The sequence below is a fragment of the Rhododendron vialii genome, chromosome 2a, assembly GCF_030253575.1.
Source record: "Rhododendron vialii isolate Sample 1 chromosome 2a, ASM3025357v1".
NCBI classification, from domain to species: Eukaryota; Viridiplantae; Streptophyta; class Magnoliopsida; order Ericales; family Ericaceae; genus Rhododendron; species Rhododendron vialii.
Genome location: NC_080558.1, coordinates 47,386,845 through 47,528,284, shown reverse-complemented (window position 1 = coordinate 47,528,284; position 141,440 = coordinate 47,386,845). Strand labels below are relative to the sequence as shown.

At 40.4% G+C, this 141,440-nt stretch overlaps 11 protein-coding genes, 1 long non-coding RNA gene and 1 other non-coding gene across 39 annotated transcripts; 7 read left to right on the top strand and 6 right to left on the bottom strand.

Moving 5' to 3' along the window:
- Nucleotides 1-2,365: 2,365 nt before the first annotated feature.
- On the top strand, nt 2,366-17,954 carry LOC131316098 (uncharacterized). The gene is made up of 2 exons (XM_058345375.1): nt 2,366-3,130; nt 17,585-17,954. Exons 1-2 carry the CDS (start codon nt 2,704-2,706, stop codon nt 17,599-17,601), a joined length of 444 nt encoding a protein of 147 aa, XP_058201358.1. The 5' UTR covers nt 2,366-2,703; the 3' UTR covers nt 17,602-17,954.
- Nucleotides 17,955-34,913: 16,959 nt separating this feature from the next.
- Nucleotides 34,914-39,229, bottom strand: LOC131316069 (probable methyltransferase PMT18). 7 transcript variants are annotated; one of them, XM_058345338.1, is made up of 7 exons: nt 39,055-39,229; nt 38,313-38,438; nt 36,986-37,703; nt 36,616-36,826; nt 36,185-36,473; nt 35,634-36,101; nt 34,914-35,556 (listed from the first exon to the last, which is right to left on the bottom strand). In XM_058345338.1, the coding sequence occupies exons 3-7, from the start codon at nt 37,691-37,693 to the stop codon at nt 35,328-35,330; spliced, it is 1,905 nt and encodes a 634-aa protein (XP_058201321.1). In that variant the 5' UTR covers nt 37,694-37,703; nt 38,313-38,438; nt 39,055-39,229; the 3' UTR covers nt 34,914-35,327. The 7 variants fall into 7 exon arrangements, with proteins under 7 accessions (XP_058201321.1, XP_058201326.1, XP_058201322.1 ...); XM_058345343.1 differs by having other exon boundaries at nt 38,313-38,426; nt 39,055-39,209; XM_058345339.1 differs by lacking the exon at nt 39,055-39,229 and adding an exon at nt 38,610-38,994.
- Nucleotides 38,507-41,461, bottom strand: LOC131317609 (ATP synthase subunit a). The gene is given in 10 exon segments (XM_058347142.1): nt 38,507-38,609; nt 39,761-39,930; nt 39,932-40,007; nt 40,009-40,109; nt 40,111-40,230; nt 40,232-40,332; nt 40,480-40,540; nt 40,911-40,977; nt 41,019-41,197; nt 41,444-41,461. Coding segments are annotated over 10 exon segments (996 nt in total).
- Nucleotides 41,005-71,105, bottom strand: LOC131313432 (uncharacterized). 5 transcript variants are annotated; one of them, XM_058341745.1, is made up of 28 exons: nt 70,566-71,105; nt 70,340-70,441; nt 69,881-70,053; nt 68,438-68,711; nt 68,297-68,364; nt 68,127-68,196; nt 67,633-67,998; nt 66,806-66,885; nt 66,664-66,721; nt 66,289-66,442; nt 66,051-66,138; nt 62,822-62,924; nt 62,363-62,453; nt 60,522-60,619; nt 58,698-58,880; nt 56,551-56,802; nt 54,988-55,083; nt 54,778-54,872; nt 54,631-54,694; nt 54,436-54,526; nt 54,277-54,350; nt 51,858-52,130; nt 51,670-51,743; nt 48,105-48,211; nt 47,188-47,303; nt 43,300-43,377; nt 41,613-41,871; nt 41,005-41,494 (listed from the first exon to the last, which is right to left on the bottom strand). In XM_058341745.1, the coding sequence occupies exons 1-27, from the start codon at nt 70,752-70,754 to the stop codon at nt 41,662-41,664; spliced, it is 3,627 nt and encodes a 1,208-aa protein (XP_058197728.1). In that variant the 5' UTR covers nt 70,755-71,105; the 3' UTR covers nt 41,005-41,494; nt 41,613-41,661. The 5 variants fall into 5 exon arrangements, 3 of the variants coding, with proteins under 3 accessions (XP_058197728.1, XP_058197720.1, XP_058197735.1); XM_058341737.1 differs by having other exon boundaries at nt 41,005-41,871; XM_058341752.1 differs by lacking the exon at nt 70,566-71,105 and having other exon boundaries at nt 41,005-41,871; nt 70,324-70,441.
- LOC131318331 (small nucleolar RNA snoR100) lies at nt 42,897-43,004 on the bottom strand. Its single transcript, XR_009197654.1, has one exon. It is a non-coding gene; the product is annotated as a small nucleolar RNA snoR100 (small nucleolar RNA).
- A 4,215-nt stretch (nt 71,106-75,320) lies between the features above and the next one.
- LOC131316942 (uncharacterized) lies at nt 75,321-78,861 on the top strand. The gene is made up of 2 exons (XM_058346514.1): nt 75,321-75,717; nt 78,341-78,861. The coding sequence occupies exons 1-2, from the start codon at nt 75,520-75,522 to the stop codon at nt 78,566-78,568; spliced, it is 426 nt and encodes a 141-aa protein (XP_058202497.1). The 5' UTR covers nt 75,321-75,519; the 3' UTR covers nt 78,569-78,861.
- A 5,510-nt stretch (nt 78,862-84,371) lies between these two features.
- On the top strand, nt 84,372-91,908 carry LOC131316941 (probable cinnamyl alcohol dehydrogenase 1). Of its 2 annotated transcripts, none has more exons than XM_058346512.1 (7): nt 84,372-84,478; nt 86,070-86,170; nt 90,247-90,360; nt 90,464-90,694; nt 90,779-91,064; nt 91,180-91,330; nt 91,458-91,908. In XM_058346512.1, the coding sequence occupies exons 2-7, from the start codon at nt 86,082-86,084 to the stop codon at nt 91,652-91,654; spliced, it is 1,068 nt and encodes a 355-aa protein (XP_058202495.1). In that variant the 5' UTR covers nt 84,372-84,478; nt 86,070-86,081; the 3' UTR covers nt 91,655-91,908. The 2 variants fall into 2 exon arrangements, with proteins under 2 accessions (XP_058202495.1, XP_058202496.1); XM_058346513.1 differs by having other exon boundaries at nt 86,030-86,170.
- Nucleotides 91,909-92,714: 806 nt separating this feature from the next.
- On the bottom strand, nt 92,715-105,068 carry LOC131316940 (nuclear pore complex protein NUP98A). 5 transcript variants are annotated; one of them, XM_058346509.1, is made up of 14 exons: nt 104,914-105,057; nt 104,707-104,821; nt 104,428-104,496; nt 103,314-103,610; nt 99,289-99,879; nt 98,892-99,119; nt 98,147-98,790; nt 97,442-97,529; nt 97,280-97,340; nt 96,393-96,531; nt 96,027-96,143; nt 95,693-95,870; nt 94,569-94,628; nt 92,715-93,537 (listed from the first exon to the last, which is right to left on the bottom strand). In XM_058346509.1, exons 3-14 carry the CDS (start codon nt 104,444-104,446, stop codon nt 92,840-92,842), a joined length of 3,120 nt encoding a protein of 1,039 aa, XP_058202492.1. In that variant the 5' UTR covers nt 104,447-104,496; nt 104,707-104,821; nt 104,914-105,057; the 3' UTR covers nt 92,715-92,839. The 5 variants fall into 5 exon arrangements, with proteins under 5 accessions (XP_058202492.1, XP_058202493.1, XP_058202491.1 ...); XM_058346510.1 differs by having other exon boundaries at nt 104,707-104,816; nt 104,914-105,045; XM_058346508.1 differs by lacking the exon at nt 104,707-104,821 and having other exon boundaries at nt 104,914-105,068.
- A 6,211-nt stretch (nt 105,069-111,279) lies between these two features.
- LOC131315956 (WAT1-related protein At3g30340) lies at nt 111,280-114,892 on the top strand. Its single transcript, XM_058345209.1, has 6 exons — nt 111,280-112,895; nt 113,234-113,296; nt 113,435-113,551; nt 113,677-114,094; nt 114,291-114,442; nt 114,543-114,892. Exons 1-6 carry the CDS (start codon nt 112,714-112,716, stop codon nt 114,688-114,690), a joined length of 1,080 nt encoding a protein of 359 aa, XP_058201192.1. The 5' UTR covers nt 111,280-112,713; the 3' UTR covers nt 114,691-114,892.
- A 702-nt stretch (nt 114,893-115,594) lies between these two features.
- On the bottom strand, nt 115,595-117,201 carry LOC131316247 (uncharacterized). The gene is made up of 2 exons (XM_058345556.1): nt 117,095-117,201; nt 115,595-116,671 (listed from the first exon to the last, which is right to left on the bottom strand). The coding sequence occupies exon 2, from the start codon at nt 116,413-116,415 to the stop codon at nt 115,840-115,842; it is 576 nt and encodes a 191-aa protein (XP_058201539.1). The 5' UTR covers nt 116,416-116,671; nt 117,095-117,201; the 3' UTR covers nt 115,595-115,839.
- A 255-nt stretch (nt 117,202-117,456) lies between these two features.
- Nucleotides 117,457-123,372, top strand: LOC131316246 (uncharacterized). Of its 10 annotated transcripts, none has more exons than XM_058345551.1 (6): nt 117,457-118,252; nt 120,476-120,608; nt 120,712-120,841; nt 122,498-122,566; nt 122,669-122,783; nt 122,896-123,371. In XM_058345551.1, exons 2-6 carry the CDS (start codon nt 120,604-120,606, stop codon nt 122,997-122,999), a joined length of 423 nt encoding a protein of 140 aa, XP_058201534.1. In that variant the 5' UTR covers nt 117,457-118,252; nt 120,476-120,603; the 3' UTR covers nt 123,000-123,371. The 10 variants fall into 10 exon arrangements, 9 of the variants coding, with proteins under 9 accessions (XP_058201534.1, XP_058201529.1, XP_058201531.1 ...); XM_058345546.1 differs by having other exon boundaries at nt 120,414-120,616; XM_058345548.1 differs by having other exon boundaries at nt 120,414-120,616; nt 120,712-120,796; nt 122,896-123,370.
- A 1,981-nt stretch (nt 123,373-125,353) lies between these two features.
- LOC131316245 (uncharacterized) lies at nt 125,354-127,121 on the top strand. Of its 3 annotated transcripts, XM_058345545.1 has the most exons (4): nt 125,354-125,652; nt 125,773-126,324; nt 126,485-126,623; nt 127,053-127,121. In XM_058345545.1, the coding sequence occupies exons 2-4, from the start codon at nt 126,087-126,089 to the stop codon at nt 127,093-127,095; spliced, it is 420 nt and encodes a 139-aa protein (XP_058201528.1). In that variant the 5' UTR covers nt 125,354-125,652; nt 125,773-126,086; the 3' UTR covers nt 127,096-127,121. The 3 variants fall into 3 exon arrangements, 1 of the variants encoding a protein (XP_058201528.1); XR_009197056.1 differs by lacking the exon at nt 127,053-127,121 and having other exon boundaries at nt 125,773-126,269; nt 126,386-126,905; XR_009197057.1 differs by lacking the exon at nt 127,053-127,121 and having other exon boundaries at nt 125,773-126,269; nt 126,485-126,603.
- A 725-nt stretch (nt 127,122-127,846) lies between these two features.
- Nucleotides 127,847-131,230, top strand: LOC131316244 (uncharacterized). The gene is made up of 2 exons (XR_009197055.1): nt 127,847-128,376; nt 130,216-131,230. It is a non-coding gene; the product is annotated as an uncharacterized LOC131316244 (long non-coding RNA).
- Nucleotides 131,231-141,440: the final 10,210 nt, after the last annotated feature.

Here is a 141,440-nt window from a genome sequence, read left to right as displayed (position 1 = left end):
CCCACTAGGGCACAGTACATGATCATATTTAGTACTTACTATATATATATATATGGGGCGGTTCCAGGGACATTTTAAAAAACACTCCAAATTTTAAATCTCATAATTCCCATCAAATTTTGATGATCCGAGCCGCTCAATGTGTTCAGAACGTGATTTTAAGGGGGCCCGCGAAAAATTGGCAAAAAAACTAACCGGGAAAGGCTTGATTTGAGCAGTTTTTTATTGGACCGTTCAATAAAGTTCAATAAAAAACTGTTCGGATGAAACCCTTCCCGATCTTTTTTTTTGCTGATTTCTCACGGGCACTCTTAAAATCACGTTCTGATCACATTGAGTGGCCCGGATCATCAAAATTCGATCAGAAACTATGAAGTGTTTTTTTAAGTGTCCCCGGAACCGCCCCGATATATATATATATATATATATATATATATATATATATATATATATATATATATATATATATATATATATATATATATATATATATATATATATATATATACAAATGACTTTGTTGGTTAATGTGGGGATGTTTATACCCATTTTTGGCACTACGGATCGGGCTAGCCGTGATTGGCCATTTAATTAATTATTTGATTAAATTGGGCCGAAAGCTAAGTAATTGATTGGGTAAATCTTGGGCGATGGGTATTTTCCATTTGGGCCCAAGAAACATGCAGCCCATATGAGGAGTACGGCTCATGATTTGTTGGGAAATTGGCCCACGGGTGGGCCCATGAAGAAAGGAGCAGATCTGGTCCGTGAGGTGCGGCCCACGTATTAAAGGATTCGGTTGCTTGCTGGCGGTTATTTCCCTCCAAAGTTCAAAGGCCAATTGACCATGTGTCAAATGCATGAAAAGAGGGAGATAATGGGTAGTTATTGCCACATCACCCATGAACCCTTAACTGCCAGAAAAACTGCCCACTATCTTACATGCATGAAAAGTGGGAGCATCATGGGACACTTGGCAGCTTGTGGTGCAAAGCTGAATTTGGATTCAGGCCTGAATCAGCTTGTGACCAAGTCAATTGGCCATGTGTCAAGCTAGCATAAGAAGGGGAGATAGTGGAGAGTTATTGCCACATCACCCATGATCTACCAACTACAAATAACTGCCCATGATTCAGCATGCACAAAACAAGGGCGCATTATGGGACACATGTCAACTTGTGGTGCAAAGCTGAATTCGGATTCAGGCCTGAATCAGCTTGCTGTTTTGCCTATAAATACAAGTTCACAAAATGAAAAATGGGTCCAACACCAATCAAAGCTCAACGTTTACAAAACTTTCCTACTTTCAGCAAAGTAGTCTATCGAATACCTAGTATTCACCCCCATTCAAACTCACTTCATCAAGTAGTTTGGATTTTACTTTTCTTGTACAAACTTTATTATCCCGGAGTAATAAAGTTCACGTTTTACGTTCCATTTCCTATACGACTAGGAAATTTTAAGTCCACAACCGTGTGGCAAATCACGAACCTCATTGTGATCTTTAATCTTTGGGTCACACGCAATCGCTTACACGTTAGAAGTCAAGATTCACGAGAATCTTCATCAAAAGTTTGGCGCTACAAGCCTTGGCACGCCCGCACACCATGCATTCACACCTTGTGTCAAAAATGAGAGTTTTCATTGGCACGCCCGGTGGGACCCTAGTCGTTTCAAAGGGTATTACGCTGATTCATTCGCATGTCAATTCGATACGTTGAATTGGATGTTGAGATTCGGCGATGTCAAGAAGAAATTCGTTGGCGCGATGATAAGGTCGACGAACTTGAAGACGAAATCTACCGCCTTGATTGTGATAGGCTTCGACTCAATCATATGGAGGATGGGTATATCAACACAAACAACTACTACAACGATGAAATTCGAGGGCTTGAAGATGAAGTTGACATGCTTGAAGAGGAAGATCGCCAATTACGTCGTGAGGTAAACGGTCTCTTTATTACCAAGTCACATGGCTATTCACATATCATGTATCCAGCCCTACCCGAACAGCATGAATTCCGAAATAGTGGGCTTGATGATCCTTCTACTCAGACCTTGGAAGGCCAAGTTGAAGAAAATATGGGCATTCAATCCTGTACTATTGCATCCAACAAAGGACTCTCACAGGAATTCATTGATCCCTGGAATGAATGTAGGCGTACGGTTGAAGAATGTCTAATCAAATCCAAAAAGGCCATCGAAGACATGAAGTCAACTCCAACTCTTACTCCATCACAGGCATCACAATTTAGCACTTTAGGCCAACCTTCAGGCCTGAATGTGTCTAAGCATGCTTTCAGCAAGCACTTCAGGCCTCCAGGCTTCTCTCAGTCCTTAACTTCTAAAAGGCCTACACTCGGGGGGCAAGAGTCTCAGCAAGCTTCCAAGAAGCACACCAGACCTCCAAGCTTCTCTCAACCCTTAGCTTCCAAAAACCCTGCACTTGGGGGGCAAGGAGGCCAAGGACTTCGACTCGGGGGGCAAACGTCCCAGTCCGGGCCTTTGAGGATTCCTGAACAGCAGCAAGGCCTAGATGATACAAATTGTGGCAGCAATTTCAGGCCTGGGCGCAACAGCCAACATTCAGGAGTATTCCAAAAACTTTTGGATGGTAAGCTGTTTCCATGTTTGGAGAAGCGAAAAGACAGGTCTGTTTCAACGTAAAAGGAGCAAGATTTCGGGCCTGGAATAAGCCAGAACATGGAAAGTCCAATTATGAGGCAAGATCAGCCCATTCTCTCCTCTCAGAAGCTTTCTCAAGTGTCTGAAGAGCTACCACACGTAGATTCAGTCTTAGGCAGTGATGCAAGTCAGGAACGATCTAGTCATGCCATTGGCCTTAGGGCCAGGTCTGAATCGCATGTCGCACCCGTTCTGGAGCAGGAGGAATTGAATGAAGAAGAGGAAATCGATGGCACTCTAGGGCTTGATCTTGATTCATTTGTAATTGGAGATCCCCCTCCTCCACCGGTTAATGAAGGCCTTTTTGGCATTGTCCAAACTGCCAAAAGGCATTACAAGCATAGGCCAACTGTAGGCCTTAAAGTTGCAGAACTACGCCCTCATTGGATTTGTGGGGCACATCAAAAGCGGATCTTATTCACTTGGCTTACGCAAAAACGTTGTGGTTGTGTAGACACCCCATTCTGGACTGTCCAGATAACGTTATTTGTCGATCTTTTATTACCCCAATGATGATTTTGGTCAAGAACAGTCTAAGGATAATGTTGTGTTTAAGCTTTGAGCGTCCCTAACCTCTCTCAAACCCCTTTCAAACCCTTCAAACCAGAGCCAAACAGCCCCAGCAAAACCCAACTGGCATACGCCAGTGTATTGGAGGCGTACGCCAGTTAGCTGCCACGTGTCAGTCATCGACCGCTGACTCAGCTATTACTGGCCCACGCCGGTCCATATGTGGCGCACGCCAGTCAAACCCAGTCAAATCAACTTTATTCAGCCACATGGACGAGACTTTTGTGCCACCCTGACGTCGGCCACAGTAGCCCCTGATGATTATATCGGCCAGGCCCGCTCCCCTTCTCTCCTACACCCCCCATCAACTAGTCCCATGCATTTAATGCATGGGAAGGCTCTCTTCTTGACCCAAGCCAGCCAAACAGGCCTTAGCACCAGACTGATCTCAGTCTCTCTCCCCTATAAATACCCCACTTGCATTCATTTGCAAGGGGTTAGCCTCATTAAGAAGCAAAAAGTTTTCTTCTCCTCTCTTCTTCCTCTCTATTTCTCTCCTTCCATTGAAAGAGAAAGGAAAGCAACCCACCTCCATACATCCTGCTGACATACAACCACCTTCTAAGCCTCCATCTTCAACCCATAAGCTCAATACCTCGTTCAAACCTCAACACAAAAAGGTATACCACCTTTACGTTCTTTTCTCTTTTCGACCCCTGAGGGGAACCAGTAAGGCCCAGGCTGGTTCCCCTCAGGGGTCGAAAAGGTTGCCTCTTGGCCCTCCACGTCGTAGCTTTTACTTTGAGTTCGAGTCTGTTGTACTTGGCAACCCTGTGGGGTTTTATGAAATGCATGACCCTACTTCTGACTACTTTGCTAGCTTCTATATAAATTGTGTCGACCCTGACGATGAAGGAACAGACTTCGACGGGGACATCTCGGCTGAGTTGCGTTCCCTCATCGAAAAGGAAGACGAAAGGCGTGCTCAGCCTCTAAAAGAAGAAGTAATTTTTGTAAATTTGAAAGACGAGGATGACCCCCACATGATGCAAATCTATCCCCGGAAAATCATGCCGGAACAATCGAGCTTCTCAAGGAATTTCCCGAGGTTTTCGCGTGGTCTCACAAGGATATGCCCGGCATCGATCCTGAAATAGTGCAGCATCGAATCCCTTTGGAGCCTGGGGCTGTCCCCGTCAAACAGAAGCTCCGCAGGATGAGGCCGGATTGGGTTCAGAAGATCAAGGAGGAGGTTACGAAGCAGATCGATGCGGGATTCATACGGGTTGTAGAATACCCCAAGTGGGTGGCCAACATCGTGCCTGTCCCTAAGAAGGATGGAAAGATCCGAGTCTGCGTCGACTTCAGGGACTTAAACAAGGCAAGCCCCAAAGATAGTTTTCCCTTGCCACACATTGACGTGCTTGTGGACAACACGGCGGGGCATGCCTTGCTCTCTTTTGTCGACGGATTCTCCGGATACAACCAGATCTCTGTGGCACCCGAGGACCAAGAGAAAACGACGTTTGTCACAGAATGGGGCACTTACTGCTATGTGAAGATGCCTTTTGGGTTGAAGAACGCCGGGTGCACTTTCCAACGGGCTCAAACGACCTTGTTTCATGATTTTATCCATAAGACCGTCGAGATCTACGTCGATGATATGATTGTAAAGGCAAAGGAAGAAAAGGACTATCTTCCCTCGCTCAGGCAGTTTTCGAAAGGCTTCGCAAATACAACGTGCGTCTGAATCCACAAAAGTGCACATTCGGGGTCACGTCAGGCAAGATGTTGGGATTTCTGATCACCGCAAGGGGAATTGAAGTGGATCCTTCCAAAATCAAAGCGATTCTTGAGATGGAGCCGCCCAAGTTTGAGAAAGGTGTGCGAAGTTTTCTAGGGAAGGTCCAGTTCATCAGCAGGTTCATCTCCAAGTTGACTCTAACCTGCGGGCCGTTATTCCATTTGCTCAAAAAGGGGGTCCCATTCGAATGGACAGAAAAATGCCAGGCCGCTTTCGAGTCTATTCAAAGGTACTTGCAGAACCCACCGGTACTGATGCCGCCAACGCCGGGTCGACCTTTGATTCTCTATCTGTCCGTTTCTTCAATAGCCATGGGATGTCTGCTAGCACAGGAAGGAAGCAATGGGGTCGAGAAGGCTGTTTACTATCTGAGCAAGAAGATGGTGGGATCTGAAGAGCGCTACACCCCTCTGGAAAAGACGTGTTGGGCGCTAGTTTGGGCTACCTGAAAGCTTAGACACTACATGCTAGCTTATTCGGTGAGACTGATTTCTCGGATGGACCCTATCAAGTATCTATTCGAGAAGCCTGCGCTCACCCATAAGCTAGCACGTTGGTTGCTTCTGCTAGCTGAGTTCGAACTCCAACATGTCACGAGGAAGTCTGTAAAAGGGCGAGCTATGGCCGAATTTCTAGCCGATCACCCGATCGACGGCCCGGAAGACGTGGATTTCACTTTCCCCGACGAGGAGGTTCTAACAGTGGTCGAGGAAGTATGGACGCTCTACTTTGATGGGGCTGCTAACTAGAAGGGATTTGGGATCGGGGTGTTGATGATCACGCCCGCCGGCGCTCACATTCCGCTCGCCTTCAAACTGAATTTCGATGTCACCAACAATCAAGCCGAGTACGAGGCCTGCATCGTCGGAATGGAAGCAGCCATTGCTCTAGGGGTCGAGAAGTTGGAAGTAATTGGTGATTCGAACTTGGTGGTTTCCCAAGCCAATGGAGATTGAAAGGTTCGTGAAGAAAAGCTGAAGCCTTATCACCAAGACTTGGAAGAACTGATTCCTCGCTTCAATAGGGTGACTTTCACCCATGTCCCACGCTTGAAGAATCAGTTCGCCGATGCTTTGGCGACTTTGGCTTCAATGATCGAACTTCCGATAGGTGTTAAGTTGCGGCCAATTGTGATTGAACAGAGGGACTTGCCTGCTTACGAGTATATCAACGCCATTGATGATGTCGATGATGGCCTGCCATGGTACCACGACATTTGGAACTTTGTGGAGCATGGCGAGTTTCTTACCGAGGCCACGAAAAAGGATCGGATTGCTTTGCAAAGGCTAGCTTCTCAGTACATCATCTGTGGGGGAAAGCTGTATCGAAGGTCGCACTACGGGATGCACAAGCTCTGTGTCAACGGCGTCGAAGCAACAAGGATAATGGAAGAGGTTCACGAAGGAGTCTACAGGCCTCATATGAGCGGCGTCATGCTCGCTAGGAAAATCCTCAGGCAGGGTTATTACTGGTCTACAATGGAGTCTCAATGCATCGACTACGTACGGCGCTGTTACAAGTGTCAAATCCACGCGAACCTGCAACATGTCCCTCCGACTAAGTTGTATGGCATGACTTCACCATGGCCGTTCTCTGTTTGGGGCATCGATGTTATCGGGATGATCAGACCGTCTGCTTCAAATGGCCATAAGTTCATACTAGTGGCGATAGACTACTTCACCAAGTGGGTCGAAGCCGAATCCTACAAGACGCTGACAACGGTTCAAGTTGCTCAGTTCATCCGAAAGAACATCATCTATCGGTACGGGGTTCCTCAGGCGTTTGTGTCCGATAACGGAAGTCATTTCAAGGGAAGGGTTCTGGAACTTTTTAAGGAATTCGGTATCGAGATCCACCATTCAACGACCTATCGCCCATAGACGAATGTAGCGGTCGAAGCTGCAAACAAGAATGTCGAGATGATCGTCAAGAAGACTGCTGAGTCTGCAAGGGATTGGCACGAGCAGCTGCCTCTCGCCCTTTGGGGGTACCGGACGTCTATCCGCACTTCAACTGGTGCAACTCCTTTCTCTTTAGTCTATGGGATGGAGGCAGTGCTTCCCATCGAGCTTGAGGTACCGTCGCTGAGAATCATGGTCGAAAGCGGTCTTGAGGAATCTGACTGGTTAAGTGGAAGATTTATCGAGCTGATGTTGTTTGATGAGAGAAGGCTCCGGGCTTTGTATCATGTTCAGGGTTATCAGCGTCGAGTTGCTCGAGCATTCAACAAAAAGGTGAAGTCCAGGGGCTTAATCGAAGGAGACATGGTTACAAAGGAGATCTGGGCCTCAGTGTTCGATCCCCGCGGGAAGTTCAGACCAAAGCGATCTGGGCCTTACATCATTACGACCATCCTATCTGGGGGCGCTGCTAAGCTCATCGACCTTGACGGCAATGAATTCAATACCCTGGTCAACCTGGATCAGCTCAAACGTTATTATCCCTGAGAGATGCTCGTTGGGTCGAAAACCACAAGGGTGGGCGATTCCAAGCAAAAGTTAGAGCAGCCTGCTAGACCGAAAAACCTAAGGAGGCGGTTCTAGGCAAAAATAAATAGGCAAAAGTCGAAAGCTCGCTAGACCGAAAACCTGAAAAGGCGGTACTAGGCAAAAGTTAGAGCATAAAAGGAGAGGTAAAATACACGAGCGAACCTTAGCCTGAACTACGTTCTGACCTGATTCCCTGAAAAGGGATACGTAGGCAATCTCACTTTGAGATTCGGTCACATTCCATCAAAATTTCGATCCAGGTTCGACATTTTTGGGTCCCCATCACAGTTTAGGAAGGTCGAGCAAGTCAAAGGCTGCATTGAAGTGAATCAGAAAGGGGAAATCCGTTGTCTTTCAACTTTAATTGCAAATTACTATTTCTAATATATAAGCTGAGCATAAAAGCCTTAAAAACAGTTGAAGCATGAAAAACAGAATAAAATGCTTAAGAAGCCTAACGGCTCGCAGTTTATTCTAAGCATAGCAGAGTGGCCCGGAGTCAGTCAATATTTTCCCTTGCATTCACCTCTGCTCTCAGCCACTGTCTGTAGCGGCTCCTTAGCCCCGTTGCGAATTTCGGCATCTCTGCCTGGAGGGCTCTAAGGCCCCAGCGCCGCTGATAACCGTTGAGTGTTTGAGCGTTGAAATTCGGGACACGGAAGTCCCCAATGCTGATGCGGTGGTTCTCTTGAGAAGCGCCCAGCTGTCGAAGAGCACGGCCGGGAATGTAGAAAGTAAAACTCGACAGGCCCGCGATCACCACCCTGTCAAACCCATCGGAGTGAATGGCCATGTCCGGGAGGTCCAGCCAGGGGCACTTCCAGGCAATCTCTTCAGGCTGCATTTGCCGCATGAACTCGTACCAGCTTTCTGTGTCCATGTCAGGGTAGCGCATCTCCCTTTGATGAATCCTCTTCGGAAAGAGATTCCAGCCCGCCACCGGAGGGTGCAATAGATTCAACTTGTCCGACAGCCACAACTGCATGAGAGAAAAGACAAGTAAGAAGTCAGATAAAACCTGAGCGAAAAGACACATAAGGAGCTAGGGAGCAGCCTAAGCCGAGCGTCGAGGTAAAATGAGAACGTGTGAAAAACTGAAAAAAGGTGAGCTGAGTGAGATTACCTGAAGCAAAAGCGGGCTGCCACTGAAAACGGCCGACTGGCCCGTATACACCAAGTCCAAACCCGAGAGTGTCTCAGCCAGGACCAAAGGGATCACGTTCCTTCGTGCCCCCATCTGCGCAGCAACGCTCACCAGTGAATGGCTAGCCTGCCCGTGGGCCAGCACGAGCAAATGGGCGGCAAGCAAGCAGATTACCAAGGCGAATCGGCAGCGCGCCTGAGTGTCATCATTATCCAAATCGCCGTCCGGGCTGTACATCTCAATCAGCCGCATGATATTCATTTGGCCACCCTCGAGGATAGTATTCGCCAGGCCCCGGGAAATGTTGAGCGAGCTGGCCAGCAGTTTAGGCATGCTTGCTTGATAAGGCGGAACTACAAGCGTAGGGGACGAGCAGGTCCGAAGGTACGCCTGGAATTCCTCGATAGTGGGGCACATCTCGTCGTCACCAAACCGAAAGACATGGACGTCAGGATCCCAAAATCTGAGGGCAGCCCGCAGGAGCGTCGGGCGAAGCGGCACATGTCGAAACGAAGCCAGGCCGTGATATTGGAAATTGAGCCAGTCGACGCTTAGAAATTGCGCCAACCAAGGCCTAAGCAAAGTTGGGAGGGGGTTGTCCATGGAGAATGTGAAATATACTGAGGAGAAGAGGAAATGCAGCCGTGAAAGGATCTCAATACCTATGCCTCTGCTTTATAGGCCTTGGCCTTTCCTTTCCATCTCCAATAAACCATCAAAGCATCATGATAGCTTCCAAACCTTGCCCCTGCAAAGGACACTGCCCCCCTGAGAGCTCAGAAACCGTGTGCAAACCGTGTAGGGGTAAAAACAAAGTAGCCCCTGAAAAAGGACAGTTGGTCAGTCAAGTGGATCTGGCGTCCAGAAACCTGGCGTACGCCAGTTTACGACTGGCGTGTCCGTGTCCCCCACTTACTGGCGTACGGGCCTCACCTTCTGGCGTACGCCAGTAAGGTTCACCAGAAACCAGTTTGCAGCAGCTACTGCCTTCACATGGTCGTTTTCAACTTCGGGGCTGGTTTTGACCGTTTGTTGGTTCCTACAAGTCTTAAACATCATTTAGGACTATGGCAAGGCGTCGGATTCCAAAAGTCATGCCCGATGAAGATTTTGGACCCTCGGTGGCCCGTTTCAAGCTAAAATCAAGGATACGGGAGGTCAAATCTCGTTTCAGGGGCTTTTGCCAAGTTTTGTCATACCATACATGTTACATAGGCCTTATGTGACTGTGTGGGGGTGTCGGTTTCGGTCCGGGACCATATTGAGTCATCTTTTGCGTCTTATGTCTATTTTTGCTGCATTTTTTAGCTTTTCCTTGGTTTTCCCTCGCACCGGGACATTTCTACCGGTTTTGATAGTTAGTGCAAGTCATTATGCACCTATATCACCTTCTAAAAGGGTCAATTTCTTTCCCCGGGAAGAATCTTGGAGTTTGGCCTACCGGCGCCCGAATTTCCCTTGTCCTCCGCGTGTCTGGGATACGTGTCGTATCCTAGGACTTTTCTGTCCATCTTTTCTTCGAGCTAAGTCAATTGTGTGCATGTACAAGTGTCTATTGTCGATTCAGAGCATTCGCCAATGCATGCTAGATATTAGTGGAGGGTTTTATCCTTTTCCTTTATAAAGTCTCATCAAAGTAAAGGAAAAAGCGATAAACAGAAAATGCATATGTCATATACTATTGTGTCAAAGCCAAACGGTAGGAATGTATCAAGTATCGAAGCGGCACAACGGCCCGGGCAGAACTAAAAAGTGTCAGGGCACACTTGCCCACAAAGTCAAGAGGCACGCAGGCCCCATCCAAAATGTCGAAGTATCAAAGTATCTACTCAAAAGTAGCAAGTACCGGCAAAATAGACTAAGGCTCGGTGGTAGCCCTCAGTCGTCAAAAAGGTCCTCGTCGTCGGCGTCCTCCTCGCTCTCCTCCAACTCTCTAGGATCCATCCAGAACCTGGGGTCGCTCGCTGAGTCAGAGCCGCTGCTGAGGGACGTCCCCTCTTCCTCTTCTTCCTCTGCTTCTTCCTCCTCTCTCCTTTTCTTCTGCGAGGGTCCCTCGGCAAGCTTCTTCTCTGCAGGTCTCTTCCTCAGCTCCCGACGGAACTGGAGCTCCTCGATGGCCGGAGTGATTTGCACTCCCCGTTCCACCCTTGCCGCTGGCCAGGAGGAGCTCGAAGCTGCCTTCTTTGCTGGGGGAGGCCGCACGCTTTTCCTCCTAGGAGCCGCCCTAGCATGTCCCTACATATTCATTCAATTCAGTTAGCATACATTGTGCATATTGTATATATTGAAATGCTGAGTGCAGGAAACGTCGAAAGCAAATTCTAGTCAAAAGTAAAGGGAAAAGTTATACCTGAGGCTGCTCAACGGGAGCCGGAACTGGAGGTGGGTAGTGCAACTGTAAAGAGGCGCCGCCGGCGATCTTATGAAACTCTTTCTCCATGGCCTTCATCAGGCGAGCTGCCTCCCGTACCCATTCCATCGGGGCCTGTGTTACGATTTTGGGCAAAGTCAGAATGCAAGCCAAGTATACATGCCAAAAATAAAGTACGGAAACTACAAAAGGAAGAAGGGTGTCTTACCGGCCCTGTGATTTCTGCTGGGTCTGTCCTGGCGGGCTCGAACCGAACTACGGCCTCCTCTCCTTCCGCGTCCCGCACGGCTAGGGTCCAAGAAAGCCGAGGCAGCCCCGTCGCTGTGGCATAGTCGTTCCTCTCTCTCGGCTGAGCTGCTCTGCTCTCCCGGCTCCGCCTTTCCTCGCCAGCTTCAAGTGCCTCACTTTGCACGGCGACATGCTCCAGCACTCCAAGCGGCCTAGCCAAGCGCTGCCTCCGGTAGACGGCGTAGTCACGCCCAGGCCTCAGAAAAGCAGCAAGGCCGGCCGGAACAGTAAAGCGCCGCAACTCCGCCAAGGTGTACTTCTCTGTGTGAGAGGCGTGAGGTGGAAGTGGCCCGGGAACCTGGAACTCAAGAGAGCCCAGTGACTGCCGTGTCACCCGGTCACCCAGGTACCACCGCCACCCGAAAGCAGACTCCAACAACACCCGGCTCGCCGTCACCACCCTGCTCCGTGCAAGGTACTCAGGCTCAGGCTCTGTACTGCTCCACGGGTTCCACTCTACCTGCAAAGACAATTGCACAGATTCAAAGGCATCAGCGACAGCATTGAAGCAATGCTAAGGGCAGAGTAATCAGTTTGACATGTTGCATACCTGAGTACCCGACAGCTCGTCCAGGTACGACCGGAAGGCTAAGAGGCTCCCTCTCGACTTTTTCTTGCCACTATACATGGGACCCCATATCATGGCGCGGGGGAGCATCCTCAGGTTCGGGCACTTATTCTCCGGCGGGTACATCTTCAGCACCTCATAGGCCCACAGCTGCAAATGATCAGGCAATCAAAGCATCAGAATACAGTTCATAGGCAAATTAAAGACAAGTGCAAGAAAGGGAAAGCAGGAAATAAGATACAGGCCGTGTTTATTACCTTCCACACTCTCCAGTAGCCGGCCGTCGCCTTTTTCCCGCGTGAGAACTCCCCCATAAAGCCATAGCAGGTGCCCAGAGCTGCTCCTCCCCAGTCAAACCTTGAAGCAGTGCTCAAGTCATAAAGGGCCGGCAAGTAGGACAGGTGCACCGTGGCTCGCTTGTTCGGGTACAGTGTAGCCCCAAACAAGTACACCAAGTAGGCCCTTGCCATCTGCTCCACCTCCAACTCCGAGTCCGGCTCCCTCCCGTGCAGGTACCGTTTGAACTGGTCATAATGGACGGTCTCCGCCTCACCCGCTGGCGCCTGCCCCAAAAACCACTCTAAAGCCTTGGGATCCCTGTAGACCTCCGAGTCGAACGGGATAGGCTCTCCTCCTACTCTCAGGCCGGTAAGCGCTGCAAAGTCAGACGGGGTCACCGTCATCTCCCCAATCGGCAAGTGGAAGGTATTTGAGGAATCCCACCACCTCTCGGCCAATGCTGTCAGCAGAGCGTGATCGCTCTTCACGGCCGTTAGAGTAAGGATAAACGGTCGGAACCCTGCAGCGTCAATCAGAGCCCTGACTCGCTCGGGCAGCCCTCGGTACAACTCAAGTGAGCTCGCTGGACCTCCATGGCCCCGGGTGCTGGCTGCTCCTCTCTGCATACAAAGGCAAAACAACAAAAGAGTTTCGTCAGCAGTTGCAATTCAAACAGTTGGTCGAATTCAGAATTTCAGAAGTGACTCTACAGTCGAAACAGGCAACCTAAAGGTCGAACACAACTACCGGGCACTCGTATTACTCCATCCAGTTCTGTTACCAGTCGAATCAATTCAAAGGCGTTTCTCAGACAAGCTCCGAGCCATAAGGCCTCACTTCTTTCGAGGTACACCTCTCAGTCGATTTCATAAGTGTTCTGCTTATCTATGTGGTCGATTCAAACTACAGGGCACGCCATTCGGGCGTCCAACATGTCATGGCAATCTACTTAGTCGAGTTCAAGTTCAAATGGATGATCTTATCAAGTCGAGGCCACTTATGATTGATTCAAGTTTGGCACTAACGGTTTTGTCGAAGTCATGGGCATTCTACAAGTCGGTTCAACTACTTCAAGTGTTACATCATTCAAGTAAAGTTTCAAAGTCGAGGCATGTTATTCAAGTCGAGCTACATTTCAAGGTTCTAGCCTACATGCATTACAAGCCAAGCTACGACGGTTTCAAAGCTACATGTTTATTCAAATGACAAGACATGCATATCAAAGGAAAGGTTCAAAAGGAATACCTGTGCCCAATCCACGGACAGATGTCTCTGCGGGTCTCTTAGTACAAGCTCCGTGTCATAGCTCTCCCGCAAAGGTGCAAGGCTATCCACCCCAGATGGGATAAACAGGTGCGGCTCGGGCAAAGCGTATGTGGCCGCGTCAAACCTAGCACGGGGGGCCAGCCGTATGGACTCTGCAAGCGTCACTGCCCGCTCGAAAGACCACGCCTCCTCGGCTGCCTCGGTCTCACTCACAAAGGCCTCCTCCTCGGCCCTGGCCCTCTCGGTCTCCTCCCTCAAGCGCTCCTCCTCCTGCGCTCTCTCAACCTGCCGGGCCCTGTCCTCCCTTGCTGCCAGCACTGCAGCCACCACCCCCGGGTTCTCCCGGAGCAAACGACCGAGTTCCTCCTCAAACACAAACTCGGCGAAGTCCCCCCGAGTGATGGGTACGTGCACCGAAGACCCTACTGCAAGCCGAAACTCAACCCCTTCCATGGGTACCTCTCCGGATACACCCTCCTCAAACACGGGACCCTTGCCCCTCGCCGGATCTCTCACCGATGTCTCCGGTCGACCACCATCATCACCACTGCCACTGCCACTGCCGCCGGCTCCAACCGAGCCCAGACCCGTGATCACTAAGCCCTCTACCCCACTACTTGGATCCAATCGACGAACCCGTGGGCCCACTATAACAACAGAACCTGGCGTACGCCGTATCCCCCCTGGCGTACACCGTATCCCCCCTGGCGTACGCCCCTCGCCGTCGCCACCAACCACCTCCAATGCATGGCCATCGCCACCACCAGTCTCGCCTGTAACCGCTGCACCAACGGCCGACGAGGCCTCTGCAGTTGATGGATCGTCGAATCGAGCCCCCATGATCTCGGCTCCATCCCTCGACCGAGCCTCGTCACCACCACCTCTATCACCGTCGTGACCCACACTGCCGCCTCCGGACTCTGCCATGGATGAATGTGGGTGAGTGGATTAGTGAGAATGATGAAAGATTGAGGGAGAAATTGGAGGTTTGAGAGAGTTTTCGAAGTGTTGGGAGTTCGAAAGTCGAAGAATGGCGGTTCCCTGCCTTCTGCAACAGCTTATATGACGTATGGAACATTTGGGCCGGGTCTGGGCTGGATCTGGGCCGGTTCGACCAACATTTCTGGCGTACGCCAGTATATGTGTGCCGTACGCCACTGTAGTTTGGGCCTCAGGCCCAACTCTCGTGCTAAACCCGGATTTATCTCCAAACCAAGGCCCAAGGGTGGCCCAGTTTCACATTGGATCACATAGGCCCATCCCCAAGCAGAGGTCCGTCCAATTTCAAGTCAGCGACGATCTATCCGTCCAATTTCAAATCAACGACGATCTATCCGTCCAAAGTCCAAATCAACGGCGATCCACTCGCCCAATTTCAAATCAACGACGATCTATCCGTCCAAATTTTAAATCAACGGCGATCCACTCGCCCAAATTCAGATCAACGACGATCTATCCGTCCAATTTCAAAATCAACGACGATCTATCCGTCCAATTTCAAATCAACGACGATCTATCCGTCCGAATTCAAATCAACGACTATCTATCCGTCCAATTTCAAATCAACGACTATCTATCCGTCCAATTTCAAAATCAACGACGATCTATCCGTCCCATTTCAAATCAACGACGATCTATCCGTCCAATTTCAAATCAACGACGATCTATCCGTCCAATTTCAAATCAACGACGATCTATCCGTCCAAAGTCCAAATCAACGGCGATCCACTCGCCCAATTTCAAATCAAACGACGATCTATCCGTCCAAATTTCAAATCAACGGCGATCCACTCGTCCAATTTCAAATCAACGACGATCTACTCATTCAATTTCAAATCAACGACGATCCACTCGTCCAATTTCGAATCAACGACGATCCACTCGTCCACAATCAAATCAACGATGATCTATCCGTCTAGTTTCAAATCAACGACGGTCCACCCGTCCCACAGTCTTTTTCCAAACAAGAGTCGATGCTATTGCAAAAGGATCATTCCCCAGGAGAGTCCACATTGCGTGATCCGTCTACCAAAGACAACGAAGCGGCGATCTATCCGTCCAAACTTCGAATCAAACAGGTTCTTTAAAATCTTTTACGTATTCTGAATAGCCTCGAAGAGGGTGTCTAGAAAACCTTTGACGTTACTTGTCTCCAGACAACGGTGCTTCAAGTGCCGTCAAAGGGGGGCTTCTGTAGACACCCCATTCTGGACTGTCCAGATAACGTTATTTGTCGATCTTTTATTACCCCAATGATGATTTTGGTCGAGAACAGTCTAAGGATAATGTTGTGTTTGAGCTTTGAGCGTCCCTAACCTCTCTCAAACCCCTTTCAAACCCTTCAAACCAGAGCCAAACAGCCCCAGCAAAACCCAACTGGCATACGCCAGTGTATTGGAGGCGTACGCCAGTTAGCTACCACGTGTCAGTCATCGACCGTTGACTCAGCTATTACTGGCGCACGCCGGTCCATATGTGGCGCACACCAGTCAAACCCAGTCAAATCAACTTTATTCAGCCACATGGACGAGACTTTTGTGCCACCCTGACGTCGGCCACAGTAGCCCCTGATGATTATATCGACCAAGCCCACTCCCCCTCTCTCCTACACCCCCCATCAACTAGTCCCATGCATTTAATGCATGGGAAGGCTCTCTTCTTGACCCAAGCCAGCCAAACAGGCCTTAGCACCAAACTGATCTCAGTCTCTCTCCCCTATAAATACCCCCTTTGCATTCATTTGCAAGGGGTTAGCCTCATTAAGAAGCAAAAAGTTTTCTTCTCCTCTTTTCTTCCTCTCTATTTCTCTCCTTCCATTGAAAGAGAAAGGAAAGCAACCCACCTCCATACATCCTGCTGACATACAACCACCTTCTAAGCCTCCATCTTCAACCCATAAGCTCAATACCTCGTTCAAACCTCAACACAAAAAGGTATACCACCTTTACGTTCTTTTCTCTTTTCGACCCCTGAGGGGAACCAGTAAGGCCCAGGCTGGTAAACAATACCAGTCCTGGCCTTAAAATGGTAAAATATAACAATCGTATGAGATGGAACATGGCGCACGCCAGTACTCCTATGCCGTACGCCAGTAATGGCAGAATGAGCACTACTGGCGTGGGGATCATGGATCACCATTCCCGTCATTTTAACTTTCTGTCAATCACCCTTGTATGCTAAATAACCAGTTTACTGCTTTCTGTATGTTTAGAACTGTTTAGATATAGTGGTTATTGCTTATTCTTTATCTGTTTAGAGGTCCTCTGGGATCCTTCTGGTCATGTTCCAGAGCCCAGATGAATGCAAAGCCATGCACTGGATAATGGTCACACCTGCGTACGGCATCGTATGACTGGCGTACGGCAGTTGTCCCACGACCCAGCGGCTGGCCCTTGCATCTTAGTGTGATCTTGGCCTGCCACATGTCCCCACTCTGTTTAGGGGGTTTTCTGTCTATTTTTATGGCTTCAAGCCATTTCATCTGTCTGTAAATATATATATCCTGCTTGTTTAACTGCATGGTTTGTCCTGGGTGTGCGTTGGTCCTTTTCCAGAGCCCAGAGGGTTGCAAACAAAGACTGTGAAACCAGATAAGTGGAGTACGCCAGTTTTAATGTGGTGTGCGCAGGTCCAACCAACATGCAGTGGCTCGACCAGTGCATGCTGGTAGAACTTGCTCATGCCCCTGCGGGGCAGCGTACTGCAATTTGTCCAGTTTGCTCAGTGCTTGTTCTCAATCTATGTTAGCATAGCAATCAAATCATCCATAAACATTTTGTCACATGACTGCAACTTGTCACAATTTTAATCCCATTAACTACTCCCCCGCCCTAACTGGCTAAAAGATGATCAAATGAGAGAAAAATGCAAACGTTTTTACAAAATGCCCGAGTAGAGACCAATCTCCGGATTGGGCGAGAGGGGGTGCCATAAAACCCTTCCCTTCTCGTAACCTGGCTCCCGAACCTCAGATATCGAAGGTGACGACGGACCAGTCTACAAGCCTTTTTCAAATCAAACAAACGTGGCAAACGTTTTTTTTTCGAGTTCGGTTCCTTGGGTGTTCTCACCGCTAAAACCCGAGTGGCGACTCTGAATCGAGGCATTTCGCCGCGCTTTTCCAAACAAAAAGGGCCGCACCCAATTTCACAAGCAAAATTTCCGAGTAGCGTGCCCACAGGTTGTAAAAAGGGCTAAGTAGCCAATGAAAAGTCCTTCATAGGCCGAACAAGCATCTCTAAAATGTTCGGCCAAGGCCTATCAGTCCTTGAGTAGGTCCTATCAGAGTTTTACTAGGCCTTTTCCGCAGAGGTGGAGGCCTTTTTGTTTTATTGAGTAGGCTTGAAAGTTCACAAGCAGAGGTTCAGGCCTTCCAATCTATTTTTAGTCCTTACCAGGCCCTTTTCATGATCCTATTGCTTCTCTACAACCAGGCCTGGACACAGGACTTTATTGATTTACAAAGGTCTTTTCCGCAAAGACGAAGGCCCTTTGAGCCCTTTGTTAAGGCCTGAACCACATTTCTAAGCATTTCAAGACGAAGTTCAGGCCTTCCACTAGTCCTTGTCAGGCTTTTTCATGATGCTATGGTTTCTCTTCAACCAGGCTTTGACGTAGGCCTTATATTGATTTACAAAGGCCTTTTCCACAGAGACAAAGGCCCTTTGAGCTCTTTCTTTAGGCCTGAACCACATTTCCAAACATTCCAAGAAGAAGTTTAGGCCTTTCAACGTATTTCTAGGCCTTTTTGACAAGCCCTTCATGGTTCAGGCCTGAAGACAGATTTCAAATTAGCAGAGGCCTGAATGGAGCATAAAAATGCCTAATGCTTACCAAGTTCATAGGCAAGGCAAACAAAAGAAGTCATGCTACAACAAGATTCAAGGCCTGTTTGGATGCAAAAAACAGTTTTCCTTTTTATACACGCCTTGATCCTAAAAGTAAAGAATCAAGGCATGGGGGGGGGGGGAATGTTTATACCCGTTTTTGGTACTACGGATCGGGCTAGCCGTGATTGGCCATTTAATTAATTCTTTGATTAAATTGGGCCGAAAGCTAAGTAATTGATTGGGTAAATCTTGGGCGATGGGTATTTTCCATTTGGGCCCAAGAAACACGCAGCCCATATGAGGAGTACGGCCCATGATTTGTTGGGAAATTGGCCCACGGGTGGGCCCATGAAGAAAGGAGCAGATCTGGTCCGTGAGGTGCGGCCCACGTATTAAAGGATTCGGTTGCTTGCTGGCGGTTATTTCCCTCCAAAGTTCAAAGGCCAATTGACTTAGTCAATTGGCCATGTGTCAAATGCATGAAAAGAGGGAGATAGTGGGTAGTTATTGCCAATCACCCATGAACCCTTAACTGCCAGAACAATTGCTCACTACCTTACATGCATGAAAAGTGGGAGCATCATGGGACACTTGGCAGCTTGTGGTGCAAAGCTGAATTCGGATTCAGGCCTGAATCAGCTTGTGACCAAGTCATTGGCCATGTGTCAAGCTAGCATAAGAAGGGGAGATAGTGGGGAGTTATTGCCACATCACCCATGATCTACCAACTACAAATAACTGCCCATGATTCAGCATGCACAAAACAAGGGCGCATTATGGGACACATGTCAACTTGTGGTGCAAAGCTGAATTCGGATTCAGGCCTGAATCAGCTTGCTGTTTTGCCTATAAATACAAGTTCACAAGATGAAAAATGGTCCAACACCAATCAAAACTCAACGCTTACAAAACTTTCCTACTTTCAGCAAAGTAGTCCATCGAATACCTAGTATTCACCCCCATTCAAACTCACTTCATCAAGTAGTTTGGATTTTACTTTTCTTGTACAAACTTTATTATCCCGGAGTAATAAAGTTCACGTTTTATGTTCCATTTCCTATACGACTAGGAAATTTTAAGTCCACAACCGTGTGGCAAATCACGAACCTCATTGTGATCTTTAATCTTTGGGTCACATGCAATCACTTACACATTAAAAGTCAAGATTCACGGGAATCTTCATCAAAAGTTAGGCGCTACAAGTCTTGGCACGCCCGCACACCATGCATTCACACCTTGTGTCAAAGACGAGAGTTTTCAGGGGGGGCGGCAAAAAAATACGTAGGACAAGGGTATACATTGGGCCCTTTTTCACTTCAATCAATCTTTACGGTACCATCTTTAAATAATTAATTCTGAGAGATTAAGATGATCGAATTTCACACTGGGGGTGGGGGCCAGGGATGAGATCAAAGATGGAACATCTCATCATCTCCCTCCATGATCATGTCTTAGTAATTTCCTAGCTAGTACGTATGTATGTACGTACCATGTGTTTGGAAGACATGGGTTTTGGTCACGATCGACTACAAGTACTCACGCAGGGGGACCATTAATTTTCTTACTTTGTAATTGGCATTAGTGATACCAAACTTGGATGGATATACTTTGTTGGTAGGTGAGGTGATCCACCTTTTTGGAGGTCAGTCTTTGTATATATCATCTGATCGAGGAGCTAGCTATAATGGAGTTGGTGCATATATAGTTTTAAATAACGGTAGCAAGAGTATCAAATGATACGTAACGGGAACCGGATGTAGCAATCGTCAATTTTTTGAAATTTTACGAGGAATTTTACCAGTGCCAAAAACGAATTGATAGAAGTACCTAAGTAAGCTTGAATAAGGAAACAAGAAAGACACACACACACACACACACACACACACACACACATATATATATATATATATATATATATATATAGAGAGAGAGAGAGAGAGAGAGAAACTAATTGATAGAGGTACCTGAGTAAGCTTGAATAAGGAAACAAGAAAGATATATAGCTATATATGTATATATATATATATATATATATAGAGAGAGAGAGAGAGAGAGAGAGAGAGAGAGAGAGAGAGAGATAATTATTTCACTAATTAAGAATATGTTAATTAAAATACATCATCCCTATATAGAACCATATATTTAAACTTTTGAAGCACTAAACAAGGAAATTTCGTGGAAAACCGCCATAGGCCACAACAAAGCAGTGAGAGTTTGGGCACTTACCCACCCGCGCGCATTGCCTCAAAATTTCTTGTTTTTAATTTATTCTAAGGTAATTAAGGGAAGGAAGGAAAATCTCGGCGCGCAGTGAGATTACGAGGTAGGAATTTTTCTTAGTATTATGGAGTAGTTAGCTAGCCGTCCATATATAGTTACGTTTCCTTGTTGCTAAAGGACCTGGCTAGCTTCCTTGTATATTCATGTTACTTTCAATTGTCATTCATTCTTTCATATACGGGCCTCTTGTTAGAGATTTTCAAAATAAAAGAGTCGTTGTTTTTGGTTTTGGAAAATTCCTTTGTTTCCTTAGAATGCTTGTTTTTCCTCTTTGTGAGCTTTGTCCCACATTGGTAAGCTGAGAGATGTTGGAGTGGTATATATTAGGAAACATTCCTAATGAAAGTAACTAATGATCTAGTGTGGTGCAGCCCTTTGGTGCTTTGCACCATACCGGCAGAGCCGGTACACACTCACACACGCACGCGCACGCGCGGCGTGGGCTGTGTGGCGTGGGCTGTGGTGCATTGTGGCGCTTTAGCGGCGTACTTTGCACTTAGCACGTCAGCGCTAGGCGCCTTATTGCGAGTTGGCAGTAAGGTGGCGCCGACGTGGATGACACGTGTCACACGCGTGGTAGGTGAGTCACACGGAGCGGTTCCGATCGGGTGCAACTCGAGCCTACGGGTGCGTTGGTTCGTAGAGTTGCGATCTTAGCCGTCGACTGTGAATGGGCTCGATCCAACAGATTGGATCAAATCCGATTGGGTGTGAGTGAAGCAGCACACCAGTTCGGTGTGACTGGGTGTGACTGATCGATCTGGACCATAGGATCTGATCCAACGGTCAAATTAGATCGGGTGCATACCCATTCTCAATGGGTGCGTAGTGGCCTATAAATAGACCACTACTTAGCAGAATCCAGTGCTCATAATATACACACATAATCCGAATTTCTCCTACATCTCTCTCTATATTTTCTAGCATTCATTATGCGTTCTATTTTGCTGCAGAAAATAGAACACAGTGGTTCTCGGTTCTTGTATTCGTTCAAGCAGATATTCTGTCCGTTTCGTTAGTGCAAACGAAAACGGAAAGAACTTCAAGTTCGGGCTTCGATTTATCTTGAAGGCAGGTTTGCTGTAACCCTTTGCATACCGGTATTGGTGGGGGCAAATACTGTCTTTAGGAAAGCGACATAGTCGTGACTCGAAGTGTATTTCAGCATTTGTGGAGGTTTCGCCAACAGTTCAGAATTGCAGCAGCCAATTTTTCCAACAATCTAAAGACAGTATTTTGCGATGGCGATGTCTCTACAGAAGATGACACAAGACTTTCTGAAATTGGAGCGGTTTGAAGGTGGGAATTTCAGGCGTTGGCAGAAGAAGATGCACTTCTTGCTAACGACCCTGAAAGTGGTGTATGTTCTGACTACTCCGAGTCCGAAGATACCGGAAAATCCAAATGATGAAACTATGGAGCAGGCCCGTGAAAGGGGCAAGTGGGAGAATGATGACTACATCTGTAGAGGACACATCCTCAATGCACTGTCAGATGCATTGTTCGATGTCTATCAGAATTCAATGACAGCAAAGGAACTTTGGGATGCACTTAACGATAAGTATCTTTCTGATGACGCTACAAGTAAGAAATTTCTTGTTAGTCAGTTTATGAATTATCGCATGGTTGATACAAAGTCGGTCATTGATCAGTTGCATGAGATTCAATATATCCTCAGTCAGTTTAAGGTTAAGAACATGCATATGGATGAATCTATTGTTGTTTCCTCTGTTATTGACAAACTGCCTGCATCTTGGAAAAATTACAAAAAGGAACTCAAACACAAGACCGAGGAATATACCCTTGATCAGTTGGCCCAACACCTTCGGGTGGAGGAAGAGACAAGGCGTCAGGAGGGTAAGGATAATTCTACTTCTAAAGTACATGTGGTGGAAGAAAGTTCCAACAAGAAACGCAAGAACAGGGACGGTGATAAGTCTTCTGGTAAGTGGAAGAAGCAGAAGCGGGATCCTACCGACACTGGTTGCTGGCATTGCGGCAAACCTAGGCATCTTAAGAAAGATTGCAAAATCCTAAAAAGGAAGAACTCTGGTGGAAATCCCGGAGCATCTGGGGCAAAGAATTCTAAATTCATTGTTGTTGTTTCCGAGGCGAATATCCTCGATGATGCTGGAAGTTGGTGGGTTGATTCTGGTGCGACAAAGCATGTCTGCAATGACAAGAGGCTCTTTACTGAGTATAGTCCAGTTGCAGATGGTACCGTTCTGTTCATGGGAAATGCGTCAACCGCATCAGTTAAGGGAAAAGGCAAAGTGGACTTGGAGTTCACTTCTGGCAAGACACTGACTCTTACTGACGTGTATCATGTACCGGAAGTTAGGAAGAATCTCGTGTCTGCAAGTCTACTTAATAAGTATGGTTTTAAAGTAGTGTTTGAGTCGGGCAAAATTGTTGTGTCCAAGGGTGGTGTGTTTGTTGGCAAAGGCTATGTAACCGAGGGGATGTTTATGCTTAATATTAATAACACAGTTGTTTCTGCTTATATGCTTGATTCTTTATCTTTATGGCATACTCGTTTAGGACATATCAGTACAAGGAAAATGGATTGCATGATAAAATCTGGACTAATTCCTAAATCTAATAATGATATGGTTGATAAATGCAAGATTTGTTTGGAATCAAAGATAACCAGATTGCCATTTCCTAAAATTGAGCGGACTTCTACATTACTTGAATTGATTCATAGTGATGTATGTGATTTTCATAGCACTCCAACTAGAGGCGGAAAACTTTATATGGCAACATTCATAGATGATTATTCGAAATTTTGCTATGTCTATTTGCTTCATTCTAAAGATGAAGTACTTGATAAATTTGTTGCATATAAGACTGAAGTTGAAAATCAATGTGGTTTGAAGATAAAACGTCTTAGGTCTGACAGGGGTGGTGAATATCACTTCCCTGATTATTGTGAATCAGTAGGGATAATTCATGAAGTAACTGCACCTTATACACCACAACAAAATGGAGTGGCCGAAAGGAAGAATAGAACTTTATGTGAGATGGTAGTTGCTATGCTAAGCAATGCAGGATTAAGTAAAGGTTTGTGGGGCGAAGCCATACTTACCGCTGCTTATATCCTAAATAGAGTACCTCTCAAAAAGTCTAACATTACTCCATATGAACTCTGGTCAAAAAGGAAACCAAGCTTGAGTTATGTTAAGACTTGGAGGTGTAGGGCGATTGTGAGATTGCCTAGACCTAAAAGGAAGAAACTGGGTCCTAAAGGAATCGAGTGTGTATTCCTTGGATATGCTTTGCACAGTAAAGCATATAGGTTTCTAGTGGCTGAGCCTAATGATGTTGTGTCCATCAACACCATCATTGAATCTCGAGATGCAGTGTTCTATGAAAACAGATTTGACAGAATTCCAAAGTTAAAATCTAGTAAAGATTTGGAATCTAATAAAGATTCGGAAGAGTTTCCTTTGATGTCCGAAGAGGACAACGAGCCTTTAGAGGTTCCAGTTGAAGGAAATGAACCTGAGGAACAAGTTGAATTGAGAAGGAGCAAACGAGTTCGGATAGAGAAAACGTTTGGTCCTGATTTCATAGTTTATCTAGTTGAAGGCACTAGAGAGACTTCATGTGCTCACAATGTATTTTCACTTCATGTTGAAAATGATCCTTTGACATTTGAGGAAGCAATGAAATCGCAAGACGTGGCTTTCTGGAAAGAGGCTATCCAAGATGAGATGGACTCTATCATGGGTAATAATACATGGGTTCTGGCGGATTTACCACCTGGTTCTAAGCCAATTGCTTGTAAATGGATTTTCAAGAAGAAAATGAAAATTGATGGAACTATTGATAAGTTCAAGGCCAGACTTGTAGCCAAAGGCTTTACCCAGAAAGAAGGTATTGATTATTTTGATACCTATGCCTCGGTTGCTAGAATCTCAACAATTAGAGTTTTAATTGCTCTTGCTTCTATATACAAGTTTGAGATACACCAAATGGATGTCAAGACTGCATTCCTTAATGGTGAATTAGATGAGGAAATCTATATGAAGCAACCAGAGGGGTTTGTTGTGCAAGGTTATGAGCACAAAGTTTGCAAGCTTATAAAGTCTCTTTACGGACTTAAGCAAGCGCCTAAGCAATGGCATGAGAAGTTTGACAAAGTGGTTGTGTCAAATGGTTTTACAATACACCAATCTGACAAGTGCGTGTATAGTAAATTTAATGGCAAACGAGGAGTCATTATCTGTTTGTACGTAGATGATATGCTCATTTTTGGTACAGACCAAGAGAGCATTCAGAGTACAAAAGATTTTCTTTCTGCTATTTTTAGTATGAAAGATATGGGTATTGCTGATGTAATATTGGGTATAAGAATTAAAAGAAGTGGTGGTCACTTGATTCTATCCCAGGAACATTACATTGAGAAGATTTTAAAGAAGTTTAATCACTTTGAAAGCAAACCGGTGTCTACTCCATATGACTCTCAATCACCATTGGATCTTAATGAGGGAAGAGCGGTGTCACAACTAGAGTATTCTAGAGTGATTGGCAGCTTGATGTATACCATGACAAGTACAAGACCGGACATTGCATATGCGGTTGGGAGACTTAGTAGGTATACTTGTGGGCACGCGCCCCCGGAATTTTTATTTGTAAAATTGGGTGCGGCCCTTTTTGTTGGAAAAGCGCGGCGAAACGCCTCGATTCAGAGTCGCCACTCGGGTTTTAGCGGTGAGAATACCCAAGGAACCGAACTCGAAAACGTTTGCCACGTTTGTTTGACTTTGAAAAGGCATAGACCGGTCCGTCGTCACCTTCGATATCTGAGGTTCGGGAGCCAGTTTACGAAAGGGGAAGGGTTTTATGGCACCCCTCTCGCCCAATCCGGAGATCGGTCTCTACCCGGGCATTTTGTAAAAGCGCTTGCATTTTTCTCTCATTTGATCATTTTTTAGCCAGTTAGGGCGGGGGAACAGTTAATGGGGATTAAAGCGCTGTAACAAGTTGTGATTTATGGCAAAAATGCTTATGAATGGCTTGATTGCAATGCTAAAATATAGATTGAGAACAAGCACTGAGCAAACTGGACAAATTGCAGTACGCTGCCCCGCAAGGGCGTGAGCAAGTTCTACCAGCATGCACTGGCCGAGCCACTGCATGTTGATATGACCTGCGCACGCCAGAGGAAGACTGGCGTACTCCACTCATCTGGTTTCACAGTCCTTGTTTGCAACCCTCTGGGCTCTGAAAAAAGACCAGCGCACACCCAGGACAAACCATGCAGTTAAATAAGCAGGATATATACATTTACAGACAGATGAGATGGCTTGAAGCCATGAAAATAGACAAGAAACCCCCTAAACAAAGTGGGGACAGAAAGGAGGCCAAGACTGAACTAAGATGTAAAGGGCCAGCCACTGGATCCTAGCTTTAACTGCCGTACGCCAGTCATGGACTGTCGTACGCACGTTGGGCCCTAATCCAGTGCTTGGCTTTTGCATCACCTGGGCTCTGGAGCATGACCAGAAGGATCCCAGGGGCCTTTTAAGCAGATAAGAAGCGAGTATTAACTACTACATCTAAACAGTTCCAAATATACAGAAGGCGGTAAACTGGTTATTTAGCATGCAAGGGTGACTGACAGAAAGATAAAACGACAGAAATGGTAGTCCATGATCCCCACGCCAGTAGTGCTCGTTCTACCATGACTGGCGTACGGCATATGGGTTCTGGCGTGCGCCATGTATCACCTCATACGTTTGTCGTATTTTGCAAGTTTGAGGCCAGGACTAGTATTACTTACTAGCCTGGGCCTCACTGGTTCCCCTCAGGGGCCAAAAACAGAAAGGGACACAAAGGTGGTATACCTTTTTGTTTGAGGATTGAAGGTGGCGTTGAACTTTAAAGCTTGGAGATGGAAGCTTAGATGGTGACTGGATGTCAGCAGGGTGTGTGGAAGTGGGCTGTTTTCTTTTCTCTTTAGAAAAAGGGATAGAGAGCAAGAAAGGAGGAAGGAGAGAGATTCTACTTCTTAATGAGGCCAACCCCTTGCAAATGAATGCAAGGGGGGTATTTATAAGGGGGGGAAGACTGAGATCAGTTAGGTGCTAAGGCCTGTTTGGCTGGCTAAGGCAAGGTTGGAGCCTCCCATGCATTAAATGCATGGGACTTGCCTTGATGGGGGGTGTAGGAGAGAGGGGGAGCGTCTCTGCCGAAAGTAATCATCAGAGACGCTGTAGCCGACGTCAGGGTGGCACAAAAGTCCCGCCCAAGTTGGTGAATAAAGTTGATTTGACTGGGTTTGACTGGCGTGCGCCATTATTAACTGGCGTGCGCCAGTAAAAGATGGGCCACTGGTCGATGACTGACACGTGGCAGATGACTGGCGTACGCCTTCAGGACGCTGGCGTATGCCAATTGGGTTTTGCTGGGGCTGTTTGGCTCTGGCTTGAAGGGTTTGAAAAGGGGTTTTGAGAGAGGTTCGGGACGCTCAAAGCTCAACCACACCTTTGTCCTTAAACTGTTTTCGACTAAGATCATCATTGGGGAAATAAAAGATCGACAAACAATGCTATCTGGACAGTCCAGAATGGGGTGTCTACAATACTAATAATCCTGGGCATGTACATTGGCATGCAGTATATAGAGTACTGCAGTACCTCAAAGGGACTATAGATTATGGAATAGTCTATAGTGGATATCCTTCGGTTCTAGAAGGATACACTGATGCTAGTTGGATTACTGAGCGGAATGATCACTCGTCAACGAGTGGTTGGGTGTTTACACTTGGTGGAGGGTCAATCTCCTGGGGATCTAAGAAGCAAACGTTGATAACAGACTCGACCATGGCAACCGAGTTTGTAGCATGAGCTTCTGGTAGTAAGGAGGCAGAATGGCTGAGAAATCTGTTGCTGGAAATTCCAGTGTGGCCTAAGCCTATGCCACCTGTATCGCTGCATTGTGATAGTCAAGCTACGTTGTCACGAGCGTATAATCAAGTGTATAATGGAAAGTCCAGGCATATTGGACTAAGGCATAGCTATGTGAGACAATTGATTGTTGATGGGGTGATAACCATTGATTTTGTTAAGTCAAGTCAAAACTTGGCGGATCCTTTTACGAAAGGCCTTACAAGGGATTTGGTGTTGAAAACATCAAAGGGAATGGGACTTTTGCCCAATTAGTTTAATCACTCCTGGTGGAAACTCAACTCAACCGGTTGATACTCTCAATCTCTTGAGTTCAATGAGAAACTACACCATATGTCGTGATTGGAAACACTTTAAAGCTATTTTACACATTCCAAGGTAAAGTGTTTTGTACCTATAATGTGAAATACAAAGGAGGTTGAACTACTTAGTTCTTAATAGATTGTTTTGTGCTAATGTTATAGGAGCACGGATAGCGATCTACCTATGTGAATGTGGAGGTGGTGCCGCTTCCTATAGGTCACAGGGGCTAGACCTTAGAGCATTCATGAAATCAAGATAAAAGACCCAAGGCCAGTTCACGGGTCAACCGATTGGGATATCTGCATTATTTGGAGGATTATGTGTGAGACACGTCCGGTTGGTCGACAGAGGACAACTAGTTCAAAGACACGTCTACTATGCTGCCCTGACCAGCTTTGATATGTTTTCACTAAGTGAATAGTTGAAGTTGCAAGACACTATTTATGTATGCATAAACCTTGTAATAAGAACCGAGAATATTTCATCTGTATTTCGAAAATGGTGGGGGATTGTTAGAGATTTTCAAAATAAAAGAGTCGTTTTTGGTTTTGGAAAATTCCTTTGTTTCCTTAGAATGCTTGTTTTTCCTCTTTGTGAGCTTTGTCCCACATTGGTAAGCTGAGAGATGTTGGAGTGGTATATATTAGGAAACATTCCTAATGAAAGTAACTAATGATCTAGTGTGGTGCAGCCCTTTGGTGCTTTGCACCATACCGGCAGAGCCGGTACACACTCACACACGCACGCGCACGCGCGGCGTGGGCTGTGTGGCGTGGGCTGTGGTGCATTGTGGCGCTTTAGCGGCGTACTTTGCACTTAGCACGTCAGCGCTAGGCGCCTTATTGGCGCCATTTCTTATTGCGAGTTGGCAGTAAGGTGGCGCCGACGTGGATGACACGTGTCACACGCGTGGCAGGTGAGTCACACGGAGCGGTTCCGATCGGGTGCAACTCGAGCCTACGGGTGCGTTGGTTCGTAGAGTTGCGATCTTAGCCGTCGGCTGCGAATGGGCTCGATCCAACGGATTGGATCAAATCCGATTGGGTGTGAGTGAAACAGCACACCAGTTCGGTGTGACTGGGTGTGACTGATCGATCTGGACCATAGGATCTGATCCAACGGTCAGATTAGATCGGGTGCATACCCATTCTCAATGGGTGCATAGTGGCCTATAAATAGACCACTACTTAGCAAAATCCAGTGCTCATAATATACACACATAATCCGAATTTCTCTTACATCTCTCTCTATATTTTCTAGCATTCATTCTGCGTTCTGTTTTGCTGCAGAAAATAGAACACAGTGGTTCTCGGTTCTTGTATTCGTTCAAGCAGATATTCTGTTCGTTTCGTTAGTGCAAACGAAAACGGAAAGAACTTCAAGTTCGGGCTTCAATTTATCTTGAAGGCAGGTTTGCTGTAACCCTTTGCATACCGGTATTGGTGGGGGCAAATACTGTCTTTAGGAAAGCGACATAGTCGTGACTCGAAGTGTATTTCAGCATTTGTGGAGGTTTCGCCAACAGTTCAGAATTGCAGCAGCCAATTTTTCCAACACCTCTTTGATAAAACTAAAAACTAAAACTAAATGCTGAAAAATTAAGTATTGAAAACTGAATGTTGAATTTTTTAAGCTGAAAAGCTGTTTGGTAAACATATTAAGTACTGAATTAAAAAAATGATAAATTAATTTTAGTTCCGATCCTCTCTTAATTTACTAATGGTCACAATGTACTTATAATAATGGTGGAATGGTGATTGTGGTGGTGATGGTGGTGTGTTGGTGGTGATGAGGCGGCGGCGGTGGTGGTGTTGGAGTGCTGGCGATAGTGGTGTAATGGCGGTGGTAGAGTGATGGTGATGTAACGGTGACAATGAGTGGCGATGGTGGCGGCAGTGGAGTAATAGTGTAATGGTGATAGTGAGTGGTGTCGGTAGAGTGATAGTTGTGCAATGGTGGCATTGTGGTGGTGGCGGTGGCGACGGCGACGGCGACGGTGCGGTAGTGGTGGCGGCAGTGTGGTAATGGTGGTGGTGATGGAGTGATAGGGGAGTGGTGGTGGTGATGGAGTGATAGGGGAGTGGTGGTGGTGATGGTGATGTAGTGGTGGTGGTGGTGGAGTGGTGGAGGAGTGGTGGTGGTGGAGGCGAAGTGGTGGTGGTGGTGGTGGTGGTGGTGGTGGAGTGGTTGTAGGAGTGGTGGTGGTGGTGGGAGTGGTGGTATGGTGATTAAATGCAAATATACAAGAATTCAGCCAGAATTTAGTAGCTCAAAGCTACTTAGTTTTTTTCAACTTTTTAGCCTACATTTTAAGTAGCACTTAATTTGTTAAGTAATGTATAATGTCGTTATCAAACCTACTGAATCACTTATTACTTAATTGATTCAGTTTTAAATGCTGAATTTAGGTTATCAAACAAGCTCATACTGTACTGCTTAATTGATATCTAGATCGAGAATTGGGACGTACATTTGGATTAATGGAGGGGATCAGGGGACCATTCATCCACCGCTCAGGTCACTAGCTAGCTAATTATTAATGATCAGTTTCTCCAAACTTCTACTTAATTACCTTTGTATCAAATTTAGTCCTGTAATTGCTGATAATTAATACTATCATTTTCATCCAATAGTACGTCAAACATTCAAGCTTCAATATCTACTACATAATATCCAACGTGGGTGCTATAGCAAGACAACTGATTTTTGGATTGGAACAGTGACGATGAAAATGACGGTGTTGATGACGAGGCTAATGACGATATTGACACTAGCTAATAATGGATCTGTAACTACAGTGATTGCGAAAAGGGGCTGATTTTTTATTCAGATTGCGATGTATGTGATCATGGTGAGAAATATGACTAAAATTAGAAGGAAAAATGTGATGCACAAGTCTAGATTCAATGTCACCTATTAGTTGATCAAGTCCATGTTGGAAAAAAATGACCTGTGTCATTCGGAACCATTCTTTTTATTTTTCTAGTTATTAAGTGTTGGTATTATTCTTCAATTCCTATTAGTCATGATTGAACAAGCTGTAACCATGATTTGAACCCCTAGCTAGCTAGCTAGTGCATTCCACTGTGTTTGATCCTTAAATTTCTTATTTGGGGACTTTAACTTTCGTTGTCTCGAACTTGATTTGGCAATGAGTTTATGGCATTTGTCAGCATATGCGATGTTAACACCCAATAATGAATGGTAATTTCAAAGCTCTAAAGACAAGGGGCAGCATTTGGGTGAAAGGAAGTCACAACCTTGACTCCTAACTTCCTTCTCTGACTTTGGTACTGGTATCTTGGTGATGGCTTCGAATTTGAAGAGATTAGCCTCCATTCCTCACTGAGAAATAAGGAATCCCAGCATCTTGTCCGCAGTGACTCCAAATGCACACTTCTAAGGATTAAGGCGTAGGTTTTACTTCCTAATCCTTTCAAAAAAAAATCTCGGTGTGTTATAGTGTCCTTCCCTATTCTTGAATTTGACTATCATATCGTTCCTTCGTTCGACATAGACCTCAACTTTATATATGTATCATGTCGTTTAATAATGTTGTGGTCATCGTTGATAGGTGGCGCTAGCCTTCTTAAGTCCAAATGGCATAACCCTATAGTAATACGTCCCCCATGGTGTGATGAACGTTATTTTCTCTATGTCCTCATGGGACATCAAAATTTGGATATATCTTGAGAAGGAATCCATGAAGAGAGCATGGCATGCCCTGCGGTATGATCTACCAGGAAATTAGGAAAGTTCATATTTAGTGAACTCGATGTACTCTTATTGAGTTCAATTATAAATCTTCTTTTGGCGATCAAAGAAAAATATTGTAATGTTTTAGATAGATATATAGGACACTATTTATTTATTTATTTATTTAGTAGACTTCATATCGGATATGCTAGCTAGTTACGTATTCTTGACATGAATCACATGCTGCAGCCATGAAATGAATATACAATTTAATCTTTTTCTCTATTTTGGCAACACAAAAGCATCAATAAACGGAAATAATTACCCAAACAAAAAGAAGCGACAGAGACAAATTTGTCAAGTATGAACTCGGCAATGCTTTCCCACAAGAACACAAAGGTGTTCTCATTCTTTCTTTGGCATCACAGACATTTGGTTGGCCAAAGCCCCAACACAGATAATGCATTAATTAACTAGACCCATTAATCAATTGTGGCTTATGCCTCAGCGAATAGCCACTATTTTATGTCGTCGTGCGGCCTTTTCAAAACGTTGCTTTATTTAAATAGAACTTTTTTTTAATTAAATAATCATGCGATCGAGTCATTTACGGGCGCGTACCTCAACTAATCTTAGGGGACAATAAACTCACTGTTTACTAGCGGAGGCTCTATTTGAAGCTGGAACAAATACTCGTATGAACTGACACTAAATGAGTTGATAGTAACTAAGAAGTTTTGAACTTGACACCTTAAGAGGGAGCAAACCCTGAGTCCGAGGCTTTAATACGGAGTATTTAACTACTTGACCAACCAATTTGGGTTATTTGTTTAACATAACTTGCAGGCAACAAGAAGATATATGGAAAGCATTGCTTTATCAGAATAAGAAAGTTTAAAACCATTGTGCTTGGAATTTTTATAATATGATGCTTCCATGATTATCCATTTTTCAAAGTTAGAAAATCGATCAGAATCAACAATAACAGTATAATGAATATTATCTTCAAGTCATTTCTGCTTTCTTTTTCTTTTTTTGGTTACCCCTTTTCAATGACATTAGTTTTCAACTCCTAGCGGCTATCAGTCTTTATAAAGTCGTAAACACCTTATAGTTGGCCTTATGTTTTCAACAAAGGAAGCCTAAAAAATAAATTAATAGCATGATTTGGATCTAGCTCACTTCTCGTTATATATTTATTTAACAGGTAAAGAATTCACGTTGCGCAAAAGTCCTATCAACGAAATTGAATAATTGTTTCTAGCATAGAGTGCTTTATTCAAAAACAGTATGCTCATGCTAATTTTATATTAGGGAATTTCTGTAGTACTAGCCCATTTTTTTAAGTAGGTGACTGTCTGACTAAACATTAGTGTGTCGTCTGGTCACCTCCTACCATTGCTCATTATTAATCGTAGTTAATTTCTTTCGTGGTAGATTAGAGTAACGTAGTGCTATTGTTACAAGGGCTTCAACTTGTGTTGGTGATTGGCGAGTACTCTATGGGAAGTGCCACAATATACATTCCTTATTTGAGTGTGTATCATATGCACCCTCATTGAAACACACTAAAATGTTATGATTCCCAAAATGTTATGAATCTATTGCTAAAAAGTTACGAATCATATTGATGAAAAGTTACGAATTTTTAGTTTAAAATATTATGAATGAACAGTCCTACAAATAATTTTTATAAGGTGGCACAATATGAACCACACAATATATGCATATGGTACACTCTTTAAAGGGGTGTGTATTGAAGACTTTCTCGTACTCTATATATCATCATTATATATATATATATATATATATATATATATATATATATGTATATAAGCACTGAAGCACAAGGGATCAATTCACTGATATTCTTCTTATCTTTTTCGGGAACCTCGTAATTAATTGTATCATATATATCTGTAATAAAAAAAATTAATTGACATTATATATATAAGCTTCTCGGTTGATGTATACAATTTGTAACGACCTGGATTTTTTTTCAAAATTGGTTAAAATCAGTTTGTGAACATTGTTTCGAAAACCCCCAAATCTCAGAGTATAGGTTTTTTTTTTTTGTTTTTCAAACGAGGGCTTTCCAAAATTAATATCGTGTAAAATCGATGGGAAAAATTCAAGAAGGAGATGAGATTTCTCCATTGTGAGAACTAAAATAATATTTGTAGGAGCTGTAGAGATTCCAGAACTTGATGTTGCAATCAACATGAGCAGAAGTTATTTTATGGAATTTCTCCCACTGTGTACTTGGAGGTCAAGGAAATGAAGAAGAATTTGGAGATTTTAATTTCAAGGGTTCCATTCTTCTATTTGCGTATCAGATACAAAGTCGGGAAGAAAGGAAGGAGGTGGCTTCAATGGCGGGTGACAGGGCTGAGTAGGTGGTGGTGGTGTGGAAATGGGGTTGAGAGAGAGGCAGAGAGTTGGTTTCATCAGATTCAATGCAAGGGATAATTTTTTTTTGGCTGGGAAATGGTGAAAACAGAGACTGTTAGCTTCCGTTTGGAGGAAATAAAGAAACGATGTCGTGTAAGTCAGTGAATTTAATCTGGGCTGTCCATCTAATTCATAAATGAGGTGGCATGTTTTGGTGAAAAGATGTGGTAGATGTGGGGAGGAAAACATGTGGAGAGGATCCGGATCCCAAACAGGCTCCTATGTAGGACAGTAGGAGCAGGGGTGTTTCGATTTCTTTAAAAAAGAAGGTAATTTTAAATTTAAAAATTATATATTTACGTAAATAATCTTTTTATTAACATAAATCTTATTTGATAGACCTCATTAAGATTTTTTAAACGATGCAAATAAAAATTAAAAATATATTTTTTATTTTTCTTATATTTGAGTTTGAAGTTATCTTCTTTTAAAAAAAAAAAAATTTAAAAAGAAAAGCGTAACGGACCTAATAACCTTTGGGTTGGAAAAATGAAAACTGTAGACAGTCTATATTTAACGGTTAACGTTTGGGTTGCAAAAAAAGGTAATTCTAGCTGTAGTAGCTACAAGCCTACAAGGACAAGAAAATCGAGCCAATAGGTGACATTCAAATAGCAGTGCAGTAAATAACATCCCAAAGACCACAAAGGTACAGGAAGCTGTTAGGGGAGCTGCTGTCCCGGTCGAGGGGGCTCCGCTCCGGTCTCGCTCTAACGATCGGAAACGTTAACTTTGTAGAGCTCGTCGAATTGAACAAATATGTAAAAAATCAACTCGATCAGATATCATTAAATGCTTAATCGAAACACATATAACTTGCCAATAATGGGTTCTAGTAGATTTGATCCAGTGTTTCGGATCCATTCTTTTCAAGACAAAAAGGTTTCGATTAGGCACTTAATCATATCCGATTGAGCTAATTTTTTGCATATGTGTTCAACTCGACGAGTTCTACGAAGTGAATGTTTTTTATTGTGCGGGGCTCCCTTGGCCGGGACAGCAGCCCCCCCCCCCACCCCAATATATGGGGACCAGATTTAAGAGTTTTATTTGATAATTAAGCTTCATCTTAGGAAAGAGTTACAAAAGGCTACTTCAACTCTTTCGCCTCACTATTAATTCCTTCATACATGAGGTAGTTGATCCTAACCATAAAAATTGCAAATTTGCAATGATTGCAACCCAAGCACATACTCTTACAAGTACTGGCAATCAACATTCCACCCTTACGCACTACCCAGCGTAAAGAGAACGAACAAAACATAACCTACCGTATATAAAAACGAATAGGAAAGCCACCGTAACCCTACAAAACATAATTGGCTAACCTAATTTTCTTCCCAAATGAAAGCAATAACTATCTTTGAGTAGAATCCAAGGAAACAGCATAGCCCCTGAGAAGATTTAGGATGAGGAACCACAAGCAAACGACGCCTACTGCAATTTTGCACTAGTTTTGCTCCTGTTTAGCTTCACCGGTCCAGTAACTTTTGACAGCAAGAAGAATTTTCTCTGGATTAAATGGTCCGCTTTCATGGTCCATAATCTGGCTCTTCCATTTCATTCCATCTGTTATACTTTTAATCTTCACTAGAATCTCCACCACATCTCTAAAAATGACGGTTCCTTCAGGTCGCAGAATTCTATCCATCTCTAGAAGGATATAGGTTATGTCGCACCTATAAAAAATGGAAACATGTCAGCAAAAGAACAAAGATCTCCAACCCCGAATACATCTGAGGATCAAGATTCTTACCTATCCTGATATAAGCTGAAGACACCACCTGCATGGATAAGATCATATGTTCTAGGATATGTTGAAAATGCCTCGCACCAATCCTGGTAGGTCCCAATGAAACCCCGTTCATAGATAATGCCAAGAGTGTTGCGATCTGAACTGGCAGGAACCACATTCATTACCCAAACAGGATATTTCAACAAGGCTGCTGCAAATCCGCCTAGGTAAGCATTCATGTCCATTACATTCCGGTAATGTCCTTGTTGTAAGGCACTAATAATACGTTTGTAGTGTGTCACACGGTCCTTCCACATTTCATTATCCTCCCTGAATTTCTCTACCGTGATGCCAGGCATTGAACCACTATTTATCCTAGGGGGGATGGCAAATGCACGGTCAGGCCATTTCTCTAATGCACCACCAGCAACTTCATCTGAGCTCCCTACCTCTGGCAGTGGGGTGATGCAGTTCTCCATGTTGGTATACCTTAGTTTATCACAAGCAGCATGAGTTAAGAAAGAGTATCAAACTATTAGAATTTGGTCACCAAAGTAGACTTTAGGAAGTACCAAGCAGCATCAGCATTGTCTGATTTGCATATGTTTGGAGTTTTCTGGCTCTGAACACACTCGATTTGATTGATGGGCTTCTGCCATATGGCGAGATCACCCTTTTCAATCAGTTTCTTCCAGCAGAGGCGCCTGGCAACATCCTCAATAGCATCCTGCTCCTGTTTCAGATCTTCTTCTGTTCTTTCCCAACCTCTCCAGTATTTCTTCCAGCGGATAGGAGGGCCAGAGAGTATCCAATAACCACCAGGCCTTAGAACTCTGTCCACTTCAGCTAGATACATTCCACCTGCAACATTTAGATGTAATTTCAAGATAAAACCTCCAATATTTTGCATAATGCACCTATGGACAAGGATGTCGGAAAATAAAAGTTGGTTTTCTGAGTTATTATGTTCTCCAGATTGTTTCTACTTTATGAATCCCCTTACCATACTGATGCCAAGGGATTAAGCAACGGGAACAGTGAGCCATGTCAAAAGCCCTAGAAGGATAAGGAAGTCTCTTTGAAGCCATGATGCCAATCATAGCAGGAACTCCACGCTCCAAAGCGAACCAAACCTGTGCTTCGTGTGTATCCCTCGGTGCAAAAGACATGGCTATGATGTCCCTCTGCAACAGGTAAGCACCCCAACTAGCAACCTTATATGACACCACCCCCAGCAGCATACCCAGAAAACAAAAAGGTAAAGTTGGAGAAACATGATTAGCATGCACCAATTCGCAAGCAAGACAATACAGAGAAACTAGTAAACATTAAACTGGAGTATTCAGCAGATCATAATTTTACTATTTACTTACTCCACAGCCTGTATCAATGGCAGTCCGGATATTTCCACTAGTAAGAGGGATGAGGTCAGCAATATCATCGATGTAAGCATCAGCACCACGAGGGAACATGGTGCCTCCCCCAGGGAATCGAAACCGATCTCCCTCGACTTGTATCCAGTTCTGAACAGCCTTCTCAATGCTGAGTTCTTTGTGGGGAATGTTGCCATACCAGGCATAGTCTCTGCTCTGTGGCCATTTGAAAGGGCTCTTGTAATTTGGTGGAGCGGGTATCAGGCACCGGAGCAGCTCTTCCTTAGACGGACAGTGTCTCTCTCTGTACTTCAACATGTTGCGATCAAATTTCCTCCCTCTATTTGGATCCTGGCATGGAGTGTATTCGCTGTAGGCAAAGTCACAAGGGGGGAACTGTTGGGTTTCCTCAGAACTGTTGACCACCAACTGATGATGGCTTTCAAAGTCCAGGACTGATGAAGGCAATTCTACTGATGATCCATCACCACCGCGGCCCCCAGATGTTGCAGAAGGGGATCCCTCGTCTTTACAACCAACTCGGGTGTAAACTTCAGATTGGGTAGAGGGAGTAGGAGTTTTAGTATTCCAAGCACCCAGAAGATAGGACAATATGCAGAGGCCGCTAACAGCCAGGATCCAAGTGAGACGCTTCCTCTTTGATTCAAGCTGGTGAAGCTTCGGTGATGCACTGTACTCTTTTCCCATCTTTCAAAACCTGCAAACAATTCAGGTTTCCCTTCCAATTTACCACGTAGAAAAAGAACATCAATTGCCATTACCTGACAAATAAGTGTTTAATTACCTACAAAGGAGAAAGACGAAAAAAAGATAAAAACCCTTCGCTCTTTCTCTCTCTCAAACACACTTAGACATCTTGTGACTTTGATGAGATGATCTGCTCAACCTACTAGACTATAAGCAACTTTAGGAGAGGTAACAGAAATCCTCCAAGCTAAGATTGGAAATTTTACGCCAAAAATCATTGTAACTCTACGTCAAAATTATAGCACGTTAAAGGGAATCTCCGGGAAAATAAAAGAAAAACCATATCTGGTTTGCATTCTACAGATGAGGCAAATGAAGAAGAAGATGGAATGGCAGAAAGCAAAAAAGAAAAGAAGCGCAATGTCTTGGAAATCAGTAGCTGCGAAAGGACTTGATCGAAGAAGGGAACATAATGCCAACAGGTAAAATGGAAACGTAAATCTTTTTAATTAGAAGAAACTATAGTGCATCGTATTACTGACAACAACTCTACAGATGTAAGTTAAGGCACCCTCCTGAACTACGGAAAAGCCACCACAAAAAAAGGGATGGTACTTACCCTCTTGAACCACTGAATGGCCTTGTTTACATGGATACCCCAACCTATGATATTCACTTGCTAAATCCTTCAGAAAACCAGCTTTCCTTGTTCAGTCATCAGCAGTTTGTTTCTCTGAAAATTTTCCTTATATTTCAAGGTAAATAGCAAAGATTAGGGGAGAGAGACAGAGAAGAACAGAAATGCACAAAATTTCAAAGGGAAAAAAGAGAAACTTGAATCCTGAATAAAACAACTTTATAACATAAGAAGCAAGCAATTGAAGGAGTATCAGTTAAACTAGAAGAACACTTGTACCTGAAGGAGATTGGCGCAACATAAGACCAAGCAAATTACTTAAATTATTACAGGAGTAAGAGATGCTTTACTTTTTCTCCTAATAATACTCTCTGTGTTCTTTTTCACTTTCTCCTAATAATAACTCTCTGTGTGTTCTTTTTCACTTTTTCACGTAATGTACGGGAAAAAATGAGGAGGTTTTGTAATTAAGAGGCAAGAGGAGTTTGGGAAGAAGAACATAAGAAGTAATGGACAGAGTGGGAGCTTATTAATGTTGGAAGAAAATAGAAGTGAGCTCAGAAGGATTATACATACATACTCCACTAGCTAAGACGGGGTGGGGATTTCTTTTTCTTTTTTGGAAAATAAAACTGGGAATTTCTTCTTTTACATCTTTTTGTGGGGAAATTACTACCAATTCTTAGAGAAGATGTTTCCTTTATGGATGGAGTAGTATTATTACCTTTTTCCTCTTTCCACGTTTGGAGGGGACATTGGTAGATAGAGTGGAGGAGAAATAAGCAGAAAAGCCAGAGAGACAGCTAGTGGTGTGGGATTCGGTCCAAAGGCAAAAAATAGAAAAAGATAAAGAAAGAAAAGTGGTAAAAAAGACAAAGTATAGGCTTAATTATAGAGGGAGTTGGTGGTAGCGGGACTTATTGCCATTTATAAACTGACAAACAGAGGACAGAGAGAGAAATGAGCGGATATTAATTTCATTCTCAGGTCAGGCCCCTACCGACCAGCCTCAAAAAGCTCCCACCCCTGCACCACCCTTATTATACTCTCCTCTTCACCTCCATTGGATTCTCTGTTTTTTGTTTGTTTTTTATTTTGTCAAAATGGTACTAGTAGAACTACTCTGTTTACCCAGCATATAAATGTTGTTAGTAGTATAATTTTATTTACTCTTTTATCCAACTTCACTTTCATAAAAGAACGCCATGTACAATATATTCTAAGCTAATAATCATTTCTACCCGCCACCTCTTTATCCTCCATTTCTTCTTCTATAGTTTAACCTTCCTTGCAACAACATTCTCACAAACCATCCATCAATAAAAGGCACCTCATTACAGGATGTATTGTGCTGTTCAGTCTTTAATTCCTTTTCTAACATTAACAATTAGACTCTATGACTCTAGATCCCAAACCTCCATTTCTCTTACCTGTTGCCCCCTTTCTTGGCCCTTCCCCTTCGCTCGTCGCTGTTGTTCAGTATAAATAAATAACCAATTTGATGGAGATTTGTAGCATCATTCACGTAAATACAGATTAAGATCACAGAAATGTGATCTTGTGATGTTGCAACACCTAATTCCGGACTGGTTAATGCAAGGAACTATAAATAAAGGACCAAGATCTTCTATGAAATCTAAAAGGTCATTCATACATAGCAAAGCCGACCCACTTAATTTTTACTGAACTATGACCGGCCATCATGTTAGCAAATAAACGTAGTCATGAGCTTAATGAGCGGAAACAATGAGGGATTAGCTCAAACAATAATAAAAAAAAAAGGTGTTAATGACTGTGAGACTCCTGCGCGCAATGAGAAGCTCAAAAAATGAAGCCCATTTCTCAGAAATTGCACTATAGTAATGCCGATAAAAAGAGAAAAAGAGAAAATGAGAAACCCAAGTAATGAGAAAATGACTTGTAACTTCAAAGTTACAAGGTATCATACCCTGCCTTCGGGCATTTGTTTCCCAGTCAAAAAAAAAAAAAAAGGTATCATACCCTAAAAATTACCCAAAAAAAACGAAAATTTAAACTAACCAATGTCCTCTCTTGCAATCTAAAGAAATTCAACCGTACATGTGCTGAGAGTTTTATCAAAACAAAAATAAAGCTACGTAAGGCCCACTTGTTTGCCAAGATTATATACCAAAGGTGACTACAAATCTTACGTACTTTAGTAGAAACGTTTGTGACCAAGACCCAAGACCCTTCGAGAATATAGAATAACATAAGAGCATAGTATTATAAATCCTTGGAGAAATGACGGCCAAAGACGTGTTTTAATAATTAATACCCGCCGATGACATTTTGTTTATTAATAAATGTTCTTAGCATGTTCTTAAAAGGTAATACTATTAATTATCAAATCAAAACACGTCACGGGCCGTCATTTTCCCTAAATCCTTCTAGCATGAAGGCTCATCCTACGAAGATCAAAACAAACGGGCCTTTAAGCCCATGTCATTATAGTCATCCATTGGTCAAGGGTGAGAAAATGATAATGTCAACATTTTACACTAAAAATGACCTTTTTAACCATTCATTAGATTCTGTTAGAATTGGCCAACTCATTCGTACCTTTAATAAGAAAGAATCAAAAGACTCATGAAGTCGTCTAACTTTTTGACCATACCACCAACCATGCCTGATCATGCACTATATGAAAAACATATATCAAATGTATACGGCCCACGCTCTTCATTCCTTGCTCCCTTGTAAATTTGGCTCCAAAGACCATAAATTATTAGCACAATGACGAATACATTTGCACTGAAACTGTTTAACTCATTTTGTTGGTGCAAAAGTTCATCACTAAGGAACTTAAAATAAGGATGACAGCCAGCACTGTGTGGACGTTTATCAAACTTCCAACAGTAACAAATATACAACAGACATAGAAGGAAATTTCTTGAACCCCTACAATCTCAAGCCCAATATATACTATGACAGTACAACTTCAAGACGGGGTGTTCCTTTCCTGAGATACCTTCAAAGTAGGTAAACTGTCCTTCCTTTTTTGGCTTACACATCAAGCTGCACTGCAAGTTCCCCCAGACACCTTGCTCAAGTCTGAGGAATAAAAAGCATGACACTATACACCAACTTCACACCCAAATATCCCTAACCATGCCAGATAAGATCCTCCACCAAGTTGCTCAGAACTGCAATATGATATTTTCTCCAATGCATGACAAGGCTCCCGACTTTTTTAATAAGTGAAACATGCATGCGAAGTAGAAATAGTCAACCCCTAAGAGCCTTGACGATAGAAGGGTTTACCAGCTACTGTTTGACAGATAATAGCCTTCAACATCCAGTCAAATAAAAATCATGGTTCGCTGCTGGCCAACTCCTCAAATTTGTGTGCAGTTGCCATATGATTCCTGCTTTTGTACACTTTGGCAAGTGACCAAGTTGCTCTGGATATCATATCTTTCTTTTGGTTCACCATGCAGTTGTTTTCAGACTCAAGTTCAGTACTTGTCTCCCCAAGGGATAAGCATAGCAGTTTAAGCCACTCCTCAAGAAAAGACGCTTTCTGCTTAAAACAAGCGAATATGTACCACAAAACATAAGAAGGTTCATTATACACTCTTTTTAGCAGAATGATAAAATTGGGCGGAAATGAACTATGAGGAATGGAAAGCCACGACTACGAAAGTAAGCTGCCATCCTCTTCTTTGGTTGGTTGAGCAAGTGGGAGAGAAAAAGCTTCTTCGTTTAAACTTCTACCTTCATACTTGGCATACTAACACAAGATGCTATTGGATAATAAAAACTTACTTCACCACATTTTTACTACACCCTTGTCTAAATTGAACAAAAAAGATTCGGCCCTAGCAGACTTTGTTCTTTCCTACATAGCAAATAAGGAAACTCTATCCACCCTTCAACTCCCTCCATTCAGCCCTTGTTTTCTCCTTCTATTCCACCACCCTTCCCACAGACCATCTTCTCTTTGTTTTCAATTCCCGTGGGTTATAAGTTTAAAAAGCGACAAAAGAATCGAGTGTCCAAGCATTACAGTTATTTTTTTTTTGAAAGGCAAAAAAATTTCATTAATCTCTGAATATGTTACAAAGATTAATAGGAATAAGGAATGAAGACATCAAATCCCTAGCTTGAGACCCAAGAGATCTACAACACTAAGAATAATCCTGTGCCCATCTGAGACCCAATCCCCAAGTTTGGCAAGAAACCAAACACGCCGCAAACAAAAAGGGGTAAACCCAACATTAAACCCCAAACAAAACCCTAACCCAACCAACCCCCCCCCCCCCCCCCCCCCCGGCAGCCGCCGACCTCCAACCCGCCACCAATCAACCGCTGCAGCCAAGTGGCCAACCAAAGGACTCACCGCCGCCGTCTCGCTTTGCCGTTAGGCCAAGAGAACCAAACAACAACATCACATAACCCATCTAGTCCCCAATCATTGGGGGTATGGGCGGGGGATGATTGGAGACAGACCTAACCTTTGGCAATATATGCACAAAGTGGCTGCTCTCAGAGTACCACTGAAACAGTGGCCCCCCTAAACCTCCAAGAACCGAGGAGCTACAGAGACATTTTGTTGTAGAACCATGCCCCCAAATCAAAGCCAAATGGCATCAGCGAGGGCAGGCCTAGAGACCCAAATCAATTTATGTGCACATTACCATGCTTCCTTCATTGATAGTCCAGAGCATAGGTATGCACACTCCAAGAGAACCAAGCATTACAGTTATAAAAATGCATAAAGGAAACCATGACCAATTTGCTTTCATTTGATTGTGAAACTATCCGCGCGCGCGCACACACGCAGAGATGCAGTCTAAGAATGCAACAGCAACTTTACACCCACAGAAGCACACCAAATATTCAGCACGACTGGAGTGAGTCATTTTCTTACAAGACACTTACAAAGTACACTCATGTAATTTTAAGTTTCACTGAATTCCAGGTACATCTGCAGATATACGATACTTACTTTGACAAGAAAATCCATTATAGGTTGATGACTGCTGTTTGAAGCAAGGGCAAGCAAATGCAGCATGGTTGAAGTTAACTGTAACAACCAAGCAAACATATCAGACAAAAACAAAGATTCATCAAAGTTATTTACTATTGGTACTTCTCAAAATGATTTGATATCAACATATAAGCAAAAAAAAAAAGAGTAGTACAGCAGTTGGGGCTTTCATTAACAATCCCCAAACTTTGATATTGCATCCAATTATTTTATTCTAGATTGCATGAAGTTTTAGTTAACTAGGAAATCAAAAACATTACCATTGCCGAATATTACCATCACACATAAGCATAGAGCTTCTTTTATGTGTCATTCAAAGTTGATAAATGGAACTTGAGTTTAGTCGTGGCCTTGTGTTAGGGTTGTGTCCCTTTTGCACCACCTTTTCCCCTTCTCACTGGTACTTCAATTTTGGTATAAGAGCTTAGGCTCAAGATACCATCTCTCTTACACTCCCCCTGTTCTTACTTTCTTCACCGGTACCCTAGTTATCCGAGCAACCATCGTAGCACCTTCCCACTCTGCCTTCCTCATTGCTCCAATCCCAGCGTCTGCTCCTCTTTCTTGTCTTGTTATCTTACTCAGGGAGCAAACCTTCGATCTAAAGCAAGTTCCGTTTTATTGCTAGAAAGCCACTGCGTATCCGACCAAACCTCCAGGTTCTTGCAGTCCTTTCTGTAACTACAACCCAACACCAATGATCCATCCCTCTATAACATGGTCTCAGGTAGAACTCAACCCTAAAAGCTAGCTATCGAAGTAAGAGTGCCTCACACTTATGTACATCTTATTACTTTGGTACCGAGGCAACGTGGGACTTCGCTTCACACCCTTCCTCACGCGTAGCGTGCTCACACGGCAACACCTGTCGTGTGCAAGCCTAGGACACGCACCCTATCCATCTCTGGTACGTAGTCCCAAAAGCTTAAGCTGTTGAATTGACAGTGCCCTCAAGCTTAAGTTGTTGAATAGTATGATATACATTGTTTGGCCAATTTCCTACCAGCTTAAGCTTTTGGACTACAGGTAACTTAACATGGTATCAAAGCTCAGGTTGGGAGAGGTCTTGGGTTCAAGTCTTTCCACTTGCATTTGTTTACCATTTATATTCTGGTTCTTCCCTTCATATTCTTTGTAGATCTGTCTATGAAAATTTGTATTTCTACATGCAAGACAGGGTTGCACGTGACGGATGTTGAATAGCTTGATATAAATTGTTAGGCCCCATTTCCTAACAGCTTAAGGTTTTGGGACTACTAGTAACTTAACACCCTCAACAGACAACATTGTCAGAACCCCAGTTCTGCCAGAGCTTTCCCGGACACGTCATAGTGCAACAAACCTAGCCCTCTTTGAATCTTTTTGCAACCCTTTCAAATCGCGAACCCACTATCCTAGGCTGCCAAGGAGAAGACAACGTATACATTGAAAGCTGTTATGAACTTTTCGTAACAGAAAATAAAAATAGAAGAAAGGCAGAAAAGAGTCCCACTTCGAGGGGGGAAGACCTCCGATTGGTTTTGATAGAGGAGAACCGGATCTCTGTACTTCACAATGAAAGACTTTCATATCAATATTCAACTTCCTTTCATTGACAGATGCTATATTTATATACCAACAATGATAACATCCACTAACCCACTCCCCTATAAACTAGGAAACTAACATATCCCACTACTCCTAGCACTACTTAATTGTTACATGAAAAAACTAAATACAAAAATAATTAATACATAACAATCCTACCCCCTTAAGGTCAACCTTGCCCTCAAGGTTGAATAAAAGTTAATTACATTATCCACCAGGATCCCAGCTTCTAATATGTAGAACACTCACAATTACACAACTGCCTTCGTGCAAAGAAACGAGATTTGAAGAAACAACCATCTTGAACATAGTTTCAAAGCCACTGTAAATCTTTTGATTTTCTTCCACATCTTCCTCCAACTTCTCCTTGCCACAAAGCATTGAAACCAACGTGATCTTTTCCATCAGGTTTTCACCACATTTAAGATGCTGAGAATCCGAACTTACTTTTGACTCACCAATTTGGTCAGTGCCATTGTTGTAAAACTCACCATTGCCATGACTTTCAGTTATGGCTTGTGAGTTCTCATCTTCCCATAGTGCCACTTGAATCGTCAATATTTGATTCAGCTTCTCAACGAACTCTTTGATTTTTTCTGCGATTTTTTGTTGTCCGATAACAAGAGAATGAGCTTGAGGTTCCAAGCGCGTCCCTCGTTGATCCATATTCCAGCTTTGATGAAGCGAAGGATCGATGGCTCTGATACCACTTGTTAAGCGACACTTCTCTCCCTTTCTTCTATTTTTATTTGTTAAGGGTCTCTCCCTTTCTTCTATTTTTATTCTGCTACGAAAAGTTCGTAACAAAAGCCTCAAACTAACCTGTCAACTTGGGAACCATCTCAGAAGATCATTTTCTTTCCACAAGGATGCTGAATATGTCGGAACAGAATTTCAATCAAGTCACACATCACAATATACCGGGCCTGTGTCATGATTATGTGGGAAAAGATCAAGGCAATCCTACTGGAATTGGGCATGACTGCAATATGTTTGTCTAATGTTCATGTTCATTCCCATTTCAAGAGAAAAGGCTCCTATGTGTTCTCATTACTTGGAGCCTAAGGATCATATGACAACACATAGAACTATAAGAAGCAATGATGGACATGCTTCATAAAATCGGTAGAATGACCTTAAGTGGCTCACATAATTGCATTTGCAAGAAACGCAATTTACCTCTTAAACAAGTTATGTTGTGTCAGTAGATTTAGTATGTCTAAGGTCAATATCCAAATGCCACTATGATGAGTGGAAATAGGAAAGAGAAATTCATAACAATGTTAGAGCAGGTGTCTTCATCTTTTATATAGCCCCAATGATTACGATACATTAGCCAAACTATAACTACAAGAATATTTAGAGTACAATTTACTCTTAAGAATGTTAGAATCATCTAAGAAAAAAGAATATTTTAATCCAAGATGCTAAATAAAATATGTTGTGTTTTTATTGTGGCTCCACAATCCAGATGTAAATTGTAGAAATTTTATATCCAACCCAAAAACGTAAGTTGTTATGTGGCGAGGTCCCAAACATTATGTTTAGTGATCACCCATTCCATACCCAAGCAATGTGAGATTGTATTCCTTAACATTCCCCCTCACGTGCAGCCACATTTGAGGTTTGTCACATGTAGCCTCTTTTTGGGTCCATCATTATGCAACTTTTTTGTTGATCTATCATAGTGGTTGAGAAAATTGTAATTTTATTTAAAATATAGGATGGAATGGGCCCCATGCTGATACCATGTTAAAGCATCCAACTCATACTAGTTTTGGAGGCTATAGAAAATCAATGTAGGACAAGCTCTAACACTCCCCCGCATGTTCGACTCCTATCTTGCATGTGGAGAGATAACCAAAGGATCCATAACATTGGGAGCATAAGGAAACAAGGTGCACTTACCGGACAAACAACAGGGCAATTAATCAAGAGAGTCATGTCCAAAAGCCTAGGTCTGATTCCATGATAAATTGTTAATCACCAACTCATCTAAAAGCTCAAGCTGTTAGAGAGGGGTAACTTTAGTATTTATACCCTTAACACCCCCCATCACGTGTACCCAGGCTCTCCCCATAAGCCTAGCTATGATATCATGTAGAAACTTTATATCCAACCCAAAAACTTAAGCTATTAGGTGGAGAGGTCCCGACATTATATTAAGTAATCACCCATTCCATACCCAAGCAATGTGGGATTGTATTCCTTAACAAGACTAATTGGTATTCCGCAATGGAATTGGTTTCAGGTGCTGACCTGCTTCTCAAGCGCAGTCCTATATCTGAAACTCGATGGCGTTATCTGGTCTGAACTTAAATTCTCGAGCGCAAGCTCCACACCCTGAATGACATCTGAAAATGATCCTCCATAGTCTGCAACAGAAGCATGGGATCGAATAAATTTCCATTATTGTATGAGTTCTGCATGGAAAAGGAAAAGGAAAAGGAAAAAGGCTGTTCTTGAAATAAAGAAATTTACATCCATTAGATGTAGCAGAAATAAGTTTAGGTGGCATGCTTTGATCTACTACACAGCATATTCAACTGAAATGTGTGAAATGAATGGGTACTGGGCAGTTTCATGAGTTGTAAAGGCAGGAATACAAACACATTAAGAATCTTGAAGCAAGTATTCCTCACTTAAGGATCAACTGCTGCTTTCCCACAAACCATACTAGGACACTGAAATAGTACAAAAATAAAATAAATTGCACTCTCAATAGGAAGGTCGCATGGAAAAAAGGCTCAAGCTGTGGTAGAACATGCTACTTTTTGGGAATTTGGTGCATTTTTTTAATAAGAAAAAAGAAGCATTGGGTGCAATTACAAACACATTTCAAACATGGAGGTCTATTGGGCAATAACAATGGACATATGAAAATACTTGCATAATTGAAAATTAAAGGTCACAGAATACAGGTGCAACATTTATCACAACTGCCTCTCATGGATGCAATTTAAGTAGAAGGAACTAAAACAATCACAAGAAGGCCAAGCATGTTGGTCAAGGTTGTGAAAAAGAAACCGAATGGTTTGATATGGCCCCTAAATAGCATACTAGAGAAAGAAAAAAAATGCAATGTGTCTTTTTGATAGTCGAAACACAAGCAATCACAAGCACAAGCACCATTACAGTTCGAACATGGTGAAATGAATGTACAGAGAAATACTAACCAAGTGTTGTTACTGGCACCGCCAAAGCAGCAGCAGCTTGGATCCTGATCTTATAGTTAGGAGAATCGCGAAGTAACACTAGAAGAATACTAAAAACAGAAGGAGCCCTGTACAAAAAGTATCTTAAAACAGACATCACTACTCACAGAACCCAGAAAATAATAGTTATAGCAAAACAAGAGGCGTCCACATCATGTAAAACAAACACATGATCCTAACTTAGTACACCATATTACACTACGTTAACAAAAACGCATCAGAAAGATGAACAAATATGGATAGACAACATTAAATGAATCTGACAATTGTGATTTGAAATCAAAATACAACTTGACTCAAATTCAAAGATGAGGTTAAAAGAAAATGAAACACTACACTTCCAAAGGGCAATTTCGATGGCAATCTATACAAGCAATCTTATGGACAGTTTAATGGTAGAAAATTGACAGCTGAGGCATTCAATGTCAAGTTCTATTCTTTCATTTGAGGTTAAGAATTAAAGACAGAAATTTAGTGGGCTACATGATGTATTGTGAGTTTTCCTCAGAAACTACAGGAAATTGGGAGGAAATCAATTCCATATACTCCCTCCGTCCCATAATATTTGTCCGATCCGCAAAACGAGGACTATAAAATAATGTATTTCTTTCAAGAAAAAATTCAAATTTTTTTCATAAGTTAAAAGAACTCGTCAAGATCTAGTAAATTGTTGAATTTTTTTCCAACTTTTCTTACAAAAATTGTATTATTTTTACGTCTCCGTTTTGCGGACCGGACCGGACAAATATTATGGGACGGAGGGAGTAATAGTTATGTCTGATCCTTATTTCTTAGACAAGGGTTGAATCCCATCTTAGGATCACCAAGGCAATCCTAATCTTCTTCTTTTCTATATGTTACCTTTTCTCTGCCAAAAAATACCATCCTAAAAATCTAGGACTTCAAAAACAACAAGAGATACATATAAAAAAAGTCTCAGTAGTCAGTACATCAAACATGAGATTTCCAACTCGTCAACCTTCCTAAGGTCATTTTTCTGACAAAAGTCCCTGGGTATGTATTGAACCTTCAAGAGGGCAAATGTTGCATTCTTATCAAGGATAAAAGGAAGCAAAGCTGCAAAACTAAAAGGATAACATCAATGTGCGCATCAAGGAATCACAACCAACAAAAGTTTTAACATCCTGCTTATATTTCAAGCTATAGCAGGCAAAAGGAGGAAGCACTCTGCTTTCTAAACTGACCAAATAAACTTTTTTGTACAACATGCCGACAATTTCTAAAAATTGCTAGGCGCTACTCAAGTGGAAAAGGGGTGCCTTGGTGCCAACTAGTTGGCCGCCTAGTGCCTAGACGGGGACTAGGCGATCGACTCTCAGAACACCGCATTCCGATAAAATATGACATCTATTTTCCTAATCATTTGTGCTTTGGGCATGGCTTTGGAACCTGTTATCCATCGCAGCCAACTAAGTTCCATTAAAAGCCAAATCACATTAGGCACACTCAAAGTCACCTAAGTATATGCTGCGAAGTAAGTAGCGAGCCCAAAAAAGGTATTCCAGACTCATGGAAACTAATCAAAGAGGATTATGTGAAATATTTTACCAGTCAACCAAGACATAAACCAACTTATATTCTATTCGATTTGGAAAACTTGTGGCATAGTTCTCCAGCTATAACAAGTAGATAGAATACAATAAATATATAATATGCATATAATTTGTATACAACACACACACACACACAAATACCACATCTTAAATGTACAGAATCAAGCTAGGAAACATTACAACTTTTCTGGTGGTTACTAATTATTAGGCCTACGGTTCTATATGATAAACATCAAAGTAAGGAGTCTTGCCTGAGGAAGAATGAAGTGCTTTGCTGCACATGGCAAAGCATAAAGCACTTTTTTTTCATTTTGCAGGTCAAGGGTACCTGCAAAGGCTATTGGTTCAAATAAATTATTCAATTGAAACGAACTCTATTTATTGGTCAAAACCAAATAGAACAGGACTGGCAGATGGATCCATCAACCTACTTGTGTGAACTACCGCAAAAAAGAAGGATAAGGGTCACCAAAGCAGGACGTATAAGGAAACAAAATCCTGCCGGACTTCTTAGATACGACTTCCAAATAACTTGGAACATTCCAAGGCTGAAACTTCCCGACTAAAATAAGCAAAAAAAGTGGAAATCCCCATAAACTTCAACATCATGTCATCAGGAAGAAAAAGAGAAGTCAGTGCCTTCCCAATTTTCAGTAATCCTCTGCGTACATGGCTAGACCATCTAAATTACAATTTCACTCATGTACCAAAGGTCCCAAATCACTTCCATACAGATCATGGCGGGCAAGAAGAAAGGGAGGATGCCAATAAATTTCCTCCTACCTCTCGTATCCTTTTAGTATTTTTGACATGAAAAATTAGATTACTTATAAATTGACAAAACAACTTGACTAACCACTGAAGTAGTTCACTCTCGCTTCCCACCCAGCCCCTCCACCATCAACTCTAACAATTACAAATTCCTCCTGATTGGTGGACCACCCTAGCACTAAAAACCTTTTTTTCCTTTTCTTTAGATGTTTCATACTTATATTAAATTACCAATTATCCCAAAAGCTTAAACTGCAAGGAAATGGGCCCAATAACGTATATCATGCAATTCAATACTCTCCCTCACGTACAAAACATCATCCTTCATGTGGAGATGCAAATACAGATAGATAGAGCGAAATAGAATACAAAGGGGGGAAACCTAATGCAAACGGCGAGACATGAAACCAAGACCTCTCCCCACCTGAGCTCTAATAGCATGTTAACTTACCAACTGTCCCAAAACCTTGAACTGTTAGGAGATGGGCCCAACAATTTATATCAATCTATTCAACACTTATTGATGGAGCAAACCTGGTTATAAATAGTTTGTGGCCTAGTTTCTCCCTTTTTCTACCAAAGTTCTGTCAACAGAAACAAACACAACATGAGAAGAACCTACCATCAATGACCCCGTATAAAGTACAAATACTTCCAGATGGGACAGTGACAACAGTGACGTGATTCTTCCCTTCAAACTTGTCATATCTTCCCTTCACATCTGAGGGCGACAGTGACGTGATTCTTCATGATAGAGGTGACACTCTTTTCTGCCACCTTTCAAACCCTAAGCTATACACAACCGTACAAATAAGAGGAATAGAAAACAAATCGAGCGGAGGTAGAGGCGATGGGAGCGTCAAGGTAGGGAGTGACCTAACCCCAAGGATGTAGTTTTATGTCCTCGGTCCCCCCTCCACAATATCCCTCATACTGCCACTACATCCAGAAGAATGATACAAGATGAATCAATCATATGGAAAACTGTTTACTGCATATGCTTATTTAGTTCCTTTTTAACCCGAAGAGATGTTCCTATTAATCCCTTCAATCTTCCAATTTTGTTTTCAACAATCAGAACAAGATACATCATGAGTTTCAACATCAGAGTTCTACACATAGAAACAAGGTATCAAGGATTCAACATATGAAACATATAGATGAGCAAAGAAATTCCTTACCAATCCATATCTGCCAGTTTTACTGTTTCGTTAAGAAATAAGTGGCTCAATGCGTGACAAACATTCCATTGGACCTGCTTGTAAAAGCCATTCTTAGCTGGGATAATAATTGAATGACGACCAAATAAAAGTGTGATTGCCACCCACCTAAATCAAACCCTTGTTTTACGTAAAAAGAACAAGGATACCTTCACATTTCCAGTTGCAACACAAGAAAGAAATGCCTGCACCATCCTTCCTAGCCAAAGTGAATCATCCAAAAATGCCCCCTGGAATGAACTCAATACAGATTGTTGCTTTTGCCTAATGCCAAGATCACTCCTGGCTGGCAACTTTTCAGCACCGCTAATTATTTGAGACAAACTAACACCATCCACTGGCTCATCATCAACACCTGACTGTTTCGAAAATTGGACAAACCTTGAAAGATTTCCAAGAGCTCTCACGGCATTTGCTTTGATCTAGTTTTAACAAGGAGAATAAGAAATAGGAAATTAAGTAAGAAAGAGACAAGTACTAAATGTAACTACCACAGGAATAACAAAGAACTTGCCAAAAATGTCTTATCAGAGGAAATCTATTGAGCAAAAAGATGGCACATGCAAACGCAAAACAATTATTGTGGCTCTAGTGAGTTGATTATGAGTTTAGAAAACGCATACAACGCACAAAAAGCTAATCAAAATAAAAATCCTTGGAAGACAGATGGACACGCTAACACGTCCTTTACACGCCACCCAGTCACAGACTCGTGGATTTATACGATGAAATGTTTGAAAATAAATCAAGTGTCAGTTGTATTGGATGGCATTTGAAAATGTGTAAATCCGTGTCTTTGCTGGGAGAGCTTCTAATGGTGCTCTCCAAGTCAAATTTTATATTAGGCATAGGGACGATACCCGTTCATGATTGCAGAGATTAAGAATCAACTACTCCAGTTCTAATTTCTAAAGAACTTCTAGTGGGCACAAAGAACCTGGAGCATAGCCCTCTCTGGCTTTGCGTTGAGGAATATGCCATGCAACCTTCAACATCTAAGCTATATGAAGACGGAAGTTGCCTGTGATGTCGATGACAGCCTGTTTCAGGTCACCTGGCAAACCTTGTGGAATGCAAGAAACGATGCTTTGCAAAATGGGAAGAAGGTGCACAAGAGGAGATTAATGTGTTTGCAGCTGACTCACTACTACCTACAAGCAATTCCAAAATGCTTAAACTCATGTTAAAGTTAATACTTAGGATCTTCCATCTTACCGGGCACCACAGAATGTAGATAAGTTACATGGTCAATTTTGGCAAGGCTAGATTAACTAAGTTAAAAAGGAAACTGGGTTTACAGTTGTCAGGAACAGCCATGGAAAAAAATCAGCAAATTTGTCACCATGCTTAGTAGGCAGGTAGCAGATCAGCTTGTTATCCCTAGAGTAACTTTTATCCGTTGAGCGACGGCCCTTCCACTCGGCACCATCGGATCACTAAGGCCGACTTTCGTCCTTGATCGACGGGTGGGTCTTGCAGTCAAGCTCCCTTCTGCCTTTACACTCGTGGCCCGATCTCCGTCCGAACCAAGGAAACCTTTGTGCTCTTTGTCAGCTCAATGATTGAAAGCTAAGAAGCACGGGCACGCTCGGACAGTTCGATACTCTTTTTTCCCTTGTGTTGATAAATATGAAATAAAAATCTTAATACAGTATGTCTAACACTCTTATCCCAACATGTCAGACACTTCTTAGGTGTCTATGACTAAAATTGGCATGTAATTGAAACTTCTTAAAAACTTGCCAAGGTATAATTATCTAATACAAGTTGGACACATTGAAAGTTCGCTCAGTATGAAAAGGGTACATTAATAAAAAATAATAATAATAAAGGTGTTTGCAGTTTATAGCCGTGTCCACGCCCTTCTTTTTTCCGATTTGTTTAGTCTCATGTCCATCAAGAAACTTTATTAACTCCTTGTATCTTATATATGAAACAATGGGGGGCCTAAACTTACAGTAATAGATACGTAGCTATATATTTGAATATACAGACAACATATCCCCGACGTGTCCGTGTGCCACTCTTTAGAGAAATAGCGTATCTGGGTGTTCGTTTTGTGTCATATCTGTGTCTGTATCCATGCTTCTTTGGCTAAATGCCAACAATTTCTATACTTTGGACTTGCATGAAGTGGGGTAGCAAATGTTACTTCATGCCAATAGTTTCTCTTTTACTGAGCTCTCAATATAAGAGAGATGCAGAATAAAAATCTACGAGAGAGAGAGAGAGTTAAGCATCAATTTCTCAGTTTACAGGTAAATAAAAATTTTGTTCCTTGATAATCTAAATGACAGCTGCGGGCTGCCTCAGCCCCCCTGTGCAGTAGCCAATATTGATAATTTAACAGTCAAAATGACAAACAGAAATATTGAGTTTCACCTAGCTGAACCAATATTACAGACAAAACTGTAGTCAGAAACTCATTACAACAACACCGATAGTGCTCACTAAGGGGAACGCAAGAGAGCGAAACATATGTACAACCGATTCTACTCAACCAACAATTCTGAAAGCAATGACAGGAGGAGAAAATATGGACAAGAAAGGGCATTGTAGTATGTTTACCTTGTCACCATCCGCTGTCAGTCGCAAAGCACACTCAATTGAACGTGCAATTAATTGGGAGGTCACCTTGGAATCTAACCAGTCAAAGGGAAAGAAATAAAATAACTGAAACCCCTGCTAGTACAGGCCTACAATATAACTATTGTAAAGCAAGCTCACCCACGTAACTCCTTTTGGAGGTAACAGCATCTATACAATGACGGAGAGAATCACACATATTTGCCAAGGCCCAGGAAGCTGTAATGCGCACCTATTAACAGGAATAATTGAGCTCCTCGAGATAAAAATATGAAAGATAAAGCAATAGAAAGTTCCAAACTTACAGACACAGAAATAAGAAACGAGAAACAATACCAAGACCAATGAGTAGCGAGAGTTAATCTCAGCAGCATCGATAAATTTGCCCAGGATCTCTACCCTATATAGACAAACCAGTGTGAGTTTCTTTCTACTAGACCAGTGCCAATAAGAATTTCAACAGCTTGCACTATGCAGATCCACCTCTGAAAAATTTGTGGAAAACAAGTGATCACACCAATTGCACGACAAGCAGCTGATCTGACAGAAGGAACCTCGTCTTTCAGAGCAGCATTGATCTACAAAGATATGCACAAATTATGGGAAAGCAAGTATCACGTTAACATTATTTACACAACTAATACAGAAAAACTCGGGTTCCATCATAGACTCAAATGCATTTTCAAGACTTACAGAGGAATTAAGAACGAAGTCCTGCTTCTCCTTCGGTAGAGCAGAGAAAACAGAAGAAGTTAATCCCGCAAAACAAGTAACGGATGCAGCCCTCACCTTCCAATGGCAAGATAAATGAATAAAACTCATAAGGGAGGCTTACATATAATAGTTTGCTACTAGAAGCACTAAACAATTGCATGCAACACCACTGATGCCAGAACTTACTCAAGTGCCCATAAAGTCATGTGGCAGCTAGTGCAACTAACAAAAGAGCCAAAATGGTCGGTTCATGTGGTTGTTTCCTCCAAAACGTTAGTCATTGCCCATGCCTAAAATTTTGTAAGGTTTTTGTTTTTAAGATGACTCCGGGACCAGATTATGTTCTTGAAGTCAATTGATTGCTCAGGGGAAACCAAGGACAATTACTGCCACTTTGCTTTGGAGTGGAATGGGTGGTCACTTAATATAATGTTGAGACCTCTAAACTCGTTGCCAATTGGTTTTGAGTTGGATGTAAAGTTTTCACATGGTATCAGAGCGGGGCCATTCCACCCCACATTTAAAAAAAATTCACAATCCACACCCCATGATAACAGACCACTAGACCAGCAAAAAAAAGCTACACAATGATAGACCCAAAAAGAGGCTACATGTGACAAACCTCAGATGTGGCTGCACGTGAGGGGGATGTTAAGTAAACATAATCCCACATTCTTGGGAGTGGAATGGGTGATCACTTACTATAATGTTGGGACCTCTCCACTCATTGCCAATTGGTTTTGAGTTGGATGTAAAGTTTCCACATTGATGAGGTTGGGCCTCAAAATGTGGTTGAAGAGGTAGCCGACAATGGTCTATTGCAAGGAGACAAGAAAGTCATTGAAGCCCAATTCACTCACATTCCGTGGGCATCTTGTGGGGTGCATGCTTTGGTTCTTGCACAAACAATTATGCCCCGCAAAAAGAAGTGTAGAGAAATGACATTACAAATGTTGAATGTTCTGGAATCAGCTTACAAAATTAGAGAGGTGAGGAAGAACCAGTCTATGAGCCTGGAGGCCTAGTTGGATGCTTTAACATAATGTAATTGCAAATACGGCATATGTTACTCCAGTATTATCCTACTAAACACATACTCATATCATCCTGGCCTTATCAATTAGATGCAACCAACAATTGTGGACTTCTTCAAAAGGTATTACATCAATATTCTGAGTCTTTGACAGCATCAAGGTTCACCAAGAATGATGATTTTCATCATGCTTTTACTGTTGACAAGAAGATTCTAGAGATTTCCAGTAGAAAAGGCATGTTTTTAAACTAGAAAGAGGCAACATAACAGTAATAGGCATAGTCTTTTGCTCTAGATACTTCCTATTGCTCGAAAGAGGAAACAACCAATATGGGGACAATAATGCTCATACAGGAAGTGCTTTCAGCTGTTCATGAAAGTTGAATGGAAAAAGAAGAAAAGTGAGGTACGAGGAATAAGATAGCTATTCACAGCAGAACCTTAGGCTAGGAAAAAAAAACTACTTTCAAGAACAAAGATACTACTAATCGCAAGTTCGTTTAACCAACCATGGCAGAAGTATGCAACAGAACCAAAGGCACGTGCTTCTCAATTGCCTCGGACCACTGCTCAATCCCCGACATATTTGCTTCAGGTTCGTCCTTGGTAACTGCTAGGCTTTCAGACCCATATGATGGAGCTGATGAAATCTTCTTTATCCTAGAATGATCGGATGTAAATGGCGTATCAAGAAGTTTATCATCGGAAAGATCTTCAGTTCCTTTAAATCCAGATATTGCACGAAGACATTCATCCAATACCTGCATAATAAGTAACCATTACCTAATGTATCCCATTTATACACTGTCATAATATCACTGTACAAGAACCAACTGCATGACATTGGAAATAGAAATTCATTTCATAACACACATGCAATCATCCATCAGAGAACTTTCTTTTATTAATGAAACTCAGAATCCGTCATTCATCAATTTTTTTATGTTTCCTAAATTAAAAATATATAAATCTGCAAGAGGCAGCTCGACTATAAACATCACTTAAAGTGCATAGATTGGGTATTTTTGTCATTTCCATCTTATGCACAGCAACTTGCAAGCGTACCAATCAAAAATGAACAACAACAGGAAAACACCTCAGTTGAAAGGCCTTACGCAGTCGCAGCGATAGCTACTGGCCTGTCGTGAAAGTGTAATCCTACCACGGGGTCATACCCTAGAACTAGGGAACAGGTTTCTGCTCTGAATATCATGCTGACACGATTATGTTTTAATCACAAGCAAGCATGCAACGGAAGGATTTGAGGTTGACTAATAAAAACATCTTAAGAAATCTTTTGACACCTTGTTCGTAGAGCTGTTAAGATCAGGAACAGGGAAGTGAATGACAGGACCATGGAAAAATAAAAGCAACATAAGTTATTGAAGGGAAACAGGTGTATTACTTCGTGAGCTTCCTGTTGTCACGTTACTAGCTGTCCCGAAAAGCTTAAGCTGGTACAAAATGGACCAAAATATGTATAGCAACATATCAAATCCCCTCCCATGCTTGCAACCTTGTCTTGCACAATGGAGATGAAACATCCATAGATAATGCAAAACAGGACATAAAGGGAGATAGAGCAAAACAGGACACACAAAGGGGAGACATAGAAAATGCAAATGGAGAAAGTTAAACCCCAAAAGCTCTCAAACCATGTTAAGTTCCAAATGTCCCAAAAGCTTAAACTATCAGGACATATCTGTCACCACTCAAACGTCCAAAAACTGGAATTAGCATACTTAAAAGCCCCGTGAGCTACTCTTAATTAATCTAATACAGCAAAATATCACCAAAACTTGGTCTACAGCGACTAAAGCATCCAATGTTCATTACATCCATTCTAAAAGATACTCTAATAACAATATAGAGTTAGATAAAACTAAATCAGCATTAAAAGGGGTAACAGAAGAGGAACCAGGAGAACAAGAGTATTTCAACAATTGTAAGCTCAGGCAACATTTACTGAGATCATTTAAACAAGGTGTGCAATGTAGCATGACAATACTGTTGGTCGAACTTGGTTGACAAGTAAAAGAAGATGAAGCCAAGAAGAAGCATGACGATGAACGATATAGCTGAAGCATCAAACTCCATTCCAATTGAAAATGAGTAAAGAGGCTCAAAAGGTTCAATACTAGTTTGGGAGGGGTTATTTTACCTACGTGGGACAATCTCTCATAAACCGGCGCAGAGGACCCACACTAAACCATGGAGAGATGAACAGAATCAATAGAGTAGAGATCATAAGTGCATTTATCTCATAATGTTCATATACTCATGCAGGAGGTATTATCTTACCAATGTACGTAGGACATGCTCTAACATATATGATATATCCAGTAAACAGAGCTCCATTGGGGTATGGTAAATACCTTGACCGAATTCTACACTCTAATACAAAATAACTAGCCTATTATGCCTGATCCATGACGTCTTCGTATGCAGCATAATCTAGCAGAAATTAATTTTCAAGGACTTCAGTCTTCACTAGAATGAAAACAAGAAAAGTTGAATGCAACCTACTGAAAAGGTGCCTTTCTAAATCCAATTTGCACTATCCATTCAATATTAAAAAACTAAAGCCAAATGAGAATGGCAAAATCTAAAGCAAAATTCATGAAATAATAAAAGCATACAACATAGGACATCCAACCTTGATTGCAGCTGTAATTACTTTCTCCCCGGTTGACCCTGTGACATTCCCGATGCTGCCCTTCCAAGGCCTAGTTGGATCTTCAAGAGAAGTAAATCTCAAAAATCCAAACGTAGTCGAGGAAATTTGCACCCAACACAAAATGATTATATCTGGATAGTTGTGTGATACAGCTCTCAGGGCCTGAAAACAGGTGTGGATAAGGATTATCACTCAATTTGCAACATTGAACTTCACTTATGTCAATAAAGTATCTGAGGAGGGTGCAGTAAGGAAACATTAGCAGATCTAAGCTCAAAAGCCCTCTAGCTAAGCAATTTTTTTGGATAAAATCAAATAACATCATCTAGTAGAGTACTAGAGTTAGCACATAAATCCCAATGAATTCATTGAAGAGCTTCCATATCATTCATCCATATCAACCAAATCAAAGGTTGCTTTTGCTACAGTTTCACTTATTCACTGAACATATTTTGCGTCATACCTTCCAAAGAGATTTAGTGCTTCAACCCTAATCACTTGGATCAATAGAAGTAATAGTGGTAATGCTAGACCTTAGTTGCACGTTTAGTGAGAGCGGGCGAGGGAGCGGGAAGATCATAGAAGCTCCTCGTATGGGAGTGCCGGGGAGCATTAAGGAATAATATATTCAAGTAAACAGGTAATACAAGAAAATATGAGTATAGTTCATCATTCACGTTAATCACAAATACTGTTCTAGCAAATATAAGTAAATATTACGTCTATACTAAGTAGGTGAGCAAATTTGGGGTAATCTTTTTCTAGTATCTTATCCTTACTTCAAATTTCTCTTGCCTTTTCTTTATGATTTATATGCCTAAGAGGTTCTACCTTAGTTGGGAGCGGGTTCCTTTCTTAATGGGAGCATCGGAGCGAGGTTCTAAGGAGAGTCGGGCAGCGCGGGAGAAAGGTTCCAAGGTGGATTTACCACCCCAAAGGAGGTTCATGGAACTAAGTACTAGACTACATTTACTGGTGTGCAGGAGCTTCTTTTTTTTAAGATTATGGATGCTTGTTTGTTAATTGTACGTTTTGAAAAAAGTGCTTGGATGATGTGTGAAAAAGAAATTTTGCACAAGGCCAAGAGTCCTTTGGCCCAATTGTATTAGGAGTGGACTTAGGTGCTAGGAGAAAGGAGGTCAGGAGCTTAACTAATGTGCTAAACTATATATTCTGACACTACTGACTTCCGCCGATCCAAAAAAAAAATATCTTGCACAAGAGTAGTATAACTTGACAAATAGTTGTTAATTTCTTTTTTGACCTTGCATAGTATATATGAATAACCATTTTTATTCAGGTCAAACTTTCCATGGAAGTATTATTTTTGTCTTGACCCTTAACTTCAACTGATCAAATCTTTTGTTTGAAAATCTTAAAAGTCATTTACTTATATTAGTTATTGTACTTTAAATATATAGAATGTCATAATTCTTGACATGAAAGGGCATAATTCTTTACCCATGATGTTGTAGCTCTATCCTCAAAGTCATCGAAAAACAACCATGTATTCTCAGATCTAAAAGGGCAAGATTGGAATACTGCAACAATACATGAAGTTTTGCCCAGAACAATGCCAACCTGAAACTAGTTCCAAAAGTGCCCCCAATATTTGACCAGACAGTTTACAACCACCAAAGTGTCACGAAGGTTGCTTCTGAACCAAACCAAGTTCGTCTACACTTATTTGAAATGCAGCGATATAGACCCAAAACAAGGCGCAAACATGCGTCAATAAAAAGTACAATGACGACAATCAAACATTGAACTGAACATACATGTATGGCTTGGTTTCTTTATTACCTGGAGAGCCTCAAGGCTTATTGTTGGGCTGTTTACTGCTTCAGAAAATCGGAAAATGGTAGACAGAACACCGGAAAATTCTTGAGCCTCAACAGAACCTGGAAAGGTTTCACACAAACTGCTAAGATGATATTAAACAAGGAAATATAAGCGCATAGCGTTCTAGTTTGCCTGATGTCATTAATTATGATCTCCTAAACCGGTATATGAGTCTTGGTGGCCTATACGCTCATTGCAATTGGTTTTCGGTTTGATGATTTAACATGGTACAAATCTAGGTTTAAGAAGTTTTGGAAGAATATCTAAATTGATTCCGCGCTTGGGTGAACCATTGTTTGGTTAAGTTCTCGATTCATTGTTTTCCTCTCCACATCCAAGTTGACAATCGTGCATACGGGGAGTAGAGTTTGTCCCATATCGGTAATTATCATCTCCAAGATTAAAGACTCAACTTAGGTCGCCAAGCAATGTCATGCACACTTGTGCAAGCAACGATCTGCTAAACACTATATTTTTTTATTTTTTGATCTGCCAAGTGAGCACACTACAGCATGAGGGGGAAGGTGTAAGCGAAGTCTCACATCTTGTCCGCTGGCACCAATATCAATGGCTAGCTTTTGGGGTTTAGTTCTATTTGAGACCGTGTAACATGCGAAGAGAGATCCCTCATCGCTTGGATTCAAAATGAACGTGTTGTATGAAAACGTGAACCCTCACCTCAATACCCAGGTTTTGGACTTGAATCTACCCACGACCATGTAATATGTCATCAGAGCCGGAGTACTAGGGATGGGTAGCATGCATGTTCCAGGGCTACAACTAAAAGATGCTATAGAGTGAGCACCCCACGCAAGGGATAGTGTGAAGCGAAGTTTCATATGGCTTGAATACAAATATATTGCCCAGTATATGAGTGTGGGTGGCCCTCACCTTAACAACTAGCTTTTAAGATTGAGTTCAACCCGAGATCATGTAACAATTAAAGATTAAAATAATGTATGGCATTAAGGATTGGAATTAATAATTTTGGTAGGAATTTTCTCATTGAATATGCTGGAGGGATGGAGACTAAAACTAGCCAAAATATTGGTTCTTTCAGCAAATTGACGTCCTAGAAATAGAACTCAATATCATTTGCAACAAATATTGGACTAAATATTTTTGGTCAAAATTATAAGCGATCCCACAGGAACAATATTCAATGGCTATCATTTCAATTGGAAACAACTTGACAGAAATCAATTTGCAGTTGAATGGTAAGATTTCAAACTAGAAGCACTCACTCGCAGTCACCACTTAATGAAATATGTTGAGACTAAAAAGATCTATCACTTTACAAGTACGTAGTACGGGATAAAGTCTTGCATTTAAGGAAAGGTAGTTATGAAAACTGTTACATAGTCTTGGGTAGAACTCAACCGCAAAAACTAGCTATCGAAGTGAGAGTGCCCTCACGCTTTTTACACTTTCATATTTTCCTTTGGTACCTAGGCGATGTGGGACTTTGCTTCACACCCTTCCTCACGGGCAGCGTGCTCACTCGGCAATACATGCTGCATGTAGGCCAAAGACACTCACCCTACCCATCTGTGGTACCTAGTTCTCATACCATGTTACACGGTCTTGGGTAGAACTCAACCCCAAGAGCTAGCTATTGAAGTGAGGGTGCCCTCACACTTATACACTTTACATTTTACTTTGGTACCCATGCGATGTGGACCTTCGCTTCACAAAAAAAAAAAAAGGAGCAACATAACACAACCTAATCTTAGAGACAAGCGCTCGATGTTTTTCTTAATTGACTTATGAGCTCACAAAGTATCAAAACACAAAAACCAAACCTCTACATAATTCTGCCAGAAACAAATCTTTGACTTTAGGTGAGGAAGGTGAGACAGATAGAGCTGCAGTCAAGCAATTAATCGCGACAGCCTGTAAAAATTGGTAGAATGATGGTATCAATGTAAAGATTAGCGCTTTCCAAGTTAACTATACTATTCCCCTACTTCATCCAAAGGGACAAAGCACACAAGGAACAAGTACCCGTTTTATGTAGAAATTTAAAGAATGAAGATTTATTCCACAAATTTTTATAATTGTAAGGTCATGTTAGAATTTTAAACTGGGCAGATCAAACAGATAAAGCCCACCAAGTCAAAGACTGCCTACTTGTCCAAACTGATTGAACCTTGACCTCCCCAAAACTAAGGGAAGGATCGGCCGGGTGGCTAACCTGGTAGCTCATTCATTGGCATCTCTAATTGAACGGAATCACCAATGCAATAGAAAACAATACTGACCGGCAGACTAGCCTGATCACTTCTTTGCGGAAAGCCCTCCTCAACTCTTGCTCGAATAGATGAGATAAGAGTTGGCAACAAGTTCTCAGGCATTCTTGAATATCTGCAAAATGGACACAAGTAATAAACAGTTGATAAGAGCTAATAACTCAACATCCAATTAGATCGTCAATGTTGGTATTAGTGCATGGAGTTCAAGAGGTTTTAATGAGCGGGATCACGTTGCGCAACAGCTTATTTTGTGTTAGATTGCATTTATAGCACAACCATTTCAGGTCCTTTACAGGATGTCGTGAAGAACTAAAATAATGAAAACATTAGCAACTATTTGTTAAAGCATCCATCACAAAACCAATTGGCAATAAGTAGAGAGGCTGCCCAGGCTCATCTACTAGTTTTGGACGAGATAATTAACCAATGTGGGACAAACTCCAACATTACCCCGCACATGGGCTTCCGACTCACACGTGGAGAGGTAAACAAACAATCCATAACACATGGATCATAACAGACAACGATGCACTTCTGGTATAAACAAGGGGAACTTATTCTCCGAAGCATGTTAAAGCATCCATCTCAAAACCAATTGGCAATGAGTGGAGAGGCCGCTCAGGATCATATACTAGTTTTGGAGGAGATAATTAATCAATGTGGGACAAACTCCAACACCATTAAAACAAGTTGGGCTCAAAAACACCAAATTTCAATGTCATATTGCTTTCACTTGTTTGTGTATTACGAATATTGAATAAGCAATCGAAAAAGTTGATCCATGAACCAAATAAGAATAGGAATAAAATTGTCTGAATGATGTTGTAATAAACAAAGAACCGCAAAAAGTTCTGAATGACTGGAAGAATAAATGATCCGGTTGGAGTGGCTTTCAGAAATTAGACTCAGACGAAGTTACAATGGCGGAGATACATGGAATTCACTGGCATCCTATTCTATGAAATTTTGGAGAACTTTCTGGAAATTGAACCCCTAAAATCGTTTAAAACAACAAAAACCGTGTGGTCAACAAGCAAACAAAGAGCATATTTGAGAGCCAGCCACTCTTATCCACTTAGCATGTGATGACCAGGTAAACGCAGGACAGGATACTGTGTCTCTTTGATATATGGTGGTGAAACTGTCGATTATTTAGTAATCATTCGTCAACAAAATTAACTGTGGAAAGAAGATTTTCCGCGCTGAATTTCAACAAAATAGACTCGGAACCAAACAGGCAATCTGTAGATGAATCATGTTTCAAGAACACATGTGAAAAAGAAGTGTTTAATAGCATAAGAAATGATTATATTATGCAGCGTATAAGAAAATAAAACTAATCGCGGATGATAGTTTGTCAAAGACCTCAAGTTTTGTTGTTGCGAAGGAAGATGGATAAAATAGTCGTCTCGATACTATTGCAAGAAATAACTAAAATATGTCAATGAAGGAATCTTTGAAGCTAATGAAGGCTCAGCAACCTTGGAAGAGTATGGCCAGCGCCAGCCAGACAAAATACGAAGGATTCAAAGAGTGGAAAAGCTAATGAAAATGAAATAACATAGTCTATTGTCCATCTTTATGAACTTTGCTTACCTTCCCATAGCAATGAGAACAACAATCAAAGATTTTCTATGATTTACTAATAACAGGTTTTCAATGAAACTATTGACATATGAGGCAGTGCATGGTTTTAAAATGTAAAATTTTGAAAAAATGGGTCTCAACTAAAATCTTCCCAAATTCAATTTAAAGATTAAATTCACAAGTCGAAATTGATATTTCTGACCAAATCAACTAAATTATCACCATTGAGAGGACTTCTACTGTATCAATAAAAATATTGAAAGACTAATTTCTTGAATATAAAGATCAAATATTCCGAAACTTGGTGAATATTCTAAATTTTTATTGGAATTTCATGCTGAAATAATGTCACAAGATTCGTTCTGAATCGACATGTAAGTGAAATTTTCTCACATAGGCGAATTCTAAATCTTGGGTTGATTATGATACATCAAGATGCCCATCAGGTGTGAAAACAAGTACAGACCTTAATGAATACCTAACTCTAGAGCCAATTGCGGAAAATTCCGAATGCTAGCTTCTTGTGATTATTTGGACGATGTGACACATTTTGACCTCTTCTGAATTTGTAGAATTCAACCACCTTTTTACTAACTGTTCAAAAAAAAAAACCTGTATTATGACTATCAAAGCAGCACTTTGGCCCAAATGTAAATCAAGCTTTCTCTTTAGTTTCCACTAATATTCTGACACGTGTGGATTTTATTTTGTTTGAATTCTGACCAAAAACCACATTTATGAGCCCGTATCACTGTGCCACATCTTTTAGTGTTTGTAAAGGAAACAAGGGCAATTATGCACCTCCAGCATTAGCAGAAACACCAGGATGGCCCACTTGATTTGCTTTTATTCTCATGTCTTCAATATCTTCTTTAAGTTTCCCTTGAATCTGTGATGAGCTCTGCTCCCCGCTAACTTCCATTTTGAGACCGCGACTCATCGCAGAACACTTACTCACAGATTTAGCGAGTGTGCTGAAATGCAACTTAATTAACCTTGGTATTATGAATGAAGTGCAGCAGCATATTTGGTCAGAACTTCAAATTAACTCATCTCAGGAAAACCTTATCGCTACAATAATCTTGTTCTGCCATTCCACCTATTTTATGGCTATAACACTATAAATGCAACAATTTACTTGTTTTTGAAATATGTCAGCTGGTTAGATAGCCAAGACCAAAAATAGTTGTACTTTGGAGTGTCATGACTTTCTACAGTTTTTACTGGTGACTGAGCTTCATCTCAGGCACCAGGAAGTGAGGTAGTTGACGCTCAACAGGGTAATATCCAAAACCCAACATCTTTAAACAAGTGGTTCCTCAGCTCTTTCTCATGTCTTCAAGCTTTTCTATAGCAACAGCACTTTTATCTCTTGGTTTATCACAAATATGGAGAGTGGAGACCATGTTTACTATTCCAAAAAAGAAAAAGAAAATAGAGACCTTAGTACCACATTTACCAATTGAACAGTTAAGCTTGATTGTTTATTATCTTCCCAAACTTGGAAAGCTCTGGGGACAATGGGCGAGAGGTAGACCAGGTCCCTACTGTAACTAGAATGTAACAAGAAGTGTTAACAAAGCCAAAATTGTTTACCACGCATGGAAAAAACAAGTGTAACCAATATGGGAACAATGATGAGGATACTTACGGTGTGGATGATATCAAAAGCATGAGAATTTTGAACGAGGACGCCAGCAACACACTATGAGTTTCATGCTGGATCAAGTACAGAACACCTACAGCAAAATTAAACCATAAAACCAACTACAGTGACTACAAGTGGACATAAATGCAAAAGTTCAAGGGAACATCAAAGAAGGTATAAAAAGGGAGGCTCAGCTTTCAAAAAGAATACAAATGCAATGACAACCAAAGATTCCACATACCGGTATGAAGTTGCATTAGTATCTGACCAAGTGAACTTGAAAGTGCCGTGAAAGATCCGCATTTAGTAGATTCCTTGTATTCTGCAACTTGAAGAAAAACAGATGCTGGGCCATCCAGCATTGCCACAAGAGTAGAGGCAGATGCCATTCGTGCCTAGATACCAGATTGTTATATGTCAGTAAAGCATCACTACAGCAGAATTAACTAAAACCACAAAACAAACTCATCAGCGATGAAGAAACTAAAGATACAGTAATGCATCGTGTCAAATGGAACAAATAAATTGGACACAATTTTGTGTGCCAGACAAAACAGAGAATAACTTTTCAATACAGAAATTTCTAATCGTAGATATTTGATAGGACAAGAAATACCTTTAAATATGGATCAAATAACAAGCATGTCATTAAAGTAGCTTCGTACTTCCTGTTCCTGCAAATAAGCATTTTGAATGGTAAAGAATGGAGCAGCAAAAGGGGAACCAAAAAAGCAAGATGAATAGAACATAAGCTTCACCTTGGCTGTAGCACATCACTGGAGGGCAAAAGCATTGTCCACTGGGCAGTGAATATTTTGGGGTCACCTCGACAAAGATCCTTCCAATTGGAGTCAAGAGTGAAATGCATCAATTTCAAAATGCTTGGTAGGTAATAATTCACAATACTACTATTCGCCGCCCACATCCAAAAGTAAGCAAAACTTCTGAGCATTTACCATCACTTAGCCTTCACAAGGCCGCTTATGATGCAACTATCATCTAAGAACTAAGATAATGTCACAAAGCTACAAATGTATAAAAAGTGGCATACAGTTTATCACCTGAGTTTTCTGATGATGGTCGGGACCACCTCTCTGATTTTTAAATAACCCTAAAGCCGATGATATTAAGAGTGAGCAAAAGTCACTTTTGCAGAGACCTCAACGTTGTGCTATCAAGAGGTGCACAAAGATGTCTTAAAACATCTGAAATTTCATTTTCAGAAAAAATGTCTCAAATTTGAAAGTTTTAAAAAATGTTAAACATCATAAGCCATGATGAAAACAATGCACACCACCTAACATTTTTGTTGGTAAAAGCATCAATATACGCAAAGAAATTAAATCTAGTAATTGATGATGGTTAAAAAATATATACTTCAACAAAACTATATAGTAAATGTGATCACTTAAAATTGGTATCCTCAACATAACAAAAATTTACAGAAGAAAATCCTATCCAATGTAAATATCACTTTATGTAAGAAACAACAAAAACGGCCTCAAAGTAGGCCAACTGAAGGTGGTCAAAACTAAAGAACTAAGATCTGAAATAAATATTTAAGAAATTAATGATGTTGAGCTACCTGAATACAGACAAGAGCAGCCACTCTGGCCTTGGAGCAGCGAATATTGTCTGCATCTTTTGCCGATCCGTCGCTGTCACTGTAATCCGAATCAGATGAGGTGTGATCCAAATTTGAATAATCAGGATCTGATAAACTCAGAGATTCCTGAGATTTCAGATGCTGCAAATTCGTCAAGTCATGTTTGCGCCTATGCGGTGGCCTATATGGAGCGGGCCCTGATTTACCAGATTCTTCTGAATTCATCTTAAGGCTTGGAGAACTTATTTCCTTCTTGTTACCAGCCAATAATGGATTAAGAAATTGAGATCTGCTGGCAATGCCATAGGTGAAGAACAGCCGTAATGCCGCCACAAAACCCGCCACCTTCAAAAATCAATGTGTCGCATAAGCAACAAAAACATAGTAGTTGCAGTAACTGTTACTTATCAGTTGATAGTGGATCCCAACCCACACAACAGTACGTGTCTAAGAGAATGTGATTCACTACTTACATAGTCTGAAAGGGGTCCCTTAGGATCCATAATAACCAAGTGCAGGCAATGGAGAAGTGAAGTATAAAACCTGCAGAGCAGAAGCCACACCAGATCATATCAGAAGTTTCCCGACTGAAACGTTTGCGTAAGGTTGAGTTGATGAGGATAGGGGAGCGAAAGGAGGATACCTGGCCATAATATTGTCTTCCACAAGAAAATGCTTAGATGCCAAGACATCCGTCACTTCTTTAAGAACCTAAGTTTAACAAACAAACAGAAGTCAGCAAAATTCAGTAGATATGGTAGGCTAAGCAAAGGAGTCAGCTCACCTGAACTGTAGATTTCCAAATGTCTACTGAAAGAGAAGACCCGACTCTTGAAAATACATCGCCAATCATAGTCAAGGTGGCAGTTTGTACTTCCCATAAACTGTTGTACCCAGGTATTCTCTTTCCAAATTCAGCAACATATCTTTGGCCAACACTTGAGGAAGATGAGCAAAATAACTCACCATGAGAATATGCCACTATGCTGATAAGGAAATTTAATAGTTCCGCATATTCTGATAGCAAACATTTTCCCTTGCAGACACTTATAAGACATCTGGAACAAAGAGGTCAGAGGATGAATTTGTATCTGCAGCAACGAAAGCTATGTCTGACTAATTAAATGAACGTGTGTGCTCAAGCACAAGAAAATGTTAATGTGTTAGCAAAAAGTAACAGGGAAAACTCAGTAAATCTGAACCTCAAAAAGATTCACAAGATCCAAATCCAATCTAAGTGTCAGCACAATTCATGTGGACTTCAATTCTTGTGGTTGGGTTGCATATTTGTTTGAAGCTATCTTGAAGGAACAAAGCATGGGAACAATGACTTGGGCTGTCTATAAAGGGACAGAGAGGCAGCAGCATCCAAGGAAGTGATTTTAAGCCAACGGTAGAGAGCCAGGAGCTTATTAGCACATCAGAATGTGCTGATGCACCTTTACATACTGACATGGACAGCAGAGCTCAGAGACTCACAAGCGCCCGAACCAAAATTTAAAAAATAAATAAACAAACACACACACACAGAGCCAATCTACAGCACTGATGTTATTTTAACTGTGTGTTGGCTTGGTGATACCGAACAGACTCGTCGAGTGTAGGCTGCTCGATGGCATGTAATGCTGTAATGCCAGTCTTCTTTTCCGTCCCTCTTGGCCCAGCCAAGATGAATACTGCAGCCTCAATCTTCCATAGAAAGAGTTTCACCTCAACTAGCTCTAGATTCTAGCCATCAGTCCTATCCCCATGTCCCTGTACCAACACCCCAACAGAGAGGACTCGGATGCTTACAGAAACCAAAAACCAAGCTGGGCCCTGCACCCCACTTCAAAAGGCTCACAAAAAAGTGAACTCTACCGTAGGACCCCCTCTTCATTAATGCGGCCCAGCCATCCCAAAATGATCCATCCATATTAGGTTAAGTACCTTGTACATGGGGTTGCCTCCACTGGCTTGGCTATCGAGGGTATGGGGCCAAGCACAAGGTGAAATTTTGAGGCTGAGACCAGCGTCTGAAAGGCCATTAGGTCAACAACTGTAGCAAGTCAAGAATCTGGGATTTTGAAGCATCAATAATTCCCTTAGGAAAAAAACATTGACTCGGATAGTTTGGCCACTTTCTTCAATGCTATTATAGGGACAAAATGACGCCAGAGAAACTATTCGAACATGGTGGAAATATATGAGACGCAAGTATTCAAAAAAGAAAGATAACAGAACTGACCTCATAGTCTCTAAACATTGTCCTATGGCTTTAGGTACAACATTCCCTTCCAAAACCCTCTTTCTACTGGCTTTCGCGAAAATTGTATCCAACATTCTTCCAAAGGACTCAAGCATGAGAGCCCAACAAGAGGAATTTATGTCAAGGGATACATGACGGCTTACATTATAGATCTGAAACAAGCAACATTTATCAATATTTGAGCTTCCTCAACGACACCCAAACAAACCGTTACATACTCCTATGAATATATAAATGTAACAAATGCACCCATTATTGTTTGTATCCAATGAAGTTCAAACTACATGTAGTGTTCTATCATTCAGAAGCAATCTGTTTCATCCCCGTTATGACATTTCCCCAAATCACGATAACGGGGTATGGTTAAAGGTATAAGAGAGACAATGTACATCAAATAAATGCAGCATAAAAAAAAAGTTTACCAACAGAGATCACTACCAAATGGGATAATTGTGCAAAGGTATGAGTCATATCATCTACGCCTGCAGAATCAGCAGCATTCCGAGCCAGTTCCATCAAAAACATCAAATCGGAGGTTACCTAACATCCGCAAATGCATAAATTAAGAACCGGGAAGAGAGCGAGCATTGCAAAACAAACACTGAATTTTAGGCGCCCAGTTCAAATTCGAGAGTAATACATGAAAAAGGGGGATCTTTGTTACCTCGGGGGAAGGCATGTCGGGGGCCACGGCGATCAAAGTGTTGGAGTGGGAGAATATCAAATGGTTGAGGAGGTGGATAAGGGTGGTGCAAGGGGGTGAATTTAGGGTTTCGTCCCTGAGGGTCAAGAACGCCGTCCTCCATGACCCCACCGACGACGAGAATGAAGACGCCGAAGAGGATGCTGCCATATGGAAAAGTTCCCTTAAGAAACCCGACCACCAACAACCATTTGTGGAGCTCCTCCTACGAGACTACTCTTTCGGGGGTTACTTTTGAACAGTAGAGAGTACTCTTCCCAGGTAGCGTAGATCAATATCGCAGGAACAACTATGGTTTCGTTTGGCCTTGAGAGGAGAGACAAAAAAAACTAGTATTCGATGAATGAATGAGCGTGGCTGAGCAAAACACTCGTTTCTCTCAGTATAAAGCTCGTCGGAGTGTCGGTGTTTTTCAGGCGAATCAAAGTGTAATGCATCGCTTGAGAAGGGTTCGTGCGCCTCCGACAAAGCCTCTGGGTGTTTGCCGGCGTCGGGTGCATATAGAATGGGGGCTGATATTCACGGTCATTTATTTTTTACCATAGCCCGTTAAAAATTTTTAATTATACTCGACATGTAGTAAATTTCTAATTATACTCGACAGGTAGTTATCGAAATTAAGATATATTTTCAGAATTCAATTACCGAAATATAATATTTTTTTCAACAGTTATTTACCGAAAATATATATTCACATATTTTCGACACGTAGTTACCGAAATATAATCTTCGTTTTCAACAGCAATTTACCGAAATGTTATTTATGAGTTTTAACAATCATTTACCGAAATGTAGTGGACTATGAAAGAAAATAAAAGACTGCGAATAACGGCACCTGTAGAATTTGCTTGGCCTTTGTTGGTTTGATAGTTTCAGGTATTTTAATTGAGAAAATTACACTAAACCCCTCTCAACTAACCCGCATTTTCACTTAACCCCCTCAGACTACAAAATTTGACATTGTGCACCCTCCAACTATCCAGAGTTGACACTTAACACCCTTTTGTTAGGTCTCCGTAGGAAAAATGCACCGACGGTCGTCTCTGGCCACTGGATGGCCGATCCGAGCCGTCCAAAAAAAATTTAAAAATAAACTGAGTGGGCTTACGCAGGAATCAATGGCATCCGACGTGCGTAGGTACTCGATCCAAACACCCCGTTTAAATTCTCGGGGTGTTTGGATCGAGCACCTACGCACGTCGGATGCCATTGATTCCCGCTTAAGCCCACTCAATTTTTTTAAAAAAAAATATTGGACGGCTCGGATAGGCTGTCCGGTGGCCGGAGACGACTGTTGGTGCATTTTTCCTACGGAGACCTTACAAAAGGGTGTTAAGTGTCAACTCTGGATAGTTAGAGGGTGCACAATGTCGGATTTTGAAGTCTGAGGGGGTTAAGTGAAAATACAGGTTTGTTAAAGGGAGCTTAGTGTAATTTACTCTTAATTTAATTTTATTAGTGGATGATTCAGGATGAATAGCGAAATAGGTTAATGATTTAATAGATGGGTAAAAAGTAGAGCGAGGGGAGATAAATGAGAGTAATAATTAAAATAATAAGATAATGATTAGAAAAAAAAAAAAGAATAATAATTACAAAATAAAATAAAAAAATTTCTAAACTTAGATAGTACAACGCCTTAATAACATTGCACCGTAAAACTTCGAGCAATATGTTTAAGGCTGTAAAATGAGCAATAATAATAAAGTTTCACCCCATTGTTCACTAGTCACTCCGAACTCATCTAAGATGTCTCACTCTGTAACCAAATTAATGTAACTGCATTTTAAACAAATTTCAAAACTTTACTTGTAGATTATTTAATCATTACGTGACTCGTTCGCCTTGTCCTTAACTAGTAAGTACTACATTTTATATATATGAATTATGCAGTTCGAACTTTATTGAATAATTCTTATCAAGAAAAACACTTTATTGTATAATAACTCATCTGGCACATCGTGTAAACAAGTTGAATTTAAACATTTTCAAGTTTGTTTAAAAATATTTACATCTTTCACTTAACCTTTTTTCTTTTATATGTTTTTTCCCCTGTTTCCCCTCCATGAACCAAAATTCGCCTAGTTTATGAAATTACTGGTAAGCTTAGAAATTAAATTGGATTGGACAAGCTTAAATTGTTTGGTATGTTTTATGGTACAATTTGAACGCTATTCATCTTTCATAACAATAATAATAACACTAACCAACATCTATGACCTTATTTGTGACTAAAATGTTTAAAAAAAAACTTCGGGGATTTAATGGTTGTCTTGATGCATTTTCGATAACTAGAGGCTTATTGGAGAGATTATATAAGAGGTTGCAACTCCGATCTTCCCTCCCAACGTTTTAACTAAAAAAGAATGTTTAGATAACCTTTCACATATAATTTATTTTCGTAGTGACAGCCCTTCTTAACATCCACAACCCCTTGCCTCTATAAAATGACAATTAAAAGTGTATCAATGGTTACAACTCTGATCTCCCCTCCCAACGTTTTAACTAAAAAACAATAGGGGAAATTATATTTTGCCCCCTTAAACTATCACCCAGCCACACTTTGCCCCCTCCAACTACTCAATCAAACACTTAACCCCCTTTAACTATTATTTCGCTGCCACCCTAACCCTTCCGTTTGTTGTCTGTTAGGGTTTTGGATGGAAAAATTTCCAGGCCATTATTTTTGAAACCCAAGGACAAAATTACCCTCTCCTTCTCTTTCTAGCATACACAACCATCTCAAAGATGAAATTTTCCAGACTTTACACAAACCCATCTCTCTCTCTCTCTCTCTCTCTCTCTCTCTCTCTCTCTCTCTCTCTCTCTCTCTCTCTCTCTCTCTCTCTCTCTCTCTCCATTGACCAGTTCATTTTCTTCTTCCCTTAGCGGAATACAATTCCGGTCCATACCAACTTTTTTTTTTTATAAAATTCGATTTTTGGTTAAAAAATTAAGTGTTCCAAATTTCAATCCGTTTGAACAGGTGAAAAAATTTTAGTTTTCTGATCATTTTATCCTAAATGGTCATAATTAAATTTTGACTATAGGGCTCTCGTTGATTAGCCCTAAGAGATATTTGATTTTACGACTTTCTTAGGGTTAATCAATGAGAGCCCTATAGTCAAAATTTAATTATAACCATTTAAGATAAAATGATCAGAAAACTAAAAATTTTCCACCGATTCAAACGGATCGGATTGAAATTTGGGACACTTAATTTTTTAACCTCTTTAGACAGTTTATATATTAAAAAATATGGTTAAAAAATTAAGTGTTTCAAATTTCAACCTGTTTGAACCGGTGGAAATATTTTAGTTTTCTGATCATTTTATCCTAAATGATCATAATTAAATTTTGATTCTAGGGCTCTCGTTGATTAACCCTAAGAAAGTCGTAGAATCAAATATCTCTTATGACTAATCAATGAGAGCCCTAAAGTCAAAATTTAACTATGATCATTTAGGATAAAATGATCAGAAAACTAAAATCTTTCCACCGGTTCAAACATATTGAAATTTGGAACACTTAATTTTTTTTCCTTTTTAGACAGTTTATATATTAAAAAATGTGGTTAAAAAATTAAGTATTCCAAATTTCAATCTGTTTGAACCAGTGAAAAGATTTTAGTTTTTTGATCATTTTTTTAATCCTAAATGGTCATAATTAAATTTTGACTCTAAGGCTCTCGTTGATTAACCCTAAGAAAGTCGTAGAATCAAATATCTCTTAGGGTTAATCAACGAGAGCCCTAGAGTCAAAATTTAATTATGACCATTTAGAATAAAATGATTAGAAAATGAAAATCTTTCTACCGGTTCAAACGGATTGAAATTTGGAACACTTAATTTTTTAACAAAAATTGAATTTTATAAATAAAAAAATTGGTATGGACTGGAATATTAGCTTTTAGGGTTGGGGAAATCGTATTGTGCGTTGGGGAAATCTGTAGGAGTATCGTGTATGTATATCTACCTGTATTGTGTAAGGGTATTTACGTAATTTAGCTCAAAACGTTAACAGAGTTAAAGGGGTGGCAGCGAAATCATAGTTAAAGGGGGTTAAGTGTTCGATTGAGTAGTTGAAGGGGGCAAAGTGCGGCCGAGTGATAGTTTAAGGGGGCAAAGTATAATTTCTCCAAAACAATATTAGCTGCTATACATACAAAAACTCTATCAATGGTTTCATTATATTAAGACATTAAAAGTGTATCTCCCTGTGATTGTTTATCCCTTAGTAACCTGGTGCATGAATTGGTGGAAGCTAATATTGTTTTAAAAGAAAGTGATTATGAAATGCACCTTATGGATATTTTTTCGGTCCTAAGGGCTCTAAGGTCAAAATCTAAAATGTGATATCAACTCATCTAGTCAGTTTATACGGGCTTATTTTTAAGGAAAGTGACTATGAAACGCACCTTATGATATTTTTTTTATCCTAACGACTTAAGTTCAAAATCTCAAAGGTACTATTAACTTATCTGAGCAATTTATATGGGTTTGATTTTAATTGTACCCCTGATGTGGAAGTACACATAAACTGGCACATACAATCTGTATATAGTTAAATTGATTTTAGCACTCAAAAATTTGATGGAGGGATTCCAAAATGACGTCATTTTGTGTATTAACATTGTTCAATTTTGAAGTTCCTCCATCAATTTTTAGAGTGCTAAAATCACAATCCAATTATAGAAAGTGTGTTCAATTTTGTGTGTATGCAGAGCTTTTGTTAACGGAAGGAGCACTTCATGCTAGTTTTTGAAGAAATTTAAGGGAGCTCACTGTAATTTTTCCAAAATAGCCGAGGTTTCAGTTTCACAAGGGTTTCCTTTTGAAGAGTTGTCGTCGGGACTCAGTAGCGGCTAGTCGCAATCCGATCCGCCAGAGAGAGAGGTTTTCGGAGGGAAGGAGAGATGTGGTTGGGTGGTGGTGGTAGTGGAGGAGTCAAAACTTGTTTCGTGAGGTACTTCTCTAGGAAATGTGCACCGAATCTGAGGAAGATCAACCCCAAAGTACCCCCTCAAGAGGCCTCCTCCTTGGCCGAATCTCTCTACCACGTTATCAAGCAACACGGCCCTCTCACTGTCTCCAATACTTGGAACCACGCCAAGGTTCTCTCTCTCTCTCTCTCTCTCTCTCTCTCTCTCTCTCTCTCTCTCTCACTGTTGTTATCATCAAAGTCTGTCCTGTAAAATCCTTATGCTGCATTTGGCATCACGAAATCAGACGTGGAATATGTGATTGACTGGAGGTAAAGACAAGTTACATTGCTAGAGAAGTTTTTCATCTTCCATACTGATTGCCAAAAGATAATTCTGTTGGTTACTACTTACTAGTTGTAGTTTTCTCATCAAGGATGTGACTGAAAGAGCAATTAAGGAATTAATCATAAAATAAGGATCACAGAAAGCCAAATGTTCCCGCAGGCGTGAAAGCTTTATATTAATAGTAACTAGTGTAAACATCAAATGTAACTGGATTCATGTATACAATACGGCAGACAGTTGGCTCCTCCAGTAGACATGCGTGGATGACGGTGACAAGAAGGTTGAAGAATATGGTGGACACTTGATGTCATAGGACCAATGGTGGTATAAAGGATGAAGCTTCAACAACCTTAGAGAGACAGAGAGCAGTAAAGAGTTAACCTATAGTGTACTATACACATAGCCACATAGGCTCCGAGCTGGTATAGTCAAGGACACCCACCCAACTGAGGACAAGTTACACACTTCCTTCCTCCGATACTACAGAGCTAGTGGAGGTTGTGGCGTTGCCCTTATTGAACTGCAAAGCCACCCCAGGGACATGGTGGATATAATGATTGACCACAACCTGTCAACCTTGTCTTGGGCACTTGAAGGTCATCAAATCTCTCTCTCTCTCTCTCTCTCTCTCTCTCTCTCTCTCTCTCTCTCTCTCTCTCTCTCTCTAAGATAGGACAAGGTGAGGGCAATACTGCAATTGTGTGGTGCTGTTATGCCTTAGAGTGAACCTCCAATCTTCAAGTCCTCCAACAAATCCACAGATGATTGAAAACTACTTGAAGCCCAAGCCGGCGATGATGTTCTATTCAAGTGAATCAAGTCTACTCATGAGTTGCGAGAACGACGTGTTGGCATGCCGAAGGTGCCAAGGCATGGTGGGGTACCCAGGCGAGCATCCATTACTTGTCCTGCGGGGCCAGTGTCCTTGTGTTGGCCAGGGGGGTCATCTATCACTCAAAGGAAAAAAACTACGTCCACGTTTTGCAAATAGTGTGGATGTAGTGTGTCATCTTTTTGTTTGTGTGGTAAATAACGATTTATTACCCAAAAAAATGAGGTTTGATTCGTTTGAACAAACCACCCAAATGTATTAAACACTCTAAAGCTTAGCCTAACAAAAACCTTTTGTACATTGGAGAGGCTAGGCCGAAGAAAAAGAAAAACCTTATCAAACCCTGAGAAGGAGAGGCTTGCAAAACCAGAGTCCCTGAACCAACTCCACTTGCTCAAGTCCAGCCCTTATTTGTCCATAGTTGATTTCTTTGGTTTGATTGGAACCTTGATTGGAGGATTTTACTCAATCATCATGTTTTGTAATCTCAAAGGTTTTTGCTTTCACAATTCTGACCTTTTATTGTTGGCACCATGAAATTTTTTTAAAAACCTTCGCAGTTAACCATGAGCTGTATCCTGTTACTTGTTAAACTGGCTATATGCAACTCCTTTCCCTTTCTTCTTCTTTGCTTCTTGCCAATCATCAATTACCTTGATCTCTGGTATTACTAAGGTTTTGAGAATTTGCTTTGTTGGGACAAGATTTAGTGGTGTGGTCGTGGACCTTGCTCATTGAGCAAATAAATGGGCCTTACACTCAGCATAGCCTTGGGGCTTCCAAGGGACTTCCACTTTAGATCATAAGGTCAACCATAGCTTATATAACACAGGAGTTTCTATTCAAGTTCTAACTTCTTTTTGTGCGCTTTTAGCGTGACCCTTTCATAGAATTGTTTTATGAGTAACTAAGAGTAGAAAACCTCTGTAGACATATCACTCTCCCTCTCCGGTGCCAAAGCCGACGAATAACGTCTAACACCCACAGTAGGGAGCCCTACCTTCCTACCTCAACCACATGTTCAGTGGCGTACCCCTATCTCTGTAATCCGTTCTTTCAGTCTTCTTGCAATCTCTTGCAACTTTAGATACTTGCTTCAGTTGAACCGTACTGGATTTGACTGCCTTTTTTAGGATTTCTTCACTCTCTTGGCTGATGTTCTGCATATATGCAATGGACAATATCTAAGTTGTACGATTATTTGACTATAGATTTGTTTGATTTATGTTAGAGTTTCCCTTCAGTAAAATACTTCCATAATTAGTTTAAGCAAGGGTGAAAATACATAGAACCAAATAAGAGGAGGATTGTTCACTACTCCCTCCATTCAACTTTGTCGGTTCCATTTGGGTCTAACTTTTCAAGAGATCCTGCACTAAATGCCTGTCTCCGAAGAAAGTTATCTTCAATTTCCAATAGACCCTTAATTCACTTTTAGGATTATTTTTAATCATTTATGAGGATAAGTCTTTGGAAATTAACACACTTTTTTGCTTGAATATGCAAAGAGGACTAATTCCAAAATGGAGGACTCGCATTAAGGGACGGGGGGAATATATATCCCCCCTTAAGTGCTATTTTTTTCTTGAGAAACTGGTCGTGGACTAATCCTTTTGTAAACGAAAAAATTTACAGGAAGCTGGTATTGATGGATTGGCCAGCAAAACACACATGAAGATTATGCTCAAATGGATGAGGGGGAGAAACATGCTGAAGCTATTTTGCCACCTTGTTGGTTCCAGCAAGAAATTCCTGCACTGTACTCTTCCTGAAGAACCTCAAACTGCTGAATCAATTCACTCCATGGAACTGAAACTACAATCTGAGAAGTCTTTCACAAAAAGGAAGAGGCAAACTCTTTAATGCATGTCTCCTTTGGGCATAAACAGGTCTTGGAATATTTACAGAGTAAGCAGCATTTCGTTGATTGTGATTGGTAATCCGTTTTCAGTCGGTGACTGCTTTTGGCTGGATTCGCAATTTGAGGTCTTTTTTGTTGTAATGGACTCGGAACTAGTTTGGAATGTATTTAGCTTCGGTATACTGTCTGCTGCCCTCTCCTTCTCAATAAGAGCTTTTAGGTGCCTCATTAGTCATTACCGTGATACATATTTTTAATCTGGATTTCATAAAATGGATGACTGTCTTCATTGAAATGCTGCGATGGATATTCTGGATTTCTTCTCACCCTCTTCCCTCCCTCAATCACCACCATTCCCTCTTTTGATCACCACTCTTAACCATCGTCCTCAACTTTGCGATTTTGTACCAATTTTTTTGATCCTTTCGTGTTTTTCATACTTCAATGATTGTGCCGGGATGCTGAGTCCCTGCAGTGCCCAAAAGGCGCTGCAAACTGCAGCCCCCCAAATCAACACCGTATTGGGGGCAAGTTACACGCGGCCAAGCCAGAAATTGGAAAAGTGGAAAACGGAAAAGTGGAAAACGTAGGGGGGAGGAAAATTATTCAATGCTTCTGCTTTTCCAAATTCTTAAGCCCGCATCTTTTAAATCTCTCTCTCTCTCTCTCCCCAAACCCACTTCCTCTTCTTTCTTTCTCCATTATTCCCTCAAAGCTCTCCCCTCCAAAAAATAACTCTCCTCTCCAGAAAATAGTTCACCAATTGTGTCTATTTTTAAGACCTTAAAGTCGACTTTCATCTTTTTTGGCTAGATCAAGTTAGATTAACATTGGAATAAAGAACAAATTCATTCATGATCCAAAAAAAAAGAAGAACAAATTCGTCCAAAAAAACTAGGTCATCCACATTTGAACAGTCAATAGTCGTCTACTCTTTTTTGTGAGGTTCTTTTGTTAATACTGCACATGATTTGTGGAGAGAGAGATTGAGAGAATGGGTCTTCCACTCCGTTTCTTAGCTGCAATTCTTGAAACTTGAGAGTTGAGAAATTAAAAGAGGACCAGAGAGAGAGGGGAATGAGAAAACAGAACAATTTTTGTGGGTTTGGTGATTGGGTTTCAAGGGAAATGTGTTTGGAAGAGAGGGAGAGAGAGAGAGAGGGAAATTCGGATAAAAGAAGGTGTGGGTTTATAGAAATTTGGAAAGGCAAAAGCACTGAATAATTTTCCTCCCCCTTACGTTTTCCACTTTTCCAGCTTTTGGCTTGACCTCGTGTAACTTGCCATCAAAACGGCGTAATTTTGGGAGGCTGCAGTTTGCAGCAACTTTTGGGCAATGCACGGACTCGGCGTCTGCCAAGTGTTTGCCATAGTACATAAACCATTAGCCGAATTATATTTTCTTACATCCCAGTGGACCAGTGGAGTCATCAATGATTTTGCTACTGGGCAAATGCCGCCGAATGGATTTTCGGCCCTTTTTTTTTTTTTTTTCTTTTTCCCCGGCCCTTTGATTGATAAAATTTAATTCGAACCGTTCAAATTCAAATAGGTTTATTGTTTACTAATTACTACGGATGAAGAAAACCCGGGCCAATTAACTGATTTAGGTTTAGTTAATTTATTACGGTTTGCCCTTTTATTAAATCTGCGGCCAAACTACGCTAAACCCAAATTTGCTAAGCACATTTTGAAGCGCATGGTAACGCTTGAATGAAAACGTGCACGTTAGAAATGCTTTTACACTTAAAAAGCATGCTGCTAGTAACGCATTTTTACAAAGGTGTGTACCCTTGAGGCATTTAGTAAAGTGTGCTTTCTAATAACGCTTTTAGCAAAAATAAGCACCACCCTATTTAAGGGACACATCGACTGTTCATCTTGACAATCATGGTTTAGATCAGTCATTAGTACTGGTATTTTATTGGCAAAACAAGCCATATTTTTTTCACTTTCAGCTAAAATCATGTCATATGATTTCAGATATTTCCCTATTTACTTGTTATCAACAGTTTGATAAATGAGGATAAAAGTAAAATGGTTCGATAAATAAACCAACCAATGGAGTAAAGCCTATCTTCTTAAAATTAAAAAAAACCAAATTTCATTAATAATAAAGTTTTTTTTAATGTTTTTATGCCTCAAACTATCACCATTTTTTCTGTTTAGTCCTTAAATTACCAAAATCACCTATTTCGTCATTAAACTATCCTAATCTCATCTATTTGAGTCCAAAGAATGAGATTTGGACTCGTTAAAGGACTAATTGGATAATTGGATTCATTAAATGACTCATTAAAGGACTAATTAGTTCATTAAAAGATGGGATCTGGACTCATTAAGGACTAATTGGAAACATAAACGACTCATTAAAGGACTAGATCATCAAAGGACTAAGAGCATCCGCAATAGTAATAATTAAAATCAATAACTAAAATGTGTCACATCAGCATTTGATTATCCATTTAGTTCATAATCAAACTTAACAACCTCTATATTCACATTGATTGTTTTTGCATCCCTAACAAAAAAAAATACAATACACAATGCACATTTGTCTAATAGCAAACGAGTTCCAATTACGCACCCGACTACACCAAATTATTGGTCTCGATGAGACAATTTCAATGTGGGGGTGTTTTTGAGTTATTGAGTTTTGAATTTGGTTAATGAGTTTTAGTTATTGGTAAAACTTGTTAAGTTTTGTTATGAAATTAGTGGAATTTGATTATTTGTTAAGAGCCTTGTAACTTTACGTATTATAATGTGGGGTATTTTTTGAGTATTGTTGTTAAATTTTCTTATCCACACCCATTTGATTATTACAATAGGGATGCTCTTAGGCCATCCACAGTAGTATCATCAAAGGTTAATTATTTTTAAAGTTAACAATGTTAGTGCAAAAAATGACTCGCAATGGTATAATCAAACTTAGCAATATTCTTAGAAATAATCAAATTTTGGGCTTTGGATAACGAAAACTAGCAATCTTTTTCAATAATCAAAATTTGTGAACTCCACACCACATAAGTTAACTAGTTCTAAAATTTGTATACACGCCTATTTCAATTGATATTTTTTTCTTCTCTTCTTCGCTTACTCTATATCTTTTTCACTTCACCCACAAACTATTTCTCTTTATTTCCCTCAAAAAGTGAAGCTCATATCTCTCGATCATCTACAATTCAACCTATCATCGCCGGATTAAGATATTTTACTCTTCTTTTCCGCTTCTAATTTTTAATAGGAGGGAAGAAAGTCACCGATTTTTTTCCAAAATTAAGAGAGGGAATCTATATATTTTTGCAAAAAAAACGTAAATGGAGGGTAGTAAATGGTAGGAAACAGAGGGGGAGAGAAAGTGAAATTGTAGTACACCCTTGTTTTGGTTATGGACTATAAGTGATGTCACGCCCCATTTCGAAATAGCACCTCATCAGCCTATCCCGATACGACACGCGACAACAACCCAACGACAACCGGCTACTAGCAATGCCAACAATAACTAGAAACTGCAAATCAACAGCCACATTTTATTTACACCTCAAAATAATTGTCATTTACAAACTATAGCGAAAGTCTGTCAAGTAATAAACTTTACACAACCAACTATTGCCCAAAACTAAACAAAACAAATATCAACTACGGGCCGGGAGACAAGACTCCCACAGGCTGCAACCACGCACTCCTCGAGCGAGTCCCAAAACGCAAAACGCAACCTGTAGTGGACACCGACCTATACCTGCAAAACTGAAACCCCAAACGAGTTCCAGGAGTGTAAATGAGACATGGATGTTGTTCAATAAAAACAATAAATAAATCACTCTTCACCATTAATTAAGCATAGGTAAATAATCGACACAAAGTCTTTAAATCGACACGAAGTCACTATCTCGACACAAAGTCATAATTTTGGCATAAAGCCAATTAATCGACACAAAGTCAGGAGCACGACACTAAGTCTGGCTATTAGCCGTTATTGCTCTTCGACACAAAGTCATAGTTCAATATCACAAGTTCATTCCAATTGAAGAACATCTATGAGTCGAACACTCATCTCGGTCTCCAACAAAAAGAAAACCAACACAGTCACTCCCTACGTGGAGCTGTGGTGCTTGTTGTCGCCTCCAAACCTAGCATTTTCATCCACACGTATAAGAACAAAACTCAAATAGTCAAAGCAATCCTATTTATGCTCAGAATACCTAAACTTCAAATAAAATCATAACATGAATCTAAACATGTGCCGATTCCGCATAGAATCATCTCAAGACAGTCCCAACTTCGACAAATCACTATGTGTCGAGTTTTTATCATTATCGAATGATTTTGGTGTCAAAAGCTTCGTAAGAGGATGTACTTCAAGAGTTATGAAGGAACTAAGACCAAATTCAAACTGTAAGGATGGGAAAATAGACAAGCACAACAGATTCACAAATCTGTCTCAAAACAGAAACTCAAGATCAGTCTAGCTTTCAATAATTCACAATAAATTGAGTTCTTAACCTTTTCAAGGAATTCCAAAGCCAAAACATCACCAACTTTACAATACTTAAGACTCATAAGAACTCATGTCCACTCAACATGCTTAATCTTGAGGAATTTCGCGAGGAACTCAAGCCAAAAGCTGTCCACAACCCCAGAACTTCCCAAGACCTGAACTTAATTTCAAAAACTGCTATAATCTAGAAAGAGTCACAGCACAACCCATACATATTCAGAAAGATATACGAGTCTAGTTCTTGAATCAAGAAACGGTGCGTAAAACCGATACCCGAGCTAGGAGTTATGCTCGTTTTTCCAATACGTGTCTGTGCTGTTTGCCCATACGCAAATCTGACAGCAACTCGGTTTATGATTTTTATCTTTTTCCACACTTCTCAGATAATTCTAAACTTTGTACAGCATAAACTAAACTCGCAGAGGCATCTACGGTAAAATTATCAAAAAATAACATGAACGGCACGTCGATGAGAAAAATTCGTCAAAACAGGGCAGATTCAGCTTGGTTTAAACACAGTTATGCATAACCATAAGATGCACGAATTCCCTAAGATAAAACCCAACTCCACCTCTCCCATAGATTCAATTCAATGCATATAAGATGTAGAACATGAGACCTAGCATGGAGAATATGAAATTCAGCACTTAAAGAGATGAAATTTACCTAAATAAACTTCAATTCAAAGCTAGACCTAATTTCCTTTTTTTTCCTCTTCTCCTTCTTCCTCGGTTGATCTCTCTCTCTCTCTAACGTTGAGAATACAGAACTCCTGGGTTCCTTTCTTTTTTCTTTTTGGATAAGAACACACACACGCCCCACCAAGACACACAGCACAGTTGCAAAACTTTTTAAAAGAAAATGCGCTTTGCCCCTTGAGATACTAGGGTATAATATTTAAGTACCTCACATATAAAGGAAGTTACAAGTGACCATTGTGAAACTCAACATTTTTAAGTAAAAGCTGATGTGTCAACTTTTGGTTATCCTTTTTTAATTTTACCAATGCGGATGACCTTAGACTTAATGGGTGGAATTTGGATAGTTACGAAATTGATAGTATTGCCTTGTTCTCTTTACAATTCAAAAAGAATTTTAAAAAAAATTCTTTCTAGATTCTCACTACTTCCAACATTTATCTCTCTATCTCTTTTCATTTATTACTCCTATTATTTTTCAAACACCAATCCAAACATAGCAAGGCAGCTTAAGGGCGAAGTAGAAAAAAATGTGATATTTAAGGATAAAAACATAAAATAAAAAACTCTTAATAATAAGGTTTTTTTTTTTTTGATCCGCTCTTAATAATAAGCTGGTTTAAAAGTCTCATCTCATCAGGCTACACGGATCTCTGATTTCAAAATACAAGGATCTCTCTCTCTCTCTCTCTCTCTCTGAAGTCAATCTCCGGGTAAGTCTCTCCAAACACTCCCACCACCAAAGCCATTTATTTCACTTGCTTTTGGGGTGTTGGCTTTTCATATACTCCGTAATTTGCATTTGTCTTGTCATCTGAACTTCAGCCATATTTGGTTGTTTGTCTCAATATTAATCGCTCATTTGTATACTCAGATCACATTCTAAGTGTCCTATGAGTATTTTTCACAATTCGATTGTAAACAGTATTATAAATTTATAATCCTATAAAGTAAGCCCGAGAAAAGGATCCATACTCATGGAAATAAGTTGAAAGGAAACGAGAAGCTGTAGCGTGTAGATCCATCATCAAGGAGCTGCTTCTACATTCAACTGGAAATTGTTTTGCTTAGTGCCAAAAAGAAAAGAAAAGTTTATACACATCCCTCCCCCTCTTTCCTTGTATATTAGAAGAGGGCCCTTGACCAGATACGAACGTCCTATCGAATTATATAGCCATTCACTAAGATTGCTCTCGATGAACTAAGAGACCCTTCTCAGATTTCCAAGTCAAACTTTTGGAAGGTTACTGGACACAAGTTGCATCCTTCTATGTGGAAAGGATTGTACTAGAAGGATTTATGTATATTTGAGAATGAAATAATAGGTTTACATTACTACCTCCGTTCCAAAAAGATTGTCCGATTCACAAAACAAGAACTTGAAACTGATGCATTTTTTCTCAAAAGTAATTCAAACATTTTTTTATGTGCTAAAAGAACTCATTGATATCTTGTAATTTGCTAGAAAATTTGATTTTTGGGGGATAAAAATGTGTTATTTTTAAGTTCTCGTTTTGGCAAACCGGTCAATCGTTTCGTGACGGTAATAGTATAAGCTTTTCCTCATTGAGTATTCACATATTTGCAAAAAGAAGGCTGGAACTTAGGGGGCACTATGAGTGCTGCAAGATCAATGTTCGTATGGAAAGTATTCGTAGCACTTCCCCTTTAGGTTGCAAAACTTAAAAGCAGCTTGTGGGCAATGGGCATATTGGTATTTTCCACTGTGTAGGGCTTGGAAAGTGAAGAACCAAATTGTGTCCCGATGAGTTAGGTTTGGCTAAACGGACTCTTTTTCTGTTCTAATTCTGTCTCAGCTACACTCAGTTTATTCATGGTCCTGTATAGCATCATTGCCGTTGTAACTGTTTTAGGAATCATATAGGGGTTTTCATGTTGACGTTTTGGGGAATAATTCGGCTAGGCGAGAATGAAATAAACTGTTTCCAGAGTTGCATAAGAAGTCTATTTCAACTCCACCCTCACTTCTACGCTGTAGTCGAATGGCCATTTCCATGTATTCGGCATCTGCAGTTCTCATATCAGTTGCAGTTGCACTTTTCATCCATAGCCATAGGCACCTTAACTTGTATCCAATGCATGGCTGGTTTTGAGTTAAATTGAGGCTGGCTTTACTTGCAGAGTTTGTAATCAATTGCTAGAATGCATAAATAGCATACTGTTTTGACTTACATGAATGTGAAGAAACATTACTTGCCTGCATTGCAGTTTTAAAGATTTCTGTTTCTTGATCTGTTAATAAGGTTAAGCAGATGATGACATAGAACTCTCTATGGTGGACAGTATTGGTACGAAATGAGCTCCAATAGTTCAAATGAGGACTGCCTTGGATGGGCGGCGAGAGACCCATCTGGAGTTTTGTCACCTTACAAATTCAGCCGCAGGTATGTGTATGAAATTTTCTTTTGAAGGAGGGTGGGGTAGCTCTGTCCGGCCAATCCAGTCGCACATCATTCACTTGTATTCCAGCTTAGCTGCTGCAAGATTCACATCTAGTTCTTTATTGTGTTTATTAACTTCATTTTGTTGTTTTCACCTTGTTGCATATTTTCTTTGTTTTGGATATTTCGGGGGTTATATTGAAGATTATAGGGGCTTAAGTTATTTGCTATAGATGGTAGTGCCCAATTGAAGTTTATAAGATTCTAGATTGCTAATTTTAGGGTTTTGTAGGGACTACTCATCAGAAAATGTATTCTTTATTTGTTTTAGTTCTGATACAAGTGGCTTATTCAGGAAATTGGGGATTCAGAGAATGAATTAAAATTGAATAGATGGAAGAGTCTCTCTCTCTCTCTCTCTCTCTCTCTCTCTCTCTCTCTCTCATGAAGCATATCAGCATATGTCGTCACCTCTAGCACGGGTTATAAAAGGCAGAAGAAGCAAAGTTTCATTTTGATAATGTGTGTCGGTATATGATACACACCACATCCGGATGTGCCTTCTCCAAGAGCTCCCCTCCGGCGACCCATTCCAGGAGGAGCGAGACTCCCTCCATGATTCAACTATGCTCTCACACACTCATTTTGCGACATGAGTATATGCACACAAGGGGACATTAATGTGGGTATGTGATATATCCCACATCCGGATGCACCTTCTCCAAGAGCCCCTCCGGCGACCCTCTCCAGGAGGAGCAAGGCTTCCTCCATGATATTCACCTCCGGCAGAGCAAGACTTCCTCCACAAACCTTGCCTCTGCCAAAGTGAGGTTTCCTCCATGATACTCACCACCAGTGGAGCAAGGCTTCCTCCACAAGCCTTGCCTCCACCAAAGTGAGGCTTCCTCCATGAACTCTATCTCTGGAGTAGCAATGCCTCCTCCACAGACCTTGCCTCCGCCAAAGTGATACTTCCTCCACAAACCTTGCCTCCGCCGAAGCAAGGCTTCCTCCACAACTCTAACTATGGAGGAGCAATGCCTCCACCAGGAACCCTCCCCCCATGGAGGAATGAGGTCACCTTCGGGCACCTCACCTTCTACTTAAGGCTACACGTGCCCTCCATGTATACTCAAAGGCGACTCTACACACCATCCTAGGCCAGAAGCAGGGCCTAGATACATTGTTCGGGACCTAAGGAGGAAAGTGGTTTGGAGGCTAGAGCAAGGAGTTTGTCAAGGAGGACGAGCTTGCCTTCGGCGAGCTCTAATTTGACTGGTCTTAGAGAGAGGGGGCGTTGACCACCACCATCTGACCCCTTAGAAGAAGTATCATACCTACCGCCTGGCACCTCGGAGCCCGTATCGTACCTACCGCCTGACTTGGTAGATGATACGGGTCTCCATGTATCACCTAAATAGTCTTTGTTGGTTCCTTGATACAAGCTCCAAGGCCTGACTTGGGACTAAAAGAGGAAAGCATGTCAACCTCCACTCTGCCCACCAATGGGGAGGAGCCTCACAACTGACTCTCTTCTCTCAAAGGCTCATATATAAGGGAGACTTGACAATATAGTAAGACGAGCATTCAATACACTTATCTACTCTCTAGTTAAGACCTCTCTCCATTGCCATCCCTCTCTCTTTGGGCGCCTGATGAGCACCCAATATTGTAGATATCTGGTGCGACTAGTTCCGCTTTATGTTGTTTTAACTTGCATTTATCTAGTTTTTATTCGATATTGCACGTAAGGTGTATTTTTAGTGTTTTCAGGTAAACCGTGCTAATAAGGCATGTTTTGACGCCATGGATGGCCCAAGTGCTTCCAAGTACCCGAAGACCCTGTCTGCCTCTTAAAATCTGTCTAAGTATGGAAAAATGACTTTTTGGAAAAGTATCAATTTTCGATATAAAAAATGGGAGTAATTGATCCTTGAATTTTTCTAAGAGTAACTACAAAGTTGCAAGGTTTTATTTGAAGAGCAAGGTCATGTTTTGAGCCATTTTCTCTTGTGAAAAATGTGCAAATTTTTCATTTTACACTAAAAGTGGAGGGTTGACATTTTGATTTTAATTGGAATCTTGAAATTCTGGTAATGTCATTGTTTCCAAATGGGGGGTACTTTCTTATTTTCATTAAATAAATTAAAGTAAAGAAAAGGTAAAAGAAATGTTTAAAATGTAGTCTTTACTTAAGTTTAGGAAATGAAAATAAGATGTTGTGGAGCTATGAAGCTGCTGTGAAGCTGCCTGCTAAAGCTGAAGGCATACCTGGAGATAACCTCCCCGTATCGATACAGCCTTAAGTTGTATCGATACGCATTAGCTTCGTTGGATTACAGTTTTTGTTGTATCGATACGGGTTAAGGCAGTATCGATACGGGCGCACTACGGGGAAAATGGCTTTTCAAGCTTAGCAATGTGGTATCGATACTTTCCATAATTAGTATCCATACCACAAGCCTTCGGCCGAATATTTGTTTCTTTTTGGACCTTTCATTTATGGAATACTTACTACTTATAGTATGTTTGTGGGATATTTGTTGGGAGAGAAGTTGAGTTGTATAAATACCCTTCTCTCCCACTTTATCTCATAATCTACTTTATGCTCTAGGTTAGTTTTCTTTCTAGTCTTTTCTCCATTGTCATCTTCAAGCTTTTCTAGTCTTTTTCTTCAACAACTCTTCAAGGTACTAGTTGTTTGTTAAATTCTCATGTATTAAAGTTGTAGCTACTCTTTAGATCTTCGTGAAAATCAAGTTTATTTTCGTTTTCTTCGGTTAAATCTTTTGCTCCATTTTCTTACCATGTCTAGTCTTTTAGCTATGTGTGAGTAGTTGATAAGGCTTGGCCATGGGTGAATAACACGTGATTTAGGTTAATTTTGCTCTCCTCAACTTAAGACTTGATGTTTGGTTTGTAAATGTGTGTAGTTCGCCCTTTTATGTAACAAAGCTTACCGATGTTAATCCCTGGTGATCATATGCTTGCTCACACGGTTTCGAGAGCTATGTCTTGGTTCGTGTTTGCCAAAAGAACCAAAGAACTTGCTCGCTTTCCAAACTATGCTTCTAGTTCATGACCTTGATATTTAGTTTGAATTCAAGTCTTGGCGTTGTTAATCTCCGGTGATCATGTGCTTGCCCACATGGTTTCGGGAGCGATGTCACGCCTTGTGTTTAGCTTGTTATTCAAACTCTATATCAAGTCTAACCATTTTCATAGCTAAATCTTCCGGTTGATAGCCTATGCCGTGCGATTCAACCGTGTTTTCGTTGAGAATTGTTAGACGGCTTAAGTTACGGGCGTTAGTAACTCCATTGCCTTGCTGCCTTTAATTCTTAGTCCAAACTCATTTTCTAGTCTTTTTCATAAGGGTATTTCTCACCTTTCAAAGGAAAACTAAAATTTGGCCGCCTAAACGCCACAAACCCTTACATCTACAATCCGAACAAGCTATATTCGAGCTCCCTGTGGATCGACTCGGACTTCCTCGCTATACTATGCAAATCTTTAGTTGTAGTCCGATTAATAAATAATTGAATTTGACGGCCGTTTGGTAAACTTCAACGACTACCGAATGGGCATCAGCGCCCCGAGCTCTCTCCTCCTCCATCTCCAGCGGTCTCGAGCACCATTGTAGCAACCGCCATATACCCGGAGGGCAACCCTAGGTACTCTTCCCACTCTTAACACCCACACTGTGTGCTAAGAAGAGGTGATAATACATTTTCAGTTGAGTCTTCTTCTTTACTTTCTCGTCTTGATTATATTTTTGACCCATTGAGTTATCCGTTGAAGACTCTTAGTCCAGAATTTCACATTGAGAATTCCGCACATGTTTTTGGGGTTGTCAGAAGGATTATACTGGAAGTGTTACTAACAGCAATGCGACACAGAATATTCCGCACATATGTGATTTCGGACCTTATGATTACAAAAGAATATTGATTTGTTTCCTAATATGTTCTCTTCTTTCTTCTTAGTTGATTATTTTATTGACTTAGTGTTTGTTTCATTACTTACATGTAACTCTTCTTTGGAGTAATTTTCCTACTGAAGATGGAAATCTCATGCAGGCTTCTTGGACATGATGATGTTTCACTAAGGATTACACACTGTGGAGTTTGCTATGCTGATGTTGCCTGGACTAGGAATAAACAAGGACATTCTAAGTATCCCCTAGTACCCGGGTATGTTGGTTGATTGCATGATATTAGAATTTTGGGCTACATCGTAATTACATTCGACCGATGGATTTAATATATAAAGCAACCTTCATTGTTTGTATACCAGCCACGAAATTGTCGGAATTGTAAGGGAAGTTGGTTCAAATGTCAAGCGGTTCAGAGTTGGTGACCATGTTGGAGTGGGGACCTATGTTAACTCATGCAGAGAGTGCGATTATTGTAATGATGGTTTAGAAGTTCACTGCATGAAGGGAGCAGTCTACACTTTTGACGGTTTTGATGTTGATGGCACCATCACTAAAGGAGGATACTCTAGTTTCATTGTTGTGCATGAAAGGTGAATATTCTTTACCGCTGCACTTTGTTGTCATCCCTTTCTTATTTCCGAGCAAGTTCTAGATGCCATTTTTATGATGTGCAGGTACTGCTTCAGAATACCAGACAATTACCCATCAGCTTTAGCAGCGCCATTGCTATGTGCTGGAATTACTGTTTACACTCCCATGATGCGCCATAACATGAACCAACCTGGGAAGTCTTTGGGTGTGATTGGGCTTGGTGGTCTTGGTCACTTGGCAGTGAAGTTTGGGAAAGCTTTCGGATTGAATGTGACGGTTTTTAGCACAAGTATATCAAAGAAAGAGGAAGCTTTGATTCTGCTTGGAGCAGATAACTTTGTGCTCTCATCTGACGAACAACAGATGATGGTAAGATCCATTAACTTTGCTGAGTTGAGTTTGCCCTGGTCATGTAAGTTGCATTCGACATCCAACAAGAAAAATCTCGGGCTGCAATGGACTTGATAGTATTCCCTTGTTGCAGGCCCTGGCTAAATCATTGGACTTCATTATCAACACAGCATCTGGTGATATTCCATTTGATCCATACATGTCGCTATTGAAGACTGCTGGTGTTTTGGTCTTGGTGGGGTTCCCAAGTGTAGTGAAACTCAGTCCAGCTAGCCTTATCTTGGGTATAGTTTTGACACAAACTTAAGGAATTGCAAATTGTGGTCTAAAGTTCTATGAATATTACTGTATAAGCGGTATTGACTTGTTACTAGTGTATAAAGTGATTTAATTGATGTGTGGCACTTACAGGTATGAAAACCATTTCGGGAAGTATAACTGGAGGCACAAAACAGACTCAGGAAATGTTGGACTTCTGTGCTGCCCATAAAATTTTCCCCGAGGTTGAAATAATTCCAATTCAGTATGCAAATGAAGCTCTTGAGAGGCTCATAAAGAAGGACGTGAAATATCGGTTTGTGATTGATATTGAGAACTCCCTTAAGTGACACCTGAAGGGGAATAGTATTTTGTCAATGCATACATCAGTCGTTTACATGAACTGGAGTTGCCATGAAGCCTGTAGGTTTACATCTACTTTGTACCGGAGATTATTGAGGAACCATGTTCTGTATCTTGTTATTATTTATAGTTATTAAAATTTGCTCAGGCGAAGCAAATTTATTCTAAAGATAAAATGTGTATGTTGAATGACAATTCTCCGTTTATTGAACAAACTGAAACACCGATATCTTTCGTCTCTCATGCTTGTGCACCTGTGCTGAATCTTTACTGGTTGTGATTTACTTGTTTAATTTTCGGGCCGAGTCTAGCGTAAAGAGCTGTAATTAGATCCAATGTCACATATCCACCGGAGTCTCCTCAATATTGTTTCCCTGCTAACACCATGATCGCAATTCCAGCCATCTATTTAGAGGCCGTTGGGCAAAAAAATTGTCAATTCCAGCCATCTATTTAGAGGCAGTTTGGGCAAAAAATTTGTCATTGTCTTGTAGTCGTCTTCTTCAAATTTTTGTTAGATTTGTTGGGTTAAACATTTCCTTTGACTAGTTGAATTTAAATAGTAAAAACAAAAAAAACATTTGCTGAGAGGAAATTTCAACAAAAAGGGCAGGTTCACTGTTCTTTTTTACTTGTCTTATTCTAATTTTTTTCAACTTTACTAAACATCAATAATACCAATTGTTTCTAAAAACAATTCAGCTAGATCAAACCTTAGCAAACAAAACAACACCTTCATACTGAGTTTGGTGACGGGTTGCTCTCAATTGGTTAAATTCTTCCAATAACTTTGTGTAGAAGTATTTGACGAGGCAAGACAGCAGCGCCCAGTGCCCCAGTTCATCAATCAAAAATTGAAATATTGAAGAGTGCTCAACCATTAGTAATCAAACCTCTTTTAGGCAACCTTTCACTAACGTTAAAACAAGCAGCATAAATGAACGAACACTATTGTAAGAACGAAAAGTAGAACCCCCAAAGCCCCACCCACACCCCCCCCCCCCCCAAACCCCCACCCCCACCCCCCCCCCCCCCCCCCCACCCCCATTGCACACTCGAGTCTAATACAAAATTCCTGGTAAATTCTATACAAATACAACATCACAGAACCAGAGAAAGATCTTCCTTGAGGCCAAAAGGGCATTCACATTCCTCTAGACAGCTTACAATTGTCAGCATCCAGGAGCAGCATGCATATACCAGTTATCTTCATCTTCATCTCCAAGTCTGTACTTGCTGAAATGTCTGACCCTAAATTTCCATTCTCCTTTGATCGGGTCATAGGAAACAAACTCAGCACCTTGATCCTCGGCCTTTCTTTTGAGCATCTCCCTGTATCTATCAATTTTTGGCCCCTCTGTATAGTGAGTCCCAGTCCTTTTGTCAACACATTTGATGTTGAGAAGTGTTACCTCAGCAGGCTTGTTGAGACCCTGTCCAACAGGAGGCTTCTTGCTCTCATCCATGTAGACAATAACCTCGCGATTGTTAAATTGCACGAGAGATTCAAGATCAAGACGCCTCACATCAGTCTCCCCAATGAACCTGATACTACCATAGCCATGGCGTCCAACCACAAAATCCTTGACACGACAGCAGAATCCTGGTTTGGCCCTTTCCATTGCAGCCAGTTCTTGAATTCGAGGCTCTGTGTAGTAGTCAGAGTGACGGAGCTTAGGCATCAGCGCCTCGATGTCAGCCCCATGCTCAAACACAATTGCTGCTTCACCAGCTCTGTGCCCAGTAAGAGTAATATAGGAGTCCTCTTTCTGGCCGTTGGAATGATCATCGTGGTTTCCATTGGGTTTTTGGTCCACCTTGTCAGGATGAACTCGTTCCTTCACAACGCTGCCATTTGCAACTGGCTCTTCTGCAAGAACAAATTTAGCAGGGGTCAAATAAAGAAATGAAACTGATGTCACAGAGGTGTCTTTTGTTCCATGTTGTCAAGTCCCATAAGATAAAACCATGTTCACTTCACTATTATATATGTAATAACTGTGTAGCCTTTTATTTTTTTGATCCTCAACTGTTTAGACCAATTACTCGGGTTCATATGATTTACCATAATTTTAATGAGGAGATAGAAGTGGGAAAAAGAACTAAAATGTGTGAAGAGTTTTTCAATGAATATGCTACAAGAAAAGTCAAAAGAGGAAAAAAGGTTATCAAAAGAAAATCAAAAGATGAAGGAAAAAACTAATAGTCATTACTTATGAGGGACACATGAACATTATTACCCTGGACACATGGCAATGTGAAGTGAAAAAGAAAAAAAGAGTCAAAGAACACATAATGAGTAATATAGCTGCGAGAAAAAAAATCTGGTACAGTGTTGTTGATGTTAACAAGTTAGCGAAATTTGGAAATTTAACATCCACTAAGGGAAACTATTGAAAACAAATTCAAACAAATTAAACGGTTCAACTCCTACTTCCAGATTTCAAAAACCTCGAGTTGGAAGCCAAGGAAAGCTAGACAAAGGGCAGGCCAAGATGGTGCCAGGTTGCCAATCGCAATCGATCAAAAGGCACTTAATCCAATGGTTGGAGACCGGTGACATTCAGTCAAAGAAATGTGTGAAGCTCCTCTAAGTACAAAAAGAGAAGGTTTCTGCACTGTGATACAAGACACATCAATAAGCCTAAACTCATGATTGACGACTGATTGGTAGGACAAGGACCATTTTTACATGGGGCGGAAAAATGAGGCATAATCCAGTGACCTAATCTAGAGTCCTCAAAATGCACCAGCTATTTTCCTATTTTTAAGAGAAATGACCCCTGACAACAATTGAGAATCAGACAGAAACCATTTTCAATGTACAAGATTATGGAACCAATAAAAATGCCGGCCCTAATGTTAGCAGATGAAACTACAATGATACACAATTAATCTTACTATTTTTATCCTTTGCACTGGAGCCATTCAAAGAAGTAGAATCAGCTTCAGCAATTTTACCTGAATTAAAAGAGCAGTGCATGAAAATCCAGCAGTGGTTACTTTTGAAGCTAAGGAAAATCACTAAAGGAAGCTCTTTAAATCTTTTTATTTTTGGGGTCAACAAGACCAGTTCATTCCTTTTGTTGAAAAAGTTTGGTCTCAGGAGATTAGGGAAACTCTATGTATAAACTACTTAGAAGTTTGAAGTGTCAGTTGAAGAAACTGAACAGAAAAGACTTAAGTGATGTTAACTCTATATTTTTGCTCCGAAATGAAAGCTCCATCTTTCTGTTCTTGTGGAAAAAATCATTAAAGGTGTTGAACTTAAAGGAGTCATTGCAGGAATATAAATGCCAAAGTATCAGGTTTGAAACACCAACATCAGCTGAGATTCTGTACAAGAACTAGCAGAGCCTTACAGTGTGAAAGTAGCAACCCTAAGGCAGGAAATAGCCCAAAAGTAAATCAAAAGGCAAATTAATATCTATATCTGGACCCACGTAATTGAGCACAATATTGTCAAAACAAATATCGAACTTGTTTGAAATTTAAACAAATATCAAGAAACAGATACCTAGACACAATGAATACTTCAAGCAATTATAGTCATTAGAAAAAGTCATAAGGTGATGCTGTTTGAGGTGGGATTAGCTCCATGGAGAATAAATTTTGGCAACTGCTAGATTAGTCTCAGCAAGGGTATTTCTACTGAAAATTTTGCAAGACTAGACATCCCTCCTATGGCAGATATGATCCTGGAAAAAGGGGTACTCCAGAGCTCAAGAGTTTTTATAGTTCTGCTTGCAGAAACAGATTATTTTCCCTGTTGATGGTGGGACTTCCTGTATGTTTTAGCACCAGTTCCCAATTATTCTGTTTTCTGCCTATGGAGCTTTTGCTAGCTGTAGATGGTAGTTGTAACTTGTAAGGGAGTATTCTTCCTTCTGTCTAGTAGTTTTTGTTTCTCTTTCAACAAATAATTACTCAAGCACAAAACTGAGATAGATACCAGCTATTGTCTGTGATTACCATGCCTAAGATTGAAGACTGCATACTAGAAGCAAAATAGAAGAAGAATTTACCGTTCTCAAATGCTGAAGAAGATGTGTCCTTAAATGGAGATGATTTGTCTGCATTTTTCCTGGGAGGCCATTGTTCCAAGGGGCGGATAACAAGAGCTCTAGGATTCTCCCTGGGAATGAAAAGAGCATCTGCCTTGGGCGTGCTAGGTGTTTCTTCATCATCACTAAAAAAGGGCACCTGGATACCAAAATCAAACAAGTGTTTCTTATTTAAAGACGTTTGCAGCATAAATGCCGAATTGATAGCCACCAATAAAGACCCATTATAGGAATCAACGTGAAACCCATTTGAACAAGAGATACTGAGTTCCACAGGAAGAGTTTACATCATCACCTTTGGACCATCGTTTTGAGGATGATATTTCCTTGCAGGCAACCTAATCCGCCTTTGAGAAAGATGCCGAGAAGTTAACAAAGATGATATTCTAACAGGAGCTGGTTTGTCAACGACCTGTTTAGAAAACTATGTCACCACACGGATATGACGAATCTCAATGTTGTCTCCAAGAAATAATTTCCGACATAGAAATCACAATTAGTCAGTTTCAAACAGAATTAAACAATAAAAACTAATCACTCAAATGAAACGATTATTATACTGAAACAGATTCCTATTGAAGACGAAGTCTGAATGAGATGAACTTATAGTTCTGTTGCTTGAGTTGTTTTTATTTGGCAACAAAAAACAAGACATGCTTACAGGCAAGGAAGAAATTCCGTATTGAATAGAAGGTGCAGTCCCTGAACGACCAATTGACATCTGAGGCATTGCAGGTAGAGTTCCAAATGGATTGTTAACAGGGAGCGCTTGGGCAACTGCAGAGCTCTGGGTAGCAGACCTGATACAAACACCACCAGCCAGTGTCAAAAAAGAGCAAAAGATTTAAACAAGATATTGTTTAATGATGCACCAGCGATGCTTTATTGGACAGAATGTTGGCCTATTTAGAAACGACAGGTGAGCAAGATGAGTGTAGCGGAAATGAGAATGTTGAGGTGGATATGTGGTTTAGACGAGACAGGATTAGAAATGAAACGGTTCATGAGATGGTAGGTGTAGCACATATAGAGGAGAAGTTGAGGGAAAATAGGCTAAGGTGGTTTGGGCATATCTACCGTAGACCAGGAGATGCAGTAGCTAAGAGAGCGGATAGGATAGCTTTGGGTAGCAATGCTACGGGGAGGGGTAGACCTAAATTGACATTAGATGTTGTGGTGCGCAAAGATACGAGTATAATGGGTTTGTGTGAACAAGTGGCCCTTGACAGAGCTCAATAGAGGAAAAGGATTTATGTAGCCGACCTCAAGTGATTGGGACATAAGGCTCAGTTTGGTTTGGTTTGGATTGTTTAATGATGCAAAATACACAAGGTCACTATGGTTTATGCACCAAGTGGGGAGCTAGACCAAAAAGCTCACAACGAAATATCAGGCGAAGTTGCCTACTCATAAAACTATGCTGCTTTACACTTCTACTCATGGAACCTCATAAAACAAGGAAACTAAGATCCAATCTATCCTCCATTTTCCATGCAAATGCAGAAAAGGAATTGCTCAAGAAAAAAAAGAAAGGCAGGTGGAACCTACAATTGTCCAAAATTATTCGGACCAAACATGGTTGACATGCTTCCAAAAGTGCCTGTACCACCTATATAAGGGACCACCAAAGAAGGGGAAGAAAAAAGTGTTCAGTTATCAAAATATGACAGTTTATAAAGAAGAATCTAAAGAGACCAATATATTGTGTACCTTGTTGTGTCTGACCGAAGTTGTTGAAACCCAATGAGCCAGTTGTCTGAGCAGGTTGGACAGACTGAAAAGGAGTGGAAAGTGAGGGCTGGAGAAGAGAAGAAAAGAAAAGAAAATATAATTAAACACTCTGGCGCCTCCTGAAAAGATTAAAGAAGACTGGGCAGGAGAAGATAATATAAAAAAATAAAAAAAACAAAAAAACACAGATAATGCCTGAAAATAACAGAAACTTCAAACTAAAACATGAAGAACTCAAATTCTAAATAAATCGACCATGGAATGCATATAATGTACCAAGAACAAACGCATTTAAGGCAAATGCCTGACAGTAACACCCCACGGCTTCATGTAAGAAGTTTTCCTCCATGGAGTCCGTGACATTGACAATCCTCATATCACACAAAGTGGGCGGCAAAATTCCAACTAATTTTAAAAACAGAACCATTGAGGACACAAAGCCTTCACTTCTGCATGCTTATTTCCACAAGTAAATTTCAAAAAGATAGAAGCATATTCTAAAATGCCCACAACATTAGTTGAAAATACCAGAATCTTCACACATCAAAATTCTTCAGTTTTTGAATCCACTATAACCTGAACACCAAATATTTGTTGCCAACAACATTCTAACCACCACAACATAAATTAGTTAGAGACAACAGAAGTGAAACTTTAATTATCAGAATTATAGGAGTCACTTACAGTTGTTTGACCAAATCCCATAGGATTGCTTGTAGATAGCAGCGACGGAGTGCTTGAGAACAAGTTGGCCCCAAACCCCGTAGAAGGTGTATTAAATAAACTTGATTGACCAAAGGCTTGGGTATTCTGTCCAAAAGCAGGGGCAGTCTGTCCAAAGAGCGAATTTGTTTGTCCAAGTGAAGGCGTAGATGACTGGAATAGTGGGGACGATTGAGTGTTAGCAAAACTTAAACCAGAACCAAATGCTGAAGCTGTTCCTGGAGCTGATGCAGAACCAAAAATAGATGTTGATGTTCCAAAAGCAGATGAGCTTGCTGAACCAAACAGCGACGGTGATGTATTGGCTCCAAATGCTGAACCCGATGCGCCAAATATGGAAGTCGTTCCAGATGAAGTAGAACCAAAAGGATTGGAAGTGGATGAACCACCAAAGGGTGAAGAACCAAAGGCTGCAGAGGATGATCCAAAGCCTGTACTACCAAAGGCTGGAGTTTTTGGAGCAAAGGGATTGGAAGGTGTTGGGGATGAAAATGGATTCGCAGATGACTGACCAAATGCTGATGAAGAAGCAAAAGGGTTTGACTGTGTAGTAGCAGCACCGAATCCAATAGCACCAGTAGACTGTCCAGCAGGAGCTGGTCCTCCTGATACGAAATTAAAACAACAATCAATGACAAACCCCAATATAAAAGCTGCATCAAAGTTTTAACAAATTTTTCTCCCTTGAAAAATAGATAAAAAGTACCTTTATCACCCAACTGGTAGTCCTCCCATCTCAGCTCTTCATGGCTTTTGTCTTTGTATACTGGCATGGCAGATATTGACTCCAACTTCCCAGCAGGCTGTGAACCAGTGCCACTATCTAACTCAGCTGTTGGTGCATAAGCAGCCACCCTAGTTCCCCCACGTTGACCCCCAAAACCAGCTTGCCCAAAACCAGCACTACCAAATGTTGGAGTTGTAGCCTGAGCTCCTGCACGAAGTTCATGACGAAACAAAGTTTCAGCATGGGCAAAGCAAATTAATATGCATGAACTATAAGGTACCAAAATCCAACAAGTCCGAACATGCAAAGCTTTTCAAAAAAATCCATTTGAAGTCCCAAAAGTACCCACGGCATATACAAAACGAAAATAACTCACCAAATGAAGAACTCTGAGCTCCAAAGGGCGATGTGGAAGTACTAAATGGGCTGCTTCCAAAAGCAGAAACTGATTGGCTAAACGCAGGAGTGGAGCCAAAACTAAATGATGGAGCACTCGAAGCACCAAAAGCAGGAGTACTTGAAGCACCAAATGCTGGGCTGCTTGATGCACCAAATGCTGGAGTGCTTGGCGCGCCAAAGGCTTGGGTGCTTGTTGATCCAAAGACAGGAGTGCTTGAAGCCCCAAATGCTCCCCCAGATCCAAAGACAGGTGCACTTGAGACACCAAATGCACTGCCTGTGCTACCGAATGCAGGACTTGCAGTGGAACCAAAAGCCGGGGTGCTTGTCACCCCAAAATTTGGGGAACTTGTGGCACCAAAGGCAGGTGTGCTAGTTGAACCAAAGGCTGGAGTGCTAGAAGTGCCAAATGCAGGTTGACTTGATGCACCAAATGGTGTAGAAGAACCAAAAAGGCTGCTCCCAAATGCCGGCTGTGATTGTTGGAATGTGCCTCCAAACGGATTTGTCTGCGTAGTGCTTGACCCAAAGCCTGCAAAAACAGGCTTCTGTCCAAAAACAGAACCACCTGTATTTTCCATATTAAAAATGGACAGGAAAAATTAGTCCAAACTCAACCAAAATCAAGTTAGCCATCGAACAAGTATATAACAAGAAAAAAGAGGAAAAGAGAAGGCCATGCAAGTAAAATTGAAAAGGAGAAAACTTGAATGTCTCTAAAAACTAAATTAACAGTCTCCAAACAGCACTTAGTAGATGGAAACAGGGTGGAACTCTAGCACTAGAAAATCACCCACATAATCTTAACGAGGAGTATATACAAGCAGAATATCAGCACAAGAAAGTATGCAAGAAATACCCACGAAATTATTATTAAAAGAAAAGAATGAAGAATGGATTTTTTTGACTATTCAGTTTTATTTGCATTAAACTATGAAACAGAATCAAATACCGTGGAGTCTCTAGGCCTTTGTAGCAGCATTTTCAAAAATTACATCACCTCTACTAGCTCTAAACCATGAACAAACACATACAATCCCACAGATTAGTATAAATCGTGCCACCAAAAACAAGAAAATATATAAACTTTACAACTATCCTCGACCATTCGTAAAGAGTGCAGACAGCGCAACACATGTACCAGTAGATCCTTTTTCTCTTGCCTTTTAATTTGGTGATTATTAGTGTGGACTTGTTTTAGGGTATTGTTGGGTGTTTAAAATGTCTTGGGCTGGGTGTTCAAATTAAGCTTAAAAGAAAAAAATATTGTACCCAGTGTATGAAGCTCCTGCATATGCAGGGTCTCAGGATGGGTTGATGTACGCAAACTTACGCTGCAAGCACATAGGCTGTTTCCAAAATCGAACTCGTGACCATCAGGCCACAATGGTGCAGCTGCTGCGCCACGTCTGCCCTTCTCCAAAGAAAAGTATACTACCTATAACAACAGCAGCACACTCATCTCTTGTGGTGCAGACGTGACAGCGGATATATCTATGGACTTGACAATGACAATATTCATCAAAAACAATTATATGACCACATCAAGATAAGCCAATTTTTTCCTCATTACGTCTCAATTTGTTCCATGACAAAACATTATGTCCCAAGGAAACCCAAACTAACAAAAGCAAAACTATTCAACAAAAAAAAAAAAAAAACCATGGCATCTGTGTAACTGATCAGTCATCCATAAACAAGATAGCACAACGAGGGTAAGTTATCAATATCCTTTTTTGTAGGTGAAGTGTGCAACATATATAGAAAAGGCATCAAACGGATCCCGCACCATTACAAAAGAAAGAGCCAAACGCTCCAACAAAAAGAGACAAAAAGGCATTTACAACCGAGGGAAGCCAAAAAAAATTACATAAGAATCTAAGCTTAACAAACAAACCCAAAAAAAAACAGCTATACAACATAGAAACAAAAATTCCTTGAGCCTAGGCACCAATTCCTCCAAACTTTGGAAATATCTATTCCCACCAAATCAACAACGCAATATAACAGAGCTACCAACCAAGCGCTCCTCTGTTGCTTCCCAACTCTCACACCTCTCCAACCTCCTAGTACGTTTCCAACAACGCGGAAGACAACAACTTCCGAGCCACCAGACATCGAGCAAGAAGATGAGAAACCGAATCTCCATCCATCTTACAAATGCAATACAACTCACAAAAATATCCCTACGCCTTAGTCAAAATCTTCCAGCACTGTAGGCCACACAAAGAAAGCAACCTTGGAAGGTGCCTTGACCTTTCCAAATGCCCTGCACAAAACCTCCCCTTTAGAGCACCGCCCGAACCCATGTGAAAAACTTAAAAGAAGGCCACCCAATGCCCCCTCCAACACCTTCAATACACTGATCACAACCCAAGCACCATCATAAACATCCATATTCCTTAAAAGCAATGAAGATTAAAATGAGAAGTTTGATAGTGGTGAGAGAGAAAAAAGAGGTTTCGAGAGAGTGAGAAACCTGGAAATATAAGTGTACTTTCACATGGTCCATGGGATAGGGACGTTACAACTAAAGATCAATCACTTGGTACTCCGTTCCTTAGATGGTCCCAGGAAAGACACTGGTTTGTTTTGGCCGCCAGGAAATGGTTGGGAGACCCCATTATTTATTTAGCGCAACTGCAATTGGTCTCGGTAGAGGAAATAAGAGTCCACAAACAGGCCGAACTGGATCTGCTTTGGGCCAAATGGGCTGAGCCCATGAACAGTAGACAGAAAGGCCTTAACCTGTGGTGTGGCATTGTGAGTGACGATTCATAGGGCTGGGCGGACGAATCAAGTTTGGTTCAGCAAGATATTCCTAACAGGTTGACGCCATGTGGACGTCGAGTGGCATGGCTGGGCCATGAGGCGCTCGCTTGGACAATCGCCATGCATGACGTCATGGAGGCATAAGCTTGACACAGAATTACTTCGTGTTCAAGTACAGATTCTCTCTTAAAGGGATTCCATAACCCCTAGAAGAGTACACTGCTTGCTATCAGAGCTTTTTGTACTTTCTACATGTGACACAGCTATGTCACCCCTTTTATGTACGTGCTTCATGGCCCAGCAGAATAAGTTACAAAGCATGGTAGCTCGAAAAAAGGCAACGTTGAGGAGAACAGGTACAATCTGAAATACCTAACCCCTAGATCCCATTTCTCCAAATTACGCCTGACATCAAGTTTACAGACCATGAAGACCAGTCTTCACCAAGTAAAGATTGTGCCAAAAAGGATTTAAAATAGCTAAAATCATAATAAAAGAGCAAGAAGTTTGGGGTGGCAACTGATGATGAGGAAATAAGCTACATATAAAAGCCAGAATTCAAATATAAGAAAAACTTCATTACTAACAAAATTTATATGTGCATTAAGGCAAATAAACTCACCCAAGCAAAGATTCATCACAGTTACAAGTCAAACAAACATAAGTTCTGAAAACTAAGAATCTCTTTCTTTGAGGTATTATATTATAGAGAAAGGTGGACAAAACATTTGCTTAGTGACAATATTCTACTAGCAGAAGGTCAAAGGCTATCCCAAGAGTTGTAATTTTCAGATGAGAACTAACTTATTATACAACAAATCCTGCTGCACAATCTTCCAGATTGATCTCTCCAAACAACACACTTGAATCAAGAATTCAGAACAATGATCAAAATCTAATTGGAAAAAAAAAAAATACACTGTAACACCAGAACTTCAATCTCATAAGGTGAATATATTCCACGTATGAACCAATTCCACTTCCCAACACAGCCGATATAACTGAGGAGTTAATAGAAACCATACAAAGAAGACCAATAAATTCCTTGTAAAGATATAATTTCTAGGTGATACTTCATTCCCCAGGAGAGTACTAGATTGCTGAAATATTCTTGAAGAAGGCGGACAACCATGCCTTACACATAGCTTAAACATATCATACAAACAACGGAAAAAAGGAGTGGATAATATCTTTCTGAAGATTGAAAATACCCTCCATAAATGTACTTACTTCCAAATGAAGATGATGAACTACCAAACGCGGGAGTTGACGAAGCTCCAAAAGCAGGTACGGAACTACCAAAAGCTGGGGAGGGTGAAGCACCAAAAGCTGGCGTGGAAGGTGCAGAAGATTGGGTTGCACCAAATACCCCGGTTGAAGTGCCACCAAAAATGGAACCCCCTGTCTGCGAACCAAAAGGAGTTGTACTCCCAAAGGGTTTGGGAGCAAACGGATTGCTGCTTGCATTATTAGTTTGCCCAAAAATGGATTGGGACCCGAATGGGCCATTTGATGACTGCCCAAAAGCTGATAAATGAATCCACATTCATTAGTTAGATGAACAAGGAAGAAACAAATAGAAAGGCCAGTTATTTAATACGGAGTACACAACACCACCAAATGGGTAAAGGAAAGAAAAACGAACCACATATTAGACAACGTATACTACTCTTCTGATGAGCATAGATAATGTAAAATAAAAGATCCATGCAGATGCCCAATATACATTTTATAAATTAACTAAATTTTGGTAAGACCATATATACACTTTCGTGAACACTAATCTCTTCCATCCAAAGAGAAATGTCAGAAAACACTGTCCCAATCATCAATTGCCCGTTAAGACAAGGAGAGGTGTAAGAGAGCGCTGTTATGGGGAAGGGAGTCATAGTAAGAAACACGAAACAGGAAGCAAAAAAAGACCAAAAGAGGGCAATAAGAAAAGGGAAACTACAAGGAACAATGACCAAAGGTATGATTTTGGATAATTTTCAATCAAATTTGGGGCATGGGATCGAGCGCCCTACACACAAAGATTATGTCCTAGAAGGAAACTTCCAACAAAATAGGCAGAAAGTGAAGCTGAAAAACTTGTGAAGCATGGTACATACAGGAAGTAATCACAAACCAAATAATACTCAGAAATACCCAATCTTATTTCCAAAAAGAAAAAGGTAAATCAAGGAGCAATAGGAGCCCTTACTGAAAAGAATATTTCAAATAAGCATGATAAAACTAACATATATACTTTCTCTGAATCCCAAGCAACAAGCAGTAATATAAATGTGCATGGAACGGATACTATAACATAACACAGATCAGAGTTAGTAAGCCAAACACTTACGGTTAGTTGAACCAAACATTGTTCCTCTACAACTCCTCCGCGGTCCAAAACAGCAACAGGCTCTTTGATCTGAAAGCAAACTGCAATTAGAACATGTGCACACAGAAAGTGGAACAATAGCCCTATAAATATATACACAAATCACGGTTCAAAAAGGAACCAAATGATTACCTACATAACTAATATACGCAAATCATGATTGAACGAGGAAACCAAATGATACCCAAGTAACTTCACCTTATGCCAAAGATATGGTATTACGTGTATGACTTAACTTACCTGGAGGAGCGGTTTATCGGACTTAGGTTTGTGCGAAGAAATTCAGGCCTCGAAAATTCTTGTAATAACCCACAGGTACGCAGACAGAGAACGAGGCTAGGGTTTTCAATCTCAACTTTATATATACATATTAGGATAATTAGGAAGATGGAAAACACGAATCGACTAACAAATGAACGAAAGCGGAGAATAGTTCCAGGATATTACAGCTTTGGCGTAGAGTCGAGTCGACGTAGCGTAGGGAAAGAGATTGATGCCGCCTAGGATATCGATCTGTGTTTGCACCCAAATGGTTTGTAGCACCACCCACAGCTTACAAAGAGGAACTGCGTTAAAAAAAGGCTAAGCAAAATAAGGCCGCGTTTGGTAATTCCGTTTAAGGTGCTTTTCAGGAGAGGCGACTATTAGCAGCCCTTTATTTTCTCTTTTAGCTTGTTAAATTTTTTTGACTAATTACAACATAACTCCTAATACAAAATGACTTACTTACCCTTATACCTCTACGTGAAATGACCTACATGCCCTTATGACCAAAACCCTAAATTATCTTCTTCCCCCTCCCCTCAAAAATCATCATTCACGTTTAAAAAAAAAAAACACACACACACACTAGGCAACTGTTCATCTTCTTTTCTCCTCTCTCTCTTTCTTCTTCATCTTCATCCTCTCTTTTCTCCTCTCTCTCAAATTTTCCGATGGAGGAGGAACAAGGGCCAAATATTATATCAATGAAAGGTTCAAGTCCTTCTATTGATCCATTTTTTGACCCACTTGTGGGTTTGGATTTTGAAATTGAATTTGAATCAAATTCTATTGGCAATCATATGATGGCAAATGAAAAGAAAGATACTGTGATGGATATTGTATCTTGGAAGTCGCATGAGAAGGTAAGTTTTTCTATTTACAATGGCATTTGCTTTGTTGTTGTGGCGTCTAAGTTTACAAAACCCAGTTTTTTGATGTGTCTGGTCCGAATAGAATAAAGTGAGTAATTTTAGTAGCTAACCACTATAAAATATTACCGAAATATATGTTTTTTGTTTTTGTTGTATGCATTTCCAACATGTAATTACCGAAATATAATATTATTTTCAATAGCTATTTACCGAAATGTATGTATGATTTTCGTATGTAGTAGTTCGGCAATTGTTTACCGGAGGTTGAACATATTTTCGACATGTAATTATCGAAATATAATCTTGTTTTCAACAACTATTTACCGAAATGTTATGTATGATTTTCGTATATATAGTTCGGCAGTTGGTTACCAAATTTTGTACATATTTTCGATATGTTGTTACTGAAAGTGATCTAATTGTTGTTATTGTATATATACATACATGTATGTATATACTCACAGAGAGAGAGAGACTGACGAACACACACACACACACACACACAGAACGACACCTTGAAGAGAGGCGGTGGTGCTCTGGCAGGAGTGGCGGTGGTGGCTATGGAGGTGGAGGTGATGGCTATGGGGGTGGGAGACGGTAATTTTGGTTGGGGGGGTGGGTGGGTGGGTGGGTGGGGGGGGGTGGGGGGTGTTGGGCGTTAAAGTATAATTTTTGAGAGGAGAATGGTACAATGGGAAGATCAAGTATATTTAATGGGTTATATGGAGAAATTTTTTGTTTTAAAATATTGAAAATGAGCTAAGTGAAGAAGTGGGCTGAGAAAGAAAATAGAGTGCTGTGAATAATCGCCTCCTTTTTAGTTGTGCATAGGCCTGTTAAATACTACATTAACAGCCCTTGCACCCTCCGAAATTTACTATATCCCCTTGTATTTTTTAAAATAACACAATACACTCCTACTTTATAAAAATGGGCAATCCAATGACCAACAAAAGAGACTTGAGTTTTGTTCACCTTCCACTTAAGACGGTGAATATTACCCTCCTCCCTATTGGTTGAAATTGTGTGGATCTTATCACAAGTGATGTTATGCTTATCAAAAAATGTATTACAAGGGTGAGACCTACATCATATCATTTCAGTTAATAAGAGGGAAGATAATATTCACACTCTTTTAAGGAGGATGAACAAAATTGCACTCAACAAAGAGCATGACATAAGCAAGAAAGGATCGAAAGGGAAACTTTTTCCTTTCACCCTCTTTCCTCGTACCCCTAACATTTTCTTATCCTATTATATAATAATCATTCGAGCCGAACAAAACATTAACATTTACATGTGTATGTGAGACAGAGAAAGAAAGGAACTAACCAACTCAATCAATGAACTCATCAAACAATTCGAAACTCAAAACGGCATTTAGGATATGGAGCTTCTTAATCATCTTGTTAATCCTCCTTCCATAAGCTCGTTTTGTGATGTATTAATCCCTAAGTATGCTTATGTTCACGAATATTCTCTTTGCTGGATTCAAATTAGGAATAGTAAGTCATCTGTTAAATTTGCTTATTGTCTATATAACTGATAAAAATTATGATTCTCTTAATTGTATGTGGATTTGACAAATGAAATCCATTTGCATGCACGGTAAAACTTTTTATTAATCTTCAAACGAACATAAAAGGTTTGACTTGTAATACTCATAATTTTGTATTTTATTTTTGGAATTCAAATATTATGAGCTGAGTTATGTGGATATACATACATGCATGCAAATTTTTTAGTTGTCTAGCTTAGATTTAGTGTGTGCACGCGGAGTGGTGAGGGCGATCTGTGGGATGTGTGCATGTGTTTGTATGATTTTGTCTATAAATGCTCTAATGCACTGTCAATAAGACAGACAAATACAAAGAATAGGAAAGGAGAGAGCTAGTGAGAAGAAAAGCAATGTGAGATGCATGACAATTTTATTGATAATGGTGGTGGTAGTAGCGACTCCATAAATTTTGGTTAGTGGTGTTATTTAATAATATTATAGCAAAAATCACACTTATTATATTCTTGTGTACTTATAATATAATCAAAAAATAAATTTGCACTTGCCAAATTATAAATAAAAGGTTTATTCATACTATATTGATACTAATGCTTCAAAATACTATACAATAAAGGAAACGAACTTTATTATCAATGGAATGTTTTGTTATTTAAAAAAGAAACTGAGGTTATTCTTATTGATTGAAATAGAATAGTTGTGTTATAACTGTCAGTCTTCAGCACCATGCAATAATGTAGTGAAAGGAAAGAAGGTACAACTAGAGCCAGTTTTCAAACAAAACTTTAAGCATTTCCCATCCTATATGGGTTCAATGGGGGGTTTTGGAAGTGGTGTCAAGTCTCTATTGGACCTTCTTAAAAAAAACTACTAAATATTTTTTACCAAATTTCTGTCTAGATGGGTTCAACTGATACCACAGATTAAATGTTAGCGTCGCCATTTGGGTGGTGATTTTGGTGAATTGGAAGGTGAAATTACACTATTTGTGACAATATTCGAGTATATGATCGATACATGACAATAGCAAGTGCGCATTCAACTCGAGTATATGATCGATACACAACAATAGTAAGTGCACATTCAACGGGAGTTATATAATTTGACGTGAGGGGAGGAAGTATGCGCTCCAAATTTCCGGAGGATCCCTTTTGTTATCTCATTTTGTATTCTCCTTGAATAAGCTGTGCATTTATTAACCTGTGCATTTTGTATTCTCCTTGGTTGAGTTAAGGACATCGAAGCTTCATTTTAAACAAGAACACTTTTGGTCTCTAGTGGAATTTTCAAATATGTTTTAATTCAAAAGCTTATGTTATGACAACTACGAAGTATGGGAAAAGAATAACTCAATAAGCAATCAAACAAACATAGATACAAAGATCTACGTGGTTCCGCCAAGTAGAAGCTTAAACATATTACACGGATAAAGAGTAAGAGATGATTCACTATAAACGAGGAAATATTACAAAATAATACTCTCAAAGAAGCACCTAATACTGTCAGGGACAAAGCTCTGATAAAACCTGAAAAGGAGAACAAAACCCTAGTGGAAATCCAAAACCCATTGGAACACACCCTAAGAACCCAAGGTCCATTTATACAGGAAATCACAATAATAAGACTAAAGTGTCCATTTGGTATACGAGCGTCCAGACGAACTGAAACCCCGTCCGAACGGGCCAAATACTACTCCGACTACGAGGTTTTCGCGCAAGCATGTGCTTCACCGACCGAACGCGATTCCAGTCCGAACAAAGGTTATCCTATCCAAGGCAAGCTCAAACAATTTCTCTAATCAAAGTAACCAAAAAGTGAAAAGTTTTAATCATATTAGAAAGGGAATGACTTCGGTGTCCCAGTCATTTTGGGAATATCGTAATTTTTGGCATAACAAAACCATTATGAGCATAACCAAAACCTATTATAAATATAACCAAAATCATTATGAGCATAACAGAATTATAGCAAGGCATAACTTGTTAGTTATGTCTTGATTGAGTTTGGTTATGCCTTGGTTGGTTTTTTGAATATTCCTTAGTTATGTCTTGTTTGGATTTTGTTATGCTTACTACCAAACAACTCAAGCCCGGTTAGACTTTGTGCTCATTCAAACGTGTTCACAAAAAATCTCAAGCTGCGGTGAGCTTGAGAATTTTCCGTAGCCACCCATCATCATTAAAAATCAAATCAGATGACGTGGCTTAAAGTCGAGCCCGAAGTCGACTTTGAGCTCAACTTCGGGTTCATTCAAACTCGTTCAAAAAAATACTCGTTCATCAACTCAAAATCGACTTGCACATTCACAAGTCAAGCTAAAGTTATCACGATCACAAAAAGTTTAAATGTGAGCCGAGCTTGAACAATTCCCAAAAATCTCAAGCTCAAGCCAAGCTTGAATAGGTGCATAAAGAGTTCGAGTCAAGCCTCGGCATTATTGTGTTCGGTTTGTTTGGCTTGATTAGCACCCATCACAAAAGAGAGAAAATTGAGGCTCAACCTAAAAGCAGATACTACCGTATTTATATGTAGCGTAGCAATATTACACCCTTAGTGCTCTAAAACTTTGTTCCTTAAGCAGTAGCAAAAGAGGTAGCAAATGAAATGGTATACCCAGCAAAAGAATGGATCATCCCTCTACACGAGATTGTGCCAATCTTGCATGAATAGATACTGTTAGATTTCTTGGAGGGTTTCAATCTAAAATTGATTGGCAATAGGTGGAGTAGCCTCTAGAATTTATTAACCAAGCTTGGGTAGCTTAGATAAGCGATGTGGGACAAGTCTAACAGTCTGGATGCACGTGGAGGTGACAGACCAGGAACTGACTGACTGACTCGAGCGACAGAGACTTTCCCACGAGAGGTGAGGTGACCCAAGACTAGCTTTGATACCATGTTAGATTTTTTCTCACGAGAGGTAAGGTGACCCAAGACCTAGCTTTGATACCATGTTAGATTTCTTGAAGGATTCCAACCTAAAATCAATTGGCAATAGGTGAAGTAGCGACCAGGAGCTAACTGACTGACTCGGGCAACAGAGATGACAAGACTTTCCCACTAGAGGTGAGGTGACCCAAGACCTAGCTTTGATACCATGTTAGATTTCCTGGAGGATTCCAACCTAAAACCAATTGGCAATAGGTGAAGTAGCCTCTAGAATTTATTAAATAAGTTTGGGTGGCTTAGATGAGCGATGTGGGACAAGTCTAACAGATACAATGGATGGAATCATTCTTCTTTGTACGCAACAATGCATTTTTTTTGTCAAAGAAGAGATTCAAGTGCTGGCATATGCACAAGGACAAGGGGGAGATGATTACATTTATGAGATGCTATATGTTTCCGACTTTCTAGCATTTATTAACTCATTTCTTTTTAATCACCGTTTAGTTGGATGCTTAATATCTTGCTATTGGTTTCATGTTTGAGAAAATTCCATTAGGCACAGTGTAAAGAGACTTGGTGTATCTCATGACAAATGCAACGATAAAAAGGATACGTGAAAGGAAAGCCCTCTTGCCTCTTGGGTAATTATAAACAAGGCTAATGATTGTAAGGGATTCTTATTCCATTCAGCTGTGCTCCATAAATATGAGAATCTTTCATATTCTTTGGTCGATTGTGGTATCATTGAACCAAAAATGGAAAAATACAAGATTATATATTCCGAATAAATCACTGAGAGATCGATGGACACATGGACTTCTGCATCCAAGGGTGGATGCAGTAAGGTCAACTTTGCAAGCAAATAAGCATCTTGATTGCATTTGCCTTGTCCTACAGTACATATAGCATTGGAGAAGCTTTTATCCGTACTGTCCTGATCTTCTCAAATAACCATCCATGCTTGAGAAATCAGCTGTACTTGTAAGCAACTTCACTGCACTGATGTTTGAAAAGGTGCTTAGTACAAACTCATGATCAAACACAGCAAGATATTTTCCTTTATTTATCTCTCTCCACGGAACAGACAATGGTGACATTTTTGCATCTTGATCGATCCGTCGGTCATAACTTACTGACTACCAAAATGACGTGCAGTGAAAGCAAAAAACAAAAACAAACAATATGTTTGATAAAAGGGATAACCAAATGGCCAATGTCATCCGGTATAGCTTGGAAGCTATCCTTTGAACGAAACACTTTGAAAATTGTTACTTACGCGTATTTTATCAAGTGAGCCCTGTGTATTGATAGTTAGCTGAACTCCTATAAAAGATCATGCTCTGCTACTTGACTCTTGTCAGTTAAAATGAAGTAAACGGGTAGTGCCGTTATTACAAAAAAACTAGAAAAGAAAAGGTCTTAATAATGAATGATCATGAGCGTCCTCATAGTTGCCACATGGACATATATAGAATCATAATCTGGAATTTATACTTTCTTTGCATATAATTTGGAAAGGCAGGAGTGGAGATCATCATAAAGTTCAAAGAAAATGACAGGTTATAAGCTAGCTAGTCAAAAGTATCTCCAAATTTCGCATATATACTCGTCCATTTTGAGCTCCAATATCTACTGCTACAGCTAATAGGATGTAAAAGCTGGCTACTCCATAAAATATGGTATTAATACACATGCACGGTCCTTCAGGCCTTGACTGGCCTCTATAAACGTAGAATGAATTTGAGCATTAAAAATGGAGATATGCTATTTGAAGTAGGTTGAGTCCACCTAAAAACCATTAAATGGATAGTCCATGATGCAGAACAAGTGCATATTGCTTTATGAGTTGGAATCATCATCGAAAATGTTGTACTGTTTAATTAGAGAGTTAAACAGTGCAGTACAGGAAATGGTTCCCAAATTGAATGGTCTGGAGGAGCATATATCCACTTCTTTTCTTTTTGTAACTTGTTTAATGTCCATCTGTTTTTGTATTGGGGATTTGACGTAATGTTCTTACTCTTTCAGGTTTCACACATTGTAGGAATGAGCGTTGCTCACTGAGTTCAAAGAAGTATTAGATGCCGTGCACAGTGAGAGAGAGGAAGAACTGTACTTTCCTGGCACCTAGCTCCACTAGAAAAGATGCGTATATATGTTGGCTACATGTCGTAATATAATTCATGAAAAAAGGATTGCATCACATGGCGGAATTCACCCTATTGTAAAGCCAATTAGAAAGAAGATACAGGAAACTCTCGTGGGTCAATGTTTGATTAGTGGTGGAGGAAGTATATAATTGTTCAATCGATAGAGCAGGGAAAGGATGATTCTGCAGTAATTAATTACAATTTTTTTCGAAATCGGGATCCGTCAAAAGGAAGCTAAAAGTTGGTTTCTTAAATGTTTAATTTGTAGTAGAAGAGAATATATGTGTATGTTAAACTATGTCAAAGTTGGTTTCTTAAAGCATTGATGTGATCAGAAAAATTCAAAAGCATTTTTCTAAAGAATATTTAATCTTGCTTTGTTCCCACTTATTCCAGGACCTTGTCTTTTAAGGACCCGCTGATGTCTCTGGCTCAGCTAGCTAGCTAGCTAGCTGTATAGTTAGCTTAACTGAGCATATATAAGAGAAGTAGTTGACAGAAGAGACCACATTGGGCTCTAATATTGATGTACGAAGTTGAACTGAAGCTAATTGAAGATGAAGAGTTGTGACAAGTGGAGCCCTATTATTGCGATGGTAGCCATTGATTTTGGCTTTGCCATAGTAAACTTACTTCTCAAGAGGATCGTTGACAGTGGAATGGACCATTTGGTCTTCATCACCTACAGGCAGTGTATTGCAACCATCCTTTTAGCTCCAATTGCCTACCTTTCCGAAAGGTATGAACATTCAAGTTTTATATAGCCACCCATTCATTACTTGCATGTCATGTAATTGTATCAGCAAAAGGCTTGTGGATTGTTGTCATTTCTTGAAGAAGCAGCTAATACTGAGCCTAGTAGCTAAGTACTGAGCCGAGTTGTGGCTTTCTCACAGTACATGCTCTTGTTCTTATGCAATTAAAGCTCCCATTTGTTATCCTGCAGGCTTTGCGATTAATTCACTTGAGTCCTAACTTGAAATTTTGAGACAACTAGGTCAAGTTAGATTTATTATGTTATTGACTAATGTTGTATTTATTTAGTGCATTATGAAAACCAATTAATCATGTTTGCAGGAACAGGAGACCCAAGCTGACATTTGTTATCTTATGTCACCTTTTCTTGAGTGCAATTGTCGGGTAAGTAACTATTACTAAGGCTTCTTCTTGGCTTCAAAAACCCACCGTCTGCTTGTGCCTTGTACTGAGATGTATATATTTTTTATTGTTTTGTTTTAATCAAAATTAGACATTTCTATATGTTATGATTTCTTGTAGGGCATCTCTCACACAGTACTTCTTCCTTCTTGGAATTCAATACACGTCTGCTACTTTCTCGTGTGCTTTCATCAACATGGTGCCGGTAATCACGTTTCTGATGGCCCTACCGTTTCGGTAAGTAATCATAAATGTGCAGCTGTGTGATATGTGTCAATTTCGTAAGAGTATGTAACTATCCCTGTCTCTCTCTCTCTCTCTCTCTCTCTCTCTCTCTCTCTCTGTTTTCCATTGCATCACAGGCTGGAGAATGTGAACATCAAAGGCAGTACTGGTGGGAGAGCCAAAGCGGTTGGTGCACTAGTGTGCCTTGGAGGTGCCATGATACTAACCCTCTATAAAGGGAGTCCTTTATTTAACTATTCACGACCGGGACCTGCAACTCACATCGTAGATCAAGCTTTGAAGCTAAGCTCAGGTAAAAGGAAAGAGAGATGGACCTTAGGTTCAATGGCCATGATCTCCGGTACCCTGTTGTGGTCTTCATGGTTCCTTCTTCAATCTTATATTACCAAGAGCTACCCATGTCAGTATTCTAGCACTGCCATCATGTCTTTGTTTGCTGCAATTCAATCGGCTGCCTTAGCTGTTTCCATGGACAGAAACTTTTCCATGTGGGCTCTCAAGGGAAAAGAGGAAATCTTAACTGTCATGTATGCTGTAAGTATACATGCCTACTTTTCTTTTTTGGCAAAATGTTATTGTTCCTGGCTAGGCAGCTACATTGTTTTGTGATTGATGAAACCATTCAAAGTTATTAATCAAATTACATAACAAAAAGAACCATTCCTTGTGCAGTGGGGCATATAAGAATTACTGAATTAGTCCTTTGATAGATGTATATATATATATGCAGGGGATAGTAGGATCTGGAATGTGCTATGTGGGGATGTCATGGTGTGTGAAGAAAAGGGGTCCCCTTTTCACTGCAGCATTCAGCCCCCTTATTCAGATAATAGCAGCCATGTTGGACATTCCCTTCCTACATGAGCAGCTTCACCTTGGGAGGTAATTTTCATCTAGTTACTTCAAGAGAACTATATTTCCTAATATTGATCACTGTATGTCGCTGTCTTTCGGATCTGTGGCATTATCTGATGATGAGCAGCTTGCTGGGATCAATAACTGTAATTGCCGGATTATACATCCTCCTGTGGGGAAAGAACAAAGAAATGCAAAATTGTGTAGCCAAAGTATCCCAGGGAACTGAAGAGATTAAGGACCAAGAGCCATCTTCACAAGTCGATATATTGTAGTTTACTGTGACTCTCGGCACTCTTGACTCGTGTCTTCCGCTCAAAACCGCTAGACACACTAAACGTTGCTGTGTGAATCATATTTTGTCTTTCACGCTCAGTTGTAAACGTTGCTGTGTGATACATATTTTTGGAAGATTTGAAAGAGTCATGGTTGTAACGTTTGAAACATGTGCTAAATGAACTCTGTATGTTTGTGTTATTCCCTTCAGCAATATCAGATCTATACACAAAAGAATGCACACACACACAAACAAACACACACACACACACACACACACACACACATATATATATATATATATATATATATATATATATATATATATTTTGTTTTTTCCCTCTAGTTTGTTAACAAGTAGAATTAGATGATGTACTTGATTTTTGGTAACTTAACTGATATCATCACACAGATGATGAAGTACCTTGCTGCATGCACGATGAAATGAATTCTTTGGGGTGAAACATCAGTATTTTGGGTAACCAACACTTTTCTTGAACAGTGATAACCAACACTCAAAATTTTTTTACGTGGAATTATGTGGTTGAGAAATTTCCTATCAGACCTCCAAATTGGAAAAATTTCGTTACAGGATTTTTATCTAGAACTCTTCGCTGGAATGATATGATGTTGTTGTGTGACTGAAAGTAATCTTGGTGGATTCTTTATTTCAAATGAATCATAATTGATCTACAGAGTTCTTTTATTTGTTTTTTGAACAATTTCCTTTGGGCATAGTATACATACAGTAGTAATTACTGCCTTGGTATTGATAGGAAGTTTGAGTTGCAACCAACCAGCCAGAATGGTGAAGGGGACTAATTGAACATGGATAGAACATACAACAACATATAGCCCCATATCTGGGCTTTACAGGTACCCTACAAACATAATAATAGCGTGAAGTACTAAGTTGAAACTTTATTATAAAGGGAATTCATAAATCAAAGATTCCAGTAACATAGCACCTCCCAAGTCCCAATTAGCATGAAACTTGGGCAGTGAAGAACAACACCAAATCTTATTTATTTTAGGAGCACCTCCCAAGTCCGAATTAGCATGAAACTTGGGCAGTGCAAAACGACACCACATCTTATTCAATATAGGAACGTGAGGAAAATAAAGGCTGAGGAACACCCATAAGAAAGTTACTCTGATGAAGGTTCGGAGTGCTGGTGGTCGCTTCTGGACGTCTCCTTCTCTTTTCTCTTGTGCTTCGAGTGTCCTGCATGGGGAGTATGATGGGGAAGTTGGAGAAAATCAGAGATGTCCAAATGAACTCCTGGATCATTGGAGGAGTAACTACCACCAAGCATGATGGAGTTGTTGATGGCTTGGAAATTGCTGTTCACGTATGTACCCAAACCATCCTCCTCTTGATCATTCTGGCTGAGCAGTTCCCCATGACCCAGACCGTGATGACCATGAGCCCTGGCATTGTTATCATCCAACTCGCCGCGCATAGTGGCTCCTGTGTTGCTTCCGGCAAGCGTGACAATTCTCATGCCATGGTTTTCGTCATCGTTCTCATTGGCTAGCTGCTGATGGAGGTGGCTTGAACCAGCTGGTTGTTGTTTCTGAACATGATCAGGATTGTGTTGGAGTTGAGCAAGGCGATTAATCAGTGCAGATACCATCTCTTTAATTTCACGGTCGAGTTGTTTTTGCATCCGATCCCCTTCCAAGGTTGAGGTGGGATCAGGATTGATCGGAGCTGGAACCATGGTTTTGAGATGGGTAATGAATACTTCTCAAAATAGAGACGGGTAATGAAAGAATGTTTGTTCAACAGGCAAGTACTGGTTGGGGTTGCAAGGTTGGGAGGTTGTTGGCTGAGATTTATAAAGGGGAAGGGAAAAGGTGCACCTGAGCCCACTACTTGCACTGGTGTTGCGGATGGTGGAGGTAAAGGGAAGGGACTTATGGGGTCAGTACTGCTGCATGCCTTGCTTACTCTGCAATTCAAGGATTTTCTTTCTCCTGCACTTTTGAAAAAGGCAAAGAAGGACAAGCATTACTTGATTGGGGGTTTAACCTTTAAGTACAACTTCCAAGCTTTTGTGACCTCTACGATAGCCACGTTCATCTTGATCAATGGGAAACAAAAGAGAGAACGCTTATCTGAGAAACACTTGAACACTATGCAACACTTTCTATATGCGCAGTAGTGCAGTGATGGTGATGGTATGCCATGAGTTCACCCTGGAGTTGGGAACAACAAGAAATATGATGGGGATGTCCAAATGCACTATTACAGAGAGTGATAGAAAAATAAGCATTATTCATCAGAGGAGATAAAAATTAAACTGTAAACATTACCACAAGATAAGCAGAAGTAGTTGCCACATTCAAGGGAAAATCAAGAAGTAATTGACCAAAAATCACCCTGAAAAGAGTCCTCACTTGCCTCTTTAGAGATCTCTTCTGCCTCCTTTGATGACCTATCACAATCTGCATTATACATATGGGAGGAAGGGAGGGTGAATGAAAAACTGCTCCAGTAGCCTTGTGGCATCAGTTATCTTCCTGAGATAATATAAAGTTAGTAATTGCAGGCTTGCAGCACGTAGACTCGACTCAAGTCCTGAACCAAGTTTGTTATGGATTCATAGATTCGCAGTCACGTCGTTTTGCCAATTGGTTAAAGCAATTCATGCAAATAAAAAAAAAAAATCTTCATGATTCACATAGCTGCAAGTACTGTGAAACCTGACCGAATTAGTCCATGAAATATTGAAATGCAAATCATTTGGTGTTCAGATAACGACTCTACATTATTTGAACTGTGACTAGCCTTCAACAAATTACTTAACACACAACTATTAGTAAAATGGAAACAACTTGAGCATTGTGTAATTACAAAACTTCCAAAGCAAAATGCAGGCATCCGCTTTTCCATGGGAAATATTATTTCCCAACACTCTGAGGACTAATTGGGTTTCGCTAAACTACTCAAAAATTGATCAGGGAACGATGTGAGCCAGCAATCCTCTCCTCTAAAGTTAAGGGAATTATAGCTTAGAGCTTTTGCATGGTTACTTGATGGGTCAAAATGCAACAGTTCCAGGTCGAGCAACTGAAGTTAAGGCAGAATAGAGGCTAAGCTCAAGAGAGTGGAGCAGGTTTGGGCAATCCACGTCCTAGAGTTCCTTTAGATTGACGGATTTGGAAAGAAAAACAAACAAACAAACACATGGATGAGAGTTTTTGAGTGATTTGGCACGAAAATAGGATCAGATGCAGAATGATGGGATCGGATCGTTAGTTGGAAACTTGTAACTTCTTCCCGCAAACTCTATCCAGGTGGACGCAAACTATTACCACATGGCCGCAAATTACTTCAATTTGTGCTAACTACAGATTGGACCCTCAAGTTTTGAAACGTTGTGGTGAGACCTTAGCATATGATGATTAATTGCCAAGCTACCCCGGCAAACCGAAATACCCTTGTTCGACCTCCGTAGATAACAGAGGTTGCAACTTGGGTTTCAAATCAAAGATGGTACGAAGAAATTAACATTCTCAGAATTCCGTTGAGATCTCCGCATTGACATGGCCGAGGTCAGACTCTCAATTGTGGCGATTGTCTTGCATTTATCTCAATTTTTGTACCTTAATTGCGACACGGTTTTGCGATGAACTTCCATTCATCATTTACGAATTTCGGTTTTTCCGTCATTAGCATCGTCGGCTTGTATTTCAAATGCTTTCTCAATTTTCCCTATCTTCTGGCTTGATTACGACGTCTTTGCGCTAACCCAACTCCAAAGCTGTCCAATCTCTCATCTACAGAGTACTATATATTGTTACAGATATTGTGCCTGTAGCTTACACAAGCAAACACATTTGTGCATATATGTCATATGGACTGGCAACTAAGTCCGAATTAGGTGTACTTCATGTGGACTTCAAATGGCTTCGTGTGATCATGTATGCTGAGATTCCTTAGGTTGATCTTGTTGAGGGTCCTCGCCAGCAGTGGCCAAATCAGTTCGGCGGGGGCCGAAGTATGAAAGGAATTTTTGTTCGGTGATTTTTCAAGACTAAATCCAGTCATTCAAGTTTTTATTGAACAGTTTTGATAAATTGAAGAATTAATCTCAAGTATTGTTGTTATCATATCATTCGTAACATACAGTGTCATTACCGCATGATCTCATTTACATAATTTAGGGTGCTCAAAATGAAAAGAAATTGGGCTCTATGGACTAGCATTTGATAAATCTTAAAGCTATCGTATTAATATGAGAGAATGAAGTTCAATTTTTAGCCAAAGTTTATGATTCCTGAATGCAAAAAGTTGGTATTCAGAACTTTACGTAGTCGACCAATAAAATATTGGTGTTCAAAGCTTCCTCAATAATTTATTAGTATACATGAAATATAAGACTTATGTGAATAAGAAAGATTAGTCCAGAAATACATGAAGGTAAATATGAATTTGGGGCCACGCCTGAAGAGGAAATTCTTGTGAATCCCCTAGCCCCAGTGTGGATGGCCTGCCTCGACCAAACCGGGGATGACAATAATCGAGGTGCATGTTTAAGTTGGCCCGGACAACCCTTATGGTGAAAAAAAGAAGATATAGGTTTGTCATTGCTCGCCAGTACTGTAATGATAGGACTAGTTATGAGAGTTGACTTCTATATTTCCATCTAAGCCATGACAGTAAACCCTGTGAAATCCGCTAAACGCCATCCTAGAAGAATGGTGAAGCCATCTAGAGAGGTGATTGTGGGTTCATACTTCAGAATTCTAGCAGTACATATAAGGAAAAAGCTATCCATAGGTTTGTCAACTGACGGTTGGAATAAAGCTAGAATCTTTTATGTAAAGTGATTTTATCCGGTTACTAATGGGAAAGAATAATCTTTTCCTCTTCTGATGTGCATGAAAATTTTCAAGGTAGAATTCTGATTATCAGAAACCATTTATATAGCTAAGCGAATGTTGTGGTGGCCAAAACATGCATCTCAAGCTGCTACAGACCTCTTATAGTAGACGGGCCAAAACATTGATTGCTCGTACCATGGATGTTTGCCTCTTGCACCTAGTATGGATGAGGCAAAAGTTCTTCATCGTCAAGGAAACTCGTAGATGGTCAAATGGACTTTCTGGTTTCTACTACCAATAAACCGTAGAAACACAATTTCCATCTAACACTTAAGTCACGCTGAAGCTTCCATATGATACACACACTATATAACTATGGGGCATTATATCTTCATATAGGTAATTATGTATATTTCCTTTATACTAGAAGGGACTATCAGGCGTTCACTTCACTGGTTCAGCCAAAGCAAGTCCAAGTATATAGTTAGTGGATGGGAACTGAATCAACCTAATCAAAACGCAACTTCATGATTAAGGATTTTAATCAACTTCTTCTCCAGTTCAGTAGTTCAGTTTGAAACTGTTCTTAAAATAATGACAGAAGAAATGCTGAACAAGTAATCAGAACCAGGCTTTTGTCCAGGGTGTCCTATTTTTTCCTCGTGAAGGTTTTCCTATGTTTGTCCTCTTGATCTGTTGTCTTGAATCCTCACCTTTTGCGTGTTGCGCATTATATCGAAAGTTGATGAAGCATCTTTCCCATCAATATTTCAGGCATTTATGGAATTCCTTAAGTTTCATCATTGCGCTCACACAAAATATACAATTGTTATTTCATGTGATGTGTAGTTGCTTTTATTGATACATTTTAACATTTTTTTGGGAGCAGATTCAAATCATGGAATATGTTGTAGTAAAATATAGAAGGAATTTTCTTGGATTATTTATTAGGTTGCAGAGTTTGCCAGGAGGAAAGGAAGAACATTTGATAGATCTTGGATTCGAATGTCGAGGTGGGATTGCTAAAGCACGATGGTCATGTATAGACACTTGGTTTCATATACGAGGTTCAAATAAATATGAGGTATGCCAGTAAGTCATCCTCGAAATTGGTTCGTATTTGACCGCATTCTATTTTCATTGATATGAATCATCTGATTATGTAAGTTTTCTATTTTTTTATCCAGGCAAGTAGCCATAAATGTGCCCCCTCTGGCCTCGCAACCAAGTGCACTTATTTTGCATCTTTTAGAGCAAACATTCAGGATGGAGGTAATCTGTGTAAGCATTGCATATGCTCCAGTTATAGTTGATAATGTAAACTGTCTCTCTCTTTTGTTTTTTTGATAAACAGAAGGTGCATTAAACGGTCTCTGTAGTGTAGTTTGTTCATGCTCATGTTTTGGGGTGTAATTTGTCATAACTTTGTGGCTTTGAACTGGACTGAGGTTGAGATAGTAACATAAACTTACTTGAATTCACCATCCTTGCTGAGATGCAATAGTTATAATCTACTGGTTTATTTATTTAAGAGGCTGTTTATACAAAGAAGGACAACCAATCTAGTACGCAACATTGCAACTACTTGTCAAAAAGAGAGAAAACATGATGGTATTAGTTCCATTAAGGTACCGAGATAGTTGGAGACCCAATTTCAGGGTTAATAGTTGAACATGGAGTCATGGGAATTCCATGACACACATGGCATCCATTATGAAGATAGTGGAACAAATGCTCATCATTCAACACAAAAAAGTGATGCAAACACTAGGTTGTGGGGCTGCCATTACTGTTCGCAAGCATGGCATCTCAATTGCCGAAAGACAAGAAAGAAGGGTCTCCAACCAAACAACTGAAGCTTTTCGTTTGCAAATTCCAATTTTCATAGTCCCGTACTATGTCTTTTAATTGAGATGCCCATACAAATGACCCATGATTCCATCAAATGGAATTATGTACTGAATTGGCTTTCTAGAGATGTGTGAAGTTCTAGGTCTCTCTTCAAGTCCTCTGCCCCACCATATCCATGCAAGTTTGAAGTAGCCATGCTCGTTCTTTATTTTCCAGCAATGAGCAGTTTCCATTTCTATCAAAGTTCTTTACATTTAATCCCCATGCTCGTTTCTTTTCTATGTTGCTCGGGGAAATTGTGGAAATACTCTTTGTCGAGGCAATATAGAACCGGTGATGGGTTTCATGTACCGCACTAAGTCCCCTGCGTGGTTCTGGCATGCTTGTGCACCACAAACATACTTGGCCAAGGCATTTTCACTTTTTGAGGGTAATAAAATATCTAGTATTCTTCTGCTATAGTAAAGTTGTATGTATGCACAGTTGCACACGTGAAAGAAACAAGATTTTATGTTTGATTTCTGCTAAAGTTATATTTTGTTTACTTACTTGTCTCCCTTGTATTTTAGCCTTCCCGGGATATAGGACTTTTGCCAAGACTTGGGTAGTTGTAATTATTCATGTTAGGAGAAATCTACGGTACAAGACTACTAGCCCTAATATAAGTTGAGCTTTTGTGGTGAATGATACAACACATTAAAGGGTAGTAATTCAAGGAAATCATAAGTTAACACAAAAGAAAAGTTTTTGGTCTGCGGCTTTGTGGATATTTTTTATGAGACTTCATGGCTAGAAAGAATCTAAAGATTATGAGGTTAGTGATGTTAGGAACTATTGCAGTATAGTTACAAAGCATTGTAGTGTGATTAGGCACTCTTTAGGGGTTGGTATAGAGGTACATATTGTAGCTATTGCCAAAAAACCTATTTTAGTCCCATGCCAGATTTTTGACGTTTCCACAGTTCTCCTGGTAATCTCGAAGGTTTACAAGTTGACGATGACATAATAAGGCTTTTAAAAGCACACCAAAGGCTCTAAGACAGATTTTCACCCAATTAGCTTTTTTGTGGCATCTCATGGGTATGCTTGCTTGACTTCTGATTTGTTTGACATGCCATGTAGACAAGTTATTTGGTTTGGAGGGTGGACCCTACATTTACAGGGTCGACCATAGCAGAAGAATGCGAAAGGGTAAGGATATGTTGCCAAGCTACTTTGATCTTTGCGTTCAACGAAGCTATCTTGTTGCTGTGAGTTACATTGAATCTTTTTCCTTCTTTTTTGTTTTAACAGGGTTGTTTTAGTCCTCTTTGGGTGGCATTCTCAATCCTTGTTGGTGGTCTGTTGTTGGATGTACCGATATCCATTACGCTTGGTGTATCTGCTCTGCGTATAACCAGCATAATCGGTATACAAATTTCACCTGAGATTGTACGGTAGTAACTTGTTTCTGGGAGGGAAATCATGGAGTGACCTGTGAATGTGTGCCTCCTGATGCTTATCTACAAGACAATTTACAGGTGTTACCATTCTGCTAGTATTTGGAACTGCTGTGCGACTTGGCGTGGAATTCTGTCGTCAGTGGCGTGCTAGACGAGCAGTACACACAGCGCAAAACAAATGAGAATATTGGCGACCATCTTTCGTTATAGGTAATATTTGTACATAAGAGAAAGCTTTCAGAGTACATACTTGATTTGCTTTGTAATTATGATCAATGAATTGTATATTTATTTTCTTCGTGAGGTGAGCCTCCTGCTCTCCTCCCCTTTCAATAGGCTTTGGTGCGTTTGGACAACTTTTCTGAGACTCAAACTGACTATAGTTTGAGATTTGCTGGTAGATATTTTGTGCAGGTAGCTTTTGGATGTTACTGTGTCACTATTGTTGACATGCCACAGGGATATAGTTGCAAAACTTATTCGTAGTCCGATAGCAGTTTAAAGTAGGATTTGGTTAATACTAATTCATCTTCCTACGCTATGATACCCACTAAAGCTTGATTAATAGTATATTGTAGATACTGGTGACTCAAGAGTGTTTAGGAGATCATGCGACTATAAACTAAAGGAGAATTATGTTAACCTGCAACAAGTGTGTGGTCGTGGAATTGCTGAACCACCGCAAGGAGTGAATGAGACTTTCACTTCCCAGAGTCCAGATCGAATAAGCTCTTCAGGTGTGGAGAAGTTATCCGTTGTTACAGCAACACCACATGGTCAAGTGTGGCATCATCAAGAAAATCAAGTTATGCTATGAAAATTGGAGTACAATGATTAGCTGGTGACACTGGTTGACCACAGAATTTTTTAGCAGTATAAAGTATCTTAAGCTTAAAAACTAAGAGAACAAAAGCAATTCAAACGCTTGCCATATTTTACCAGATTTTTCCAATTGTGCCCTTCGATTGGGCAGCTGCCTGTTTTGTTGTTGAGGGCAATTTCGTCTTTTCCGTCATAATGTGTTGACGTCGTTTACACGTGTAAATGTGTGGTTTCTCTTTTTTCTCTCTCAGCCGATAGATGGTTCCAGACGATGCCAACGACTTGGCCCAGATCAAGCCACGCCTCCGCTATTCCCTTTCCCATTCCTTTGTCTGGTTTGGAGCAGATAGCAGAGAGAGAGAGAGAGAGAGAGAGAGAGAGAGAGAGAGAGAGAGAGAGAGAGAGAGAGAGAGAGAGTATTGGACACCGACAGAAGAACGGAAGAAGAAGCCTGTGCGACGGACGGTGAGGCGTTATTTTTTTTGGGGGTTTCTTCGCCGTAGAGTTCGCGATTTGCTGATGTTCCTTTCGTTCATCCAGTGGTGAAATCCGTGGTTGTTACTCGTTTCTTCAGGTTTGGTTCTTGTTTCTTGGATTTCTGTTTTGCATGTCAATTTATGGACTTGTATTTCTGCAGTTGCTTGTTTTTCTGGTGTGTTTTTTTGTGAGGTTGATTTTGGTGTGCAGTTGTGTGTTTAGGGTTTTTTCGTTGGTGATTGAGGGTTTTGATGTTGGTTTTTCGAGGTTAATTAACCACGTTCGTTTTCTTTTTTTTTTTGGTTGATTTGAAGGTTTGTGCGTATGAACTACTGGAGTTTGTTGCTTTGAAGGTTTGTGCGTATGAACTACTGGAGTTTGTGTGGCTGGAGTCTTTGCAAATTAGATCAGGTCTTGTAGAGAGGAAAAAATCTATCAGTAGCCGTTGGAGGGGAAAAAAAATGTGAAAGGATCCCCTCCATGTTTTGCATCCACATAGCCCAAAAAAAATCTCCTTACCTGACCAAGTTCTGAAATGAAACCACAAAAAAGCTGCCAAAGTGTCTGATTTCTTTTAAGTTTCCCCTAATGAGCAATCGATGATTGGTTCAGTAGTTAATTTCAGAGCCAGGTGTTAAAGTAGGTGTTAAAGTATTGCAGCTATGCAACTAATAAGCTTTAGCATAAGTTTTTTTTTTTTATCAGCAGCTTTGGAGTACATTAAGCTTCTCATTATGTATGCAAATTCTTGGAATAGAAGACTGAGCTCAATCATGAAACCAACAAAAGGGTAAAATGAGGCACAGTATCCAAGCCTTAATCAGTGTTCAGCAATATGGCGGCATAGGCAGAGGTTTAGGCTTTTTCCTGGAAAAAGACTCTGATTTTTACACATAAATAGTTCTGAACAGGAAATAATGACTTAAATGAATGGAACAATGCATGCTTGCCATGTTGATGAGAAATGGGACCAAGTATGTAACTCGGTCCAATCGTGTCAGCGTAGTTTCCAATGTCCAGATTAGCATCAGAGATAATAGAAGAATCTGATTGAATTTTTTTGGGAAGACGAGAGGATGTGAGATGTAGATTAAAAGAAGAAGTTCTGTTGCATTGTACATTCTACGATCTTATTTTTGTTTTGTTTTTCCATTTTGTGGTTAAACCTTTGCCTGTATTCTTTTTATTTCATTACAAGTTGTTTGTCAAGTAATATACTCTTTTCGATTGTAGGGCCTGCTTGTATGATGATTCAGTCCCCATTTGTCCGCGGGACCATTGAGAACCGTTTAACATATATGCATGGTGTACGGCCTGTGTATTTGCTTCTCAATACTGACAGTGAAAAAGTGGCTGCTGCAATATCATATTGAGGACAAAATGACAATGTGATGTATAGACCATGTCATAGGTTCATTGATGACTATGGCCAACGCTTGGGACTGGATGGTAATTTGCACTGGATTTCAGAAGATGCTCTAGGAGTTTGGTTAGATGCTGTTGTGCACAATTCGTCTGTGCACAGCAGCACTATAGGTATTTTATCCACTATCTTTGGCTCTTAAAATCTACATACAGTTACTTTATGTTACTTCATTTTTTGGAAAGATCAATAAGATATGCTTGAGTGTGATTCATGTGTGTTTTTGTTGTTAGGTGTGGGTTGCAGCTGGTATTTGGCGCTTATTACAGATCATCACTTGACTGGTTTAATGGTTTGACTCTATAACTTAGGATTTTATGTTTAGCAGTTCAATAGGCATTAGCCAATTGAGCCCCTCAATTGGCTGGGCTTCCCTTATAACGTTGAGGGTGATTTCGTCTTTTGGATGTGTGAGTAGATTCTCGTGTCACGCTGACGTCATCAGAAAGGAGGCATACATATTTTTCGTTTCTCTATCTACTTCTCACAGAGTGGATGATTTCAGACGAAACCAGCGGAGTGCGCTGGGGAAGCAATTGCTTCTGCGATGATTTTCTCACCTCCTCGGCCTTCTCGTTGTCCGGATCTTCCTCTAACTCTTTCGCCCGTCCGATCCCCCGTCATCCTTGACCGTGCCTTCTCCGGGATCAAAACCCTAGGCGATTGCCAGAGGAGGTGCTTTGGAGCCGATCTTACGTGCTGCGATCTGAGATTTGTGCGCTGTCTTCAAGTGAGTTCGCCCCTTTGCACGCCGATTGTTACTGTTTTCCCCTTCAGTTCGAAAGGTTGGGTCTGATTTCTGAGCTTTTAAAATCCCGCTTTCTGCACTGTTGTTTGGTTTTGTAGGCTAGGCAATCTTTGTTCTGTTGCTGCGGTGGGCGCAGTGTTTCTACTTTCTTCTGAATTTTTAAGGCTTGTAAGGATGATATGGATTTCTGATTTTAGGGTTATGTGCACCGCTATTTCTCATACACACTTCAAGAAGGAAAATACATGTTTCTAGAGCTCTGGTTTGGTGTACGATCTTCACCGCTGCTCCCCGCGATCGGGATCTCTGCCGGTTGAAATCTGCTCTCTTCGTCAGGTTCTCCCCATCTGTTATCTTAACTTCTCCGACAAATTCGTTCTTTCGTATGATTGATTTATATTTAGGCATATTTTGTGCTGGTTGTCGCAGTTGTACCATATAGATCGTTCGTTTTCAACCTCGATGAAGGCTATAGTTCTTCCTCCGATAAATATATTTAGGCATCTCTTGTACTAGTTGTTGTACGCAATATGGATCGTTGGTTTCCGACCTTGTCGGAGACTATACTTCTCTCTTCGATATTAAAAAAAAAATTACACAGTTTTGTGGATTTAAAAAATATATATATATATATACACACACACACACACACACACACGCGCGCGCGCGCGTACACGCACATACACAGTTTCGTGGATTTATTATTGTGCTTTTTGATTTGTTTTGTTTGTGGCGCGTACTTAGTTTGTGAATTTACCATACCAGATTTCCCTCAGGCATGCGTAGTGGTGGAGTAAATGAGTTATGAAAGTTTGGGAGTTGTTGTGGCTCTGGGCACGGTAATATAGTTTTGATTGTGTTATTTTGTGAAGAATTCTCAATAGTGTTTTTTTCCCCCTTTAACGTAATTCCGGCATACTTCCATAATCATACGTTTGTTAGATTTCCCCCTGATGCATGCGTTAAACCCTTGCCTTGTATTTTATTTACCACTTTTGCCAATTGCAGCCGCTTGACTTCCTGTGTTGTTTGATATGATTGTTTTAAGCATACCACTTGCTGGTTATAGACGTATTTGTGGTATTTTCCCTTCCAATATATACTTGCAATTGAGGGCGTATTTATTTGTTTTTGTCTGGTTTTTCTAGGCTTTCTTTATGCATGATATTGATCATTTCCTTACATATTTTCTCCCTCGTATATGCGCTAAGGTGTGCTATGTTACTAAAAATAAAGAAACTTGTACATGCTTTCCCCCGAATTTGTGGGTCAGTAATATAGCTCTCAACAACTGCTGTTGTTGTACTTATCTTTGTATGTTGATTCTTTTATTCACAAGATCTATTACTAACGAGAAATGTAGAAGTGGATTTATGTGTATGCATTATTGTGGAAATAAAATAATTATGCTTTAGACCTTCCCTTTCATTAGTTTATCCCTATGAATGTAGCATTCTCCCTTACAGAATTCACAAATCTGATAATAATATTTACTATTTTTGCTTGGATTTATTTGCAAATTCAATAGTCAACATATATTCAGACTAATAATAGCTATGAAGGCACCTTAAATTTATTCTTGAGATTTCATATTTTATCAGTGATATCTCAACCCCGTCTGTTTGATCGGTTCCTACCAAATGAAGCACGAAGACATAAAGAATAAAAGAAAAGATGCATTACCGTTTGAGTTTGGAAATGGGCTTGAAGAGGGATGGGTAGATTGGGTGAAAACTAAGCATTGTATCCACTTTGTTTTTGAAGACATCCAAAAAAATGAGAAACAAACACAAGGAACAGGTTTTACAACACTTAGAATTAATCAACTACACTTTGGTCTACCCCTACCAGCTAGCAATTTATTCGTAAAGGAAGTTATCTTCAACTCCTAAAGTTCTCTATTGTTGTTCTGTAATTGCAGGTTTTAAGAGCTTGCTGGTACCTTTTGTCAATTGAGAGACAAGAAGCATGCTGGAGATATACCTGCAGTCTTGAGAACCAATCTTCTGACACTGGTTTATGAGTTTAAGCCGGAAAACAAGGCTCTAAAAGAGCGTTTGCTTCCTTCTTGGTCCTTTTCTTCCCGTCGGTAATCAATCTATTCCTTTCACTTCTTTGGCACTATCCCCTTCCATATTTAAAACAATCTACCTCCTTGCCTAAAAGAAATGCTCCTCCTCTCTATTCTTATACACAGGGACTTGGTGTTTTCGGATTTGAAAGTTTGTTATTGAATGAAACAGGTAGCTGAGTTTGTGAGTTAAGAGCACTGTGTTGAATGTTTATCGCTTGATCCAAATTGAAAATAATTTGCCATCATAGTTTATAACCCCGTACCATTTACATGTTCCTTTCTGCCAAAGAGGGATAGTATCAATTATGTTGCCATTTGTGCTGTTTAGAAATACAAAATTGTTTGGAGCTATAAAAATGAAGTCTTGAGGCAGGCTACAATTTATGTATGTATCTGTTTCTTGTTCATCGTAGTTCTTATCATTGATATGATATATAGTCAGTGCTCTTCCCTTGTAAATTTTTAGACTCTTAAGCATTATAGCCATGATATTTTTGTGTTTTTGGATTCTAAATTTTTGCTTTTCCTATTTGGTTTGGTTGCTTATTGCTTGGGTGTGCTTAAGAGTGCACTTTATGTTTATTCATATTATATTTTGAATATAAATCTTGACAAGGTACCGTAGTGCATTGTTTTCAAATAAGAACTCCCACTCTACTTGCTTTTCTGCACCTTGAAGTTCAGTTTTACCGCTTATTGCCTTTGCTTACACAAACTTCACTTTAATTGTGATAGTTAATGCTTATCATGATGGGTTGTGTACATATTTTTGAAATAGAAGGGATTGGCATCTATCTATGGAGTATGTCAGAGTACAAGTACCCGACGTATCTTTCTTTCTTTTTTCCCCCCTATTTATATAAATACATCAAAGAATCATATGATAAGAAACTTACTTTTAAGTTGATCAACTGAAGTCAAGCAAAGTGAGGCCAATATTGATAATGACATTAGTAAAGGAGTATAGTTTAGATGATGCACAAGTCTGAGACAGCGTCCTTTCAATAACTTCTAACCATGAAGCTGTTATGTTCTGCTTTTTAATAATTTTCACGTCACAGGATTCAGCTCTCTATTCAACTCAACTGCCCTATTGATGCTAACCAATATCACTTTATCAAACTCCTTAATAATGCCACCATGATTGCCTTATGAGTGGCCAAGTTTTTTCTTTTGATATCTGGATGTGAGCAATTTCAGAACCAGAATTCCATCCTCTACCGAAAATTCCCTTCAGTTGCCTCTTATATCATTCTTGGTTTCTCCAATTCCATTCTTTTTTCCCTTCTTATTTGCCTTAGTTAATGAAATAACTTTCAGCTGTTTTAATTAGCTGTCCATTTGATGGTGTAATCATGTTTTGGCACAAATCATTCCCTTTTACTGGTGAATGTTCAATCTTTGGACTTGTTTTAATTACGGTTCTTGATGAATGTAAAATATACTGAACACAAATGCGCACACACCCAATTTAACAAAGCCTTTTTCCTAACCACAACACAGGTGTAAACTGGACACCTACCTTAAACCTATTAGGTTTTACCGTGTCTTTTTCCTTTTCCCAAGCAGGATTTTTTGTTTGTGTGTGCGTGTTTGTGTAAAATGTTGCCAGGCACATTGTCTACATATTTTTGTTTATTAACATGGAAGAATTTTCCACATTGTGTGAAGAAGTTAGCAATCTGTAAGAGCAAATTTAGTTGACTTCGAGATAATTTGCTATGTGAACATTTGAGAACTCTGTTGTTCTTGCTGTTCTGCTCTTGAATAGAAGGTATGTTTTTTCCTTGCCTGCTCTTTGGTGATGACATAATCCTCACTTTTATGTAATTGCTCATGCTTGTGTTATTCCAGTGTATCAAAAGAATTCATGGACACTCAGCAATTGGCTACACACGCGTTCATGTCCCACAAGTTCAGGTTGAGAGCAGAGCACCTGAGTCTTCACAAAGCAATTTGTGTTCTGTTAGGGTGGAAAAGTGGGGTGGCCCCTGATGTTAGCACATGGGTTCTGGAGCATATTCCTTATAAAGAAGCCATGGCTCAGAAGGAGGATGTCATTCTCTGGCGGTCTTCCTCGTTCATAACAGTTCTATAGAAGAAAATAAAGTGGATGAGCAGCAAGTCGTAAGTTTAGACGCAGTTGGAAACTTTCTTAGAGGTGAGTGTCTTATATCTATGGTGAATAGATCAAATGTGATGCTTCAAAACTGAATTGCAATTTTGAACCTATATGGTTATGGGTGTCGCTTTCTTTATGAGATTTGAACCAATGTATGTTATATGGTCATAGTGGTAAGGTTCTTGGGTATGTTTTCTGGTTTGCAAGATGCAGAGGGGCTTCACAAATATTTTGTCGACGACAAGCGTGGAAGAGATTTTGGGCGAGGGGACCCCCAGTTCCAGCAAGGGCAAAAGCAGCAGCAGTAATGAGGTAGCTGGGAAAAAGAATGTGGAGCTTTATGGATACATGGGGATTTCTGAGGACTTTGGATAAAATCGATATAGATACAAAGAGAAAGTGTTAAATAAAGAGCAAGAAGGAGATCCATAATCTTGAAAATGCTCCTGTTAAACCCGAATGAGCGTGGGGCATTTACTACGACAGAGAAGTTCTTCTGACCAAAAAACAGATTTTGATTTACAGTTTATGTTTAGACATGAGTGATTGATTTTGATGGTTTGGATAGGAAGCGGTTGTTTAAACTTCCGGTCTACCCAGGATACGTGGCATTCACAAAAGATTTTGCAACTTCCGGTCTACCCAGGATACGTGGCATTCACAAAAGATATTGCTTACGTTAAAGAAATTCATCTACTATTTTAAATCTTGCTGAGAAGTGATATAAACAAATGTTGCGTTGTGTTTGAGATTTTTGCGTGTCTTGTGGTACAAAACTTCAAGTTTCATTTCAAGGGGGAATTGGAAGGTTTTAGAAATTGCATTTAGTCTTAGTTTTCTTTCTTTTTTGGTGTTGTTTCTTTTCTAACAAAATTGGTACTTACCAAGAATTGACGTGAACAAAAAAATTGCTGTTCAACCAAAAAAACAATTGGCGTGATTTTGGCTTTGGGCAAATTTTTTGATTTTGGTTTTGGCACTTGATTTGATCTGGATTATCTTGTTATTGGTAGCTTCTTGCCTAAAACGAACATTCCTACTGCCTACCCCTATTCATTGAAATAGACATATTTTCCAGTTCAAAACCTGGTTATTCACTAAAATAAGTAGCTAAGTTTGCGAGTTAAGAGCACTATGTCAAAAAAGCAGACTTACATTTACCTCTCAATGTACACACCTTAGACTTTCTCAAGCATACAGTGCATCACAGACACAAAATTTACAGGCATGAGACTCTGCGTGTTATTAGTATTACCATGATATGAAATAAATGCACGTGGCATTAGAAGTGGATAAGGATGAGGAGAGGCTATTGTAAAAAAGGTGGAGCCAATCCTGTTTTGCCCATAGCCCACTTGGTGAAAGAGACTTTAGGCCTATTTTGGCTAAAGTCAAGTAGCTTATTTTTTATCTTTAGTTAATTTTTTTTCGCATTTATTAATTTTGCATCATTTTTTTATAAATTATTAGTTCGCTTCAACGAAAAGAATCAAAAAAGTAAAAAATATCCAAACTCAATTTTTTTTAGAGTCTAGATAGGTTTAAATAGTAAAAATATGATCTGTAAGCAGTGTAACAAAGGCCACGTGGGCAGCCCATACCGTGACACTGACGCATATACCTGGCACGCTTTGGGGGAAAAAGAGAAACGGATGGAAACCCGGAAGGATAGCTGCCGCCGCTGATTTGCCCAAACCGAAGGCCAAAAACAGCTGAGGGCCGGGGACGCTGACTGATCAGATAAAGCTAGCTTGTGGTGTTGGATATAAATACAAATTCGTCGATGTGTCTACCTAAAGATATTGAATTGGTAGTGGTTTTTTACTAAACATCCTACTCTGGTTTTTTACTAAACATCCTACTCCAGTTCGCAATTCTCTCTTGTTATTATATCATCAAGGAATATAGCGAGTTGACTTGAGTCGGAGAGGCAAGAAAGAATAAGTGGCAAAACAGAGTCATCGTTGGTTTCAGCTGATATTGACTCGGTCGGTCGGTCGAGAGAGAGAGAGAGAGAGAGGCTAATTAGAGGGATGATATTGGTGGCAATAGTGGCTGAGATGTTGGAGGAGTACACGATGCTGCTGGGGAGAATACTGGAGCATATGTTTCACGAGGTTCCTTTGCCATTTCCGAGGCGGGTTCGTTTCCTCATCCTCCGCCATCTCCCCTTCGCTTCTCCTTCCCTTCCTCCTCCCCCTCCCCTTCCCCTTCCTGTCCTCAGACCACCCCCTGCTGCCGCTTAATTTACCCACCTCTCTCTCTCTCTCTCTCTCTCTCTCTCTCTGCTGAATCGCTGATATTGTACAACGGATTCGCTTTCTTTTTCTGTAACACTGCAGATGTATCTTTTGTACGTGTATAAACTGAGTTGTTTTGAATGATTTTACAAAGACAATTTGCTTATCTTTGTCCCTCTTATTATTTTTATTTTCATTATGATTCAATACGCTCTCCTTTTTGTTTTTTTTTCCCCTGAGCGGAAAGATCATCCATTATATTAAAAAAAAGAGAGATTACAGCTGCAATAATAATAAAAAAATAATGGAGGAGGGCGAAGTGACCAGATTTGCACTTAACTGAAGTTCGTCCCCGCCGTAGGCTGAAGGATCACCCTGATCTGCTATTGACGCTGCCATGGTTGCTGTTGGAGAGCTCAAAAATCCATCGTTAAGGGCAATCGGAACCAAGAGCCAAAATCCAAAATTGGTTTCCCAGATCCGGGCCTCCCGAGTTCAAAAATGATTGGGAGGGGTGATTTTTCTTTCTAAGGAAAAAGTCTCAATTGATTCACAACCATGGGAGTATGCTCTGCACGATTAGGACTATACATGGGGCGGAGCCAGATTTTTTGGTTATATATCACTCGAGCACTCGAAGGCCGAAGCCACTGGTTGGCCTTGTAAAAGGCCCTTATATAGGTTACTCGTGAGTGACTGGTATGTTATCGGAATGACTAATGAGGCTTACCTTTCCTTTCGTTGTGGATACGCATAGAAACTCAACACTTGGAGGCCAATTCAAAATCAAAATACCGACCCACTCGTTAGGTTGAACGCGAAATGTGAAATCACCATCCACTCAAGTTTCTGATACTAATTGTAGTACCCTTGGCTGACTTTCGCTTGTTGCTAATTGAGGTCTGAAGTGGCGGGCGGGTGGGTTGGGTAGTTTCCATGGAATGCAATTAAGGGGTACTGGTGGGTTGGGGCGGCCAAGGGTGGTCGGAAGAAGGTAGTCGTGGTCACAGCCCACAGGAAAGGGAAATGGAATGAGGCGGTGGGTGGTTGTCGGTAGTTGGTGGCTGTGGGTGATCTTTTGCTGTCTTTCTTTCGAGGAGAAGAAAGAATACAGAATAAAATATTGTCAAATGCGTGCCATTATATGAATTGCTAAAAGGAAGAGAAATGATAATGTTAAAATTTTAATACACAAAAGTCTTATATATTGTATATAGTGTATAAGATTTTTGTGCATTGAAAAGTGTATAAGATTTTTGTGCATTAAAATTTTGGTACTATCAAAAATTATTTTGACACTATTACTGTCAAAAAGTAAATGTTGGTAAAATTGCTCCATTGGTTTCTAAGCTAGTATTTTACTAGCAATTATCTTATACACTCTATGACAGCCCTTTGATCATTCTTACGTAAATCTCAGCTCTTGGATCATTTCAAATACTACTCACAGCCATTGGATTGCTTCCAAACCACATGATGTGGTTTGCCTTGGGAAGGCTTCAGGATAATTCAAGTCCCCCATCTTTCTCACGATTTCCCTTTGTTAGTCTCTCTCTACTGAGAAATTATTCATTGCCCCAAAGGCAACACCTCATCTTTAACAGGTGGTGCCTTTTACCAATTAAAATTTGCCCAATTGAAAGTGTCAGACTTCTGCCACATAAGCAACCTCTCACTTGACGGAGAAGAAGCAAACGGAAATGCAGTCTACCTACCCCTTGTCTTTTCAATTTCAATTTTAATTTCTCCTCTTATCCTACTAGACACACAGCCTTTTCTCTAAAATTATAAGTGTTTTAAATTTCAATCCGTTTGAATGGGTGAGAAGATTTTATTTTTTTATCATTAATTCTAAAGGGTCATAATTAAATTTTGACTATAGGGCTCTCGTTGATTAGCCATAAGAAAGTCGTAGAATCAAATATCTCTTAGGACTAACCAACGAGAGCTCTATAGTCAAAATTTAATTATGACCCTTTAAAATTAAATGATCAGATAAATAAAATCTTCTCACCCATTCAAACGGATTGAAATTTAGAACAATTAATTTTTCAACCTTCAGTTTATATATTAAAAAATATGGTTAAAAAATTAAGTGCTCCAAATTTCAATCCGTTTGAACCGATAGAAATATTTTAGTTTTCTGATCATTTTATCCTAAATGGTCATAATTAAATTTTGACTCTAGGGCTCTCGTTGGTTAGTCCTAAAAGATATTTGATTCTACGACTTTCTTAGGGCTAATCAACGAGAGCCCTATAGTCAAAATTTAATTATGACCCTTTAGAATTAAATGATAAAAAAAATAAAATCTTCTCACCCATTCAAACGAATTGAAATTTAAAACACTTAATTTTAGAGAAAAGACTGTGTGTCTAGTGGGATAGGGGGAGAAATTAAAATTGAAATTGAAATTGAAAAGACAAGGGGTAGGTAGACTGCATTTCCGTTTGCCTCTTTCCCGTCAAGTGAGAGGTTGCTTATGTGGCAGAAGTCTGACACTTTCAATTGGGCAAATTTTAATTGGTAAAAGGCACCACCTGTTAAAGATTAGGTGTTGCCTTTGGGGCAATGAATAATTTCTCCTCTCTACTGGCCTATAATTTTTTCACAATTTTCTTCTCAAATTGACCACAATCGGCGGCGATCAACTGCCACGAACTCTCATTGTTGGCCAGTGGCGCCAGAGCCAAGAATGTAAATTGCTTTTCCCACCCCCTGACACCACACCCCTCCCGGTTCCATACCTTTTTTCCGCTTTTACCCTCCCTCAACCCTTTTAATTACCTCCCTCCGCCATTTTAATTGGCCATGGCAGTAGCCCCTAAACGGCAACGTTTGGGTTAAAAAAAATCCTCACCATCAATTTGCAATTCTATGGAGCAGAAACGTAATTATGAGAGCCCTAGAGACAAAATTTGATTATGTCTCTTTAGAATAATATGATCAAAATAAAAAGATCTTCACACCCGTTCAAACGCATTAAAAATTGAAATACTTAATTTTTTAACCATATTTTTTAATATATAAACAGTATAAAATGCTCAAATTTTCACTCCGTTTGAACCGGTGCAAAGATCTTGTTATTCTGATTATATTGACAAGATCTTTGCACCGATTCAAACGGAGTGAAAATTTAAGCACTTAATTTTTTGAGACCGTTTATATATATTAAAAAATATGGTTAAAAAATTAAGTGCTTCAATTTTTAATGCGTTTGAACGGATGTGAAGATTTTTTTATTCTGATCATATTATTTTAATTTATTTCTTTATTTAATTACTCATATCTTTTGAAGGCCTTTTAACAAAACACCCTAAAACTTATTATTTAGTTCCAAGACTCTCTTAGGATGTCCATTGAAAAGCCTTGGAGTCAAAAATTTATTACGACCATTTAAGATGAAATGATCAGAAAAATAACAACTTTGCACCGGTTCAAACGGATTGAAAATTGGAACACTTATTTTTGTAACTATATTTTTTAATCTATAAAGGAGAAAAAAAGGAGAAAAAAAATATTCAGATAAACATAATCAATTGAAACACTTTTTTTTTCTCTCTCAATTACTTTACAAAATCTAGAATTAGACTTGAACCTATTGTGTAAGAAAGAAAGAACAAATTTTTTAAATGTAAGAAATAATAGTTTGATTAGTAACATGGATTGAAAATTGAAATATTTATTTTTTATTACACCATTTATATATTAAAAAATAGTTAAAAAAATAAGTAGTGTATTAAAAAATTTACTACGACCATTTAGGATGAAATGTTTGGAAAAATAACATTTTTGTACCGGTTCAAATGGATTGAAAATTGAAACATTTATTTTTTAAACTATATATTTTTTAATAGATATACATATATATAAGAAAAAAAGGAAAAAAAAAACAGTCGGAAGGAAAGAACGGGAGGGGGTAATAGAGAAAAAAAAAGGAAAGAAAAAAAGAAGAATAAAAATTGGAAAGAAGAAGTGGGGGGGGGGGGGGGGGGGGGGGGGGGGGGGGTTAAAACGGGAAAGGAGTGGTGGGGTCGGGAGGGGTGCTGTTTCAGAGGGGTGGGAAAAGCAGCTCTCGCCAAGGGCTCCGGATCCTCTGTCCGAGAGTCTCTGTCCGAGTCCTCTATCCCATACCTCAGTGGACGACACGTGTCCCCCTCACCCCAAACCAGAACACCACGCCACACCCAATCCCTCCCCCTTGTCTTCTCAATCCTCACCGGGACCCAAACAGACCTCTGCCGCCGCCGTAGGTAGTAACCACCAGTTCCTGCCGTAGATTCAGCGTCGGCAACACCGTCCCGGCCGGCAAACGATCCAGACGCTCGCCATCAGCAACCTATTTGGAACTTTTCTGAGGGGAGCTCCGGTTTACGGGAAAGTGATAACTATCAGATTCAACAGAATATCCGAAGACGTGGAAACGGAAACTCGTGACGTGGGAGGAAGGAGAGCGACGTCGTTCGTTTGATGTTGCAGGAGAAGGGGGAGAGGTGGGAGACGAAGCCTTGGAGGCCGTGGACGACGACGCCGCCGTCGTCAAAGAGGTCAGGGGTGGGTGATCTCGACGCCGCCGACGAAGACCTTGGAGGAGTTGTTGTTGGGAGGGGAGGAAGTGGCGGTGAGGCAGCGGTCGAGGGCTAGGGTTTTGATCTTGGTGGCGAAGGGGAGGTAGCGTAGGGAGAAGAGGTCCGGGACGGAGTGTTCTTGGAGGGGGAGGGGGAGGGATTGGGTGTGGCGTGATGTTTTGGTTTGGGGTGAGGGGGACACGTGTCACCCATTGAGGTGTGGGACAGAGAACTCGGACAGGGACTCTCGGACAGAGGATCCGGAGCCCTCGCCAAGAATTTGCTCAAGAGGTGATCAAACTGTTCAATCGGTTCACTATTATATGTAATTACATGTGTCGGTACCAACACGAAGAGAAAGGTTAAGCGTAAAATCCGATTTTGTCTTAGGGCTTTATTTTCTTTGTTAGAATGAGGGCCCGTTTCAGAACCGAAATAAGAATTTATTTTTTGTCTAATAAGAAGTCTTGTCCCGGAAAATAAGAAGGTTGGTACTTATTTTGGAAGAATTTATATAGGTACCGACCGGCTGGGGAGGGAAATCGTACCAACGGCTGCGCTGGGCCGTCTTCGGCCACCAGACGGCTGATCCGAGCCGTTCAAAAATTCTAAAAAAAAAAACCGAAGGGTCTTGCGTGGGAATCAACGGCATCCGAGGTGTGTAGGGTGTTTGATCCGAGCACCCCTTTTTCATGTGAAATCATATACACGAAAAATGGGTGCTCGGATCAAGCACTCTACACACCTCGGATGTCGTTAATTCCCACGGTGGCCCCCTTGATTTTTTTTTTAGAATTTTTGGACGGCTTGGATGGGCCATCCGGTGGCCAGTACCGGCCCGGCGCGGCCGTCGGTACGATTTCCCTCCGCCGGCGCCCATTCTCATAGCAACAGTCTTATTTTTTGTATAAAGCAACTTCAAGCTCAAAAATCATGTGTTTACGCAAATAATTTTCTTATCACTATGGATCTTATTTGATAGATCTCATTGAGATCTTTAATACGGTGCAAAAAAATTTGAATTTTATTTTTTCATTTACATTATTTTTGAGTTTGAAAATGTGAAAGGAACTTTTTATTTGGGTTTTGTGGAATGACCCTTCTTATTTTTGAATGAGAAGTTCCAAAATAAGTACTTATTTTTTAAGAAGGTTTTCGGAACGGAGCCTGAATAAAGGCTTGATTCAACTATATTGTGATATTTAAATGATCAAAGTTAATGAAATATAACTTGTATGATTTGAAGTGTTCATTTCTTTTGTATCTATTTTTCATCATTTGAGTGAAAAATCAAATTATTCAGTTTTCAATAAGTACTTAATCGACTACTTTTATTGTGAAATAACTTTTTTTCGGGAGCCGGGGATGGCATGTGCCACCCATTCCCCCTATATACTTCCACCCCATGCGGTTGGCGTTCTCTTCCCCGAACTCTTGGGATCGGTTGAGATTGACGTATTCTCCCTCCACTTCCCTCTCTCAACCGAGATTATATTTTATTTCATTTTTTTTACCAATCCTTTTGTTTTAGTGATGATTCCAATATTCAATTCTGGCCGGAGTAATTTGCCGTGTGAAATTAGGTATCCAATTATGTGGGCAAAATTTATGTTATATGATTTGTTGACTCATAAAGATGGAAGGTCGGATCTATAAAATTGTTGATGGAAGAGAATGGTAAGTTGGCATGAAATGGCTCAGCCAATTGCTCAACCAAATTTGGCTACAGAAATGGCCGAGCCATTTTTTGGACAACGAAATGGCTCACAGTTGGAGGAAAGTAGGTTCCGTTTGTTTGGGCGTAAAATATTTTTCAGTAAAATGTTTTATCTATTTTTCTGTGTTTGGTTGTGTAAAAAATTACAGTAGGATAATATTTTACATGTAAAACATTTTCTATCAATTGGATGAGAATAACTTACCCTTAAATCTTCCATAAGTTATTTTCTGAAATGAACCCCTACCTTCTACTGCAATTCTTACTGCTCAATTTTCTCGATTGTCAGTCCTGACTCACGTTTAATTCCAATATTCTCATATTTCTCCACTATTTAAGCCCCATTCTCTCTACACTATTTTATTGATTTATGAAAATATTTGCAAGTGCTAACCAAACACCAAAAAATAAAAGTTCAAAGTTTATTTTCTGAGAAAACATTTTACATGGTAAAATATTTTCTATCGAAACAAATAAAGCCGTAATTTGGCTTTTAAGCCAAAATATCAGTCCGGATCTCCTAAGGGATCCTTGTAGACACCCTATTTTGGACTTTCCAAATTAGTTTATTTACGGTATTTGATTCACCGATGATGAAATGGATCAAGAACACTCGAAAATGTTAGTATGTTTGAGCTTTGAGCATTCCAAAACCCTTTCAGATCCTTTCAAATTCTCTAAATCAGAACCAGAAGGCCTTAACAAAACCCAATTTACATACGCCGGTAATCAACTGGCGTGCACCGGTCCTCTGCCACATGTCAGTCATCGGTCAACTTTGACCGTTGACCAAGCCCGAACTGGAGTACGCCAGTCAAACTTTCGGTCAAACTTGTGTTTTTAAGCATGCAGAAGCCATGGGTAGGGGTCTACAGCACTTGAGAACCTTCCAATCCATTGAAAAAACATTTTCCGTCGGGAGACATTTCTTACACCTATCCCATCACTTTGTCCTCTCATCCAATGAGAAGGAAGGCTTATGGGCTAAGGCTCCAGTCCCTTTGACTCGCCTTAACCCCTTTCCCCCTATATATACCCCTTCCATTAGTCTTTCAAAAGGGTTGGTTCTCCAAATTTCAAGCTCCAAGTCTATTTCTTTCTCTTTTCTTGGTTTTCTTACTTACTCTTCTTTCATCCATTGAAAGAGTAAACAAGAGACCCTTCCATACACTTCTTACAGTCAAACATCCACACAAACATCCTCTAAGCATCATCCAATCAATCCATTCATTCAAAGCTCAAACATTCCATCAAGCTTTAAGCAAAAGGTATACCACTTGGGTATATTTCTCTGTTCTGATCCTTGAGGGGAGCTGACAGAGTCAAGGCTGGTAATCAATACCAGTCCTGGCCCTAAAGCTGTCAAGGTTTCAAAAACAAAAAAATCGTTTCTGACTAGAATCGGCGTGCACCAGTCATAAGCCCGCGTACGCCGGTCCGTGGCAGTACGTACAGTTTTAAATTTGATCTGTCTGGAACTGGCGTACTTCAGTTAATAACTGGCGTACTCCAGTTCCGAGCCCTCTGGAACTGGTGTACTCCAGTTGTGAAATGGGGTCCAGATTTTTGTTTTATGCTTCATTTTCTGTCTATTCATCACCTTATTGCATGCTAAAAACTAGTTTACTGCTTTTTGTATTTAGAACTGTTTAGTTGTAGCATTTAATATTTGTTCATATCTGTTTTAGAAAGCCTCTGGGATGCTTTCTGGTCATGTTTCGGAGCCCAGATGATGCAAAGCCAAGTACTGGGTAAGGGGTATAACTGGCGTACGGTCTCATACGACTGGAGTACGGCAGTTATGCCAAGATCCAGTGGCTGGCCCTTGCATCTTAGCTTAGTCTTGGCCTCTTTTATGTTCCCACACTGTTTATGGGGTGTTCCGTTTATTTTCATGGCTTAAAGCCATTTCATCTGTCTGTAATTATATAACCGCTGATATATTGATTGCGTGGTTTGTACGCTGGTCCATTCCAGAGCCCAGAGGGTTGCAAACAAAGACTGTGAGTTCATGGTAAATGGAGTATGCCAGTGATGAGGTGGCGTGCGCAGGTTGCGTTAGTATGCAGCGGCCTGGCCGGTGCATACTGGTGCGATACCTGCTCACATCCCTTCAGAGAAGCATACTCCACCTTACTCAAACTGCTCTCGGTGCTTGTTCTCAATCTATGTTTATTATTGCAAGCAAATCATCCATAAACATTTTATCACATAATTGCAACTTGTTACAGTTTTAATCCCCATTAACTGTTTCCCCTCCCTAACTGGCTAAAAATGATTAATGAGAGAAAAATGCAAACGTTTTACGAAATGCCTGAGTAGAGACTGATCTCCGGATTGGGTGAGAGTGGTGCCATAAAACCCTTTCCCTCTCGTAATCTGGCTCCCGAAACTCAGATATCGAAGGTGACGACGGACCGGTCTATGCCTTT

Bases quoted from the DNA above. Each gene is read 5' to 3' on its own strand.
- LOC131316098 (XM_058345375.1), top strand. From the start codon at position 2,704: ATGGAAAGTCCAATTATGAGGCAAGATCAGCCCATTCTCTCCTCTCAG.
- LOC131316069 (XM_058345338.1), bottom strand. From the start codon at position 37,693: ATGGGAAAAGAGTACAGTGCATCACCGAAGCTTCACCAGCTTGAATCA. The intron at 36,827-36,985 runs GTAAGTAAATAG...GTGTCATATAAG, and splicing joins CCATTGATACAGGCTGTGGA to GTTGCTAGTTGGGGTGCTTA. The intron at 36,474-36,615 runs GTAAGGGGATTC...TAAATGTTGCAG, and splicing joins AATCCCTTGGCATCAGTATG to GTGGAATGTATCTAGCTGAA.
- LOC131313432 (XM_058341737.1), bottom strand. From the start codon at position 70,754: ATGGCAGCATCCTCTTCGGCGTCTTCATTCTCGTCGTCGGTGGGGTCA. The intron at 67,999-68,126 runs GTAAGTAGTGAA...TGATTTTTGAAG, and splicing joins AGGGACCCCTTTCAGACTAT to GTGGCGGGTTTTGTGGCGGC. The intron at 55,084-56,550 runs GTTGGTTAAACG...TGCCATTGGAAG, and splicing joins TGTTGCATACTTCTGCCATG to GTGAGGGCTGCATCCGTTAC.
- LOC131316942 (XM_058346514.1), top strand. From the start codon at position 75,520: ATGTGGTTGGGTGGTGGTGGTAGTGGAGGAGTCAAAACTTGTTTCGTG. The intron at 75,718-78,340 runs GTTCTCTCTCTC...AAAAATTTACAG, and splicing joins ATACTTGGAACCACGCCAAG to GAAGCTGGTATTGATGGATT.
- LOC131316941 (XM_058346512.1), top strand. From the start codon at position 86,082: ATGAGCTCCAATAGTTCAAATGAGGACTGCCTTGGATGGGCGGCGAGA. The intron at 86,171-90,246 runs GTATGTGTATGA...AATCTCATGCAG, and splicing joins CCTTACAAATTCAGCCGCAG to GCTTCTTGGACATGATGATG. The intron at 91,331-91,457 runs GTATAGTTTTGA...TGGCACTTACAG, and splicing joins TCCAGCTAGCCTTATCTTGG to GTATGAAAACCATTTCGGGA.
- LOC131316940 (XM_058346508.1), bottom strand. The intron at 98,791-98,891 runs GTACTTTTTATC...ATTTCGTATCAG, and splicing joins CTACCAGTTGGGTGATAAAG to GAGGACCAGCTCCTGCTGGA. The intron at 93,538-94,568 runs GTAAGATTAATT...TTGTTCTTGCAG, and splicing joins CAGTGCAAAGGATAAAAATA to AAGAGCCAGTTGCAAATGGC.
- LOC131315956 (XM_058345209.1), top strand. From the start codon at position 112,714: ATGAAGAGTTGTGACAAGTGGAGCCCTATTATTGCGATGGTAGCCATT. The intron at 112,896-113,233 runs GTATGAACATTC...TCATGTTTGCAG, and splicing joins ATTGCCTACCTTTCCGAAAG to GAACAGGAGACCCAAGCTGA. The intron at 114,443-114,542 runs GTAATTTTCATC...GATGATGAGCAG, and splicing joins GAGCAGCTTCACCTTGGGAG to CTTGCTGGGATCAATAACTG.
- LOC131316247 (XM_058345556.1), bottom strand. From the start codon at position 116,415: ATGGTTCCAGCTCCGATCAATCCTGATCCCACCTCAACCTTGGAAGGG.
- LOC131316246 (XM_058345546.1), top strand. The intron at 120,842-122,497 runs GTAAACTGTCTC...CATGCCATGTAG, and splicing joins CTCCAGTTATAGTTGATAAT to ACAAGTTATTTGGTTTGGAG. The intron at 122,784-122,895 runs GTATACAAATTT...GACAATTTACAG, and splicing joins GCGTATAACCAGCATAATCG to GTGTTACCATTCTGCTAGTA.
- LOC131316245 (XM_058345545.1), top strand. From the start codon at position 126,087: ATGATTTTCTCACCTCCTCGGCCTTCTCGTTGTCCGGATCTTCCTCTA. The intron at 126,325-126,484 runs GTTGGGTCTGAT...TTCTGATTTTAG, and splicing joins TTTCCCCTTCAGTTCGAAAG to GGTTATGTGCACCGCTATTT. The intron at 126,624-127,052 runs GTTCTCCCCATC...TTACCATACCAG, and splicing joins AAATCTGCTCTCTTCGTCAG to ATTTCCCTCAGGCATGCGTA.